Below are 106,203 nucleotides of genomic sequence, written 5' to 3' on the forward strand. Positions count from 1 at the left end.
TACTAAACAAGACACGCTGACATGTACGACAAGATTACAGGGTAGATATGTAGCGCGTAACTTGAAGCTAGTTTAATTTCACAGCAGCAGTATTTCGCAAGAGCCCTAGAGTTGAAAGAGAACGCCACAAAGGCTATTTGCAAAATTGTTGAAATTATTAATTAAAAAAAAAAAAAAAAAGTAGTGCTGCAACGATTAATCGATTAACTCGAGTATTCAATAAGAAAAAAATATTCGAACTAAATTTTGTTGCTTCGAGTATTCGTTTAATTAAAGTGGTATTGTAATGGTTGATTTTAAAAGTGTTTGCATTTAATTTTACTGATGGGGGTGGATACAGTGCCCTCTGGTCTGCCTCTTTTCACATGGCTGAATCCAACTGCTCCCTGTTAAGACCAACATAAGCTAGGCTTTTGTTTGAGCAAATGATTTTTAATGCATTCTTGATTTAGTTTGTAGGTATATTTATCCGTTTTTTGTGGGAATATGTGTCTGAACCACTTGTTAAGAGCATTGTAAAAAAAAAAAAAAAAATTTGCGCATTTTATAGCATTTAAGCTAGCAGACTTTTTCTCTCCAAGTTAGCCAATTGTTCTTTTGTTGTACACAGATTCTCATAAAAAAAAAATAGATATATATATATATATCGTTTGAGGCTCAGCTCAGGTGTTTTAATTTTTCATGTTCCTTATCCGATTACTCGATTATTCGAACTAACTAGTCCATTGATTAATCGACTACTAAAATATTCGATAGCTGCAGTCCTACAATAAAGCAAATGTTACACACAGAACGGCTTGCTTAAAAATTTGCTTAAATATATTGTTCTACGTAAAGGACGTCAGCCAAGGTCGGCCCCCCTACATTTTTGCCACACCAAATTTGGCCCCCTTTGCAAAAAGTTTGGACACCCCTGCTCTAAGGGTACTGGTACGACACAGGGTACTGAGAGAGGCTTGTCATTACCCGATCGTGACGGGCGTGTCATTACCCGATCGTGAATGGCGGCGCAGGGGCGGATATGACGTCAAACGGGAACGGTGTATAAGGATCACGGGAGGTGTAGTTCTTCACAAGAATCATTCAGTGCGTTCAGCACCGCCCTGTGGCGGTATTATTTTTATTTCAAGAAATTAGGCTCGAGCGTATGACGTGGCACTCGCGAGGTTTCCGCCGCTATCGCCATTGTGGAAGATAAACTGAGGCATTTCAACACAGGTCGCTCTTTAAAAATGGTTGGAAATAATTGTGCGGTAAAGAATTGCAACAACCGATCGAATAGAAAGGAGAATGTACAGCTCGACGGAACACCATTGAGTTTCTTCCGGATCCCTACATGGAGAAAAGGCGAGGAAAAGCTCATATCTGAACTTACCAAACGTCGAAGAATGGCATGGGTGGCCTCGATCAGAAGGAAGGGCATAACGTTTGATTCTCCAGTTACACACTGAGTTTGCTCTATGCACTTCCACTCCGGTAAGTTAATTTCGTTTGTTTACGCAAATTTCAGTAACTTTACGCCCTAAGTCGGCCTGTTGTTAGCTATTGCTACAGCTAAACAACTAGCATGCATACATGTGCATTGTCTTCATAAGACATAATTCATGTCGTTGCTAAATGAAAAAGCTGTAATATTTTGACGTGAGAGAGTGGCAAAGAATTTGTACACAGGCTACATTTTATGCAGCAAAATATTTGTACATCCGTGGTCACAGACTAATGTAAACACACATTGCCTACCTTTGCTAGAAAGATGGTGTTGCCGTTTGCTATGGTCATAAAGTGAAGATCCTGCACCCATCCGCAGCAAAACTGTTCGTAGCTTTGTAGCGATTTGTAGTTTCGGAATTGCTGATGAGTGTAGTGACATATACCAAACACTAAATACAGCATGATGTCCATTTCGCGTAGTGGTGGAAGCTTGTCGACATCTTTATTCCATTTGTGTTCGGCTTGCTCGTGAGGGTCAACATTGTTCACATCCTTAAAATTGCTCACATATCTGTCCTTCGCCGTGGTAACAAGTTTGTGTCTGTATCGAACTGGCAAGTATTCCTTACTTTTTTCCATCTTTGGTTGCCGCTAAGTTTAAATGTCCCGTGATGCTTCCGCAATGGTTGCGTTGTCGCAAATCTCGCATGATCCCGTGCTGCTGTGACGTAAACGCTCGAGCCTAATACAATAATATTTAACGGTCTATATCATGTTGAGGTGGTTGCAGCTTGACGTTGCATTCGGAGTAATAATTGACGGAAAAAAAGTTTTCTTTCAGCCAAAAATCGGCGTACGGAGCACCTAAGAATTTAGGTGCTCCGTACGTTGGACAATGAAAAGTAAGCAAAAAAAAAAAAAAAAGCAAGCGGTGTCCTGTACTTGTGCGTCATGCGTCATGACGTAGAGGATGTGAGTGGCTGGAGTAGCCGTCCGATTGCTTTGGAAAAGTGGAGGTTTGAAGACAATTCACTAAGCCCCACGACGCAATGTAATCGACTGAAAGGTGTCAAATATTTTTGGACAAGAATCCGTCCAATCTCGCTACTGCTTCGAGTCGTTTGGGTGCACGTTGAAACTTCGAGGCCTGCTTTGTTAGCCTAGCCTAGTTTAGCAGCTAACAAAGAGAAACAACGCGCTTGGGATAAACACGTCGCCGAGCAAGCCAACATCCAGTCCCAAAATGTCAGGTGAGTCAGTTGACTTATGACTCAATTGTCTCGCAAATACTATACATTACCATTAGAATGTTTCAAGACACAAAATGTCTGATTAGTGCTGTCACGCAGCACCCCATTTGTGGCGTTCTATCTTCACTGTTTTTGTTTGTCTGTTTCTAATTTTAACGTGATGTAGAATACTTGAATTAAAATATTGTCATGTAACAATGCTACATATTTACCGATCGGTAAATGAAGAAATGATTTTTCAGTAACATCATGGACACAAATCTGTAAAAATACATTTACCTCGACTACAAATAGCAATCTGCAATTTATCCAATTTAAAATACTGCATAGATGGCATACAACTTAATTTAATACGTACAAAATGGGTTTTTCCCAATCCAATAAATGTCCAAACTGTCAGGAGAACACTCCAGATACAGATTTGCATGCTATTTGGCAGCGTGAACCTGTACAACAGGTCTGGCTGCGGGTAATGAAGGAACTCTCATCCCTTTCGAAGTGCAGGAATTATCTGTCTCCAAATTCTGGTCTGCTTAGCGATACTAATGCTGTGAAATGAAGACATAAAATTTGGCCCATGTGTGATTATGGTCTTGGTCTTGCAGATGTCAGTCAAGCGCATCGTCCTGAATGCCAGGAGTCTCCTCGCATGGAGGAAGAGTTGCCATACATCAAGAAAGTGGAGGAAGAATTTATCCACATTAAAGAGGAGCAGGAAGAGTATTTCTTTAGAGTGGGGAACCCCCACATTGAGGAGCAGCAGCAACCTCATCCCCTCAAAAAAGAGGAGGAGGACCCTCCATATGTTAAAGTGGAGGTGGTGAACACCCCCAAGTGGACTAGTGAGCACTTAAAGGGTGAAGATGGAGGTCCAAGTGAAGCCAGCAGTTGGACGGAGCCTCCGAATGGCAGCAGCAGCAGTTCAAAAGAAGGGTCCCAAGCAGACAACCTCATCGCTCGACCATCAGAGAGTGACGACTTCACATCACACTCGCTGTCCTGTAAGTATCACGTGACTCACCTTGAGGGAAATGCGGGGCTCTGTCTGAAGAAGCTGGAACTGTCATTTGGTGGCATTCGTTCAATCCGTTTTAGTCTTTATTAGGGGTGTAACAGTATACAAAAATCTCGGTTCGGTACGTACCTCGGTTTTGAGGTCGCTTTTCGGTTCATTTTCGGTACAGTAAGAAAACAAAATGCAAAATATAAATGTGCTAGTTGTTTATTGCACACTTTTGTGCTTTCAACAATAGGAACATTAGCCTATACAAAGCTAGAATTCTGCTCAAATATAGAAAATACAATATTCTGAAATGTAGATATTTTGAAAAACAAAATAAAAATAAATAACTTTGGCTAAGACTTTTTCTTGAAAAAAATATCTGATGTGCAAAATTGAACAGTTGCTACACTGAACAGTTTCACGTTTCTCATATTAACTTTATGACCACAGCCTTGAAAAGTAAGGGTTAATTTAGGGCTGTCAAACGATTAAAATTTTTTAATTGAATTAATCACAGCTTAAAAATTAATTAATCGTAATTAATCGCAATTCAAACCATCTCTAAAATATGCCATATTTTTCTGTAAATTATTTTTGGAGTGGAAAGATAAGACACAAGACGGATATATATACACATTCAACATTCATACTGTACATAAGTACTGTATTTGTTGATTATAACAATAAATCCACAAGATGGCATTCACATTCTTTCTGTTGAAGACATTTCCTTTTTCTCTGCAAAAACAAACACAACAGAGCCTTAGAACAGTAACAAAAACAATATTATTTATAATGTGTGCAAAGTGTGTGTAGTGCACACATAAATGTGGCCCTTGGGGTTGTACTCATCCTTCTTTTTCCTCCAAACACGACGAGCCGAGTTTAGACCAAAAAGTTCAATTTTGGTCTCATCCGACCACATGACCTTCTCCCATTGCTCCTCTGGATTTTCCAGATGGTCAGTGGCAAACGTGAGACGTGTCTGGACATGCACTAACTTCAGCAGCAGGACCTTGCGTGAGCTGTAGGATTTTAATCCATGACGGCGTAATGTGTTTCCGATGGTTTTCTTCGAGACTGTCGTTCCAGCTCTCTTCAGGTCATTGACCAGGTCCTGCCGTGTAGTTCTGGGCTGATCCCTCACCTTCCTCAGGATCAGTGATGCCCCACGAGGTGAGATCTTGCATGGAGCCCCAGAACGAGGCAGATTGACCATCAACTTGAACTTCTTCCATTTTCTAATAATGGCTCCAACAGTTGTTACTTTCTCACTAAGCTGCTTGCTTATTTTCCTGTAGCCCATCCCAGCCTTGTGCAGGTCTACTATTTTATCCCTGATGTCTTTACACAGCTCTTTGGTCTTGGCCATTGTGGAGAGGTTGGAGTTTGTTTGTTTGAGCGTGTGAACAGGTGTCTTTTATACAGGTAGTAACAAGTTCAAACAGGTGCAGTTACTTCCGGTAATGAGTGGAGAACAGGAGGGGTTCTTAAAAAAGAGCTAAGAGCCGAAATATTTACTAGTTGGTAATGTATCAAATACTTATTTCATGCAGTTAAATTCAAATTTATTATTTAAAAATTATACATATATATATATATATTTTCTGATAAAAAAACGGAGAAAATGAGCTTTTTGTAAAGGCATACATTTCAAACATAACTTTGACTTTACCACAGCTATTTTTTGCTATAGTTACATCCCAAACATCTGAATAATGTTTTCCTTTTACCGAATAACATAAACAACCAGACAAATAGAGCTTTTGTTAGCAAAGTCACACATAACTAACTGAGAGATGACTCTTGGTGGCCGCGATAGCGGGTTAAACTTTTCCCCCATTGCCGCCTGTCTCGTAAAGATGGATTTTTTTGGTCTTTGTTTTGTGGTGACCACTGCCTCGTTCGCCTTGGGAACTTGTGTTCCTGGGGGGAGTACTGGTTTGGCCGTGCGTGTTTCCGTGCGGAACACTGGAGGGTGCGGGGGACGCGAGCAGCACTGTCACAACTATGCTGTACGTACTGGTTGAATCGGGTTGGGGTGGGGGGGGTCTTACCAAATGCGCTACTGCCCTCCAGTGGCCAGTTTTATTTCTTTAAAATGGGTTTTGAGCTTTGTGCATTCTATCTAAGATAGATGGGAACCTCTCGATGGCGATTGTGGAGAAAAAAAAAAAAGCAAAAGACGTTTTTGGGACACTGAAGCAAATAAAAATAGAACGTATTATACGTTTTTGGGAGCAAATGAGTTAAATGTGTGTACTCAGTATATACTGTATAAATTATCAGTCTTTGTTAGCTGTTTGCGAAGTTTTGTGTTTGTACGCTCCGTTCACTCACACCCTATGTAACTCTTAGGGGCTAAGCCCCCCCCCTGTTTTAAAAACCTAATGAAGCCCCTGATTGATACCCCTGTAGGGGAAATTTGGGTATGGCTGAAAACACTCGGGTGGCTGAAACCCCGATTTGGCTAGGGTGACCATATTTTGATTTCCAAAAAAGAGGACTCTCGGCCCGGTCTCGAGATACTTAAATTTTACTCCAAGTTTATTCAAAGATGCTTGATCACAAGGGCGTAGGTTTGGTCTCAATATTGGTAGGAACGATGTAACAGCATAACTTGAATAGACACTTTTTGCCTGGGACGACCAAAGAGATTGGGTAAACGGCGGTCAGGGCTAGATTTCTCACCAAGAAGAACCTAATTAATTGATAGGCTATATGATTAATGCAAAAAAAAAATCTGTATTTACTTATACTAACTTTCAGACTGCAAAATTACAGTAGAATGTTTCAATCTAATATTTTTTCTTAAATATAGTGCAATAAATTTCTTCATCTTGTTTTGAGTTTTAAAGGCTAGTTAATAGATTAATGCAGCAGATATTTCCACTTACTTTGAGTAAATATTAACATTTGTTCTTTTTAAGCCCATACATCTAAGAGTCGGTCATTTTCACCTAAATCAAGAAAAAATGCTTTCAAATAATGTTTTAACAATATCTATTCTTGAATTAAGAACATTTCTGACAAACAAGTTTTTAAAGATTAAATGTATAAACATTTTGCTTAAAATAAGTCTGTTCTTTTCAGCTAGCTATTTTTCTTATCTCAAGAAATCTCAGTAAAATTTACTCGAAGCACTGGCAGATAATTTCACTTATTTCTAGTAGATTAACACTGAAAACAAGGGATTTTTTTTTCTTCCAGTTTTAAGGAGGTAGATTTTTGCAGTGCATATGCATTGGCTCAGGTGATACACCGTACAATTCAAACCTTTGTTTTGAAAAAGTACTAAAGAAACATTTTTGAAAACTTCCAGAATAAATGTCTGGATTTTATTGGCAAATTTGAGGTGCATTGTTGAACACATTAGCGTGCACAAGAAATACAAATTTGTGAATCATTTCGTAAGTATCCAGGAATGCAAAAAAAACTGTCATAATACCACTCAAAATTGTCTAAATTAAATACAACAACAACAACAACAAAACTATTTGTCAGGGAATAACAGAAATAAATAAAAATGGAGCCTTCTTTCAGGAAGAACACTACTGCTTTTGTCCACAAGCACAGCCAAACTCAACAAAAAAATAAAAGCTCCTATGCTTTTATGGTAAGACATTCGTCATAATACAGTGGTACCTCTACATACGAAGTTAATCCGTTCCAGGACCTTGTTTGTAAGTCGAAATGGTCGTATGTCGAGCAGGATTTTCCCATAGGAATACATTATAATTCCATTAATTCGTTCCACAGCCCAAAAACCTGCACTAAATCCTTAAAAAATACTGCTGGTACTATTACAAATGGCAATTACATATAGCAAAACAAATAAATAAAAATCAGATTAATAATATAATAATAATAATAATTCCTGTAATAGTGTAACGAAACGGGTTCTAATAAGGCGGGCGTTTTTTTTCTGTACCTGAAGGCACCGCGGGGCTGACGTGACAAAGAGGGAGGGGAGCGGGTGAGAGTTTACTTTCTCTTTCAATGCTTTCTTGAGAACATCGTCAGTTGCGGCAGACAGCAGGCGTTTTGTGTTGAATAAGTTGTGAAAAATGATGAAAACGTGGCGAAGCTGGCGATTTCTCTGGAGATGTTACCACAATAAGAATTGTCAGCTTAACTTATAAAGACTGGCGAACGATGGTCGGAGGAGGACCGTGGAGATGTATTGTTCATATTTTTCTGTCATTTGCATCTTCATTTAGAAGGTAAGCGTCAACTTTTTCCTTGTTTCACCACCTGTACCAACCTTTTCTGAAACCTGTGTTGATTTGTCACACAAGAAAATCCGCCGTGCATTCGTCTGCGGTGCTGCCATTGTCGTCGTATTTCGAGCATGTCGTCGGATGTAGAAACAAATGGCGAGTCAAATTTTACGTCGGATGTCGAAAAGTTCGTGTGTCGAAGCGATCGTATGTAGAGGTACCACTGTATTGTGAAACTATAAGATAAACATACACATATTCAATATACACCTGCCTAAAACTTTTGCACAGTACTGTATATTTTTATTATATTATGTAAATACAGGATATACTGTATGCATATATTTTCCCCAAGTGGAAGCTTCCATGATCATAATAAATTTAATAATTAAAAAAATATACAGTACTGTGCAAAAGTTTTAGGCAGGTGTCTTGCCTAAAACATTTGCACAGTACTGTACAACAAATTACACAACACACTTACACACAACTACTATATGGATAGTACAAATTGCTTGAGCTACTAGCATTAGCATAAGCTGGCTTCTATAACACAACAACTTAAGACGTTTTGTACATACAACTTTTCTGCACAGAAATGTACATATACAGTGATCCCTCGCTACTTCGCGCTTCGAATTTTGCGATTTGTCTATCGCGGATTTTTTTCCAGTCCAAAAAATAAATATATATACTGTACATGCATAAAAATTTTAAATAATGGAGAAAATAGGGAACGGGCAGATTTTACATCCTAACAGAAAGCAAGGAGAGCCCGCCCAACTCATATTCCGCCGCTCTGATTCGCTCGCCAGCATCAGTTGGGAATATCGCAAGCTGATTGGCCGAGATGTTTAACCTTGTTTCTGTCGAAGGAAAATGGCTCCAATGCGTCCACCGTCTGCTCAGTCCTCTAAAGAACCCAGGAAGAAAAGAAAAATGATGACGGAGCGCGAGAAAGTTCAATTATTGGATATGCTTAAAGTTGGCCGCAGCTATGTGTCTGTTGCACACCATTACGGACTGAACGAATCAACCGTTCATTACATAAAAAAAGACTAGGCGACAACCCGAAAGACCGTCTCAATGTCGTTTTCCAAGGACACTAAGCGAGCCATTACTCCTCGCAAAAAGACGATTGTAAAAATGGAAAATGCACTAACAGTGTGGATATCGGACTGTCGGGAAAAGGTGAGTCTCGACACAAACATGATCCGGGCAAAAGCCAAAGAGCTGTATGACAGCCACATTCCTGAAGGAGAGTTGAATGAAGGTGGCGGTTATACTGACAAAGGCGACGAAGATGAACCACAGCCTAGTACAAGTGAAGGAAATTGTGGTTTGTTGCGAGCAAGGGCGAGTTCGAAAAATTCAAAAAGAGGTTTCGACTTCGCGGCGTCACGTTGCATGGGGGAGGTCTCCTCGGCGGACTAATTTCCCAAATAAATTGAAGAGGGTGGCTGTCTCCCGGACCAGGTGTTTAACATGAAGGAGACTGGCCTTTATCCAGAAAAACAACAGTTAAAAATCCCCATCACGATGTTCCTTGTGCGCAGGACACCTCCTGTAGAAGCTTCTCAGTAAATCATCTTTATCTTCATATCCATTGTTCTGGAGTTTTTTCTTCATTTATCAAATTTATCAAGATCATCAGTGTGGTGAGTACACTTTATTCATCTTATGCAAGTTATTGTATACAGTATTAATATTACATTTACGTTTCAAACTAGTGTACTGTATACACAAAAAAATATATAAAGAATGTAATATACATAAAATTCTCCTGTATCCAAGCAGCTGAACAGGACAGGTTAAAAAAAAAAAAAAAAAAAAACGCTACTTCGTGGGTTTTCCACTAATCGCGGTGGGTTCTGGTCCCCATCAACCGCGAAAAACGAGGAATCACTGTACTGTCTATTCATTTTATTATAAACATAAAATACTTAGATATATTTCCGAGGCAGAAACGTAACAGAAAGCACTCACGAGTGTCAATGCTACCACTAGACACCAGACTGTGTAAGTCAGCGGTGCCCGATCCCGGTCCTTGAGAGCCCCTATCCAGCTTGTTTTCCATGTCTCCCTCCTCTAACACACCTGAATCAACTAATCAGGAGATATCAGGCTGCTGCAGAGCTTGCTGATGAGCTGATCATTTGATTCAGGTGTGTTAAAGGAGGGAGACATGGAAAACAAGCTGGATAGGGGCTCTTGAGGACCGGGATTGGGCATCCCTAGCTTAAGTGAATGAGCCAAACTGTGATAAAAAAAAAGATGCAGCAAATTATTCTGACCGGCAGGTGGCACCAACGCACTGCAAATGGTCAACTGATTTCCCATACTGGTGCATAGAGGCAACATACTGTGACTTCGCCTTTCCAACATGATTCTAAACAATTATTTTTTAAAAAATACATAATTAAAATATATAGCACTAATATTATAGTATACTACTACATGTACAGTTGTGTAACTAATTATTGAACCCCCAAAGTAGATGGTGTTTTTGCAAGTTTGACATTCATTTTTCATCTTGTTTATAATCACATCAAATAATGACGCGTCAAATAGAAAAATACAGCTGAAATAACCACAACATTTTTGGGAATATTCCAATTTATGGCCTTTCTGTGATTACTTAATTGACAAAATTATTCAACACCTTAGTACTGTATGTATAACTTTAGTACTTAGTACAACATCCTTTGTAACAATAACATCCTTTAGACGTGAAGCATAGTTTGACACAAGTTTCTTGTAGTGATCCACATATATCTTTGCCCGTTCCTCATGGGCAAAGGCCTCCAGTTCATTAACATTTTTGGGTGTGTGTGCTCCAACTGCCTTCTTCATGTACCACCAGAGGTTTTCAAAGGGATTTCAGTATGATGATTGCGATGGCAACTCCAGAATCTTCCAGCACTTCTTATGCAACCAAGATGTGGTAGATGTTGAGGTTTGCTTAGGATCATTGTCCTTTTGGACGGTCCAACCTCACCCAAGCCTCAGCTTTGTCAATGACTGCATGACATTTGCATCCAAAATCTCCTGGTATTGAATTGAATTCCTAATACCTTGCACACGCTGAAGATTTCGCTGTAGCTGAAGAAGCAAAATAACAAACCTTTTGTTCTTCAGAGGGGTGGACTTGTGGAATAATTTTGTCAATGAGGTAATCACAGAAAGGCCATTATCTCATTTGCTCCCCAAAACGTATAAATACTTTCTATTTTTAATTGCTTCAGTGTCCCCAAAACGTGTTTATACATCTTTTGCGTTTTGTTGTTGTTGTTTTTTTCAACAATAGACATCTATAGGTTCCCATGTATTTAAGATAAAATGCACAAAGCTCAAAACCCATTTTAAAGCAATAAAACTGGCCACTGGAGGGCAGTAGCACATTTGGTAAAACACCCAACCGATTCAACCAGTTGAACCCCTGCTGCTCGCCGAGCAGAGCCCGCGCCACCATGCTCGCTGCTCCCGTCCTCCACACCCTCCAGTGTCCCGCACAGAAACGCGCACGGCCAAACCAGTTCCCCCCGGTAACACAAGTTCCCCAGGCGAGCAAGGTAGTGGTCAACACAAGAAAGACTAAAAAAAAATCCATCTATGTTTTCAGCCATACCCAAATTTCCCCTACAGAGGGATCAATCAGGGGCGTCATTAGGTTTTTAAAACAGGGGGGGCTTAGCCCCTTGGAGTTACACAGGGTGTAAGTGAACAGAGCGTACAAACACAAAACTTCACATACAGCTAAGACTGATAAGTTATACAGTATATCCTGTATACATATATACGTATATACATAATTCAGTGGTACCTCTACATACGAATTTAATTCGTTCCAGGACCTTGTTTGTAAGTCGAAATGGTCGTATGTCGAGCAGGATTTTCCCATAGGAATACATTATAATTCCATTAATTCGTTCCAAAGCCTAAAAACATACACTAAATTCTTAATAAATACTGCTGGCACTGTTACAAATGGCAATTAAACATAGAAAAACAAATAAGTTATAAATAAATAATTCAGAATAATATAAGAAGAAGAAGAAGAATTAATAATTATTCCTGAAAATAATGTAACGAATCGGATTCTAATATGGCGGACACTTTTTACTGTCCCTGAACGCACCGCGAAGGTGACGTCTCCAGTGAGATAGGTCGGTGCGGTAGAGATAATACTTTCGTTTTCCTGAGAGCAGTCAACTGCTTAAGACAATGAGCGTTTTGTGTTGGATAAGTTCTTAAATAAATGATAAAAACGTGACAAAGCTGGCGATTTCCTTGGCAATGTTACCACAATAATAATTGTCACCTTAACTTATAAATAGTGGCGAACGGTGGTCATAAGAGGATCATGGAGCTGTATTGTTGAGCCAGTTCAGGGACGCGCACCCCAAGCTCATATTTTTCTATAACTTGCATCTTCATTTCAAAGGTAAGCATCACTTTTTTCCTTGTTTCTCCAACTGTATCAACTTTTCTTGAAAACTGTGTTGATTTCTCACATAAGAAAATCCACCGTGGGTTCGTTTGCAGTGCTGTCATGTCGTCGTATTTCGAGCAACTCGTCGGATGTAGAAACAAATGGCGGCTCAAATTTTACGTCGGATGTCGAAAAGATCGTGTGTCGAAGTGATCGTATGTAGAGGTACCACTGTACCTGTATACAGGACTGTCTCAGATAATTATTTTTTTTATTATTATTATTATTATTATTATTAGTTTTTCATAAATGCACGCACAATAAAAATAGCTGGGGCCATTTCTCGGTCATTATAAGTTTCGCCGTTGGATTGTACTTTATGCAGAATTCTTTACCATCACAAAAGCTATCAGAGGAATCACACACACACAGACAGATACAAAATAACGCCACATAGTAATTGCTAGATGCAGTCCGTGCCCAATCCACTCATTAAGTTCAGCCGTTTCGACAAGGTTAGAGCCTCTATCCGACTCCATAACGTTCATTTGTAGCGTTAGCCGCTAGCTAGCGTTAGCCTGGCTACCAGTAGAAAGCACTGAAAGCACCATCTCCGGAAATCGTGAGAACAAAGGAGGACAGCGGGTGAAAGCCCGTCTGGATGCCACCAAGAGTCTACTAAATGTCGGTTGAAAGTTTGGTGAACCTGCCTTAAGCCACACTCCATCACGTTTTGCTTGTAGCGTTAGCTGCTAGCGTTAGCTTACCGGGCTTTTGTTTGATTGGCTTCCTGGTGATCACGTGACTCACTACGTAAGCACATTCACTGCTTTCTTAAAGGGGAATGAACATAGACGAACAACACAGAATCAAAGCGGGATGAAAAGACTATTTTCTTGTTTAATTAATTTACCGAATTTACCGACATGGTCAAAATTACGTCGGTCATCGTTAAGAATTTCGGTGACGGTAAATTTTCGGTTTACCGCCCTGCTCTAGCATGTAGGCAAATGAAAACTTTTCCCCTCATAGCATCTGCTATGGTGTTCCATAGGAATGCAACAATACAGTTAAGTCACGGTTCGGTACGATTTTCGATACGGGGGACACGGTTTTCGATTCGAATCAATACATTTAATACTCTGAAAAATAAATAACAATTGTGTTTTTTGTTTAGGGTTTTTTTTTTTTTTTTTTTTTTTTTTTTTTTTTGCTAACGAGCAAAAATTAAATTGCCATCATATAAACATGCATTTTAGTGCATAATATTTATGTGCTTCTTACTGATCTGAAGAAATTTTGTATAAAAGTGCTGAGAACAATCTTTACTGTTTGTAAAGTGAGGCGGGGCACACCGTTGATTGCTACAGCTCTCTTAGCAGTAGGGATGGGAATCGAAATCCGATTCCAATTCGGAACCGGTTCCGAGTGTTTTGAGGCCTCGACATCACAATGAAAAAGCCTTAACGATCCCTTTAACGATTCCTAAAGACGCGTATTGCGTCGTGACGTGTGTTGTAGTCCAGACGCATCAAACTAGCATGGCGCCAAGAACCACTCGCGCCAAAGTTTGACTACACTTCACCAGGAAAGAGTGTGAAAATGAAAGGTTACGACGGGTAAGCACAAGCATTGCAGCCAAAAACATAAAAATGACAGTTCGTAGGTTCAAACGCTCGAAAGTGTGTCTTCACTTCATGAGGAAAAATTACAACAAAGCGACTTGCAGTCATTGCAAGGTGGAGATAACTGCATCGGGAGGGGATACGACTGCGCTGTCCTCACAGAGAGGCTCAGGCTCAGTCCTGGCTATACAGCTAGCTAAACTCCCAAATGACGATGCAGAAGACGTTGGTATAATTTGCTGACTTTATTCAACCATCACTTGAAGAGTGAACCTAAGAATAGAAATGAAACAATCAATTTCGTCCCCAATAACAAACAGGTTTGCATCAACGTAAATCAGCGATGATTAGCTGCTAATAACAGTAATAACAAATGGTTAGCATTCGTTCGCTAGCATTAGCACATCGTTCAAACCACTACACAACTGGATTTAAGTGTCCGATCGCGAGTGGAAACACAACAACAACAACACAAAAGATGATACATACAGGCGTTGCCTCTGTAGATATTAACATTAACAAAGAACGTAGGCTCGTAGAAGTGTTTCCCTCTCTCACTAACTCGCTCACTCACTTGGATGCGGCATTTCTTCTTTGGGTGTAAGCGCGCTCTTCTTCACGTGAGCGCGTTCTTCTTCGCGTGAGGAAGCGCAAGGGCGCCCCCACTTGAGCGTGTAAGCGCCACAAAAACTAAAAGGCATGCAATTCAATGTAATGGTAACATAATACACGTTAGACAAACTGCGGCCCGCGGCCCAAATACGGCCCGCCTCCACATTTGGTCCGGCCATTTTGATTTTTTTTTTTTTCTCAATCGTCTTATTTATTTCCTGGCCTTTTCCTTGAAGAATTCACAGAGGGTTATTTGGTTATTATCTATTTAATTAATAGTGTTTTTATTATTAATTATTATTATTATTATTATTATAAAGAATCCAGAAAGGGTTATTTGATTGTGGCTTTCTGAAAAACAATAATTTTTTACATTTATGCACTTCTGCAATCGTCACACTTTTTCTGTTACAAACTAACCCCGGCCCCTCATCAGAGAGGGGAAAAGTTATGTGGCCATCACAGGAAAAAGTTTGGGGACCCCTGCTTTAACACATATTGCCAAAGGCAGAACAAAAACCTATCTGCCAATATATACCAATATTTTTTATTTCTATTAGATAAATGTTTTAGTAAAATGTTACACATTCTTGTGTATTTGCCACTTATTGCCACAGTTAACATTGAGGCTTTGAGCCTCTTTTGATCTCGTTGTGAGTTTGTAAGGTTGTGACTTCTGATTAAACAAACTCGATGCCAATCAAAATGTTTGTTCTTCTTTTTCCCCAAATTAGAATCGATAAAGAATCGATAAAGAATCGAATCGTTAAGCAATATCGATAATGGAATCGGAATCGTAAAAATCCTATCAATTCCCATCCCTACTTAGCAGCTAGGTTTACTACATGAGCAAAACATCCTATTTGTGGTCTGAATCTATCTGTGTCACGTACTGAATTAACAATATTTGCAGCATTATCTATAGTCACTGGTATGGATTGATTTGGCCTGCTTAACCTCCATTCAGTCATGGTGGTTTATAATTCATCGATGTAGTATATGGACTACGTGTCCCATAATCACTCTGGGCCAGTGTTGTCAGTAACACGTTACTGTAATCTGATTACTTTCTTCAGTAACGAGTAATCTAACGCGTTCGTTTTTCCAAGCCAGTAATCCGATTAAAATTAGTTTCCCTAGTGCCCGTGCGTTACTATTTTGTTTTTGTCCTCATAATGTATGTAGAATGAAGAATACTGTAGTCATGTACGAAGAGCATTTCTCATCGGGGGAAAAAAAAAACGGGTCACGTGTTTTACGGTGCTGTTTGAGGCTGAGCGCTGTCTGCCACGGCGGCCAACAACATAGCATTCTGACGAGGCAGCGAGGCTAACAGTGAAAGGTAGGATATGTACCGCAAATAGATGCCTTTGCTCACTGGAAATACAGCCATTACTTCACATTTCTGTCCAGTAAAGATGACAAAAGTATCTCCGTTGGATGTCACGTTTTCTCATCGGGTGGAAAAAAAACGGCTCATGTGTTTTACCATGCTATGAGCGCTGTTGGCAGCTAACAAACAACTGGCTACCTCTCAGGATGCTAACAGTGGAAGATGTAGGAGAAGAACCACAAACGGCTGCATTTGCTTATTGGACATAGAGCCATGACTTCACATTTCTCTCCAATAAAGATGACAAAAAATATCTCCGTGCGTCGCAAATTTTGCACTGGCTCAAAAGGGTAGTCGACCGCTAATAACTCTACATCTAATTCATGGAACCACTTGGAATTACAGCACAACGCGACAAAAATCGAAACAAAGCCAACAGGTAACGAGACAGCCAGCACTTTTACAGTTTGTAACCAGCCTTTACGTACATTTTATAGTTATAGTTTGTAACCATAGGCGGAGTGTGACGTTGTGTGTGTGTGTGTGTGTGGGGGGGGGGCGATGACAAAAGAGCGAGTCAAAAGTTTGGACATGCATCATCATTTGTGCTTTTTATATATTTTCACTACTATTGTAAATTCTCAGTGAAAATATTAAAACTATGAATGAACAAGAGGAATTATGTTCTTGAAAACAGGTTTTATATTGTACATTCTTCAAAGTGTCAACCCTTGAGGTGTGTCCAAACTTTTGCCCTATACTGAATGCATTATGAAATACTTCGTAGGATTCTTTTTCATTTCATTTGTTTTTGTTGTTTGTCTTATTGCTTTACAACTTTTATAGACAGCATTTTAACGGCTAGGTCTTTATTTTAAAGGGGGAGTTCAGAATTTTTGACATTAGGCTTAATCTTCGAGTTAGTGGGCGTTTAATTAGTCGTTGGAGTTGTTTTGAACAAATTCTGTGCAGTTTGTCAGTTATTTGTTAGTTTCAGGGCTCCGGAGTGGCTGAGTTAGCGCAAGTCAGCGGTGGTTGAAATAAACTCCATTAAACCCCTGCTAACTCGAAGATAAAGCCTTATCTGAAAAATTCAATTACATGCCATTAAATTTCTCTGTTGAGGCAGCAAAGGGAGAAAAATTGGGAAAAGTAACTGACAAATTACTTTTAAAGTAACTTACTTTGATAATAAAGTAATCAGTAAAGTAACTAGATTACTTTTTTGAGGAGTAATCAGTAATTAAATTACTTTTTCAAGTAATCTGTGACATCACTGCTCTGGGCTCACGTAGCCAATGGCATGAGACGTCGCACATCTAGTTTGCTATTTCATGATATCGAGTGTGTGCGCGCATTAAAAAAGTTAGCAAACGCCACAGAAGTCACGTCTGCTCATTACTGCACAATACCAGCATATGACAATCAGTGGCGCCTCCAGAAATTTTTCATAGGGGTGGCCAGATGGGGCCACTTAAAATCTTGGGGTGGCACACCAAAACTAAAAGCCATCATTTCAGGTTTTCATTATATTGTTGCTGTAAAAAGGTGAGGGGAAAACTATCAAAAAGACTTAAGGACACGGCTACTGATATACTTTGGTGTATTGTGTAATATTTGATATTACTAATGATTTAATGTGTGTAGTCCATAACTGTCCAGTCAGCATTTTGAGTTCCACAACAATTCTGTTTTATTGTGTCATGTATATATTAGGCATAAGGTGTACATTTAACAAAACAAAATAATTACTGGGGAAAAGCAGGTGCTGGCAGATTTGCATTTTGGATGAAAGGCATAATTGATGCTACAACAATCTAACGATATGCTGGCAAGCGAGGTGGCCAGTGGGGTGGCCAACAAATTACATAGGGGGGCCATGGCCCCCCCTGGCCACCCCCTGGGGGCGCCACTGATGACAATCGACTTTCATAAACAGGACGTGTTTGAAGCACAGCGCTCTTAATTTGCCATTCATAGTTCATCATGTCCATTCGGATGTCCGTTGTCAAAGCGAGGTTGTTCGTGGCAGCCAAGTCGGGAACAATGTTTTGGCGGACTTCGTTGTAAATATCCTGAAGCCCACGCAACAGTGATGTTGTTTTGTTCATGTGATGCGGGAGTGAGAAAGACGGTTTACCGAGAGCCACAGGTTGAGGAAGTATTGTTAGCGCCGTGCGTTAATAAAAACAAAAGCACGTCCTGTGTTTGATATAATTGCCAGAAAAACACACTTTAATAGGACACCTTGCAGCTTCCTCTTTAATGCTGTCCTTATAATAATGATCTGCTGCATCATATATCACTTTGTGACTTTCCACCTCCATGATGAAACGGTCTTCGTCCATGTTCGCTGGTGTTTAAACCATTAGTAAGACACTGGGCTGTTGACTCCAGGCCTGGATCCGCCCATTTTGACGGATGCGTCTCCAGCAAAAATAGAAAATAGCCTAAACCATTCGGTGGGCTCCGGCACGCCGGAGATGGTCCGCAGTCAATCCGGAGCACTGGCACGCCCGGTATACGTTGAACAATAAGATATAATGGGAACGGATTGGCTCCGGTGCTATTTTTTGCCGGACCTGGAACAAAGATGCATTTTGCGTATTTGGTAACAAGGAATCCGAACTTTTAACAGCCCGTCTGCCGCACGCGAGGCGATAAATCGTAGAGGAAAAATTACTGCCTTCATTTTTATTTATCGTTCGATAAATGGAATTATTGCATATTGCGACAGGCTTAGTGTCACGTATTCACGCAATATTGGAAAAATATGGGCATGATAACTGCTACCGGCAAGCCTTTCACCCATATTGATTGATCTGTTGAAAGCAGTTCAGCTGCCATCCCAGATAGCGATCTGTAAGTGCACGGCCCACACCACAAGCACGGATTTCGTCACTTTAGGCAACGCTTTTGCTGACAGAATGGCCAAGGAGGCAGCAGCTCAACCGTTGTGGGTGTTTCCGATTGCGTGCATGACGGGTTGCCCCATGACACCTTGCAACATGATGTCCTTATTGATATCCCCTGTGCAAGAACACAACTTCTGTGTCAGGCACGGGGCGATTTTGCGCAATGGACTCTATGTGAGCACTGACGGAAAGCCCATTTTGCCTTGAAATCTTTTTAATTGGGCTGCTATTTTGAGTCATGGAGTCTCATGTCTCAACGAAAGGGATGGTTGGGTTGGTACAACAGCATTATACTACTTATGGGTTTAATGTGTTTTCATGACATTTTTGCAGGTCCGGCATGATCTGTGCTAGACACAATCCATTTTTTTCAAGTTTTGCGAGCTCTGGGACACTCGAAAAATGGCTCTTACCTCTCCTTGCTAAGCTAAATGGTACTTCAAAGTTCGTTTATGTGGAAATGTAGTTTACAAACAACAACAAACAATTTACCTTCTCACCAAAACTAGTAACTCTTTACATGGGTATTAGAATTTCCCCCTACTCCTTGAAATGGGCCCGTTAACAGAAGGACTATTATTGTTGTGGTAATGTAGTACTATTAAATTCTATTTCCATTTATTCACTCACGCATTCATATTCACAAATTGTACATCATCTCATAATGCTGAGCTTGGATCGTGTGTGAGTCCGGTCTCCTTAAGAAGCTACTCAAAGCATATAGCCAGGAGCCTGCGTACATTAAGACAACCATAAGAAAAATAATAAGAGCAATAAAGGTGAATTATCGCATATTATTCTCATACAATAACATACAAACAATTACATTAAACAAGAAATACACACACACAAAGAAATACTTTCCTAGAAGAGAATTTATAACCTCGATAAGTTGGAATTTTTACATTTATTGATTAGAATGCTTTTCAGCATCGTTTTAACGTTGGAGATGGATTTCAACACTTTTAGCTTGTTGTCGAGCTCACTCCAAATTAGGGCCAAATAAAAGAAGAAGAAAAGGACTACGACGTGTCAGTCATACTATTGCTATGAGAAATAGCTCTATTATTACGAAGGGTAACAAAGCTGTAATTGGTTATGCATTTTACGTACATCTACTGTAGCTGAGAGCTACGACATTAGCCTGGCTAATGAAATATTTCAAATAGATCTTTGTTATGGTTCTTCTTGGGAAAAAAATGTGAGGGAAAAAAAAATCTCATCGGTTGTGATATGACGCAATTTCTCCATGGCACGACATGGTGAGGCTGTCCGACTCCGATGCAGCCCACCGCCACAGCTTCAAAAAATCCTGGTTGAAACCTGGATTTATTTATTTTATTTATTTATAGTTCATTTGGGGACATTTTTTAGTCACTTTCTTTTCAACATGGGAGTGTAGAGTAGACTAAATTTGACTCAAGTAAGAGTAGCGTTACTTCAAATTAATATTACTCAAGTAAAAGTAATCATCCCCAAAAAAATGTACTCAAATACAAGTGAAAAAGTATTTGGTGAAAAAATTACTCAACTCATGATTAAAATTGTAACTGTTTACATTTTTTTTTTTTTTTTTAATCAATAAATGACAATAATAAAACTAAATGACTAAAATTGCCACTGCTTGCGCCTGAAGGATGAAGCCGTGTCAATGCACATTGACTAACAGCCAATTGGTGCATAGTTGTCATGGGAATGACAGCCCAGAATGCATTAGGGCTGGGCGATATGGCCTTAACTCTTTCACTCCCAGCCATTTTCACCAGAGCAAGGCCGTTCGCTCCCGGCCGTTTTTTCTGGATTTTGACTGATTTTGCAAGGCCCACAGAAAATTCTGTTCTATTGCTATATAAACTTTGAACCCATCAAAAGAAAGATTGGACTCTCTTCTTTCAGCAGAAAAAAAAAAGTAAGTTCGTATCTTTTTCCATTCTTTAGAAATCAGCATTAGAAAATAGCTTAGTTTGAGCAATTTTCCAATTTATGATGAAAAAACGGAGAAAATGAGCTTTTTGTAAACGCATACATTTCAAACATAACTTTGACTTTAACAAAGCTATTTTTTGCCTTAGTTACATCCCAAACATCTGAATAATGTTTTCCTTTTACAAAATACTATGAACAACCAGACAAATAGAGCTTTAGATAGAATAGTAACAATTTATTCACACACAACGACTGAGAGATGACGGTTTGTCGCCGAGATGACGCCGTTGTCGCCACGTCAGCTGTGTAAACTTTTCCCTCATCGTTGTCTGTCTCACAAAAATGGATTATTTTTGCATTTCTGCGGGGTCTGCTAGGCGAGCCGCTCCACGGGGGGTTTCACTCGTTTTGCACGATCGTCCAGCGCCTGGTGTCCCAGGCGTCCTCTCGTTGTTTTGTCCGGACGGAGCGCCGCCTGGGCTCAATCCGCCAGCGCTTTGACAATGCTGGTCAGCCGTTCACTGCTGTTGAATCGGCTTGTCTAGTCTTCCAAAATGCGTTACTGCCCTCCAGTGGCCAGTTTTATTGCTTTAAAATTGGTTTGGAGCGTTTTTCTTTGTTTCTCAGATACAGCGGAAGCTATATATGCTTCTTATAAAAAAAAAAAAACGCAAAAGACGTATAAATACGGTTGCGGGACAGTTGAGCATTTAAAAATAAAACGTATTTATACGGTTCCGGGAGCAAATGAGTTAAGTACGTATCACGATAAATTGAGCGGATTTACCTCAATAACAATAAATGACGATAAATTTGCCCAAGCAAACTGTTATATAATTTGAAAATTTGAATCAATGCATGGAATACAAATTAACCGTTTCTCGTTAAATTTATTTATCAGCTTTCAATTTAACAATTGCACATGCAGTCTAAACATTAAGTATTAAAAAAAAATCTTGTAAACAATAAGAATTCTTGTGTGAACATTTATAACAGCTTGTATGACTTGAAAAATATCATCACTTGAATTTCATTAAATTCATTTCGCATTGTTATACACTAGATAGTGGCATACGTTTAGATATTTAGAATAGATACAAATACGACACATCCACCCGCCCCCCAGAAATGATACTTAGTTAAAAAATAAAATGTTTCGCAAACCTTTCCTTTCTTTTATTCAGCTCAATTATTTACATCTTATGATTTTGGAAATCCTTACAGTATGCAATAAATAATATTCCTGTTCCCAAGCACTGTGCTTATTGTACTGTAATTTTTACAAAAAATAAACAATACATAGTTAGTCCCCGTCATCTAGGACGGGCCACTTACAAGACTAGCACTGTCGTGTATTACTAATACTGCTTTGAACACATCTTCACAGACAAAAGCAATGACACAGGCTTAAAGAGGTCAACTTTGTGTAAATCACACTTAATGACGACACGATCTCCTGGTTGAAAAAGACGACATCCACTTAATTCTATTGAAGATATGTAATGCTGAGGCAATTTGTCAACTTTACTTTTAAAAAGAAACGTGCACTGTTTATCCAGTAGATGGGGCTCTTCCAGTGTGTCAAACAGTGATTCAATTTAGGGCAATTGTCTTAAAAGTGGTTCATTGTTTCAGAAAGCCTCGGTTTTTCCATCCCTATCTGGAACCTGTCAAGAGTTTACTTAATGTCGGGTGAAAGTTTGGCGAAGCTAACTTAAGCCCGACTTCATGCCATTTACTTGTGGCGTTAGCCGCTAGCGTTAGCATCTAGCGTTAGCCTACCGGGCTTCTGTTTGATTGGCTTCCTGAAAACCATGTGACTCCAAATGCAAGCACACTGTCTGCTTTCTTAAAGGGGAATGAACATAGCCGAACAACGCAGAGTCAAAGCGGGATGAAAAGACTATATTTTCTTCTTTTATTAAATTACCGAATTTACCGACGTGGTCAAAATTACGTCAGTCATCGTGAAGAATTTCGGTAACGGTAAATTTTCCGTTTACCGCCCTGCTCTAGAATGCATCTTGTACAGTATGCGCACATACATACACTCTGGCTCTCTAGGCGAGTCTAACCTCGCGGCCTAGTAGCTGGATAGACAGGCGGTCCATAAAATATATAATTTGTCTTCTTGTGTCTTGCAGGTTTCAGCAAATATCTTGGTTCCGACGCTCAACAGCTAAAGAGAGATGTACAACTTCCAATCAAAAAGGAGGAGGGAGAGCTGACATACATTAAAGATGAGGACGATATCACCATGTCGACTGGTGAGCCCTTGAATAGCGAGGATGGTCCGAGTGAGGCCAGCAGAGCGACAGAGCCTCCATGCAGCAGTTCAACAGAAGAATCGCAAGCACAAATTTTCATCGCACCATCAGATAGAAATGGCGCCACGTCACACTCACCTTACAAAGATGATGGTCAGAAAAAATCTCACCGTGGGAAAACCTTTGCTAATATCTATTCCCGTCGTATGCATATGAGGAGCCACACTGGTGAAAAACCTTTTTCCTGCTCAGTTTGTGGTCAAGAATTCACTCAAATTCACCTCTTAAAAGAACACACAAGAACACACACTGGTGAAAAACCCTTTTCCTGCTCAGTTTGTGGAAAAAGATTCGCTCAAGAGAACAACTTAAACACACACACAAGAATCCACACTGGTGAAAAACCTTTTTCCTGCTCAGTTTGTGGTCAAGGATTCACTCAAATTCACCTCTTAAAAGTACACAAAAGAACGCACACTGGTGAAAAACCCTTTTCCTGCTCAGTTTGTGGAAAAAGATTCGCTCAAAAGAGCAACTTAAACACACACACAAGAACCCACACTGGTGAAAAACCCTTTTCATGCTCAGTTTGTGGAAAAAGATTCGCTCAAAAGAGCAACTTAAACACACACGCACAAATCCACACTGGTGAGAAACCTTTTTCCTGCTCAGTTTGTGGTCAAGAATTCCGTAATCAGAGTGCCTTAAAAGTACACACAAGAACCCACACCGGCGAAAAACCTTTTTCCTGCTCAGTTTGTGGTCAAGGATTCACTGTAATTCACAACTTAAAACTACACACAAGTACCCACACTGGTGAAAAACCCTTTTCCTGCTCAGTTTGTGGTCACAGTTTCACTGAACAGACAAACTTACAAAGACACGCAAGAACCCACACTGGTGAAAAACCTTTTTCCTGTTCAGTTTGTGGTCACCGTTTCACTGAAAAGACAAACTTACAAAGACACACAAGAACCCACACTGGTGAAAAACCCTTTTCCTGCTCAGTTTGTGGGAGAGGATTCACCCAGAAGAGCACCTTAAACACACACACAAGAACCCACACTGGTGAAAAGCCCTTTTCCTGCTCAGTTTGTAGTCACAGTTTCGCTGTAAAGACAAACTTAAAAAGACACACAAGAACTCACACTGGTGAGAAACCCTTTTCCTGCTCAGTTTGTGGAAAAAGATTCACTTATAAGAGCATCTTAAACACACACACAAGAACCCACACTGGTGAAAAGCCCTTTTCCTGCACAGTTTGTGGTCACTGTTTCGCTGAAAAGACAAACTTAAAAAGACACACAAGAACTCACACTGGTGAGAAACCCTTTTCCTGCTCAGTTTGTGGTCACAGTTTCACTCAAAAGACAACCTTACAAAAACACAAAAGAATCCACACTGGTTAAAAAACATTTTTCCTGCACTGTTTGTGGTCAAAATTTCGCTCACAAGGATCGGATTAAGGGACACGTGTGTAATTGGGTGAGAAGTAGTGGCCAATGACTGTTTTGCCTGTCATCCATGCTGCTTTCATCAGATTGTGCACACAGGTCAATTGCAGTCTGTAGAGTTTCCTCAAATCCTGTGGAGGATTGGCTGTATTTGTGCCTTACTTGTGCTTTGTCCAATCCTTGTATGATGTGGATCCAAAATATTGCCAAAAGTATTGGCTCACCTGATTTAACTCTCAAGTATTATATAGACCCTACCCACCGACGTCACAAAACCACGTGCTCGCTGTATGGTTCCGCCTCCTTGTCCGTCATTTTGTCTCTGTATTAGCATTGGTTTCAATTGATCGAGGAATTTAAAATGCATTTCATGGAAGACCCGGTTCTTTCGGATGCCGTAAACTCACTGGGTGTGTTGCATAAAAGGCGTTATGTGGAAAAGCTTCGTTCTATACAGTCGCCAGATCCATATTTGATGCCCAAATCGATGTTTTTCGACCCACTGTCTTCGCCCTGTCTGCCTGACATCTGCTACGCTGATATTTACAACTATCTTGTCCACACAAAATCAGCCTATTCTCACGAAAATTTGAAAAACTTCAAGAGCTTGGAGGCTTATAAATACTTCGTTGCTGGTTGGGTGAAACGGGTCCTTCCTCGTCCACGAAAATTCGGCAGGAATCTATCTTGTGCTTGGAAAGGTGAGTTACGAAATTTTCAATTCAAAATCTTTTATTCTCGCTAACATCCACTGTCAAGTCTAATTTATTTCATGTCATTTGTCAATGCAGTTAGGGCTTTTTATGTTTATATGGTTTAGCGATAGCACTCTCACTACATACATACGTGTATGTTGTCGGCGATTAGCCTAGCAATGATCTTAATTGTGGTTATTTGTCAGCCCAAAACCCTCTAAGTATATCTTAAATGCATCTTACCGGATATAAAATGACTACTACATAGTCTGTGGTGATTTTTTTGGTGCCCAGTTTTCACGTCGAATTGCAGCCGTCCATTTCGCTCTCCTCTTTGGATCCCTCGGAATACGGTAAAACTTCAAGTCTCTCCTTCCATCTTCTCTGTTAGTGCAACCAACAGCCACACATGCCTTCACCATTTTGATTATTAATGTTAAGGAGCAGAAAAACACGCCGTAAATAGGAGGAATGTACGTAGCCGTAACAGGTTAACACTATGTTTAGACGGACAATTGGGCGGTACCATTCAGGAGAGCGGAGTTGTGACGTCACGTGGGTAGGGTCTATATACAGTATACAGTATTCTCACTCTTTCAAACTACACTTTTCACAGCTAATATTTGAAACAGTAGACCCCAAATTACAAAAATTCTAAATCATTATTCAATAATATAATTACATATATATGGAAAGTTATGATTGGCTCACATATTTTAGTTTTTTTGGGGTGTGATGATTACATATAATTTAAAAAGTTACTATTACTACTCTTGATTGACAGTGACATATTACGACAGAGTGTTGGGGCCAAATAAAGGGAGGGGAAAAAATGACTACGAGATTTAAGTTGTACCTTTTCTACAAGAAAAAAAGTTGTTTTATTACGTAGGGGTAATGTAGCTGAATAAGGGGCTACGCACTCTATGTACACGTCAGAGGTTGCGCTAGACATTTTCGTTGTCTGTCATTTTGACTGACAGGGTCATAAAAATCCGGTCATAATCTATTTTTACCCGTCACTTAAATTTTTAAAATGATAATGATGACATATTCAATAGTATTTAGTTTTCATTCATTTTTAATTAATATTGTAACGCTTGCTTGGCGGCGAAAAATTAGACACGGAAGTCGTATTTTTCACCCTCTTTTTACTCTGCCTACCGCCAACACCACCAACAAAACAACAACTCCGCCCCCAAAGAAAAAGAGGCAACTATATAGACCCCAATCACCAACGTCACACAATGATCTTAATTGTGGTTGTCAGCCCAAAATCTTCTAAATATATATTAAATGCATCTTACCAGATATAAAATGACTACTACATAGTCTGTGGTGATCGTTTGGTGCCCAGATTTCTTGTTGAATTACACCAGTCCATATCGCTCTCCTCTTCTCTCAGAATACGGTAGAACTTCAAATCTCTCTGTCTATCTTCTCTGTTACTGCAACCAACCGCCACACACGCCTTCACCATTTTGATTATTAATGTTAACGAGCAGAAAAACACGCCGTAATAGGAGGCATGTACGTAGCGGTAATGTACAAACACGACGAGCTGACGGAAAATATGGCGGCTCCAGTCAGGGGGGCGGAGTTGTGACGTCATGTGATTGGGGTCTATACACAGGCGGCAATCTAGTCCACCAATTGGATGACGCGCTGGCACACCAGGTGCACCAATAAGAACCTCGCGTTGACGTGTCAATCACGGTGCCGCCGCCAGACCCCAGTGACGCTACAATATTCTGACAGAATAGCCAACGCCGTCATGCATTAAGAGAGACAATAGCTAATTAATATGCTCATTTGCCACCCTGTGGTCTGGGGTGTGAATTGCAACCTGTCAAAATGACGGACGGACTTCAGTTTTTTCCGTCACCGTTTTAAAAAACCGGTCAACGACGGAAAATATTCGGTTAACGCGACCCCTGGTACACGTACCCTAGCTGGAAGCTCCGACAAAGCATGAGTAAAATCCTTCCATTGATTATAATTTTTTGTAGATAAGTTAAAAGATAACGGATTTCCTTATTTTGGAAACTGATTCCAAAACACAGCCTCACGAGATGCTTTCATTATTGTTGACCTTAGTGGAGGTGGCAAAGCGCTACAGAAAGTACGTGGCTGCTTATTCAGCTACAATACCCCTACATAACAGAATGACTTATTTTCCTCATAGTAACAGTACGACTGTAATCTCGTATTCCTCTTTTCTTTATTTTGGCCGAATACTTTATCGTACAAATCGGACAATGATAATTAAAATTGTTTAAGCTTTTAATTGTTCCGACCCCCGTCGATGACAATCTCTCGACTCTGCCTCGAATTTTAAAGTGCTTGTACTTCACGGTGCTTGATAATTTTATTCATTATAAACAACTTTTTTTCATTCAGTCCTAGCCTCCTCTTCCCTTTGTTCAGAACAAGCCTATTTACTATTTATAATATTAGAGCTCAAAACTAGGGTTGTAACTAAAACCGATACTTCGTTACCCAGTTGATTCTAAGATTCAGAAAATGTGACGGGACTGCCTTTTCTGCAATACCCGAGAACTGAATTGAATTGAATTAATATTCATGATGTTAGTAACTGTTGCTGGGGGTGGGGGCAGGGGTCGCGTTAACCGAATATTTTCCGTCGTTGACCGTTTTTTAAAAACGGTGACGGAAAAAACTGAAGTTCGTCTGTCATTTTGACAGGTTGCAATTCACACCCCAGACCACAGGGTGGCAAGTGAGTATATTAATTAGCTATTGTCTCTCTTAATGCATGATGTCGTTGGCTATTCTGTCAGAATATTGTAGCGTCACCGGGGTCTGGCGGCGGCACCGTGATTGACACGTCAACGTGAGGTTCTTATTGGTGCACCCGGTGTGCCAGCGTGTCATCCAATTGGTGGACTAGATTGCCGCCTGTGTATAGACCCCAATCACATGACGTCACAACTCCGCCCCCTGACTGGAGCCGCCATATTGTGTGTCAGCTTGTCGTGTTTACACATTACCGCTACGTACATGCCTCCTATTACGGCGTGTTTTTCTGCTCGTTAACATTAATAATCAAAATGGTGAAGGCGTGTGTGGCGGTTGGTTGCAGTAACAGAGAAGATAGACTGAGAGACTTGAAGTTCTACCATATTCTGAGAGACCCGAAGAGGAGAGCGATATGGACTGCTGTAATTCGACAAGAAATCTGGGCACCAAACGATCACCACAGACTATGTAGTAGTCATTTTATATCTGGTAAGATGCATTTAATATATATTTAGAAGATTTTGGGCTGACAACCACAATCAAGATCATTGTGTGACGTTGGTGATTGGGGTCTATATAGTTGCCTCTTTTTCTTTGGGGGCGGACTTGTTGTTTTGTTGGTGGTGTTCGCGATAAGCAGAGTAAAAAGGGAGAAAAATACCACGACTTCCGTGTCTAATTTTTCGCCGCCAAGCAAGCCTTACAATATTAATTAAAAATGAATGAAAACTAAATACTATTGAATATGTCATCATTATCATTTTAAAAATTTAAGTGACGGGTAAAAATAGATTATGACCGGATTTTTATGACCCTGTCAGTCAAAATGACAACGAAAATGTCTAGCGCAACCTCTGGGTGGGGGTCAAACATGCATTTGTCCCTCATGCTAAATGTTGCATGTTGTTTTTGTTGTTATACAATATTTTACGAAAGTATTGTTTCCTACATACCCTTAGGATATTGGTCAGTTTATTTTTATATTTTTTTCTGCCTCAGTAGTTTTGTTATATGAGTTTTTTTGACAGTTTTGATCATATAATGGTGTGAATATATTAAAAAATGTTTCATATACACAGTTGATGTCAATTCCATTACATACATTTTCCCAATTTTGTGCCAGTAAATCCTTTTTAAATGAATTCCTCACTCGCCTGTACTTGACATTCTGCTCTGGCAAATTTCCTAGTTGGGTGCTGTTATAAACTGCAAAAACTGGTAGATGATCACTAATACTGTTCATTTCAGTCCGCTTACTGTTTTACTTCCAATGTCATTGGTGAATATATTATCTATTAAAGTAGTACTGTAGGTTGTGATTCGACTCGGTCTGGTGATTTTTGGATACAAACTCACACTGTACATGGTATTGGTAAATTCATCAACCGAATGGTGCTTGTTCGGATTGAGCAAATCAATATTGAAATCCCCACAAAATGCGCCCCCATTTTGTCCAATGCAGATTCTTGACACTACTCTCGACTACTTACAGTAGTGGTGTCATTTCACCCACATGTCTTTGCGCCTGCTTTATTTGCTGACACGTACACTCAAACTGGGTGTGGCTGATTAACTCTGCTAGTACATTTAACTCTGACAAGGGTGTCTGTGTTCAACTCACTTAAATGGAACAGCACCAAAAGTGATCTTAACACTGCTGAAACAACACCCATATCAACTCAAAAATAATGTTCACCAAAAAATCAACTCCACAGATTTTGCTGTGTACGGCAACCTCAGAGGGACATAAGTCAGAAATTTTTGCAATCACTTTACATACATATTAAGCAATCTTTTTCATAAGTGTTTTAATTGACTCTTACATAATACAACAATAGATTCAGTAATGTGTAAAAACACAAAGCTAATGTGAATATGGTGTTATACTTGTGTAGCGCTTTCCACCTTTCAAGGCCCTCAAAGCATTTTAAACTACATCGCCGTCCACCTACTAGTGACGCAGCACCAGGAGCAAAGTGGGGTTCAGTATCTTGCTCAATGATACTTAGGCAAGTTCTTCAGGGCAGAGAATCGAACCCACAACCTCTGGGTTGGGGGACAACTCCCAACTGAGCCACGCCACCCCATATATACAATGAAAAACACCTAGTATTTCAAAGTTATAATCACATTACGTATATATTAAGCAATGCTTATTCATAAGTGTTTTAATTGACTCTCTTACATGATAAATATAACAATGGATTCCGTAATGTATAAAAACACAAAACTAATGTATATATCCAATGAAAAACACCTATTTAAAAGTTGAAATAGTGCATGTGCATTTTTTTGAGGGTAGTCAAATCGCACGGCAAAATCTAAAGCACTCCCTGAAGCAATCACATGGTACTGCTGGCCAGCACATTAGGTTTTGCTAATTCGTAAAGTGATCTCATTTGTTTTTGTAAAGAAACCACACACATAAACACATTCATATAACAGCTCAAAGTCACAAACTTCTATTCAAACCAGGGGTCCCCAAACTTTTTCCTGTGAGGGCCACATAACCCTTCTCTTCTCTGATGAGGGGCCGGGGTCAGTTTGTAACAGAAAAAGTGTGACGATTGCAGGAGTGCCTAAATGTAAAAATGTATTGTTTTTCAGAAAGCCACAATCAAATAACCTTTTCTGGATTCTTCACAGAACCAAAGTAAATAAAATAAAAATGATATGATATAATATAATTAGGGCTGTCAAACGATTAAAATTTTTAAGCGAGTTAATCACAGCTTAAAAATTAATCGTAATTAATCGCAATTCAAACATCTCTAAAATATGCCTTATTTTTCTGTAAATTATTGTTGGAATGGAAAGATAAGACACAAGACGGATATATACATTCAACATACTGTACATAAGTACTGTATTTGTTTATTATAACAATAAATCAACAAGATGGCATTAACATTAATATTCTGTCAAAGCAATCCCTGGATAGAACGACTTGTAGGTCTTAAAAGATAGATTTTAGTACAAATTATAGAAATTTTATGTTAAAACCCCTCTTAATGTTTTCGTTTTAATAAAATTGGTAAAATTTTCAATCAAAAAAATTAACTAGTAGCTCACCATTGTTGATGTCAAGAATTACACAATGCTCATGGTGCATAAAATCAGTCGCACCCAAGCGCCAGCAGAGGGAGACAAAAAACACAAGTAACAAGTGGACATGACACTGCTGTCATTTTAATCTGTTTGAGCGGGGCATATGCGTTAATTGCGTCAAATATTTTAACGTGATTAATGAAAAAAATTAATTACTAGAGGTGTGCATCGGCACTGACCTCACGATTCGATTCGATTACGATTCGGAGGGCCACGATTCGATTCGATTCGATTCGATTAAGAGGGCCACGATTCGATTCGGTTCGATTCGGCAATGCATCACGATGCATTAAAGCCTGGGATGCATTAAAATGCTAAAGCAAAGCATATTTTTCGTGAATCATGAGGCAACACAAGCGGTCAGACATTAAACACCTTTTTATAGGCTCTTGTGTCATTCCTGGTTGTAGTTAAATGAAAATAGTAATATATGTAAAAATAATAAAAAAAACATCACAGCATTTAATTAGTGCTTTGAATGAGACCAGGGCTTTCTTTTTTTTTTTTCTACACACACTAGCAGTCTTTCATTTTTTACACACCGCATAAGTTTGGTCAAGTTTCCCACCAACCTCATAGAAGCCAAAATGTCTCCATATGCCTGCTTTCAATGTCTTTGGTGCGTCAGTAATCTTTCGCGCTTCCTCTTTCACCGCTTCAGCCATTGTTAGTATGTCTTATCTCTGCTTTCTTGAGTGCCACTGCGCAATTGCGCATGTCTGTGACGTTACTCCCGTGAGGAAACAGATTTGAGTTCCTCGTCCCCCCTGCATTGCTTGTACAATAGCTCCCTCTACAGGTAAACATGAGAATAATAATACAAATGTGGAAACCAAATCCATTGCATCACTGGAAGATTTTTGAACGGACTTATATATTTTAATATGTGCTGAATCGATTCGGCTTGTTGCCCGCATCGAATCGCATCGTCCATGGCCCGCATCGGGATGCATCGCCGCATCGATTATTGTTGACACCAGTATTAATTACCGCCCGTTAACGCGATAACTTTGACAGCCCTTAATATAATATAATATAATACAATATAATATAATCAGGGGTGCACATAATTTTTTTGCCCAGGTTCTCAGAGGAGGACCTGGAGATGTGACTTGGTCCTCATTGAGCTTGAGAGCCGAACCACCTGATGCGATAAATTTATGACAAGCTTTACTTAGAGCCAATTAACTTTGATTAATTATATTAACAGTTAATGCTTGATTAACATCAACTGGCACAACAAAATTGCCATTACTTTGAAGTGAAATGTAAAGAAATAAACATAAAAGCACCAATTCAAAATAAAGGGCATTATGCGGCTCCCACATTAACTCCAAGCCTTTTTAAAAGTGGGATGTCCTCCTCATAAGACCTCATTGAAGGTGTATGTTTAGCTTTGTAAAATGCGAGCAAAAACACGTTTGTCAGTGCATGTCGCTGTTCATTACCTTTATTCCGCCCTATTCCGCCACATGTCCATAGGGCGAGTGGGGTCCTGTTTGACATCGATAGTTTGCTTAATTGCCACATGCTCTGTTTTTTTCGTGCTTTTCAAAGTTTGGATGGCTGAAATTCTTTGACCCTACATAAAATGCGTTGCTCTAATCGGCGACATTGGGATTCTCACGGCACATTTTGTACCGCATTTCCGTGCGAGCATCATTCACTTCTAGCCATGGTACCTCCTGTAGCCACTTTTCAGCAAAAGTCCTTTTTTTCGGTAGCTCCGGTGACGTCTCTGCAAAAGCGTATGGAAGCCGTTGAGGGCCAGCGCGTTTGTCTACGTCCAGTACGCATGTGCGGACCACTTATGTGCACCCCTGAATATAACATAATATAATATAATATCATGTAATGTAATATAATATAATAATACTGTATTAATTAAATAGATAATAACCAAATAACCATTGCTCAGTTCTTCACAGAAAAAAAGCCAGGACATAAATAACTCTATTGGGGAAAAAAAAAAAAAAAAAGTTTTTTTTTTTTTTTTTTTTTTTTTTTTTTTTTTTTGTTCAGGGGGCCGGACCAAATGTGGCTGCGGGCCGTAGTTTGGGGACCCCTGATTCAAACTGTAAATCGTGCTTTGAAATTGGATTTGAATTGTATTAATGAACAACTGGAAAATAAGTGAGTCACGCAATTTATATCAGTGCTTTGCCCACAAGGAAAAAAAAAAAGGAAAATTAGCAATTTTTAAAAATTTGAATGAACATGACTTTTGTCTGGAATTGTCTACTAAGAAATTATTTTTATGTTTTATAGCCATGACCTTTATTAAAAACCTTTGGCAAGTTTTTTTGTTCTTAAAACAGTACAGATGTACACTACAGTTAAGCCAGGAAGCTGTAATTAAATATTGTTTGTGAAGGAATTACGTAGTCATCCGTTGTATTCATTGTTAATGACATGCCTAAGACAACTTCAAGTGAAATTGGTAATTGAAAAACGTGACATTTATAATTGTTAGTTGCAGCCTTATCACTATACCATACCATCATCTACCGCTTGCTCCGAGGTAGGGTCGCGGGGGCAGCAACTTTAGCAGGGAAGCCCAGACTTCCCTCTCCCCAGCCACTTCAACTAGCTCCTCCGGCGGGATCCCAAGGCGTTCCCAGGCCAACCGAGAGACAGTCTCTCCAGCGTGTCCTGGGTCGTCCCCGGGGCCTCCCGCCTGAGGGACATGCCTGGAACACCTCTCCGGGGAGGCGTCCAGGAAGCATCCGAACCAGATGCCTGAGCCACCTCAGCTGGCTCCTCTCAACGGGGAGGAGTAGCGGCTCGACGCCGAGTCCCTCCTGGATGACCTAGCTTCTCACCCTATCTCTGAGGGAGAACCCAGATACCCTGCGGAGAAAACTCATTTCTGCTGCTTGTATCCGGGATCTTGTTCTTTCAGTCACGGCCCACAGCTCGTGACCTTAAGTGAGGGTAGGGACTAGGCCTGAACGATATTGGAAAAAACTATTGCTGCGATTTTTTGGGGGTTTGCGATATATTGCGATATTATATTGCGATATTAAAAAAAATGCATATATTTTTTTCAAGAAATTTTCACAAGATAACTTAAATAGCTGTTTGGAAAGACTTTAGATGACTCACCATCACCACAGTGTAGAGTCATCCCTTGTTTTTCACAGTTAATGGGGACCAGAACCCGCCGCGATAAGTGAAAAACCAAGAAGTAGCGCACCCCCCCCTCCCATTTTTTTTTTTTTTTTTTGGTGTGTTTTTGTGCCCAATGTATTTATTCAGATTTAGCATTGGAAAGAGATACATATAAGACATGTTTTTTTTCTCACTTTTCCCCCCAAAGATATTTTTAAAATGTATATAAATAAATGGTTTTTAAGCACTTAAAATGTCATAATTATGATGTTTTAAACATAACTGTCCTACCAAATCATTTTTGAACAAGAATAAAGTACCGTAGCAGATAAATGCTTGGCTTTATTAAATGCTTCTGTTTATCTTCTTTAGCTGTGACCGTTGAAGTGTCATGTAGAAATTTCAAACTCCTCATGATCACTTCTGGCATTTAAATGTCTCCAACGTCCCCACAGTACACACATTCACTCCAGCACGGCTTCCTTACAACTGTTTAACAAGTTAAACGATGATTGACAGATGCCAGTGCGAAGTCTGCTTCTTTGGCCAGATCAAAGCCATCGTTGTGCCGCAGTAACTGAGAGGATCAAAAGGCTGGGAGAGGGAGGGTAGGAGGCTGTGCGCAGACCACAAAGTGAGGCGTATGTGGATCAAAAAGAAAAACTATCGCACGTGCTTGCGATGGGACTATTGCGCACACGCACATCGCGATGGCGATGTTTAAACGATATATCGTTCAGGCTTAGTAGGGACATAGATCGACTGGTAAACCGAGACCTTCGCCTTTCGGCTCAGCTCCTTCTTCACCACTACGGACCACTGCAGAGTCTGCATTACTGCAGACGCTGCACCGATCCGCCTGTCGATCTCCCGCTCCCTCCAACCCTCGCTCTTGAACAAGACCCCAAGATACTTGAACTCCTCCACTTGGGGCAGTATCTCATCCCCGACCCGGAGAGGGCACTCCACCCTTTTCCGACTGAGGACCATGGTCTCTGATTTGGAGGTGCTGATCTTCATCCCAACCGCTTCACACTCGGCAGCGAACCGCTACAGTGAGAGTTGGAGGTCATGGCCTGATGAAGCCAACAGCACCACATCATCTGCAAAAAGCAGAGATGCAATGTTGAGGTCACCAAACCGGACCCCTATCAACGCTTCGGCTGCACCTAGAAATTCTATCCATAAAAATTATGAACAGAATCGGTGACAAAGGGCAGCCTTGACTCACTGGAAACGAATTTGACTTACTGCCGGCGATGTGGACCAAACTCTGACACCGGTCGTACAGGGACCGAAAAGCCTTTACCAAGGGGCTCGGTACCCCGTACTCCCGGAGCACCCGCCACAGGACTCCCCGAGGCACACGGTCGAAAGCCTTCTCCAGATCAACAAAACACATGTTGACTGGTTGGGCGAACTCCCATGCACCCTCGAAGACCCTGCCGAGGGTATAGAGCTGGTCCACTGTTCCACGGCCGGGATGAAAACCACACTGCTCCTCCTGAATCAGAGATTCGACTTTCCGACTGACCCTCCTTTCCAGCACCCCTGAATAGACTTTACCGGGGAGGGTGAGGAGTGTGATCCGTCTATAATTGGAACACACCCTCCGGTCCCCCTTCTTAAAAAGGGGGACCACCACCCTGGTCTGCCAGTCCAGAGGCACTGTCCCTGATGTCCACGCGATGTTGTAGAGGCGTGTCAGCCATGACAGCCCCACAACATCCAGAGCCTTTAGGATCTCATCAACCCCCGGGGCCTTGCCACCGAGGAGCTTTCCAACCACCTCAGTGACAACCCCAGAGATTGGAGAGCACACGTCGGAGTCACCAGACTCTGCTCCCTCCAAGAAAGCCGTGTCGGTGGAATTGAGGAGGTCTTTGAAGTATTCTCCCCACCGACTCACAACGTCCCGAGTCAATCTCAGCAGTACCCCATCTTCACTATACACAGTGTTAATGGTGCACTGCTTTCCTCTCCTCAGACGCCCGATGGTGGACCAGAATTTCCTCGAAGCCGTCCGGAAGTCGTTTTCCATGGACTCGCCAAACTCCTCCCATGTCCGAGTTTTTGCCTCGGCGACCGCCGAAGCTGCAGTCCACTTGGCCAGCCGGTACCTGTCAGCTGCCTCCGGAGTCCCACAGGCCAGAAAGGCCCAGTAGCCCTCCTTCTTCAGCTTGACGGCATCCCTTAACGCTGGTGTCCACCAGCGGGTTCGGGGATTGCCGCCACAACAGACACCAACTACCTTACGGCCACAGCTCCGATCGGCCGCCTCAACAATGGAGGTGCGGAACATGGCCCACTCGGACTCAATGTCCCCCACCTCCCCCGGGACAAGGGAGAAGTTCTGCCGGAGGTGGGTGTTAAAGCTCTTTCTGACAGGGGATTCTGCCAGATGTTCCCAGCAGACCCTCACAATACGTTTGGGCCTGTCAGGTCTGGCCAGCATCTTCCCCCGCCATCGGAGCCAACACACCACCAGGTGGTGATCAGTTGACAGCTCCGCCCCTCTCTTCACCCAAGTGTCCAAAACATGCGGCCGCAAGTCCGATGACACGATTGCAAAGTCGATCATCGAAATGCGGCCTAGGGTGTCCTGGTGCCAAGTGCACATATTGACACCCTTATGTTTGAACATAGTATGTTATCACTAACATACTAAAAAAAGCAGCAAAATTGCCGCCCGAAAAAAGTGTGTGTGTCTCTGCTGGGTTGGTAGCCGGTTGGGATTGTCGGGTAGTGGGGCGCCATTTTTCATTTCGCATACCCTAACAAGAATAGGTATTGTTAGTATATTTTATATAAAATATAGTATAATTTTCCTGGTCGGAGGTTGGAAAACTCCGCCTTCCCACCTTCCTCGAATGCAGCAAAAAGAGTGGCTAGTTTTTCCTCTTTGTTGTTTTTGATCTCCTCTATCTCAGTCACTTAACCGAAGTCACTTTATTGTAGCCTAGCTGGCCGACTGAAAACATCGACACGACATGAAGCATTCAGAAATCAAGCGAGTAAAATGTCAGCGAGAACGACACCGGCTGCAGTAAAAGAGGAGCCCCCGTGTAGCCAACACTTGACTGTGTGCAAAATAATGTATGCAAAGGTTGTTTTTTACAGACTACAAGGTTGGTCGGTTCACTTTCAATGATACGAAATATACTGTACATGACAGACAGAAAGAAGACAAATCCCAGTGATGAGAATTCATTTTTAATGTAGTGGTGTCAAGATATTACAATTTTTAGTCACTTTTAATCGCATTTTTCATAGTTAATGCCGGGTCCGGCTCTACACAGGCGCAGGAGGGGGCAGTGCTCCCTTAAATAAATGTCTTGCCCCCTCAAATCAAAATTTTAGACATTGAGAAAGCACATTTTTAATACTCTCTCAAAATTAATATATTACTAATTGACAGATTAATCTGCACTTAATACACAATCACTCCATATACAAAATCTGCAAATGGCGCTTAATATGGTAATTTATGCACGTAACTTTGGCTGTGATAGGCATGAGTTGACACTTCTGCGAAGAACCTTCAGGAGATATGATGTGTTAACGTTTTTCGGGAGGTCTAAGTTTCGAAGTTGGAAAATCGTTCTGATGTGCTGCAAAGCCGTAATGTGGGATAAAAACATGGTTGCTACACAGGGCCTTGCAGAGACCGGTGGAGGGGCAGGTGCTCATAGATCAAAAGGGGCACATGAACAAGTATTTAATACACCTTACAACAAAACTTTGATTTTAACCAGCTTTACAGTATAATTGGCTGTGACTGTGACATACTTTAATTGGCAGGGGGGAATAGTGCATAGAAATCAACACTGTCATCAACACTTTCTGGCTGTGATTCAGTCAGTCTTTGCCTCTTTTCTTCCTTCAACCTCTACATCAGGGGTGTCCAAACTTTTTGCATAGGGGGCCAGATTTGGTGTCGAAAAAATTTGGGGGGCCGACCTTGGCTGACGCTTTTTACGTAGAACAATTAGGGCTGTCAAAATCATCGCGTTAACAAGCGTTAATTAATTTTTAAAAAATTAATCACGTTAAAATATTTGACGCATTTAACGCACATGCCCCGCTCAAACAGATTAAAATGACAGCAAAGTGTCATTTCCACTCCTTACTTGTGTTTTTTGGTGTTTTTCCGCCCTCTGCTGACGCTTGGGTGCGACTGATTTTATGAGTTTCAGGCTTCAGCACCATAATTATTATTGACATCAACAATGGCGAGCTACTAGTTTATTTTTTTGATTGAAAATTTTACAAACTTTATTAAAACGAAAACATTAAGAGGGGTTTTAATATAAAATTTCTATGACTTGTTCTAACATTTATTTTTTAAGAACTACAAATCTTTCTATCCATGGGTCGCTTTAACAGAATGTTAATAATGTTAATCTCATGTTGTTGATTTATTGTTATAATAAACAAATACAGTACTTATGTACATTATGTTGAATGTATATATCCGTCATGTGTCTTATCTTTCCATTCCAACAATAATTTACAGAAAAATATGGCATATTTTAAAGATGGTTTAAATTGCGATTAATTACGATTAATTTTTAAGCTGTGATTAACTCGATTAAAAATTTTAATCATTTGACAGCCCTAAGAACAATATATTTAAGCAAATTTTAGCAAGCCATTCTGTGCATCACATTTGCTTTAGTAACATTTTTAATTATTTAATTAATAATTTCAACAATCTCAGAACTAGCCTTTGTGGTGTTGTCTTTCGACTCTCAGGCTCTTGCGAAATACTGCTGTGAAATAATCTAGCTTCAAGTTGCTTCAATTTCTCACAACGTATCTTCCCTGTAATCTTGTCGTACATGTCAACGTGTCTTGTTTGGTAATATCGCCTCACATTGAACTCTTTAAAGACATTGACTGTCTCTTTTCAAATGAGGCGGACACAGTTGTTGCGTATTTTAGTGAAGAAATAGTCCAGTTTCCACCTGTCCTTGAAGCGTCGGCCGTCACAGTCAACTTTCTTTTTTTTTTGTTGTCGTCATTTTAGAAAATTGGGAGTAAAGGGTCACATGGGGTAATGTTGCTTAGAGTGCTGCTGCCTTTTAGTGGGTAAATGATGAGTAGCTTTTAGTGTGTAAGCTACTTCATATGCTGGTAGCAGTGCTGCTGACCAATTTATTAAGTCTGTGTGTGGGCCAGATGTTACTGATTTTAGGACAGTGGCTAGGGGCCGGATGAAATTTGACCACGGGTCGCATTTGGCCCCCGGGCCGGACTTTGGACATGCCTGGTCTAAGCTCTTTTTTTTTTTTTTTTTTTTATTTTTTTAAATAAGATTGAAATGAAAACTTTTTTTTTTTTTTTTTTTAATAAGATTGAAATGAAAACTGTTTGTGGTCTTGGGCCTGTCCTTCACCAAAAAAACCGCCGTTACTTTGGGAGGGCATAGGTTTGGTCTCAACATTCGTAGGGACGATATAACAGCATAACCTGCATGTAGGTAACAGGTATAGACCCTACCCACGTGATGTCACAACTCCTTCCTCCTGACTGGTGCCGCCCAATTGTCCGTCAACACATCATGTTTCCCTGTTACTGCTACGTACATTCCTCCTATTTACGACGTGTTTTTCTGCTCGTTAACATTAATAATCAAAATGGTGACGGCGTGTGTGGCGGTCGGTTGCAATAACAGAGAAGATAGACGGAGAAGACGGAGAGACTTGAAGTTCTACCGGATTCCGAGAGACCCGGAGAGAAGAGAGCGAGATGGGCTGCTGCAATTCGACGAGAAAACTGGGCTCCAAACGATTACCACAGATTATGTAGTAGTCATTTTATATCTGGTAAGATGCATTTAATATATATTTAGAGGGTTTTGGGCTGACAACCACAATTAAGATCATTGCTAGGCTAATCGCCGACAACATACACGTATGTATGTAGTGAGAGTGCTATCGCTAAACCATATAAACATTAAAAGCCCTAACTCCATTGACAAACGACATGAAATACATTAGACTTGACAGTGGATGTTAGATGATGAATCTATCTTGTGCTTGGAAAGGTGAGTTACGAAATTTTCAATTCAAAATCTTTTGTTATTGCTAACATCCACTGACCACATCCACTGCAACCAACCGCCACACACGCCTTCACCATTTTGATTATTAATGTTAATGAGCAGAAAAACACGCCGTAAATAGGAGGAATGTAGGTAGCCGTAACAGGTTAACACTATGTTTTGACGGACAATTGGGCGGTACCATTCAGGAGAGCGGAGTTGTGACGACGTAGTACGACATAGTTTCAAATTCAAGATGCTTGTGACTTCCCTTTCTTCCACCATCGTTATTTTTTGAATAATATTTAGCTGGTACCAAGTGAAAGAAACTGGCCTCGTCTACGAGGCTGACAAATAACCACAATTAAGATCATTGCGAGGCTAATCGCCGACAACATACGACGTAGTACGACATAGTTTCAAATTCAAGATGTTTGTGACTTCCCTTTCTTCCACCATCGTTATTTTTTGAATAATATTTAGCTGGTACCAAGTGAAAGAAACTGGCCTCGTCTACGGAGCTGACAAATAACCACAATTAAGATCATTGCGAGGCTAATCGCCGACAACATACGACATAGTACGACATAGTTTCAAATTCAAGATGTTTGTGACTTCCCTTTCTTCCACCATCGTTATTTTTTGAATAATATTTAGCTGGTACCAAGTGAAAGAAACTGGCCTCGTCTGCGGGGCTGACAAATAACCACAATTAAGATCATTGCTAGGCTAATCGCCGACAACATACACGTATGTATGTAGTGAGAGTGCTATCGCTAAACCATATAAACATTAAAAGCCTTAACTCCATTGACAAACGACATGAAATACATTAGACTTGACAGTGGATGTTAGCAATAACAAAAGATTTTGAATTGAAAATTTCGTAACTCACCTTTCCAAGCACAAGATAGATTCCTGCCGAACGAGGACCTGTTTCACCCAACCAGCAACGAAGTATTTATAAGCCTCCAAGCTCTTGAAGTTTTTCAAATTTTCGTGGGAATAGGCTGATTTTGTGTGGACAACATAATTGTAAATATCAGCGTAGCAGATGTCAGGCAGACAGGGCGAAGACAGTGGGTCGAAAAACATCGATTTGGGCATCAAATATGGATCTGGCGACTGTATAGAACGAAGCTTTTCCACATAACGCCTTTTATGCAACACATCCAGTGAGTTTACGGCATCAGAAAGCACCGGGTCTTCCATGAAATGCATTTTAAATTCCTCGATCAATTGAAAACAATGCTAATACAGAGACAAAATGACGGACAAGTGGGCGGAACCACACAGCGAGCACGTGGTTTTGTGACGTCGGTGGGTAGGGTATATTGGTTGATCGACATTCGATTTCTGAAATCTACTAGCCATGCCTTCCACAGATGACAGAACGTGGGTCTGAAAGTCAGGGAGACAGCCGACCTAGTTTAGTAGTCCTACTTGGTGAGAAGTGAGAGAATATGCATTATCCACCGTCGAATGTCAAAGCATGGTATAAGGTGAGTTTGTATGACAGTGGCATATTTTAAAATGAAAACTTGGTTATTCATATGGCATGCTGCACTCTCTATATATATCTGACTGCTACTGGTATCAAAGCTACTTGTAACTGCTCCAGTGTAGCTTAGCAGAAGTTACAACTAAGTTCTCATGAAAGCAAACGATATTCCTGCTCACCATAACATTGTTTTTAGAGTCTCTGACTTGAATAATTCCACTGACATCGCAACGTTGGCTGCTGGGTGATTACAGGGATCCCAGGATCTCATCCAAATTCTGGGTTCAGAATGATGCAAGGACGTCTCAGGTTCCGACGTACAAAGGTTCAGAGTAAGTGGATGTCATTAATAATTTGAGTTGGACTATAGTTTCATTCATTCAAATGAAGTGTCAAGAGGAAATATTTGTGTTAAAAAAAAAAAAAAAAAAAAAGCCGAATCATGACTTTGCCATCAGGGTTAAACCATTTTGTTATTTCAAGTCCTGTTTAAACACTAGAAATTACTTCTTCAGCTTTTATGCAATGCAACTTTTTAAATTGCAACTTGTTTTCCTGTTTTTTTTCATGGAGGACTTCGTGTGCAAGAATCCATGCCACGTCTGGATCCACCGGGAATTGTCCGCACACTACAACTACAAACTGTTCGCTGTAGATGATATTCTGTGCCAGCCCCCAACAGTCAAAGGCATAGCTATGGCAACCATTAAGTCATAAATTAAAGCTCTATATTGGGGGACTCAGAAGGAAGTACAAAAATAAATTAAGACCATATTTTTTTCACCCATTTTGGAAAGATAAACCCATATAAAGTATAATATAGACCATTTTAAATTAAGTTTAAATATTTCATGCTTTTATTATTTATTACGCGCTAGGAATCTAATTCATCTAGATTTGGAGTGCTTTCGCTGCCAGCCTCTCCCAGTCAAAAATTGATTGGATGTCAAGCGCTGTCAATGGCAGCCAATGAGTTAAATGTTGATGTTTATGGCTTGCAAAAATAAGAAACCCTAAAATTTTATGTCTCAGAATTATGAAAAAAAAAATTCTGGGCCCTGCAACACATTGTCTGTTATTGCAGAAATGTTGGTATAGTTTTAGTTGCCACTTCTGGGAGATGATTGGATGAAATTTTACCCATCAAAATCAAATTATGAGGTGTGGCACGCCCTCTTTGCTTGTTGGCTCTTTGAAAATGGCTTAACAAGTTCAACTTCAAAAGGGATAATGTAAAGTGCACATTTCTAATCAAAAACATAACATTAAAAAAAAAAAACAATAAAAGCATGAAATATCCCTGACCAAAAAAGTTAAATAAAATTATATAAATGCGAACACTTTCACAGTCTAGGGCTAGGCACATACAGATGAGGCTAATCAATAACTAAATTTGCCATATACGATGTGTGCATGTTTAGTTATATTTTAGGACTAGTTGGTTCAACTTTAAATTACATATTTGCAGTTTTATGTGATGGTCCACATGGTTATCATCCCCATGTCGATGTCAGTCCCAGAAGTGCAGCTGCGACAGGCCTCGACTCCTGAAGAAATTCAGCAAATGTCAGAATTTTCTAATGAATTGAATGTCTACAACGAGACTATCCATCCTGCGTCAAATATTTGGACTTGTTTTAAATGACAGCATAGAATGTTGGTTGTCGTTGATGTGACAGTACCTCAATAATGTGAAGAAATAATAAAGGCAATGATTGTTTTTCTGCAAAGTAATATTTTATTGATGACCAGTGTAATACAATACAAATGATAAACAGGCAATTGATGTACAAAAAAGGAATTCCAGCAAAACTAACTCGTTCATCAAAAAAATTGTCCACTGGACACCAACATGAGCCACTTAAGGTCAGTAACTTTTTCCCCTAATACTGGCCAACTGCTCACCATCAGCATTCCCTGAAATGTAAATTTATTGCGTCTTCGGGGAGCTTTTAAAAAAAGCACGTAGATAAGTGAGGACGAGAGATGTCTTATTGTTGAGGAACGACACCCCAACCTTCCTCAGAAGTATCTAGAAGAAAATAGATGACAACGGCAAAATGGTATAATAGATAAGCTACGAAAGCATTAAACGAGACACCAGCCGGTGAAAACAGTCTCCCGGAGCACCACACGAACTTGAATGTGTGAATTTTGCTTCACTAAATTGCGCTAACGCTAAACTATTCCTTGTGAGTTTAATGTTGTTAGCAGCTTTATCCATGTCCCGCCTTGCCTCCCCTTCCTGAGACCCAATGCAAGGTATTAGCTTATGGAAGATTCAACATACCTCAACTGGACTTAAGTAAAAAGTTTTTTAAAAAACACACACCAAATTACCAATTTAATACGTACCTTGTCCTCATCCAACCGATTGCCAGCATCCCGTAGCCGCTTGGATTCCGACCTTCTCGTCTCGTCCCATTATTTTACGAAGCAAGCAAGCAGCAGGAAGTCAGACATTACTTCGTCGATCGAGAGGATCACTGAACTGGCATGTCGATCGACCAATGGGTGAATAGTTCAACACATGTAGTACCGCCCCCTCATTTGAATAACATTTCCACTTGAACGTTGGCACTGACAATGAAATAAGTAAATATATGGCAAAGCGTTTTTATTTATTGATTGACATTTATTTCAATCAATATATTTATTTTTGTATTTATTTCCACATTTATTTTTGTATTTATTCTTACATTTTTAATGTAATTTCATATTTTTGTATATATATTCATTTTTATTTCTACTTTTATTTAATTAGCTACTTATTTCCAAATTTATATTTGTATTTATATTTAATTTTTGTATCATATTTCTTATTTTTGTATTTATTTTCGTTTTTATTTTGCTTTTTATTGATTGATTTATTTTTATTTTTATTTTGAATTTTGGCAGCTTTGATAATTTTTGTGTCATATTTCTTATTTTTGTATTTATTTTTGTTTTTATTTTGCTTTTTATTGATTGATTTATTTTTATTTTTATTTTTATTTTGAATTTTGGCAGCTTTGGTCCTCCATAGCTCCGTACGTTGGACAATGAAAAGTAAGCAAAAAAAAAAAAAAAAAGCAAGCGGTGTCGTTTACTTGCGCGTCATGCGTCATGACGTAGAGGATGTGAGTGGCTGGAGTAGCCGTCCGATTGCTTTGGAAAAGTGGAGGTTTGAAGACAATCCACTAAGCCCCACGACGCAATGTAATCGACTGAAAGGTGTCAAATATTTTGGGACAAGAATCCGTCCCATCTCGCTACTGCTTCGAGTCGTTTGGGTGCACGTTGAAACTTCGAGGCCTGGTTTGTTAGCCTAGCCTAGTTTAGCAGCTAACAAAGAGAAACAACGCGCCTGGGATAAACACGTCGCCGAGCAAGCCAACATCAAGTCCCAAAATGTCAGGTGAGTCAATTGACTTATGACTCAATTGTCTCGCAAATACTATACATTGCCATTAGAATGTTTCAATACACAAAATGTCTGATTAGTGCTGTCACGCAGCACCCCATTTGTGGCGTTCTATCTTCACTGTTTTTGTTTGTCTGTTTCTAATTTTAACGTGATGTAGAATACTTGAATTAAAATATTGTCATGTAACAATGCTACATATTTACCAATCGGTAAATGAAGAAATGATTTTTCAGTAACATCATGGACACAAATCTGTAAAAATACATTTACCTCGACTACAAATTGCAATCTGCAATTTATCCAATTTAAAATACTGCATGGATTGCATACAACTCAATTTAATACGTACAAAATGGGTTTTTCCCAATCCAATAAATGTCAAAACTGTCAGGAGAACACTCTAGATACAGATTTGTATGCTATTTGGCAGTGTGAACCTGTACAACAGGTCTGGCTGCGGGTAATGAAGGAACTCTCATCCCTTTCGAACTGCATGATTTATTTGTCTCCAAATTTTGGTCTGCTCGGCGATACTAATGCTGGGAATATCACATGCAGTGTTGTCACAGATTACTTGAAAAAGTCATTTATCGGTTCTTGTCTCGTGACGTTTCTGGCGCAATGCATTGCGGGTTTTCGTTTATTGCACAACAACAACAAGCCCGCGACGTGATCCTTTGCTAGGCATCCATTCTGCGTGGCAATCGTTGAAAATGGTACACTCGTGTTGTGTGAAAGACTGCCATTCTAGGTCCCATGATAGAAACGAATGCAAAAAGCATGGGATACTTTTTTTTTTTTTTTTTAGCATTCCCGCCTGGAAGAGAAAATATGGAACTCCGCTGAGTTGACCAAGAGGCTTCGAATGGTTGCAGCGGTGAGAAGAAAGGCCATCGCTTTTCATTCATCAACTGAAAACATGTCGGTCTGTTCCCTACATTTCCATAAAGGTAAGTAACTGGAAGTGTTGATGTTCTTCGGACGCTGATACTGACTGCATTTAAACGCTTATGGCGTGTGGTTGTGTTGTTTACTTTGGCTAACCACGCTAATGTCTAAGAGAGGCTAACTGTAGCCCTACTGGCTAACTGTGCATAAGCCACAGGCGTTCACCGTATGATACTAGTACACAAAAAACAGTTAAAAGGGAACAAAGTAAGGGTAGTAATGAAGATTTAACAGCACACCATGAGTGATTATAAGTATGGGAGATGTGTTAGAAAAAAATGCTATATTTACCTCCTGCTTAGGCTACTGACATGCTTGACCAAGCACTCTGTGGAGGAGACTACAGATCTACTAAATCACCAGAAGAATCTTCTGCTTGTTTGTTATGCCTAATGATCAGTTAAACTTAAAAAAAAAAAAAAAAAAAATCTGTTGCATACACATCAGTGCCATATGAAGTCAGTTCCCACCAATTTAGACACACTACAAAGCTTTAAAATCCATTTTACGTAACTAATATTAACCTGTTGTATGACTGATACGACTTTTGTAATTGCAGGAAAACCAGCATATGAAATAAATGAGGCAGACCCTGACTGGGCACCATCCTTACGCCTGGGACACACATGTGTTCAACCCAACAGCGTGGACCGCTCTTCTAGACGAAGTAGGCGTGAGAAATTGAGGATGGAGGAAGACGTTGGTGAGCTACAGGAGGAGTCTTTAGCGCCCTTCAGATGCTCCTTCTGAACTTCATGCGCTTGCGTTAGGATCTGCCTGCACTACACATTGCACACATATTCCATGTTTGCCGTAAGACTGTGTACTGAGTGTTTAATGACATAGTGCTCTTTTTACATGCTAACTTGAGACGAGCAATTGTTTGGCCCAACAGAGAAACACTCAATAAAACAATGCCTCACGAGTTTGTTGAGTCCTTCATACGCAGAGTTGCAGTGATTATTGACTTTTTTGAAATTTTTACAGAGAAACCATTAAATCTTAAGGCCCGTGCGCAAATGTTTTCTAGATACAAGCATAACTACACCATGAAATACCTAATTGGAATCACACCGAAGGGGGGGGAATTTGTTTCATGTCAAAAGGTTGGGGTGGTCGCACAAGTGACAAACATATCACCTTGAACAGTGCTTTTCTTAATAACCTTTTGCCTGGGGACATTGTCTTGGCTGACAGAGGTTTTGATATTCAAGAACATGTGGGTATGTTATGTGCAGAGGTCAAACTCCCTGTGTTCACAAAAGGTCGCTGTCAGTTAGCTGGTAGAGATGTGGAGGAGACTAGGAAGATAGCACATTTGAGGATCCATGTTGAAAAGGTAATTGGTAATCTTTGCCAGAAGTATAAGATCCTAACAGGAACTATACCTAGTAACTTATAAACCTTTGCCCAACTGTTGTGTAATTTGTACTGTTATACGTAAAAGGTACCATTTAGTATGCTAACAGTTTCAGCCTTTCAAATATAGCTGTTATTGGTTTTTATGTATTTTGTTGTGACTTGATTGTACTTAATAAAACGTATTAAGTCATCTTGAATCCTATTCTTTGTAAGTACAGCATTTGTGTCAATACTGTATTTTATGTATATATATATACATATATACACTAGGGCTGCAGCTATCGAATATTGTAGTAATCGAGTAATCGACTGAAAATTCTATCGATTAATCGAGTAAGCGGATAAAACATATATTTAGGTGAAGAGCAATTATAAATATAAATGAGAAAACAAGGCATTTCATCTAATCTTGAACCATTTTCAGTCAATCAATGTCTTTATTTTCGATTTTTGAAAACAGCCAACAATTGCATCTCAAACTGTAACTAGAAAAAAAAAAGACTTAATTCACTGCTTTCATTCAAAAAACTTTTAGATCTTATGTGTATATATATATATGTATATGTAAATATATCTTTAAAATGCCGTTACGCTTGATAAAACACATCACTTAAAAGATTTTTTCCCACGTGTTTCAATTGAATTTCTATTGGTGTCAAGCCATTTTTAAGTTCTAGTTAAGTTTTAAGTTAGTCTAAACTGTAAGTCCTGATAGGATTTTGAGTTTTGGCAGTGTTCAAAATAAATGTATGATACAGGCTGTATTTGAGCACATTAGGGACCAGTGCTACTTGGTGTTTTATCCAGCAATTACTACTGAGCTAAAATTGATAGTTAGCATTATTAACTTTTTATTTTACACCCTCATCACTCCACAACGCTACGTTATGTTAAAGCCTGTATGTAAGACACGTTAGCCACGCATCGACAGTGGTCATAATTAATAGAAACCTAGCCCTCCGCAGGGCTAACGTTACGTGAGCTAGTAAAGACAGTAACGTTAATCTTATTTATTAGCGCTTAGAGCTCTTTATTAGCGCTTAGCGCTCTACTGCTTTAGAATGAATTTGTCATAACTGACGAATACCGATCTCTCGCTTCCTTTTCAAGCTTCTCCACATAAGGAGTCTTGCCGTTCTACTGGCTTTTTTGCATTTTGATGTGACATTCGCGTGGCTGCTTCCCCGCAAAACTGTCAACAAAACAAACGTGACTGCGGCGGATGTAGTCCAGGTCACTGAGATACACGAAAGATGGCGGCTCAGGTGGCCGTGATGACGTAGGTGACAACAACCGATATACTGATTGCGCCACAAAAAAGTAATCTAGTTACTTTACTGATTACCTTATCATCAAAGTAACTAAGTTACTTTAAAAGTAATCTACAGTTACTTTTTACCAAATTTTCTCCCTTTGCCCCCTCAACACAAGAATGACAACAGAAAAATTATTCCGTAGCTGAATAAGCAGCTACGTGCTTTACGTAGTGCCATGCCGCCGCAGTTAAAATCAAATATATTGAAGGCATCTTGTGTTTTAGAATTTGTTTTACAAAAAAGGAAATCCTGAATATTTTGACTCATCGCCATCAAATGATGATCAATTGAAAGATGTCTAATCTAATGCTTCGTCATAGCTCCCAGCTAAGGTAACGTGTGTAGCAGTTTACAGCTGCATTACCCCTACGTAATAATGACTTTTTTTCTTGTAGCAATAGTACAGCTTTATTCTTGTAGTTCTTTTTTACTTAGGGCTGTATTACCCATTCCTAACATGGACTTAAGAGAGACTACACATGACAGTGACGCCCTCCTTTTATCCGTTGAATTAAGTCCATGCTTTGGCCACTGTGGTCTGCTTTTCTGGCTTTGTGCCACTTTCCTTGCTTGCAACCCGAGCGTCTGACATTCTCAACTTTCCACGCCTGGATTATATTCATTTTTTCCTCGCTTTCAACCGTCGACGAGATATCGTGCTCGCCGACGCATTTACTTCATCGACTATGTCAACAACTTCAACAAGTAGGAACGGCCCTATTACATTGGGTCGTAGTGGATGACAACAAGATACGAATAAATACAAAATGTTCTCAGAGGATTACTTCTGAAGCAGTACATTTTTGAGAGGGACCTATTATGGCAAATGAAGACATAAAATTTGGCCCATGTGTGATTATGGTCTTGGTCTTACAGATGTCAGTCGAGCGCATCGTCCTGAACGCCTGCAGTCTCCTCGCATGGAGGAAGAGTTGCCATACATCAAGAAAGTGGAGGAAGAATTCGTCCACATTAAAGAGGAGCAGGAGGAGTATTTCTTTAGAGTGGAGAACCCCCACATTGAGGAGCAGCAGCAACCTCATCCCCTCAAAAAGGAGGAGGAGGACCCTCCATATGTTAAAGTGGAGGTGGTGAACACCCCCAAGTGGACTAGTGAGCACTTAAAGGGTGAAGATGGAGGTCCAAGTGAAGCCAGCAGTTGGACGGAGCCTCCGAATGGCAGCAGCAGCAGTTCAAAAGAAGGGTCCCAAGCAGACAACCTCATCGCTCGACCATCAGAGAGTGACGACTTCACATCACACTCGCTGTTCTGTGAGTATCACGTGACTCACCTTGAGGGAAATGCGGGGCTCTGTCTGAAGAAGAAGCTGGAACTGTCATTTGGTGGCATTCGTTCAATCCATTTTAGTCTTTATTAGGGGTGTAACGGTACACAAAAATCTCAGTTCGGTACGTACCTCGGTTTTGAGGTCGCGGTTCGGTTCATTTTCGGTACAGTAAGAAAACAAAATGCAAAATATAAATGTGCTAGTTGTTTATTGCACTCTTTTGTGCTTTCAACAATAGGAACATTAGCCTATACAAAGCTAGAATTCTGCTCAAAAATAGAAAATACAATATTCTGAAATGTAGATATTTTGAAAAACAAAATAAAAATAAATAACTTTGGCTAAGACTTTTTCTTTAAAAAAATATCTGATGTGCAAAATTGAACAGTTGCTACACTGAACAGTTTCACGTTTCTCATATTAACTTTATGACCACAGCCTTGAAAAGTAAGGGTTAATTTAGGGCTGTCAAACGATTAAAATTTTTAATTGAATCAATCACAGCTTAAAAATTAATTAATCGTAATTAATCGCAATTCAAACCATCTCTAAAATATGCCGTATTTTTTGTAAATTATTTTTGGAGTGTAAACATAAGACACAAGACGGATATATATACATTCTACATACTGTACATAAGTACTGTATTTGTTGATTATAACAATAAATCCACAAGATGGCATTAACATTAACATTCTTTCTGTTGAAGACATTTCCTTTTTTTCTGCAAAAACAAACACACAACAGAGCCTTAGAACAGTAACAAAAACAGTATTATTTATAATGTGTGCAAAGTGTGTGTAGTGCACACATAAATGTGGCCCTTGGGGTTGTACTCATCCTTCTTTTTCCTCCAAACAAGACGAGCTGAGTTTAGACCAAAAAGTTCAATTTTGGTCTCATCTGACCACATGACCTTCCCCAATTGCTCCTCTGGATTATCCAGATGGTCAGTGGCAAACGTCAGACGTGTCTGGACAAGCACTGGCTTCAGCAGCGGGACCTTGCGTGCGCTGTAGGATTTTAATCCATGACGGCGTAATGTGTTTCCGATGGTTTTCTTCGAGACTGTCGTTCCAGCTCTCTTCAGGTCATTGACCAGGTCCTGCCGTGTAGTTCTGGGCTGATCCCTCACCTTCCTCATGATCAGTGATGCCCCACGAGGTGAGATCTTGCATGGAGCCCCAGAACGAGGCAGATTGACCGTCAACTTGAACTTCTTCCATTTTCTAATAATGGCTCCAACAGTTGTTACCTTCTCACTAAGATGCTTGCTTATTTTCCTGTAGCCCATCCCAGCCTTGTGCAGGTCTATTATTTTATCCCTGATGTCCTTACACAGCTCTTTGGTCTTGGCCATTGTGGAGAGGTTGGAGTTTGTTTGTTTGAGCGTGTGAACAGGTGTCTTTTATACAGGTAGTAACAAGTTCAAACAGGTGCAGTTACTTCTGGTAATGAGTGGAGAACAGGAGGGGTTCTTAAAAAAGAGCTAAGAACTGACATATTTACTAGTTGGTAATGTATCAAATACTTATTTCATGCAGTTAAATACAAATTTATTATTTAAAAATTATACATATATATATATTTTTTTCTGATAAAAAAATGGAGAAAATGAGCTTTTTGTAAAGGCATGCATTTCAAACATAACTTTGACTTTACCACAGCTATTTTTTGCTTTAGTTACATCCCAAACATCTGAATAATGTTTTCCTTTCACCGAATAACATAAACAACCAGACAAATAGAGCTTTTGTTTGCAAAGTAACAATTTATTCACACATAACTAACTGAGAGATGACTCTTGGTGGCCGCGATAGCGGGTTAAACTTTTCCCTCATTGCCGCCTGTCTCGTAAAGATGGATTTTTTTTGTCTTTGTTTTGTGGTGACCACTGCCTCGTTCACCTTGGGAACTTGTGTTCCTGGGGGGAGTACTGGTTTGGCCGTGCGCATTTCCGTGCGGAACACTGGAGGGTGCGGGGGACGCGAGCAGCACTGTCACAACTATGCTGTACGTACTGGTTGAATCGGGTTGGGTGGGGGGGTCTTACCAAATGCGCTACTGCCCTCCAGTGGCCAGTTTTATTTCTTTAAAATGGGTTTTGAGCTTTGTGCATTCTATCTAAGGTAGATGGGAACCTCCCAATGCCGATTGTGGGAAAAAAAAAAACGCAAAAGACGTTTTTGGGACACTGAAGCAAATAAAAATAGAACGTATTATACGTTTTTGGGAGCAAATGAGTTAAATGTGTGTACACAGTATATACTGTATAAATTATCAGTCTTTGTTAGCTGTTTGCGAAGTTTTGTGTTTGTACGCTCCGTTCACTCACACCCTGTGTAACTCTTAGGGGCTAAGCCCCCCCTGTTTTAAAAACCTAATGACGCCCCTGATTGATATCCCTGTAGGGGAAATTTGGGTATGGCTGAAAACACTCGGGTGGCTGAAACCCCGATTTGGCTAGGGTGACCATATTTTGATTTCCAAAAAAGAGGACTCTCGGCCCGGTCTCGAGATACTTAAATTTTACTCCAAGTTTATTCAAAGATGCTTTATCACAAGGGCGTAGGTTTGGTCTCAATATTGGTAAGAACGATGTAACAGCATAACTTGAATAGACACTTTTTGCTGGGGACGATCAAAGAGATTGGGTAAACGGCGGTCAGGACTAGATTTCTCACCAAGAAGAACCTAATTAATTGATAGGCTATATGATTAATGCAAAAAAAAAATCTGTATTCATTTATACTAACTTTCACACTGCAAAATTTCAGTAGAATGTTTCAATCTGATATTTTTCTGAAATATAATGCAATAAATTTCTTCATCTTGTTTTGAGTTTTAAAGGCTAGTTAATAGATTAATGCAGCAGATACTTCCACTTATTTTGAGTAAATATTAACATTTGTTCTTAAGCCCATACATCTAAAAGTCGGTTATTTTCACCTAAATCAACAAAAAATGCTTTCAAATAATGTTTTGAACAATATCTATTCTTGAATTAAGAACATTTCTGACAAACAAGTTTTTAAAGATTAAATGTATAACATTTTGCTTAAAATAAATCTGATCTTTTCAGCTAGCTATTTGTATCTCAAGAAATCTGAGTAAAATTTACTCGAAGGACTGGCAGATAATTTCACTTATTTCTAGTAGATTAACACTGAAAACAAGGGATTTTTTTCCCTTTCAGTTTTAAGGAGGTGGGTTTTTGCAGTGCATATGCATTGGTTCAGGTGATACACCGTACAATTCAAACCTTTGTTTCGAAAAACTACTAAAGAAACATTTTGAAAACTTCCAGAATAAATGTCTGAATTTAATTGGCAAATTTGAGTTGCATTGTTGAACACATTAACATGCACAAGAAATACAAATTTGTGAATCATTTCGTAAGTATCCAGGAATGCAAAAAAAAAACTGTCATAATACCACTCAAAATTCTCTAAATTAAATACAACAACAACAAAAGAAAACCTATTTGTCAGGGAATAACATAAATAAATAAAAATGGAGCCTTCTTTCAGGAAAAACACTACTGATTTTGTCCACAAGCACAGCCAAACTCAACCAAAAAAAATAAAAGCTCCTTTGGGCTGTTTTAAGACCACACAAGCAAAAATAAAAATGAAAACTCGGGAGAAGGGGTAAACTTGGTTCACTAAATTTCTTACAGCTTACCAGAGTTCACTATATTTCTCACAGTTTAATTAACGTTAACAAAGTACAAAACACACGCAGGAGGACACTTCTCCTAAACAGCTTCCTACTCAGGGTAGCAAGTTCACACAGTTGAATGTAATGGTAATGCTAAGCTGTGATGCAGGTCGGACTTTCAGTAGCAAAGAGCGGGCTGAGGAGGCGGCATGTCAACATGTAACCCAATTCTGTACTCCGAGAGTGTGTGTGGGTGTGTTCAAGTCATCAGCCAATCAAACGTGGGTTTGAGTAATAAAACATGGACTGGCTCATTCAGCAAGTGCAAAAGGGGTAAATTAGTCTGAAAATATTGAAAAGAATTCACTCAATAATGGTAGGGTCAATTCTATCGTTACAACATATGGGAAGACCAATCTAAATTACCTATATATCTGAACACATTATATAATGCAAATAAGGTTGCTTAAAAGTTGGGACAATTTGAGCATCCTGAAAAGTTTGTAGTGTTTTGTCCCTACCCTCCCTATGCAAACCTACGCCCTTGCCTTATCACCTTATTATACTGTATTTACTTTATTATACTGTATTTATTTTAAATACAGTTGTCTGCTTAGTGAGCACAATTTTTTAAAGATTAGTCAACTGTTGTAAAATATATATAAACCTTTAATTTGGTAATTACATTTTTGTTGCCTCTTATTAACTCACAAAAACATTTTGGAAGACTTAAATTCTTTATTAAAGTACAAATAAACACATAAATAATAATAATAAATCACAAATAAACAATGAGGTAAAATGCTGATAGCATTACCTGGTGCAAAAGAATGGAATGTAAAAAGATTCAGAACACTGTGTGTACGGCCCAAAACTGTGTGTTTCCTTTGTGCACTGCCCGACAGCCAGCTAACAATGAGTGCATTCCATAAACCACAAGGCTTGCTCTTTTATTGCTTTTTATGGTAAGACATTCGTCATAATATTGTGAAACTATAAAATAAACATACACATATTCAATATACAACAAATTACACAACACACTTACACACAACTACTATATGGATAGTACAAATTGCTTGAGCTACTAGCATTAGCATAAGCTGGCATCTATAACACAACAACTTAAGACGTTTTGTACATACAACTTTTCTGCACAGAGATGTACATATACAGTGATTCCTCGCTACTTCGTGCTTCGAATTTTGCGATTTGTCTATCGCGGATTTTTTTTCAGTCAAAAAAATAAATATATATACTGTACATGCATTAAAAATTTTAAATAATGGAGAAAATAGGGAACGGGCAGATTTTACATCCTAAGAGAAGACAAGGAGAGCCCGCCCAACTCATATTCCGCCGCTCTGATTCGCTCGCCAGCATCACTCGGGACTATCGCAAGCTGATTGGCCGAGATGTTTAACCTTGTTTCTGTCGAAGGAAAATGGCTCCAATGCGTCCTCCGTCTGCTCAATCCTCTTAATGAACCCAGGAAGAAAAGAAAAATGATGATGTGCGCGAGAAAGTTCAATTATTCGATATGCTTAAAGTTGGCCGCTGCTATGTGTCTGATGCACACCATTACGGACTGAACGAATCAACCGTTCATTACATAAAAAAAGACTAGGCGACAACCCGAAAGACCGTCTCAATGTCGTTTTCCAGGGACACTAAGCGAGCCATTACTCCTCGCAACAAGACAATTGTAAAAATGGAAAATGCACTAACAGTGTGGATATCGGACTGTCGGGAAAAGGTGAGTCTCGACACAAACATGATCCGTGCAAAAGCCAAAGAGCTGTATGACAGCCACATTCCTGAAGGAGAGTTGAATGAAGGTGGCGGTTATACCGACAAAGGCGACGAAGATGAACCACAGCCTAGTACAAGTGAAGAAAATTGTGGTTTTGTTGCCAGCAAGGGCTAGTTCGAAAAATTCAAAAAGAGGTTTGGACTGCAGCGTCACGTTGCATGGGGAGGCCTCCTCGGCGGACCATGACGCAGCTGTTCGTTATGGCGAGGACTAATTTCCCAAATAAATTGAAGAGGGTGGCTGTCTCCCGGAGCAGGTGTTTAACATGAAGGAGACTGGCCATTTTTGGAAGACGATGCCATCCAGAAAAACAATGGTTACAAATCCCCATCACGATGTTCCTTGTGCGCAGGACAGCTCCTGTAGAAGCTTCTCAGTAAATCATCTTTATCTTCATATCCATTGTTCTGGAGTTTTTTCTTCATTTATCAAATTTATCAAAATCATCAGTGTGGTGAGTACACTTTATTCATCTTATGCAAGTTATTGCATACAGTATTAATATTGCATTTACGTTTCAAACTAGTGTACTGTATACACAAAAAAATATATAAAGAATGTTGAACAGCTGAACAGGACAGGTTTAAACAAAAAAAAAACGCTGCTTCGCGGTTTTTCCACTAATCGCGGTGGGTTCTGGTCCCCATCAACCGCAAAAAACGAGGAATCACTGTACTGTCTATTCATTTTATTATAAACATAAAATACTTAGACATATTTCCGAGGCAGAAACGTAACAGAAAGCATTCACGAGTGTCAATGCTACCGCTAGACACCAGACTGTGTAAGTCAGGGGTGTCCAATCCCGGTCCTTGAGAGCCCCTATCCAGCTTGTTTTCCATGTCTCCCTCGTCTAACACACCTGAATCAACTAATCAGGAGATATCAGGCTGCTGCAGAGCTTGCTGATGAGCTGATCATTTGATTCAGGTGTGTTAAAGGAGGGAGACATGGAAAACAAGCTGGATAAGGGCTCTTGAGGACCGGGATTGGGTATCCCTGGTGTAAGTGAATGAGCCAAACTGTGACAAAAAAAAGATGCAGCGAATCATTCTGACCGACAGGTGGCACCAACGCACTGCAAATGGTCAACTGATTTCCCATACTGGTGCATAGAGGCAACATACTGTGAATTCGCCTTTCCAACGTGATTCTAAACAATTCTTTAAAAAAAAATACATAATTGAAATATATAGCACTAATATTATAGTATACTACTACATGTACAGTTGTGTAACTAATTATTGAACCCCCAAAGTAGATGGTGTTTTTGCAAGTTTGACAGTCATTTTTCATCTTGTTTATAATCACATCAAATAATGTCGCGTCAAATACAAAAATACAGCTGAAATAACCAGAATATTTTTGGAAATATTCCAATTTATGGCCTTTCTGTGATTACTTAATTGACAAAATTATTCAACACCTTAGGTACTGTATGTATAACTTTAGTACTTAGTACAACATCCTTTGCAACAATAACATCCTTTAGATGTGAAGCATAGCTTGACACAAGTTTCTTGCAGTGATCCACATATATCCTTGCCCATTCCTCACGGGCAAAGGCCTCCAGTTCATTAACATTTTTGGGCGTGTGTGCTCCAACTGCCTTCAAGTACCACCAGAGGTTTTCAATGGGATTTCAGTAAGATGATTGCGATGGCCACTTCAGAATCTTCCAGCACTTCTTATGCAACCAAGATGTGGTAGATTTGCTTCGGATCATTGTCCTTTTGGACGGTCCAACCTCACCCAAGCCTCAGCTTTGTCAATGACTGCATGACATTTGTATCCAAAATCTCCTGGTATTGAATTGAATTCCTAATACATTGCACATGCTGAAGATTTCGCTGTAGCTGAAGAAGCAAAATAACAAACCTTTTGTTCTTCAGAGTGGTGGACTTGTGGAATAATTTTGTCAATGAGATAATCACAGAAAGGCCATTAACTCATTTGCTCCCAAAAACGTATAAATACGTTCTATTTTTAATTGCTTCAGTGTCCCAAAAACGTATTTATGCGTCTTTTGCGTTTTTTTTTTTTTTTTTTTTCAACAATAGACATATATGGGTTCCCATGTATCTAAGATAAAATGCACAAAGCTCAAAACCCATTTTAAAGCAATAAAACCGGCCACATTTGGTAAGACACCCAACCCGATTCAACCAGTGCAGCGTTGAACCCGTGCTGCTCGCCGAGCAGAGCCCGCCCCACCATGCTCGCTGCTCCCGTCCCCCGCACCCTCCAGAAACGCGCATGGCCAAACCAGTTGCCCCCCGGTAACACAAGTTCCCCAGGCGAACAAGTACACACAAAAGAAAGACTAAAAAAAAAATTCGTCTATGTTTTCAGCCATACCCAAATTTTCCCTACAGGGGGATCAATCAGGGGCGTCATTAGGTTTTTAAAACAGGGGGGGCTTAGCCCCTAGGAGTTAAGGGTGTAAGTGAACGGAGCATACAAACACAAAACTTCACAAACAGCTAACAAAGACTGATAATTTATACAGTGTGTCCTGGATACATATATATATATATACTGTATATACTCATTATATATAGTTATATATATTATATATATTCATTATATATAGTAATCTCTCGGTTAGTTATGTGTAAATAAATCGTTTCTTTGCTATTAAAAGTTCTATTTGTCTGTTTTTTTGTTATTTTGTAAAAGGAAAACATTATTCAAATGTTTGGGATGTAACTAAAGCAAAAAATAGCTGTGGTAAAGTCAAAGTTATGTTTGAAATGTATGCGTTTACAATATGCTCAATTTCTCCGTTTTTTTCATCAGAGATGGGAAAATTGCTCAAACTAAGCTATTTTCTAATGCTGATTTTTAAAGAATGGAAAAAGATATGAACTAACTGTTTTTTTCCTGCTAAGAGAAGAGTCTAATCTTTCTTTTGGTGGGTTTCATATTTATATAGCAATAGAACAGAATTTTCTGTGGCCTTTGCAAAATCAGTCAAAATCAAGTAAAACGGCCGGGAGCGAAGGGCCTTGCTCCGGTGAAAATGGTTGGGAGTGAATGAGTTAATTGGAATATTCCCCAAAATATTTTTTATTTCAGCTCTATTTGACATTTAATTATTTGATGTGATTATAAACAAGATGAAAAATGAATGTAAAACTTGCAAAAACACTTATCCACTGAGGGGGGAGGCGTGAATAATTTTGAACACTCTCTGGGAACACATCACAGGCAGTACAGTACTGTAGTATTCTTTGCAAAGCGTGAGTAAATTGTAACGCGCACTAATTGGTCATGTGAAAAACAATGAAAATCAGACAATTTCATGACTTTATAAAACTCCGCCGGGCGCCCTGGTCAGAATGTAAAAAGTGCACATGTCCAGGCAAAAGAGGATGTTTGGTTTATGAGAAAAATTGTTCTCGCAATAAAAAAAAAAATTCATCAGTCAACTGAGAATTGTCACGTTATTTTTTTTCTTTCAAATATGAAGTCTAATTTCAGGGTTTACCCTACATATAACAGATTGTGCCGCAGCGCCACACAAGAATAAAAAACGCCACTCCATGCAAATGAGATGTTTTTTTTTTTTTTTTTTTTAAGTCCGTTTCAAACTAGCGGCAGCTTCGTGTGAAGGGTTCAGCTGCAACCTATTCATTGTGTATTGTGATGTCCGTAACAACACGCGGCCCCCTTAAGACTGGGGAGCTGTGACGTCGGGGCAAGCGAGTTTGGAGAATGGGCCAGATAGCGGTCACGTGTCATGGCAGCCCGCTGTTATTAGGCCCCGAGCACAAAGCATGCGAAGGACCTATTGTAATGCAAATGTTTATAATTTTTTTTTTCATGGCAAATGAAAATGGCCAATTTGATGGCCTAAACATGCTCGAAAACTAACCAAATTTTGCACATACATGCGGCTTCGCGTAAATTTCGCTAATTTAGCAACGGTATGAAAAAATTTAACAAAATGGCTCAGCGGCGCCCCCTTGAATTTTTAAAAAAGGCCTCTCCTTTGATGTTTTTCCAACGTAGAGCGATTAAATTTGGGGAGTTGATACGTTGTCCAAAACTACTTCAAAAAGTCTCTTTCACCCTTATTCCAAACCCAACAGGAAATCGGGTATTTTGGATTGAATGTTGAAAAACATGCCATTTTAGTCCAAAACCAGCATGCACGTTTGACCCCATTGTGCAGTAAGTTGGATCCTCCTCAAAATTGGTGAGACTGTTCATGAGACATATGAGATGTTAGGGTATCAAAATGTTTGACTTTTCATTCACGAGCCTGACCTGGGCGGGGTACCAAAGTTGGGCTTTTTTTTTTTTTTGGCACCACTCCAATTCAGTAAATGACTAATAACCTTAATACAAGGTGCAATCTTTTTCATATCTGGCATGCATATGAGGTGTCCTAACCTGAACACGACTGCATTGAAATATTACACATCAGGCCTGGCACTCCCTAGTGGGAACAGGAAACGCCCTTTTTTACAAGCAAGGCTCCTCTTCCTCGGGGGAAAAAAATCAATTGACCTCAACCCTGCATCGCATATGTATTCAGGTATCTGATAAAAAATAGAGTTTTCGTTGAAGCGGCGGGGTTAAAATCTTCTTCCTTCTTCATGCCAAATGAAAATGATGTATGTGAAGGCCTGAACATGCTCAAAAACTCACCAAAACTTCCACATACATGCAGCATTGCGTATATTTCCGTAATTTTGCAATGTTGTGAACAAATTTAACAAAATGGCTCAGTGGCGCCCCCTTGAAATTTTGAAAAAGACCTCTCCATTTAGGTTTTTTCAACATGGAGTGATGAAATTTGGGGAGTCGATATGTTGTGCAAAACTGCTCCAAAAAGTCTCTTGCACCCATATTCCAAACCCAACAGGAAATCGGGTATTTTGGATTGAATGGTAAAAAAACATGCAATTTTAGTTGATAAACAGCGTGCACGTTTGACACCATTGCACCTATTTAGTTGGACCCTCCTCAAAATTGCTGAGACTGTTCATGAGAAATATGAGATGTTAAGTTATCAAAATGGTGTTTTCATTCACGGGCCTGACTTGGGCAGGGTACCAAATTCGGGCGTTTTTTTGGGGGGGGAACACGCCAATTTAGTCAATGACGAGTAACTTCCTGACACAAGGTGCGATCTTACTCAAATCTGACATGCATGTGAGGTATCCCAGCCTGAATACGGCATGATTAAAATATTAGGCCTGGCACCCCCTGCTGGGAACAGGAAATGCCCTTTTTCACTAGACAGGCTCCTCCGACGAGGGGGAAAAAATCTATTGTCCTCAAACCTGCATCAGGGGAGACTTAAGACATGTGTTTAGGTGCCTGATGAAAAATATTGAGGTTTCGTTGAATTTGTATTTTTTCTAAATTTAATTAAAAGTTAAAATTGTGGGTGGAGAAAGTACAATTCTTGGGGCATGATTTGAGCAAGGGTGGCAGAACGAGCCTACAGGATAGGAAAAACTGCCGTGTTGCAAACTCCAAAACCGCTCACTAAGCGACATTTGATGTCCTTTTTGGGCCTCACAAATTATTGTAGCGTAGATCATGGATTCCTGACCATGCTGAGATCACAAACCCCCTTGCTAAAATCCTGTATGAACCAACATTGACTTATGAGAGCAACCCTTATCAGAGGGGGAAGTTGTGTTCGTTGACAGGTCGTCTAGAAAGAATGACGTGGGTGAAACGCTATCTGGCTATGCAATTGTAACTTCTGGAACTGTGTTAAGGGTGGAACGTCTCCCCTCTCACTTTCCTGCTCAAGCTGCTGAACTCTTTGCCCTGACACAGGCTTGCTTAATCATGCGCAACAGGGATGTTACTATCTCTACCGATAGTCAGTATGCTTTTTCTACGTGTCACGTAGGCCTGTCGCGATAGGAAATTTTAGTGCGCGATAATTTATCTCATAAATTATTGCGATATGTGATATTATTGCGCCCCCCCCCCCAATTTTTTTTTTAAACCAATTTACAATAACACAGGGAGAATACAGTATATATTAATAGATCAAGTACATCCATTTAAACGCGATAAATGTTTACTCTTAAATTCAAAAATACTTTCTAAGAAATCACAACTAAAAACAATGGACCATGCCTCTTATGTAAAAGACAATAATATTAGTACTGCACAGAAACACACAATAAATGTGTTTTTCAAGCAAAAAAATTAAATTGCACTTAATAACTTAAGCATGTAGGCAAATGAAAACTTTTCCCCTCATAGCATCTGCTATGGTGTTCCATAGGGATGCAACAATACAGTTAAGTCACGGATCGGTACGATTTTCGATTCGAATCAATACATTTAACACTCTGAAAAATAAATAACAATTGTGTTTTTTGTTTAGGGTTTTTTTTGTTTGTTTTTTTTTTTTTTGCTAACGAGCAAAAATTAAATTGCCATCATATAAACATGCATTTGAGTGCATAATATTTATGTGCTTCTTACTGATCTGAAGAAATTTTGTATAAAAGTGCTGAGAACAATCTTTACTGTTTGTAAAGTGAGGCGGGGCACACCGTTGATAGCTACAGCTCTCTTAGCAGCTAGGTTTACTACATGAGCAAAACATCCTATTTGTGGTCTGAATCTATCTGTGTCACGTACTGAATTAACAATATTTGCAGCATTATCTATAGTCACTGGTATGGATTGATTTGGCCTGCTTAACCTCCATTCAGTCATGGTGGTTTATAATTCATCGATGTAGTATATGGATTACCTGTCCCATAATCACTCTGGACCAGTGTTGTCAGTAACGCGTTACTGTAATCTGATTACTTTCTTCAGTAACAAGTTATCTAACGCGTTCATTTTTCCAAGCCAATAATCCGATTAAAGTTAGTTTCCCTGGTGCCCGTGCGTTACTATTTTGTTTTTGTCCTCATAATGTATGTAGAATGAAGAATACTGTAGTCATGTACGAAGACCATTTCTCATCGGGGGAAAAAAAAAACGGGTCACGTGTTTTACGGTGCTGTTTGAGGCTGAGCGCTGTCTGCTACGGCGGCCAACAACATAGCATTCTGACGAGGCAGCGAGGCTAACAGTGAAAGGCAGGATATGTACCGCAAATAGATGCCTTTGCTGACTGGAAATACAGCCATTACTTCACATTTCTGTCCAGTAAAGATGACAAAAGTATCTCCGTTGGATGTCACGTTTTCTCATCAGGTGGAAAAAAATCGGCTCACGTGTTTTACCATGCTATGAGCGCTGTTGGCGGCTAACAAACAACTGGCTACCTCTCAGGATGCTAACAGTGGAAGATGTAGGAGAAGAACCACAAACGGCTGCATTTGCTTATTGGACATAGAGCCATGACTTCACATTTCTCTCCAATAAAGATGACAAAAAATATCTCCGTGCGTCGCAAATTTTGCACTGGCTCAAAAGGGTAGTCGACCGCTAATAACTCTACATCTAATTAAAAGAACCACTTGGAATTACAGCACAACGCGACAAAAATCGAAACAAAGCCAACAGGTAACGAGACAGCCAGCACTTTTACAGTTTGTAACCAGCCTTTACGTACATTTTATAGTTATAGTTTGTAACCATAGGCGGAGTGTGACGTTGTGTGTGTGTGTGTGTGTGGGGGGGGGGGTGACAAAAGAGCGAGTCAAAAGTTTGGACACGCCTCATCATTTGTGCTTTTTATATATTTTCACTACTATTGTAAATTCTCAGTGAAAATATTAAGACTATGAATGAACGAGAGGAATTATGTTCTTGAAAACAGGTTTTATATTGTACATTCTTCAAAGTGTCAACCCTTGAGGTGTACCCAAACTTTTGGCCTATACTGAATGCATTATGAAATACTTTGTAGGATTCTTGTTCATTTCATTTGTTTTTGTTGTTTGTCTTATTGCTTTACAACTTTTATAGACAGCATTTTAACGGCTAGGTCTTTATTTTAAAGGGGGAGTTCAGAATTTTTGACATTAGGCTTAATCTTCGAGTTAGTGGGCGTTTAATTAGTCGTTGGAGTTGTTTTAAACAAATTCTGTGCAGTTTGTCAGTTATTTGTTAGTTTCAGGGCTCCGGAGTGGCTGAGTTAGCGCAAGTCAGTGGTAGTTGAAATAAACTCCATTAAACCCCTGCTAACTCGAAGATAAAGCCTTATCTGAAAAATTCAATTACATGCCATTAAATTTTTCTGTTGAGGCAGCAAAGGGAGAAAAATTGGGAAAAGTAACTGACAAATTACTTTTAAAGTAACTTAGTTACTTTGATAATAAAGTAATCAGTAAAGTAACAAGATTACTTTTTTGAGGAGTCATCAGTAATTAAATTACTTTTTCAAGTAATCTGTGACATTACTGCTCTGGGCTCACGTAGCCAATGGCATGAGACGTCGCACATCTAGTTTGCTATTTCATGATATCGAGTGTGTGCGCGCATTAAAAAAGTTAGCAAACGCCACAGAAGTCACGTCTGCTCATGACTGCACAATAACAGCATATGACAATCAGTGGCGCCTCCAGAAATTTTTCATAGGTGTGGCCAGATGGGGCCACTTAAAATCTTAGGGTGGCACACCAAAACTAAAAGCCATCATTTCAGGTTTTCATTATATTGTTGCTGTAAAAAGGTGAGGGGAAAACTATCAGAAAGACTTAAGGACACGGCTACTGATATACTTTGGTGTATTGTGTAATATTTGATGTTACTAATGATTTAATGTGCATAGTCCATAACTGTCCAGTCAACATTTTGAGTTCCACAACAATTCTGTTTTATTGTGTTATGTATATATTAGGCATAAGGTGTACATTTAACAAAACAAAATAATTACTGGGAAAAGCAGGTGCTGGCAGATTTGCATTTGGGATGAAATGCATAACTGATGCTACAACAATCTATCGATATACTGGCAAGCGGGGTGGCCAGTGGGGTGGCCAACAAATCTATAGGGGGGGCCGTGGCCACCCCCCGGGGGCGCCACTGATGACAATCGACTTTCATAAACAGGACGTGTTTGAAGCACAGCGCTCTTAATTTGCCACTCATTATTCATCATGTCCATTCAGATGTCCGTTGTCAAAGCGAGGTTGTTCGTGGCAGCCAAGTCGGTAACAATGTTTTGGCGGTCTTCGTTGTAAATATCCTGAAGCGCACTGAAAAGTGATGTTGTTTTGTTCATGTGATGCAGGAGTGAGAAAGACTGTTTACCGAGAACCACAGGTTGAGGAAGTATTGTTAGCGCCTGCGTTAATAAAAACAAACGTTGTCAGCACGTCTTGTGTTTGATATACAGTAATTGCCAGAAAAACACACTTAATAGGACACCTTGCAGCTTCCTTTTTAATGTTGTCCTTATAATAATGATCTGCTGCATCATAAATCACTTTGTGACTTTCCACCTCCATGATGAAACGGTCTTCGTCCATGTTCGCTGGTGTTTAAACCGTTAAACACTGGGCTGTTGACTCCAGGCCTGGATCCGCCCATTTTGACGGATGCGTCTCTCGCAAAAATAGAAAATAGCCTAAACCATTCGGCGGGCTCCGGTACGCCAGAGATGGTCCGCAGTCAATCCAGAGCACTGAAGCGGCCGGTATACGTTGAACAATAGGATATAATGGGAACGGATTGGCCCTGGTACTATTTTTTGCCGGACCTGGAACGAAGATGCATTTCGCGTAGTTGGTAACAAAGAATCCGAACTTTTAACAGCACATCTGCCGCACGCGAGGCGATAAATCGTAGAGGAATAATTACTGCCTTCATTTTTATTTATCGTGCGATAAATGGAATTATTGCATATTGCGACAGGCTTCGTGTCACGTATTCACGCAATATTGGAAAAATAGGGGCATGATAACTGGTGTTATACTTATATAGCGCTTTTTCCACCTTTCAAGGCGCTCAAAGCTCTTTACACTATCTCGCCATCCACCTACTGGTGACGCAGCACCAGGAGCAACGTGGGGTTCAGTATCTTGCTCAAGGACACTTAGGTGAGTTCATCAGGGCGGAGAATTGAACCCACAACCTCTGGGTTGGGGGACAACTACTCTACCACTGAGCCACACCACCCCATAACTGCTACCGGCAAGCCTTTCACACATGCGAAACTATTGATTAATCTGTTGAAAGCAGTTCAGCTGCCATCCCAGATCGCGATCTGTGTGTGCATGGCCCACACCACAAGCACGGATTTCGTCACTTTAGGCAACGCTTATGCTGACAAAATGGCTAAGGAGGCAGCGGCTCAACCGTTGTTGGGTGTTGCCGATTGCGTGCATGACGGGTTGCCTCATGACAAATTGCAACATTCATTCATTCATTCTCCACGCCGCTTTTCCTCACGAAGGTCGCGGAGGTGCTGGAGCCTATCCCAGCTAACTATGGGCAGTAGGCAGGGGACACCCTGAACTGGTTACCAGCCAATCGCAGGGCACAAGGAGACATACACGCCATTCACGCACACACTCATACCTATGGACAATTTAGAGTGTTCAATCAGCCTACCATGCATGTTTTTGGGATGTGGGAGGAAACCGGAGTTCCCGGAGGAAACCCACGCAGGCACGGGGAGAACATGCAAACTCCAATGCACATTGACTAACAGCCAATCAGTGCATAGTTGTCATGGGAATGACAGCCCAGAATGCATCTTGTACAGAATGCGCACGTACATAAACTCTGGCTCTCTAGGCGAGTCTAACCTCATGGCCTAGTAGCTGGATAGACGGTCCATAAAATATATAATTTGTGTTCTTGTGTCTAGCAGGTTTCAGCAAATATCTTGGTCCCGACGCTCAACAGCTAAAGAGAGAAGTACAACTTCCAATCAAAAAGGAGGAAGGAGAGCTGACATACATTAAAGAGGAGGACGATATCACCATGTCGACTGGTGAGCGCTTGAATCGCGAGCATGGATCGAGTGAGGCCAGCAGAGCAACAGAGCCTCCAAGCAGCAGCTCAACGGAAGGATCGCAAGCACAAATTTTCATCGCATCATCAGATAGAAATGGCGCCACGTCACACTCACCTTACAAAGATGATGGTCAGAAGAAATCTCACCATGGGAAAACCTTTGCAAATAACTATACTTGTCGCATGCATATGAGGAGCCACATTGGTGAAAAACCCTTTTCCTGCTCAGTTTGTGGAAAAAGATTCGCTCAAAAGAGCGACTTAAACACACACACAAGAATCCACACTGGTGAAAAACCTTTTTCCTGCTCAGTGTGTGGTCAAGGATTCACTCAAATTCACCTCTTAAAAGTACACACAAGAACCCACACTGGTGAAAAACCCTTTTCCTGCTCAGTTTGTGGAAAAAGATTCGCTCAAAAGAGCAACTTAAACACACACACAAGAACCCACACTGGCGAAAAACCCTTTTCATGCTCAGTTTGTGGAAAAAGATTCGCTCAAAAGAGCAACTTAAACGCACACACAAGAATCCACACTGGTCAAAAACCTTTTTCCTGCTCAGTTTGTGGTCAAGAATTCCGTGATCAGAGTGCCTTAAAAGTACACACAAGAACCCACACTGGCGAAAAACCTTTTTCCTGCTCAGTTTGTGGTCAAGGATTCACTGTAATTCACCACTTGAAAGTACACACAAGTACCCACACTGGTGAAAAACCCTTTTCCTGCTCAGTTTGTGGTCACAGTTTCACTGACAAGACAAACTTACAAAGACACGCAAGAACCCACACTGGTGAAAAACCGTTTTCCTGCTCAGTTTGTGGTCACAGTTTCACTGAAAAGACAAACTTACAAAGACACACAAGAACCCACACGGGTGAAAAACCTTTTTCCTGCTCAGTTTGTGGGAAAGGATTCACCCAGAAGAGCACCTTAAACACACACACAAGAACCCACACTGGTGAAAAGCCCTTTTCCTGCTCAGTTTGTGGTCACAGTTTCACTGAAAAGACAAACTTACAAAGACACACAAGAACTCACACTGGTGAAAAACCCTTTTCCTGCTCAGTTTGTGGAAAAAGATTCACTTATAAGAGCATCTTAAACACACACACAAGAACCCACACTGGTGAAAACCCCTTTTGCTGCTCAGTTTGTGGTCACAGTTTCACTGAAAAGACAACCTTACAAAAACACAAAAGAACCCACACAGGTCAAAAACCTTTTTCCTGCTCTGTTTGTGGTCAAAATTTTGCTCTCAAGGATCGGATTAAGAGACACGTGTGTAGTGGCCAATGACTGTTTTGCCTGTCATCCATGCTGCTTTCATCAGATTGTGCACACAGGTCAATTGCAGTCTAGAGTTTCCTCAAATCCTGTGGAGGATTGGCTGTATTTGTGCCTTACTTGTGCTTTGTCCAATCCTTGAATGATGTGGATCCACAATATTGCCAAAAGTATTGGCTGACCGGATTTAACTCTCAAGTTGAGTGGCATTATTTATACAATACTCTCCCTCTTTCAAAGTACACTTTCCACAGCTAATATTTGAAACAGTAGACCCCAAATTACAAAAATTCTAAATCATTCATCGATAATATAATTACATAAATATGGAAAATTATGATTGGCTCACAGATATTAGTTTTTTTTGGGTGGGGTGATTATATATAATTTAAAAAGTTACTATTACTACTCTTGATTGACAACGACATATTACGACAGAGTATTGGGCCCAAATAAAGGGAGGGAAAAAAATGACTACGAGATTTAAGTTGTACCTTTTCTACAAGAAAAAAGTTGTATTATTATGTAGGGATAATGTAGCTGAATAAGGGGCTACGCACTTTATGTACACGTAACTTAGTTGGGAGCTCCGACAAAGCATCAGTAAAATCCTTCCATTGATAATTATTTTATGTAGATAAGCTAAAAGATAACGGATTTCCTTATTTTGGAAACTGATTCTAAAACACAGCCTCACGAGATGCTTTCATTATTGTTGACTTTAGTGGAGGCGGCAAAGCGCTACAGAAAGTATGTGGCTGCTTATTCAGCTACATTTCCCCTACATAACAGGATTACTTTTTTTTCTCGTAGTAACAGTACGACTATAATCTCGTATTCCTCTTTTCTTTATTTTGGCCTAATACTTTATGGTACAAATCAGACAATTATAATTAAAATTGTTTAAGCTTTTGATCGTTCAGACCCCCGTCGATGACAATCTCTCGACTCTGCCTCGAATTTTAAAGTGCTTGTACTTCACGGTGCTTGATAATTTTATTCATTATAAACAACTTCTTTTCCATTCAGTCCTAGCCTCCTCTTCCCTTTGTTCAGAACAAGCCTATTTATAATATTACAACTCAAAACTATGGTTGTAACTAAAACCGATACTTCGTTACCAAGTTGATTCTAAGATTCAGAAAATGTGACGGGACTGCCTTTTCTGCAATACCCGAAGTATCACCGGTACCAACGCGACAGATCTGGCCGCTTTTTTTGTGTGGCATACGAGGCTGCAGAAGTTGCCCGACAAGCGGTCAATTACACCGCTAAAATCGGGGTTATAAATGATTTGCAAAAATAAAAGATAACAGAACAAGCAGTAACCCCAACCTCCATCTCCAATTTTTTCCCCACACATTTTCTAAATGCAAAATCTAAATTTTAACTTGTTAGAACATTGGATAGCCACGTTTACATGCTGACTTTTTTTCATACCGATTCAAATCATTCCGAATGGAAATTTCACATCAGCTGTTTACATGTCACTTCATCTATTCCGATCCAGCGTTTACATGTGTCTGCCTTTATTCCGAAAGGACGTTTGACAACTGCTGTCTGACATGCGCAGATTAATCAAAACAAAGCGTCACGTTGCAAAACATGGAGATCGATCGTCAGATCAGCTGCTGTTCTAACTTTTCGAGTGAAAACAAAACTTCAGAATGACACGCCGTTCATTTAAAAAGTTGTGTGGGTGCACTGTGCGTGTGCTTGGAAGCCATGTTGCATGTGACGTTACTTACGTCACCAAGTGACGTCACCATGTCAGTACGGAGCATGTGCAGAAAGAACGCAGCCAGACACCATTCCGCTTCCCTGTTTACATGATATAATTTTACTTCTAATCGGTTTGGGAAAAGGAATATTCCACCCCTGTGAATCGGAATGAAATTCCATTCGGTTTGGGCCTGTTCATTCCGAATGAGGTGTTTATATGGAACACATTTATTCGGTTTGAAAAAAAAATTCCGATTGAAATTGGAATATTTGGCTCCATGTTAACGTGGCAGATGTTCATTAAAATAGCGTACCGTACGTAACGCGTCACCTTTGCTCATTAATATACTAATTATTAATAATGCATAATGCTGTTTCTGTCTGTGTATCATATTGCCTCTGCAAAGCCCTTTGAGACAACCTTTTTGTGATTTAGGGCTATACAAATAAAATTGAATTGAATTGAATTGATATTCATGATGTTAGCAACTGTTGCAGGGAGGGGGTCAAACATGCATTTGCCCCTCAAGCTAAATGTTGCATTTTGTTTTTGTTGTTATACAATATGTTACGATGGTATTGTTTCCTACATACCCATATGATATTGGTCAGTTTATTTTTTTTTTCTGCCTCAGTAGTTTTGTTTTATGAGTTTTTTTGGACAGTTTTTATCATATAATGGTGTGAATATATTTAAAAAATGTTTCATATACACAGTTGATGTCAATTCCATTACATACATTTTCCCAATGTTGTGCCTTTTTAACTGAATTCCTCACTCGCCTGCACTTGTCATTCTGATCCGGCAAATTTCCTAGGTGGGTGCTGTTGTAAACTGTAAAAACTGGTAGATGATCACTAATACTGTTAATTTCTGTCCGCTTACTGTATTACTTCCAATGTCATTGGTGAATATATTATCTATTAAAGTAGCACTGTGGGTTGTGATTCGACTCGGTCTGGTGATTTTTTGATACAAACTCACACTGTACATGGTATTAGTAAATTCATCAACCGAATGGTGCTTGTTCGGATTGAGCAAATCTATATTGAAATTCCCACAAAATGCGCCCTCGCTTTGTCCAATGCAGATTCTTGACACTACTCTTGACTACTTACAGTAGTGGTGTCATTTCACCCACGTCTTTGCGCCTGCTTTATTTGCTGACACGTGCACTCAAACTGGGTGTTGCTGATTAACTCTGCTCGTATATTTAACTCTGACAAGGGTGTCTGTGTTCAACTCACTTTATTGGAACAGCATCAAAAGCGATCTTAAGACTGCTAGTGTTGAAACAACACCCATATCAACTCAAAAATAATTTTCACCAAAAAATCAACTCCACAGATTTTACTGTGTACGGCAACCTCAGAGGGACATAGTAAGTCATAAATTTGTGCAATCACTTTACATATATATTAAGCAATCTTTTTCATAAGTGTTTTAATTGACTCTTACATAACTAATACAACAATAGATTCAGAAATGTGTAAAAACACAAAGCTAATGTGTATATGGTGTTATACTTGTGTAGCACTTTTCCACATTTCAAGGCCCTCAAAGCGTTTTAAACTACATTGCCATCCACCTACTAGTGACGCAGCACCAGAAGCAAAGTGGGGTTCAGTATCTTGCTCAAGGATACTTAGGCGAGTTCTTCAGGGCAGAGAATCGAACCCACAACCTCTGGGTTGGGGGACAACTACAACTGAGCCACGCCACCCCATATATACAAAGAAAAACACCAATTTAAGTTATAATCACGTTACGTATATATTAAGCAATGCTTATTAATAAGTGTTTTAATTGACTCTCTTACATGATAAATATCACAGTGGATTCCGTAATGTATAAAAACACAAAACTAATGTGTACTGTATATCCAATGAAAAACACCTATTTAAAAGTTGAAATAGTGCATGTGCATTTTTTGAGGGTAGTCAAATCACATGCCAAAATCTAAAGCAGACATGTCCAAAGTCCGGCCCGGGGGCCAAATGCGGCCCGTGGTCAAATTTCATCCGGCCCCCAGCCTCTGTCATAAAATCAATAACATCTGGCCCGCACACAGACTTTATAAATTGGTCAGTAGTACTGCAACCAGCATATGAAGTAGCTTACACACGAAATGCTGCTCCTCATTTACCCACTAAAAGGCAGCAGCATTTTAACCCTTTATTGCCAAATGTATCGCATTTGATACACCTAAAATTTCATGATTTTCAGACTAATTTATAATTTTGACATTTCTTTTTGAAAAAAAAAAAAGATGGATGCAAGTCCACACATGCATCGGCAGGTTCCATGAGAAAAAAACATGATTTAGCATGGGTTATAGATATTAGAGCGCTTATTACACATATTCATTTTGACTTTTCTTTTCACAAATTTGAAAAAAAGGTTTCATTAGGACCTTAATTTTCAAATTTTGGGATTCTCTGATAATTGCTTCATGTTGCAGGTATTTAAGGGCTAAGCAACATTACTCCGTGTGACCCTCTACTTCCAATTTTCTAAAATGGCGACAATCAACTAAAAAAAGTTGACTGTGACGGCCGACGCTTCAAGAATAGGTGGAAATTGGACTATTTCTTCACTAAAACATGCAACAACTGTGTATTGCCTTATTTGCAAAGAGACAGTCGCTGTTTTTAAAGATTTCAATGTGAGGCGATGTTACCAAACAAGACACACTGACATGTACGACAAGATTACAGGGAAGATACGCAGCGAAAAATTGAAGCAACTTGAAGCTAGTTTAATTTCACAGCAGTAGTATTTCGCAAGAGCCCGAGAGTCGAAAGAGAACGCTGCAAAGGGTAGTTGCGAGATTGTTGAAATTATTCATTAAAAAAAAATAATAAAGCAAATGTGACACACTGAACGGCTTGCTAAATTTTGCTTAAATATATTGTTCTACGTAAAGGACATCAGCCAGAGCCGGCCCAGCCTATACGCAGACTATGCAGCTGCTTAGGGCCCCTGACCGCTAGGGGGCCCCCAATTTGGCAATTCTTTAATTTATATTGTATTTTGTTGACTACAGTTCGCTTTTTTTGACTTTTGTGAGTTTTGATACTTGATTACAAGCTTAAAAAAATAAAAGTCCTTCCTTAACTTCTTTATTTCCTCTTTAAGAAAAAGGTTTGGCGCTATCTACTGTAAGTGCTGACAATCATTTGGGGTGAGAGTTTAAAGTATGCAGTGCAAGAAAATCTGATTAATATACAAAATATGGACGTATGAGTTGGATTGCATGCATGGGTTTCACAGTACACTGTGACGAAATGGTGGGCAGAAAATATGGGCCCTTTTGCATTATCTTGCTTAGGGCCCCCAAATGGCCTGGGCGGGCCCTGACGTCAGCCAAGGTCGGCCCCCCACATTTTTACCACGCCAAATCTGGCCCCCTTTGCAAAAAGTTTGGACACCCCTGATCTAAAGCATTACCTGAAGCAATCACGTGCTCTCTGCTGGCCAGCACGTTAGGTTTTGCTCGATAGTAAAGTGGTCTCATTTGTTTGTAAAGAAACCACACACATAAACCGATTCATATAACAGCTCAAAGTCACAAACTTCTATTTAAACTGTAAATCGTGCTTTGAAATTGGATTTGAAATGCATTAATGAATAACTGGAAAATAAGTGAATCACACAATTTATATCAGTGCTTTGCCCCCCCCTCCCCCCAAAAAAAGGAAAATTAGCAATTTTTAAAAATTTGAATGAACATGACTTTTGTCTGGAATTGTCTACTAAGAAATTCTTTTATGTTTTATACCCAGGACCTTTATTAAAAACCTTTGGCAAGTTTTTTTGTTCTCAATACAGTACAGATGTACACTACAGTTAAGCCAGGAAGCTGTAATTAAATATTGTTTGTGAAGTAATTACGTAGTCATCCGTTGTATTCATAGTTAATGACATGCCTAAGACAACTTCAAGTGAAATTGGCAAAGTAATTGAAAAACGTGACATTTATCCGAGTAATCGTTTAATTAATTGTTCGATTAATCAATTTTAAATATAATCGTTAGTTGCAGCCTTATCACTATACCATACCATACCATCATCTGCCGCTTGCTCCGAGGTCTGGTCTCGGGGGCAGAAACTTTAGCAGGATAGCCCAGACTTCCCTTTCCCAAGCCACTTCAACCAGCTCCTCCGGCGGGATCCCAAGGCGTTTCCAGGCCAACCGAGAGACATAGTCTCTCCAGCGTGTCCTGGGTGGTCCCCGGGGCCTCCCGCCGGTGGAATATGCCTGGAACACCTCTCCGGGGAGGCGTCCAGGAAGCATCCGAACCAGATGCCTGAGCCACCTCAGCTGGCTCCTCTCAACGGGGAGGAGTAGCGGCTCGACGCCGAGTCCCTCCTGGATGACCTAGCTTCTCACCCTATCTCTAAGGGAGAACCCAGATACCCTGCGGAGAAAACTCATTTCTGCCGCTTGTATCCGGGATCTTGTTCTTTCAGTCACGACCCACAGCTCGTGACCTAGGTGAGGGTAGGGACATAGATCGACTGGTAAACCGAGACCTTCGCCTTTCGGCTCAGCTCCTTCTTCACCACTACGGACCACTGCAGAGTCTGCATTACTGCAGATGCTGCACCGATCCGCCTGTCGATCTCCCGCTCCCTCCTACCCTCGCTCTTGAACAAGATACTTGAACTCCTCCACTTGGGGCAGTATCTCATCCCCGACCCGGAGAGGGCACTCCACCCTTTTCCGACTGAAGACCATGGTCTCTGATTTGGAGGTGCTGATCTTCATCCTGAAGGGGAAACGATATCGTCACCGCACACACCATATAACTGTTTGCATTAGTCTAACACATATATAGTCTAACACATACATATGGTACAGGTTTTCGTAGGCACCGTCTAACTGTTTGCATTAGGCTAACACACGTAATATAATTAATCAGGAAATGTGTATCATTTTCATATTTACGGTAGGACTACACTACTAATATAAAATAAATAGCACACCATAGTTTAATGAGAAGAAATAGGGATACACAATGCCGTCTTATCACAAGAGTGACGCACATACTCGGGGAATCTGCTCTCAGCAAACTCCAAGGACAAAGCGCTTTGTCCTAAAACAAGCACCACCAGCCCGGACAGCAAAGTTGATAGCGGGCGTCCCAATCCGCGCACGAACCTAAACCGCCCAAAACCGGCCACAGCGGGGGCGGCCCCAAAGCAACGCCCAGAAACGCCTTCGACGAGACCCGCGTCAGCAAAGACTTCAAAAAGACTGGACACTGAGATAAGACAGATTTTCTTCTGCTCGGAAACATGTAGCCTTGTTTTGGATCCAGAATTGTCCCTCCGTCGTCTGTTTTTGCCTTGTCTTTGACCATTGTCGACGAATAAATTGTCAACCTGTTTTCGGCGAGTGTTCTTCAAGCTTTTGAAACATGGAGTCAGTGTGCAAAGGGTTAACACAGGAACGCGCGGAGTTTAGCTTCCTCCGTAGCCTGGCTCCTCGGGGGAGTCAGCGACGGAGCACATTTCCGTTCTGTTGCCGGCCTCCCCGTGCAGTTTGGGCTGGGAGGACTAAATTCCTTCAGTTGGTGACCCCGACGTGATGGTTTGACGACGTGATAGGCCCAGACGACGGAGGGGATGGACGAACGGCTGCGGAAGAGTCAACTGGAGCCCTTTTAGGTGCACCGCTAAAAGCCGAAAAGGTAAAAAGACGTTTTGTCATAATTTAAGGCGGGTGAAAGTTGGCTTGAAGCGACCTTCGACCATTTTGTGTTTTGTCTAACTGTGATTTGTGCATTCGGTTGAAGGAATAAGGGGAAACAAGTGTAGTGTAACATCAGTCTTCATTAGTCTTAGCACTAGAGGGGTAGATTCAGAAAGAGTGCAACATATACGCCATGCGTCGCGTAGTTTAGGCTGGGCGAAGAAAAAAAAAAAAAAAAAAAAAATGTGCATACATGCGCATGTATATATTACGTATGTCCCACCACATCAAATCGGGAAACAACAACCTGTTGTCTAGGAGCCAACCAGCCTGAGCGGGAGGGAAACGCTGTGTCCCAACCTGTGGTTGGGAAGCGCGAGTGGGGAGGGTGAAGTTGATAAAGGGGTGGGGGTCTGGTGTTCACGGAAGATTGGTGTTTAAGTATTTTCTAAATTATTGTTCTTTTATTTAATATTTAGGAATGAGTAGCCAGTAACTGGCTAATGGTTTTTTAGTTTTTAGTCTTAGAGTGTTTTTTTTTTTTTTTTTTTTTTTTTTTTTTTTTTAGTATTTTCTAAATTATTGTTCTTTTATTTTTTATTTTAGCAGGATCCTCTTACATATTTATTTTAGCATTTTATTTAGTATTTGTGATATAATTATAGTATTTTAGTATGTAGGAAAGGAATGGAGATGGTCGCGCGGTTGCGAGCGCACATAGACGTGCGCGCGCAAGTGCGCGCGACAGGCGCAGGCAGCGGCTCACAACCTCTTTTGTGTTGTTAAGTTTCTCGCAATTTAATGAGGCTCCGGGGACACCGCTTCCTAATAACCTAAGCTTGTCCTGTTTTTTCTTTTTTTTTTTTTTTTTTCTTTTTTTTTTTTTTTTCTTCGCCCAGCCTAAACTACGCGACGCATGGCGTATATGTTGCACTCTTTCTGAATCTACCCCTCTAGTGCTAAGACTAATGAAGACTGATGTTACACTACACTTGTTTCCCCTTATTCCTTCAACCGAATGCACAAATCACAGTTAGACAAAACACAAAATGGTCGAAGGTCGCTTCAAGCCAACTTTCACCCGCCTTAAATTATGACAAAACGTCTTTTTACCTTTTCGGCTTTTAACGGTGCATCTAAAAGGGCTCCAGTTGACTCTTCCGCAGCCGTTCGTCCATCCCCTCCGTCGTCTGGGCCTATCACGTCGTCAAACCATCACGTCGGGTCACCAACTGAAGGAATTTAGTCCTCCCAGCCCAAACTGCACGGGGAGGCCATCAACAGAACGGAAATGTGCTCCGTCGCTGACTCCCCCGAGGAGCCAGGCTACGGAGGAAGCTAAACTCTGCGCGTTCCTGTGTTAACCCTTTGCACACTGACTCCATGTTTCAAAAGCTTGAAGAACACTCGCCGAAAACAGGTTGACAATTTATTCGTCGACAATGGTCAAAGACAAGGCAAAAACAGACGACGGAGGGACAATTCTGGATCCAAAACAAGGCTACATGTTTCCGAGCAGAAGAAAATCTGTCTTATCTCAGTGTCCAGTCTTTTTGAAGTCTTTGCTGACGCGGGTCTCGTCGAAGGCGTTTCTGGGCGTTGCTTTGGGGCCGCCCCCGCTGTGGCCGGTTTTGGGCGGTTTAGGTTCGTGCGCGGATTGGGACGCCCGCTATCAACTTTGCTGTCCGGGCTGGTGGTGCTTGTTTTAGGACAAAGCGCTTTGTCCTTGGAGTTTGCTGAGAGCAGATTCCCCGAGTATGTGCGTCACTCTTGTGATAAGACGGCATTGTGTATCCCTATTTCTTCTCATTAAACTATGGTGTGCTATTTATTTTATATTAGTAGTGTAGTCCTACCGTAAATATGAAAATGATACACATTTCCTGATTAATTATATTACGTGTGTTAGCCTAATGCAAACAGTTAGACGGTGCCTACGAAAACCTGTACCATATGTATGTGTTAGACTATATATGTGTTAGACTAATGCAAACAGTTATATGGTGTGTGCGGTGACGATATCGTTTCCCCTTCAATCCCAACCGCTTCACACTCGGCTGCGAACCGCTCCAGTGAGAGTTGGAGGTCATGGCCTGATGAAGCCAACAGCACCACATCATCTGCAAAAAGCAGAGATGCAATGTTGAGGTCACCAAACCGGACCCCTATCAACGCTTCGGCTGCACCGAGAAATTCTGTCCATAAAAGTTATGAACAGAATCGGTGACAAAGGGCAGCCTTGACTCACTGGAAACGAATTCGACTTACTGCCGGCATTGTGGACCAAACTCTGACACGGTCGTACAGGGACCGAAAAGCCTTTACCAAGGGGCTCGGTACCCCGTACTCCCGGAGCACCCGCCACAGGACTCCCCGAGGCACACGGTCGAAAGCCTTCTCCAGATCAACAAAACACATGTAGACTGGTTGGGCGAACTCCCATGCACCCTCGAAGACCCTGACGAGGGTATAGAGCTGGTCCACTGTTCCACGGCCGGGACGAAAACCACACTGCTTCTCCTGAATCAGAGATTCGACTTCCCGACGGACCCTCCTTTCCAGCACCCCTGAATAGACTTTAGCATCTTCCCCTGCCATCGGAGCCAACACACCACCAGGTGGTGATCAGTTGACAGCTCCGCCCCTCTCTTCACCCAAGTGTCCAAAACATGCGGCCGCAAGTCCGATGACACGATTGCAAAGTCGATCATCGAAATGCGGCCTAGGGTATCCTGGTGCCAAGTGCACATATTGACACCCGTATGTTTGAACATAGTATGTTATCACTAACATACTAAAAAAGCAGCAAAATTGCCGCCCGAAAAAAGTGTGTGTGTCTCTGCTGGGTTGGTAGCCGGTCGGGATTGTCGGGTAGTGGGGCGCCATTTTTCATTTCGCATACCCTAACAAGAATGGGTATTAAATCAAAAATTAAAATATTTTTAAAGCTCTCTTAATTTCTTTTTCTCTCAGTAACTATGGAGGTAGATTTGTGTCTTTATGATTCAATCAAAATATATATATTTTCAATCAAAAAAGTCACTTCAATTAAAAAAAAATGTGTTTGAATGCAAAAATTGAAGCGTGTACAGGCTGGTGTTTGCCTCTCAAATTCCACTGTCTTTGTTGCTATCCTAGCGTTGTACAAATTGAATATATGTTTGTTTTTATTCAGTTCAACGGTGTTTGGTGTTCAAGTGCTTTGGCGTTCTGAAGAGCAATAAACATCAGTGAATGGAACTGAAGCCTCTGTTGAAATCAATAAGTGGTACTGTAGAACACTTTTGCGTCATGAAGAAAGACTTGGAGGTGAAGAAGGATTGGCTGCAGACCAACGGAAGGGGAAGCATCACGTGTGAGCGGTTCGTGTGAATCCAAGCAGCAAGTGGACAGGGCTACACAAGCGAGCATTGTTAATTGCCATTGTCTGTCACTCGAACTTTCATATGTGTTCTTCTATAGGCGTATTTTCTGCACATCTAGGAAAATAAGTAATTCCCCATTCTAGTTGACGTTCAAATGTTCCAAGTGCAAATCTAAGTATTTTTATTTGAGTTCTTATAACAATTGTTATTGAGAATTGTTTACACATTATTAACCATTTGCGCACTCATAATAGAACTGTCAGTGTGATGTACTTTTTGATGTACACACAAAGGTCAAGTTAAAGTACACAATAACATTTACATTTAAATTTCACTCAGAGAAACCAATTAACATTGCAACTACTTAAGCATAATTCATTTAATATCCCACACACAAAGGAAAATGTTATCCCGCCAGCTGATGAGACCACTTCAAGGTAATTGTTCAAGGCAGACTGTCCTCTCACATCAAGTGGATGTCGAAGTTGAAGAAAGAAGTTCAATCCCAGGTTGGTACAGATGAACAAATGCCTCCGAAAATTACCAAAACTGGACGCACACGTAAGCTCACTGAAAAGGGAATATGTCTGTTAAATGACAAGTTGAGCAATTTAAATGGAAGAATTGTGAAAATATACAGAACATGGAAATATCATATGAATGGTTTAAAGCGGTCAATTAAGGATAACGATGGTGAAGATCTGATGGATGAGGTTATAAATGAAATCAACGCCATACAGGTTGACATTGATGAAACTTACCTCCAAATAAGAGACATTTCAATTCCCGAGCTCGACATTCGAAAAATAAATGACACGTGCCAGGCTTTGACGAGAACTGCAAACCTAAATGCTCAACAATATCGAAGTGGTGATGATAAAGACATATTGTGGCCTGATTCTAAGTCAGTGTTTGACAGCACAGTATCCAGCATTTACTCAGCCAAAACCAGTAAGTTAAAGATTTCTTCCAAATCATCTTCCCAACTCGTCAGTCCTGTCCCTTAATGCAAAACAAGCAGAAGCCGAAGTTGTGGCAACCCAAGAGGTACTAAAAATAATTAATGCTCAATATCAACAAGGAGAAGAAATTGAAAGACTTGAGCAAGAGGACCAAATTGTGACGGCTGAAATTGAAGCAGAAAATGCTAAGGAAAAAGCCAAATTCATAGCAGAGAGCCCAAGTAGAAAATTTAAGCTGGAACAGAAAAGAAGAGAAATAGAAGAACTTAAAGGACATGTTGCACCACAAACAAGGTTCCAAGTTTATTCAACAGCTCTCAATCAACCAACTTCACTTAATCCTTTAAGTGAACCATTTTTCCCATCTCATCAAGCACAAGTCTCCATAGCTTCTGAGGAACAAGACAAGTCTGTTCAAGTACAGCGTCAACATGATGTAAAACCCATCAAAACTGCTGTTACAAATGTATTCATCCAGACCTCTCCTTCTGTTCCACTAGTAAGCAACCAAGTTCCTACTACCGTAAATTCCGGATTACAAGCCGCTACTTTTTTCCCTCATTTTGAATCCTGCGGCGTATGCAATGATGCGGCCAATTTATCAATTTTTCTAACGACCGCCAGGAGCGCTCGAGCATAAAATGCAAGCATAAGACACGTGGAATATGTGTGTCGAGGAAGACGCTAGTTGGCACTCTTACCCGTATTTTAAGTTTGTGCTTTGTGCACGAATAAAAGTAGCAGACCCTCATCTTTGTGCATTAGTAGAATTAGCATAGCCTGGTAATCCAGACTCACCGCTGTTCCAGCTATTGAGTCTGGCCACCATTAAGCGGATAAAATTTTCAGAGCGGAGCAAGCCACAGCAAACAGACAGCGGAGTGGACCAATCAGCGACGGGCGGGACGAGGGACTTGCGCGCGGAAGTAAACATACGAGGAGAGCGGAGTTTATTCAACATGGCTAGCGCGAGACAGACTGTTGTCACTGACTTGTGTCGATGTGTTTTTGGTCATTTAAAACTGATTTTACCGTGGATTGGCATACCTGCATCATGCTAGAAGAAATGGATATGATGTGCCGAGTTGAATTGAAGGCTTGGATGGCCAGCGGCTTCAGATCGTTTACAAAAGTGGTCGTATGCGAAGAGCAACTTTTGCAAAAGTCTGACAGCGTGGAGCAGCGTGAAAAAAATCCACCATCACCAACGGGTTTCGAAAAGCCGGTCTGCTGCGTGATGAAGAGGACGACACGCTAAGGAGTGAGCTTGAGGAGTCAGCTAAGTGCCGTGTTGCTGGCGCTGTTTGGAAAGAAAAGTTAAGCTATTGTAACGATGACAAATAGTAACCCGTTAAGTTAGGTTGCAATTCTTTATTTTGGAAACTCGTCGAACAACACACGACTGCTGCCTCTAGCAGCCGATGCACACACACAGACACACCCGCAACAACAACGACAGCACGTCTCTTGCTCTTCCGCACCTCCCTTACCTGTAAGTCACGCGCTGTATCATAACCCGATTTGTTAAAATATGGTATTTAAACTTAAATATTTCAGTTTAATATGTGGGCACACGCGGCTTATAGGCAGGAGAGGCTTATGTATGTACAAAATGCTTTTTCCTTTAAAAATGTACTGGGTGAGGCTTGTAATCCGGGGCGCTCAATGGTCCGGAATTTACGGTACTCAAGCACCAGTCCCTCTCAATGCTTCTAATGATCTCGTAAGAACTATTGCTGAAGCAATTACAGCTAATCGAGTTCCGATTCCAGAACCTGAGATCTTTACAGGTGATCCTCTTAAGTATAATGACTGGAAGCTGTCCTTCTGCACTTTGATTGATCGCAAGAATCTTCCATCTCAAGAAAAGCCGTTCTTTTTATGGAAATATGTTGGAGGCACAGCCAAAAGAGCAATAGAAGGCCATTTCATAGTTGGAACAGAAAGTGCTTATTGTGCTGCTTGGAATGTACTTGAAGTAAGATTTGGTAACCCATTTGTAGTTGCCAAATCATATCGTGACAAGATATATGCATGGCATAAAATTGGCCATAAAGACTTTAACAGCCTGCGTGACTATGTTGATTTCCTGAGCATTGTGGAGTCTGCAATGCCATACATTCAAGGTCTACAAATACTGACCGACTGTGTGGAAAATCAAAAGATTACTGTCAAACTCCCAGATTGGTTGAGCTCACGTTGGAACAGAGAAGTAACAATCTATCAAGATCAAAACATGTTCCCAGATTTCAAATTCTTCGTAAGATTCCTTAGCACAGAAACTCGAATAGCATGTAACCCTATCACATCGTTACATGCACTGAAACCAGCTGAACAAGAAAGATCGAGGCCAACAGAATGGAACAGTCCAAGTTTCAACAAAGTCAGAAGGTCAGCGTTAAGACGTTTACCACAAACACAAGTGAAAAGACAAGCCCTGCATGTCTATTTTGCAAGAAAAAGGGTCACAGTCTTCATAGGTGTTTTCATATGGAAAACCCTGTTGAAGAAAGAGTAAAGTTTGTTCAACTGGAAAAATTATGTTTCAGGTGCCTAAAATCTGGGCATAACTCCAAGGCTTGCAAATCCAGGAGTGTGTGCGCGAATTATGTGTAAAAGGACATCCCACATGTTTCCATCAAGATCGTGCAAAGAAAGACCAAGAGCAAAGTTTAAATAACAAACAAGAAAAAACAAAACTGAAAGCCAAGTAGACAATAACCTACAGTGGAATGGACTGCTTTGGACCATTTTTGGTCAAGGATGGAAGAAAAGAAGTCAAGAAATATGGGCTTTTATTCACTTGCATGTGCTCAAGAGCGGTTCACATTGAGGTATTGCTATTAGCGTCTTTGTTGCTATGCTAGCGTTGTACAAATTGAATATATGTTCATGTTTTTATTTAGTTCTACGGTGTTTGGTGTGCTTTGGCGATCTGGAGAGCAATAAACATCAGTGAATGGAACTGAAGCCTCCTTTGAAATCAATGAGCGGCACATCCGCCGCCTCCGTCTTCTTCTTGTAGCTCAACGCGTTGTTCCGAATTAAAAGTAGTCCGGGCGTAACGTCATGCTTAGAGCTGGCAAAATTAAACAATTCCTAGAGGTGGAGAAAATTCCTCGATTAATTCTAAAAATCGAGTTAGTCGAATTATTCGAGTAATCGTTTCAGTTCTACTTTAAAGACGCCACAAGATTGAATCGCGGTTAAAAAAAAATAGATAAAGAAAACATTGAAACAATAATGTATTTTTTTCTTTGGGAATTGAATATATATATGTTGAAAAAGCTTAATTTTTTTTTATTGCTACAGGGTCTTGTTGAATAAAGGACTATTTGTGAAAAGGGGGCGTTACAAACCAAGTCTTATTGGATGTTTTATTTAGTTTTCAAATATGTTTGTGTGTCATTGTGCCATCTAGCTGCAGGGAATTGCATTATTGGGGTTAATGGGGACCAGTGCCCGCCACAATAAGTAAAAAAAACGCAAAGTACCCCCCCCCCCCTTTTTGTGTGTGTGTGTGTGTGTTCAATGTATTTATTCCGATTTAGCACTGGAAATAGATACATAAAAGCTATGGTTTTTCACTTTTTTTCCCCACAAAGTACAATTTAAAAAAAACAACCAAAAAAAACGTTTATGTGTATATATGGCGGAAAACACTCAGGCAACTTGAAGTTCCGCTCTGAGACCCCCAATTTGGCTAAATTTCAAAATTGTCCTATATGCATGTGTAATATATCATTGAAAAGCTTAAAATCTCAATTGTCTGGGGGAGGAAAACTTTTGAACAGGAGAGCATTCACTTTTTTTTTTTTTTTTTTTTTTTTTTAAATACAGCGAAACCCTAACTGGAGATGAGAGCATAATTAAAGACGCCATTATTTTAATGAGATATTATTGCGTAATTACCTCTTTTCAATCCAAAAACTGTGTAGCATGTATCACCGAGTGTCAAGACACAGCCGTGGATGGCCACAGCCATATTTTTAGGGGATTTTATGGGTGAAACATGGTCATATAACAAGTGTTGCGATGCATAAATTGCAGACATCAAGGTGTGGTTGAGATTTTCTTTTTTATATATTTTCACTTTTAAACGTTTTTTTTTTAATTTTCTCCAATTTTTCTTTGATTGGATCGATTATTTATCATCTAAAATATCGGGGGAAATGCGACAGTACCCAAAAAAATACAATTAAGCGATAGTTATGAGGTAGATATCCGTGACCTATTTACAGACACTATCTTTTTCATTGTGGCATGATTTGCTTAAAAGTTTAAAAAATGCGAGCAAATAATTAAAAAAAAATTTTTTAATTTTTTTTTAAACTAAATAATAGACATCAAATAATGATTCCAAGTTAAAAATGACCGACATTTCAAATAAAAAATATAATTCTTACCTTCTTTTTATGGCTGGGTTGAAACATAAGTGGTTGCGCGGTGACTGCAAACGGGGGTCTTCAGTGTAAAACGGACAAATTAAAAATAGTTCAGGGGCTTAATGTGCCATGAATCTGCTATGACAGCATATAGACATACTGTTCTATCAAACACAAAAGTTCTTTTGGCTTAAAATACAGCAGTTTTTTTAAAGAGGGATGCAAGAGCAGAAACTGCTGTTTCAGTCGTCTGTGTTTTATTAACAAAGGTTTTTAAGCACTTCAAGTGTAATAATTTTGATGTTTTAACCATGTAACTGTCCCACTGAATTATTTTTAAACAATAATAAAGTAGAAAATTGCTTGTCTTTATCAAATACTCCATTGAGTGAGTCCACTCAAATCCGCTCAAGCTGCTCACTTACACACAATGAGTTGTTCCAGCAACTGTTGAACAAGTTAAAACAATGACTGACCTATGCAGCGCTTTGAAGTTTCAGCTTCCCAGCGTCTCTGGCAAGATCAAATCTTAACGCTGTCAATCATCGTTAACTTTAATAAGCAACGCCAGTGCACTGCCTGACCAAGAAAAGCAGCAGGAGCGAGAGTGAGATTACGGGATCGGATCGGGACAGTTCGATAAAATATTGCATTTATTTTTTATTAATTGAAAAAAAATCCGCAATAGACTAAGGGCGCTAAGTTTGAAGCGTAAAGTAGCTAGGGATCACTGTACAAGGGCGCCTATACAAAAACTCCCAACAGCCACTGGAGGTTAAATACAACGCTGTGTTTGTAGTAGTATAGAATAGAATAGAATAGAATAGAATAGAATAGAATAGAATAGAATAGAATAGAATAGAATAGAATAGAATAGAATAGAATAGCCCTTTATTGTCATTATACAGTTGTACAATAAAATTGTGGAGCATCTCCCTTTACAGTGCAGGTAAAAAGTAAAAGTCTCAAAAGTGACGTGCAGTATAAAAGTATAAAATCCAAAGCCTCGTAGTTGTACGTTAATTAACCAGCATGCATGTGTACTGCCCTTGTGGACGTCTTGTATGGAGAAAATGCGCGATCATGACAAATTTGGACCGAAACGGCTGTTTTTGGATGGAAAAAACTAAAAAAAGATCTTCCAAATGATTTCCAGCACTCCTGACTACTGTATCATATCATAACCCTGCCATATCGAGGCAAATAATATCGTGAGTTGTATTGTCCCATCCCTAGTAAATTCCAAGACCAAACCGATGTAATTGCAATTATAATGTCATCCGAACCATCAACGTGCCTCCTAGACCCAATCCCAACACAACTTTTTAAAGAGACCCTGCCTCTAACTATTGATATTATCCTAAATATAATAAATACCTCATTAGTTACTGGCCACGTGCCACAGTCCTTTAAATAGACCCCGATCACGTGACGTCACAACTCCGCCCACCTGACTGGTGCCGCCATATTGTCCGTCAGCTCATCGTGTTTACATATTAGCGCTACGTACATTCCTCCTATTACTGCGTTTTTTTCTGCTTGTCTAAGGAATCACCGCCTAGTAAACGAACCCAAAAACCTTCCTGACAATCGTTAACATTGATTAATCAAAATGGTGAAGGCATGTGTGGCGGTTGGTTGCAGTAACAGAGAAGATAAAGAGCCATTTTAGTAGTTGCTGTGTGCCCATTGTTAAAAGGGCAAATCTAAAGCAGCACGGTTTGTTTCTCTCGGTCCATGATGCATTTGTGTCGTCAGCCGTCAGACAGCGGCGAAAACATCAATATGATGCCAACACGATCGCAGACATCATCAGACGGAGACTACGAAGCTCGTCGCCACGGTCGCGCAGCAAGAAGGTGAGCGCAACAACAGGTGTTGTGCCGAAAAATAGCCGCCCTGCGTGAAATGTCCCCGCTGATGGGAGCGCCCACACGGAAACGACTGTTGTACCGTGAATATGTATTATTTTACTCTGCTTGAACTAATAAATGTCATACCTGTTTGATTGTCATTGGGATATGGTCGTTCAAAGATGGTTATGTGGCACAGTCCACGATTTGTTACTAAAATACAGTACTAATATTTTGAGTCATTTAATTATTTAAAACTGATCTTACAGTCGTAAATCCATCACTGTAATGCGTCCATGAAAACATTTGATGTTTTCACGTCAATAAAGCGTTATAAATAAGCGCTCCCATCAGGGAGGGCATTTCACGCCGGGGCAGCTATTTTTTGGCACACACCGGCCCGTTGTCGATCAAGTTTCATTTTACAATCGTGACAACGGTGACGCTCAGCTGACCAAATGTCGGTTTATATTCGGGCCGGTGCCGATTTTGGGTACCCGACTCCTCATCGTGACATAAACTGGAGTATGATTGGAAATTTTGTGGTCTCAGGACAAGCTCTGACGCACGGGACGGGACCGGACGGGAGGAAACATTGGTTTGGGCATCGAATATGGATCTAGCGACTGGATCGACCGAAGCTTTTCCAAATAACGGCTTTTATGCAACTCATCCAATGAGTTTACAGTGTCTGTAAGCACCAGGGCTTCCATAATTTGCAAGTGAATCCACCTTTAGAAACTACGATCACTGACAATACGGACACACAATCACGGACAATATGGCCGCCCAATACAGCGATCACGTGATTGTGTGACGTTGGTGATTGGGGTCTATTACCTTGATGCGGTTGTTTCTTTTCTTCACCGATTTTCTTCTTTCGTTTTCTGCTCCAGAAGGATAAATTCTCTTCGACATATTCATGCATCTATTTTCCAAGCAAGTTTGAGCACCAATCATTGCAAAGCAGGTTCAACGTCACTCCCAAAGTTGCCAGATTGTAATGACAAGAAAATGGATGTTTGGATAGATAAGTGGGGATGCGTGACACATTATTCACGATGCTCTATTAACAACGTATATAATGAGGTTGTCAGATTTGGGCCCCCTAGTGGTCAGAGGCTCTAAGCAGCTGCATAGTCTGCGTATATGCTGGGCCGGCCTTGGAGGCGATGAAGGAGGATGTGATGATCAACAATATCAAATGTAGCAAAAAGGTCGAGAAGGATAAGGAGAGAAGTAGAACCGGAGTCAGAGGTCATCAGAAGGTCATTGGTGACTCTGATGAGCGCTGTCTCGGTGCTATGGGATGGACAAAGACCGGATTGGAAATTTTCATATAAACGGTTTAAGGTGGTTGTGAAGTTGGATGGATACAAAGTTTGAGATGAAGGGGAGATTTAAGATGGGTCTATAATTTGACAGCGGATCAGGATCAAGAGTGGGTTTTTTGAGGAGAGGCTTGATGATAGCCGTTTTGAGGGCGGCCGGAACATGCCCGGTTTGAAGAGATTGATCATTTTTGTTATTCAGTGACTGATGGAGTGACAGTATGCTTTAAGCAGAGGGGAAGGGAAGGGCTCTAGGGAGCAAGTGGATGGTTTCAGTATACTGATGACCTTCTCAACCTCCTGCTGCACTGTGGGGGAAAAGTGAGACAGGTCGTGGGTGACGGGTGCAATGTCACATAATGGGACAGAACTGTAAGTGTGGGGGAAAGACACATGAATATTTTGTATTTTGGAAGTGAAGAAGTCCATTAATTTGTTACACTGTGAGGCTGTCTGGTTGTGGTGTGCTGTGGTTTGAGGTGGTGTTTGACGGTGGTGAAGAGTTGTTTGGAGTTCCCCGAGTTATTGTTAATAATGTTGAAGTAGTGTGCTAACCTGGTCTTGGAGAGTTCTTTGGCATATTTCCGTTGATGTTTCCGGTAGGCCAACTTATGCACCAACAGCCCTCATGTAACAAAGGCCCGCTCCAGGACTCGGCCAGTCCTTTTTAGTTATCTCAGCTCCTCTGTGAACCAGGGAGCTGAACGGGTGAACTATCATAAAACTATCATCATAATCATCTTCATTTTCGAGCTTCAATTGAATTTTAGAGAAATTGACTGTTTTTGTATAGTATAAAATCGTTTTTGCGCCATGGTAACGCCTCCTCTGTCAACAGTGAACTTTTCCGTTCCAACAGCGCCTTATTCAAAGTGACCCTTGTAGCAGGCAAGGTGTCAGATGGTGACCATGTTATTAACAAACAAAAACATTTTCAACATAAATTTAGTATCTAAAGTTAAATACAGTCATTTTTGTGTGTTTTATGTATTAGAGTAGATTTTTTTTTTTAAATGATGTACCAAAACATTTTTTCTCACCAACACCATTTTTCTTTATTAGGCCCTCATACTCTGTTGTAACATTCATTCATTCATTTTCCATGCTGCTTTTCCTCACGAGGTGCTGGAGCCCATCCCAGCTAACTACGGGCAGTAGGCAGGGGACACTCTGAACTGGTTGCCAGCCAATCGCACACACACGCACATGGAGACACACAACCATTCACGCACACACTCATACCTACGGACAATTTAGAGTGTTCAATCAGCCTACCATGCATGTTTTTGGGATGTGGGAGGAAACCGGAGTTCCCAGAGGAAACCCACGCAGGCACGAGGAGAACATGCAAACTCCACACAGGAAGGCCGAAGCCTGGGATTGAACCCTTGATCTCAGAACTGTGAGGCAGACGTGCTAACCACTCAGCCACCGTGCCGCCCCTGATATAAAATGCCATACTATATTTATAACAGTTCATGTAGATGAAACAAAAAACTGTTTACCATATACCATAAATAAATCTATATATACCATTATTTAAAAAAAAAAATAAAAAAAATTTGACATTGTAAAGTTACTAACAATGTTTCTTATTACTTGAGAATTTTCAACGACTACTTTTTTTTTTTTTTTTACATATACTTGAGTACATTTTTGGATGACTACTTTTACTTAAAGTAATATTTAGAAGAAACACTTTTACTTGATTAAAACATTTTTGGCTACTCTACCCACCTCTGAATATTAGTAAAAAATTTGAAAAGTACATTTAAATGTAGCGGACTGAATTAAAACAAGGTATTAATTATGAATAAAAATAAACAAGTGCTGTGGTGCAAGCACTTTGAAACAGAGTCGATAGATTTTCATCGGCAGGGGCTGGTACAGGGGCGCCGGAAGTCACTCACGGCAGGGGGTGCTTAGGATCTGTTTTAGTTTTTCCCATCCAAAAACAGCCGTTTCGGTCAAAATTTGTCATGCAGGTGCATTTTCTCCATACATGGCAGGAACACGCATGCCGGATAGTTTTCGTGATACTACTAGGCTAATATAAAGACAGCGTTCTAATTAACCTAGTGTTCTGGTATTGGAAATAAAAGTGCCCGTATATCATTATGCAAATCCCTGCAGCTAGATGCCGCAATGACACACGAACACATTTGAAAACTAAAAGGTCCAATAAAGCTGGGTTTAACACCCCATTTTCACAACACTGTGATAAATTGCACACGAATAAACAACAACAAATAATATGGCTACAAAACATATCCTACCTATTTGAAGACACCAAAGATAGATTTCCTTTCTGGACTCCACAGTCTAGATCCTCAGTAACTTTTCCCCACTGGGCATTATTGAACTGTCATCATAATCATGTTCATTTTTGTTCATATCTAGTTGTCTAGTCTCTTCATTGCTAGTCACCCGGTGTCCCCTTTCCCCCCTCCCCTATTTTTCAGCTGCAGCCTCCTGACTGTCCGGACCCCTGGCTGGATGGACGTCCTCGTTGCTACCCCCGTCTCATCTGGCTAGATGGACCTCTTCTTGGTCCTTTACTCCACTGCATTTACGGACTGTAACTTCGCCTGCTAATTTTCATTAGCAGTCCTGGGGCTTCCTGTCTATCCGTCCTGGGAGTGGATCTCTCCTGACTGTGGTTCTCCCCAAGGTTTCTCATTTTCTCCCAAAGACTCTGGAGTTTTTCCTTGCCGACATGGAGGGTCTAAGGATGGGGGATGCCCAGGACTTGAATCTATTTATTCATCTTTGTTGCTTCATTTGCTGTTTCTGATTGTGTATCATATTGCCTCTGCAAACCCCTTTGAGACAATGTTGCTGTGATCCAGGGCTATACAAATAAAATTGAATTGAATTTTCGACCTCCAATTGAATATTATGACAAATATATGACAAAAAAAGAATATGACAAAAAAAACATGGCAACAGTGAACTTTTCCATTCCAATAGCGCCTTATTTAATGCGACCCCTGTAGGTGTCAGGTGGCGACCATGTTATTAAAATAAAACAAAATTTTCAACACAAAACTTAACCCAAGTTAAATACAGAAATGATTCTGTGTGTTTTATTTATTTAGATATTTATTTAAAAAAAAAATGAGATCCCAAAACTTGACTTGCTGCAAGAAACTGAGAACCCGACTTTACTGTCATAGTCCTTTTTTCTTCTTTATTTTTGTTTATTTGGCTCTCATACTCTGTCAATCACGAGTAGTAATAGTAAAATTGGAAAAAAACAAAAAAAAAATTCATTAACCCCCACACAAAAAACTCATTTGGGAGCCAGTTTTTTTTTTTTTTTGTTATTATTATTTTTGCAATATTGAACAATGTATTTTAAATTTCCATATTTATTCAATGACAATATATATGAATGATTTTGAATTTTCGTAATTTAGGGTCTGCGGTTTTAACCCTTTAACACCTAAGCCTATTTTGGCCGAATTTGCATGCATTTGATGTTGCCTTTATATTTCAAAGAAACAATTGTTCACAATGGCCAAGTTGGGTCCCTTTTTTCGGGACACCTTGAACTTCATGTCCAAAGTGTTGTTTTCTTCACTGACCAATTATAATCCACATTCTGGACCCAAAAAGATAAAAAAATCCCAAAATATTTTTTCAAAATTTGTAATGTTGGTGTCCCATTGACAACCAAACATGCTTGACCAACCGTTTTGAAGCTTGATAATATTTATTCAACTTGTTAATATAAACATTCAATAGAAAAAAATAAGATTGAATAGTTTTTTGTTTGACTATTCCACACAAACAGCGGGTATGGTCATAGGCGTTTTTGGCCTTTACACATACTATGATCAAAACAGGTTATATACAGTGCAAAATAGTGAGGAAAAAAAAATACAGTATATCATCTAATCTAACACAAAAAGGGTTTGGAGGATATCTCTTTGTGAAGTTAGGTATTATACCCATCACCTTATCTAAAGTATACCTACATGCAATCAAGCTTCTCGAACACACATCTATATAAAAATTGAAAAGATTCATAGTGAAGAAAAAAATATATATAACATTGAAAAAAAGTATTTTCAAAAATATTGACAAGTAGTTCAGTTCAATTCAATTTTTTCAGGCATGCGACCCGATAAAGTTTTTTTTTTTTTTTTTTTTTTTTTGCGCACGCAATAAAGTTTGTTTTTGAAAAGGTCACTGAGCTGCGTCACGTAGAACGTCACACAGCCTACTCTTCTGCCGTTTGAGCGCTGCTGTCACTTCTACTCGCCGAGATGCCGACTAATCCGAGGAAAACGACAAATACAGCTCATCATATTCCTTGAGTTGATGAAAAAATGCATTAGCTTGCGCTAAATTTAGTTTTCGATTCATTCTGCACGTTTCAAAGTCGCTCGCGCAATCCAACGTGAGGCGTGTTCATGCCTCCTTTTCCTTAGTTGGCGCCTAGCTTGGCAATTTATTAAAAATGTTCACATTCGGTTCGTCCTTCTTGACATCACAACGGATCTTGGGATATGTAGTCTTTTGTGCTGTTTTCGGTTTTGAAAAAGGACAAGAAATGATGGAAATATGGAGATAGATACATGGTTCATGCAGCGTTTTAATGCATATTTATGAGTGCAATAAAACTATAAAACTTAAATGACATTATCTCCCGTTTTTCTTGGTCGATTGACTTCAAATAAAAACTGGCGTGGACATCAACTTCCGCACTTTCAAATGAGACCAACCACGTAATTACAGTGTGACGAAGCTTCAAAGACGACATGCGTAACAGCGTCGCTGCCGACACGTTCGGTGTTAAAGGGTTAAATATGAAATGTGAACAGTGTAGTTTGAACAGGAGATTATGATATAAATGATGCCGGTCGGCGAGAGAACCAAAGGAAAGACGTTGATGGCCAGAAAAGGTAAAACACGAAATGGCAAAGTCCAAACAGAAATGCAATCACAAAAATAAATTGTACCACGAATACGAACGTAACCCCCCCAACCCTAACCTAACCTAAAGGTTTTTCGCCAGTGTGGGTTCTCGTGTGTTTGTTTAAGTGTTCCTTTTGAGCGAAACCTCGACCACAAACTGAGCAGGAAAAAGGTTTTTCGCCAGTGTGGGTTCTTGTGTGTCGTTTGAGGTGTTCCCCCCGAGCAAATCTTTGACCACAAACTGAGCAGGAAAAAGGTTTTTCGCCAGTGTGGGTTCTTCTGTGTTGTTTTAGGATGCTCTTATGACTGAATCTATGACAACAAACTGAATATGGAAAAGGTTTTTCGCCAGTGTGGGTTCTTGTGTGTTCTTTTAAGGTGGTCTTGTAACTGAATCTTTTATCACAAACTGGGCAGGAAAAAGGTTTTTCGCCAGTGTGGGTTCTTTCGTGAATTTGTAAGTGTTGCTTTTGAGAGAATACTTGACCACAAACTGAGCAGGAAAAAGGTTTTTCGCCAGTGTGGGTTCTTTGATGACTTAGTTGGCGTTGCTTTTGAGAGAATCTTTGACCACAAACTGAGCAGGAAAAAGGTTTTTCGCCAGTGTTGGGTTCTTGTGTGTCGTTTGAGATGTTCCCCCCGAGCAAATCTTTGACCACAAACTGAGCAGGAAAAAGGTTTTTCGCCAGTGTGGGTTCTTCTATGTTGTTTTAGGATGCTCTTATGACTGACTCTATGACCACAAACTGAGTATGGAAAAGGTTTTTCGCCAGTGTGGGTTCTAGTGTGTTCTTTTAAGGTGGTCTTGTAACTGAATCTTTTATCACAAACTGGGCAGGAAAAAAGTTTTTCGCCAGTGTGGGTTCTTTCGTGAATTTGTAAGCTTTGCTTTTGAGAGAATCCTTGACCACAAACTGAGCAGGAAAAAGGTTTTTCGCCAGTGTGGGTTCTTATGTGTTGTTTTAGGATGCTGTTATGACTGAATCTTTGACCACAAACTGAGCAGGAAAAAGGTTTTTCGCCAGTGTGGGTTTTTGTGTGATTTTTTAAGGTGGTCTTGTCACTGAATCTTTTATCACAAACTAGGCAGGAAAAAGGTTTTTCGCCAGTGTGGGTTCTCGAAGGTTCGTTTAACACTAGAAAACCCAAGGACGGATCAGTTGATGAATACACCTTTTGTGCCCAGAGAGGGATCATCTGATCCTAATTTGCACATCTATTGTGGTCGTTGATGGTGGTCGTTGGTACTGACGCCTACGGACAATTTGGAATGATCAATCAGCCTAGCATGCATGTCTTAGGAATGTGGGAGGAAACCGGAGTGCTTTTCTATCTCTACATAAAGAAAGAAAGAAAGAAAAAAGGAAATGTGTATGTATGTGGGAATGAAGCATTTGGCTACAGTAAATATGCCACAGACCTAATGTGGATGTGTAGCTGAACAGGTTGACTTTCATAGTATATTGAATTATATTTTAGCAATCCTTTTTTTCTTTTTTTTCATCTTGAATCCATTTCCAGCAGGCTTATAATGTAGACTCTAAGCCTAAACCAATGTAGGATAACAAAGACAAAATAACCGAATTTCAATCTCTGAAAGATTTATTTAGAGCAAAACAAAAAACTGTACAGTGTACTGTATACAATCCTGACACATCACTGGGTAAGGCGTACAGCATGAGCCACAAGTCAATCGGCCACATTTCTGACAGACATGAGACATTTTTTTCCCCCCGTACACTTCTTTATTTGGCAGCGCCTTGTTTTTGCTGGTGGACTGTGTGTCATGGGAACAAATAAATCTTTCAGAAATTAAATTTGGGTTGTTTTGTCATTGTTATCCTATGTTGCTTTAGGCCTTAGAGTCTACATTATTTACCAACTGAAAATGGATTCAAGATAGTGTTGAAATATACTGGTCAGAATATTCCTCTTGTCAGTGTCAGGGCACAAGAAAGAAAAGCATGAATGCAAACTGCCACAACAGGATCCCCAATTCCTAAAACGCGATTGCAAATTGGCAAAAGCACGAACCCCAATTGCCACAACACGACAGCAAATGGCTCGCAGAACGACAGCAAAAGGCTCGCAGCCCTAATGCAAAAGGCTCGCAGCTCAACAGCAAAATCCCACAACACGACGGCAAAAGGATGACCGGAAGTTAAAAAAAAAAAAAAAAAAAAGGACGACATTTTTTATATTGCTATGTGTGCTTTGTGACTATCTGTACGGACCTCTGTGAAGTTGCCCCCCCCCCATCAGACGCAAATTTACCGTATATAGATATGATGTCAATCGTTTGTGCTGTAAAAGTTTTGTTTGAGCTGCTTTCGTTGTAGAGATACTTACAATTCTTATATAGGTAAATCTGAGGTCAGCTAGCCCCCCATTTCAATTAACAATTGTGTCAATCGTTTGTGCTGCAATGGTTTTGTAGATCAGTATTATGCTTTTATTCAGATATTAATTTCGAGTGGTTACGTCACTCGTAGCTTTTCCTTAGCTTAGCTCCCGCGGCTAATGCAGCACACCAACTCTCAATAACAGAGGGGTGTCCTAGCTAGCTACCCAACAAGCACGATCATAACACAAACAAATTCGGGTCCGTTACGCAGTAAATTGGGGGGCTTTAGATATTAATTTTGGGTGATGACGTCACTCTAAGCCCCTCATTTACTGCAAAATGGTCCTGAAGTGCTGCCATTCGTTTGTGCTACGTTCGTGTTAGTTGTTAGGACACACCTCTGTTATTGAGAGAGTTGGTATGCTCTATTAGCCACGGGAGCTAAGCTAAGGAAAAGCTACGAGTGACGTCACCACTTAAAATTAATATCTCAATAAAAGCATAATACTGATCTACAAAACCGTTGCAGCACAAACTAGCACAAATGACAGACACAATTCTGAATTGAAATGGGGGGCTAGCTGACCTCAGATTTACCCAAAAAGAATTGTAAATATCTCTAGAACGAAAGCAGCACTAACAAAGCTTTTACGGTACAAACGATTGACATCATTTTTCTATAAATATGTCTGATGGGGGGGGGGGGGGGGACAACTTCACAGAGGTCCGTAGAGATGGTCAGAAAGCACATACAGCAGTATACAATATGTCGTCCTTTTTTTTTTTTTTTTCTTGTCCGTAGATGGTCTCAAAGCACTTATAGCAATATACAATATGTCGTCCTTTTTTTTTTTAAATCTTAATTTTTTTGTACTTCCGGGTCATCCTCTTGCCGTCGTGTTGTGGGATTTTGCTGTTCTGTTGCGGGATTTTTGCTGCTGTGTCTTTGCATTCACCTTCTGAGCCATTCGTGCTGCCAACCATTTGCTGTTGTGTTGTGGCAATTAGGGTTCGTGCTTTTGCCAATTTGCAATCGCGCTTTAGGAACTGGGGATCGTGTTGTGGTGGTTTGCATTCATGCTTTTTTTCTTTTGCAAAGCGTTTGCAATTGGGGTTCATGCTTTTTTTTATTTGCAAAGTGTTGAGACTTTGCATTTCGCCTGACACCTCTCAGCCACCAGAATTTCCTGCTCCTGTTCAAATCCACCCCGCCAGTCGACTGTCGCTCGCTCACACGAGCTCGGTCATCAAGATAAGCACATCCCCCGCCCCTTGACGTAGTTAGCACTTTGCATTCAGAAAGCCACATGGCAGAGCTGATCACACTTGGGTTGGGTTGTGAGACCAAAACATTTGAGATTTTTTTGTCGTCACAAATGTATTGATTATTTCATTCATTATAACTTTATACACGTTGCAATGGTCTGTGCGTTTGTTTATTTCATTGCAGTAATTTATATATAAAGTTGCCTGTGTGTACTATAGGAGAGGAAGAAAAAAATGGACAGAGCAATGAATGAATAAAATAAAACCATATTCAAAAATAAAACTCTCAAATAAAAACTGAAACTATCGTGGCAAGAGTCAGTGTAAACTGACCAACCCTTGTGGGTTAGAGTAAGGTTGTTTGCTTGCGTGCTTGAGTGGCCTATTTGAGAGACAGTTGCCACGTTTACATGGAGCCAAATATTCCAATTTCAATCGGAATATTTGTTCAAACCGAATAAATGTGTTCCATATAAACACCTCATTCGGAATGAACAGGCCCAAACCGAATGGAATTTCATTCCGATTCACAGGGGTGGAATATTCTAGTGTTGTATCGGTCGCGAACGAGTCGTTCTTTTTGAACGAATTGTTTGGGTGAACGAGACCGAACTAATCACCATCTGCACTGATTCGTTCTATGAAGTTGGTGGCGCTTGTTCGCTGCGTGGGAGGGCGTTGAGCAAGCGGCAGCGTCTTCTGACATCGCACACGACCAATCAGACGCCAGCCTCATCGCGGGCAGGGGAGGGAGCGGAAACAGAATCATGGCGTATGTCACTCATTTCCACGTGTGGCCAATAAGCAGCCAGCGTGCAGGCAGGGGGGAAAGACTGAGTTTTGTCACTTCCCGTTCAGTGATTCGGTCCTCCGGTTCCTGACCTAGCTTGCTGCTAACTTGACTTTCCAGTAATGACTATGCGGTGAACGAGTCATAAAATGAAAGGAAACGACTTTGTCACATATTTGTTGACGTGGAGCCTATCAAATGCTGCTCAAAAAGACAAAAACACCACACAAATCTAGCGAGCATGGTTTAGTGTTCTACTTTTCTCAACAGACTCGGGACTGTGCCTATGACGATATACTATCAAATTTACAGTAATTTAAAACACGCGTAGCTACGAGGCAAGCAAAACCTGAGCTGCGGTCGCGTGACGGCAGTGAAGCGGGCAGAGAACTGTCACTATATGGAGGCTTCATGGCAGCGATATGTACCTCATATGTGCACAGAAAAAAAATAATATTTAGTATGATCACCATAATACTGATTTGCAATGAAACTGTATATACATGTCAATTTTTTCCGAGTGTTTTTTTTTTTTTTTTTTCGTGTCAGAGGGTGTCGGTTGGTTTGACAAATTATGTCAATCCGTCCATCATGTGCTACTCAAGCGCCCCAAAAACAAAGCGCGCGGACACGGGAGATGTCGCAATATGTCTACATTTTTCTTAACAGACTAATGAGAGTAGAAAGGCGAAATCATAAAGCAAACAATTATTTCTCGTCAGCATTTGACGATCTGAGATGCGGGGACGACAGGGGAGCTGACCGGATTATTTTATTTATTAATACCAGTGCAAAAATTCAAAACGATCATCTTAATAATAAAAAACAAAAATACAACAGAGCGAGAGGTTAATATGATGTGTTGGCCGTTCCATAATTAGAAATTAAACTTTCGATTTATTTTTATTTTCGTGACAGCAGGCATGCCGCGTTGGCTGTTAGCAGCAGCATTGTATATGTGAGCAAGATCATGCTAAAGAAAGTCCGTGCGCCCCCGACCCCAAACCCCGACTTCCCCCTCAAAAGGAAAATGTTTAACCGTGTCCTAATTCGAAATGCAAGCACGAGCCATGACTTTGAGCCCATAGAACTAGGACAGACGACGCGGAAGTTCTCCCTCGCTTTTGCAGCAGCGGGAGGGAGACGAGGCTGTCTCTGAGAGCAGAATGATATCGCCTGTCACTCATTTCTGAAACTACGACGAGTGGTCAATGTGCAAGAGAGGGAGGGACCAAGCAATGTCACTTCCCGTTCAGTTATACTGCGAAGCGGTCTTTGGTGATTCGTTCGGCAACGTCACTTCCCGTTCACTAACCGAACGATTCATTTGGGTGGGGAGGGAGATGAGGGGGGCGAACGATTCGTTGAACGATTCGTTTGAACGAATCGTTTTACTGAACGAACCGGAATGGATTCGTTTACTCAAGTGAACGACAGATCCCGTCACTAGAATATTCCTTTTCCCAAACCGATTAGAAGTAAAATTATATCATGTAAACAGGGAAGCGGAATGGTGTCTGGCTGCGTTCTTTCTGCGCATGCTCCGTAATGACGTGGTGACGTCACTTGGTGACGTAAGTAACGTCACATGCAACATGGCTTCCAAGCACACGCACGGCGCACCCACACAACTTTTTAAATGAACGGCGTGTCATTCTGAAGTTTTTTTTCCACTCGAAAAGTTAGAACAGCAGCTGATCTGACGATCAATCTCCATGTTCTGCAACGTGACGCTTTGTTTTGATTAATCTGCCAATGTCAGACGGCAGTTGTTAAACGTCCTTTCGGAATAAAGGCAGACACATGTAAACCCTGGATCGGAATGGATGAAGTGACATGTAAACAGCTGATGTGAAATTTCCATTCGGAATGATTTGAATCGGTATGAAAAAAAGTCAGCATGTAAACGTGGCTAATGACACACTCATTTGCACATATACAGATGCTAATTGTGGATACCCAGAGTTGTGGGGATCATCTGATCCCCTTCTGGGCTTTCCAGTAGGCTAAAAAAATGTTGGGTTTTCTTGTGTAAACTGGTGACATTAGTGATTCATCTGTGCATGAAGTCAGTGAAGGTGCTGGATTGTGTCATAGCTGCAACATTAATTCACATGATTAATTGTTGCTTTGTCGTGTCATCCGTTCTTGTTTCGACCATTGACTGTGGCTCAGTTGCTAGTGCGATTTGTCCTGGATGTTTCAATCCTTGCTCCAACAGTCCACTATCAAAGTGTCCTTGGGCAAAACACTGAACCCTAAATTACCCCCAGTGTACCTGGCAGTCCTTTGAATGGCAATAGCATCCCATTGGTGTATGAAAGCGTGTGGGAATGTGAGCCATTGTAAAACATTTTGGCCACAGTGATGGTGTAGAGGGGAAAATAAAATTTCTTAATACCCTACAATTTTTGCAGGGGTCCTCTTGACAAGCAGACCCCCATCCCCCAGCCATAAGAAATCAAAACCTAAAATCAGGCCCTCCACATGGAGTCCACGCATAAATATAATTATCTAACGATAGCACCACTATGTTCATACGTAGCATAGGCTTGTAATAATGGAATTCCTGTTGTTGTTTGTCCTTCTCCTCTTCTGTCTGCTTCCTTCCTTTCTTTCTGTCCCCTCCACAACCCCTTCCTGTTTGCTGCTTCCTCCTAATAAATAAAACATAATGAACAACCACAATGGGATTATATTAAACTCCCATGTGATACATTGAAGGACTGTGTCTAAGCAGCTGAACAGGAAAGGGTAATAAATGAATAAATAAATAAATAAAAAGAAGAAGAAAGGCAGAAAACCATTGAACAATTCTTTTATTGGACCTTCTAGACCAGTAGTGGGCAACATTTAACTCTCAACACACTGGGAACCATGCCTGTAAATGACTCAAACACTGAGGTACACTTGGGTACACCTTCCAACTTCAACCATGACTTTACATAGTTGGTGAATTCATTACCTGTTAACACAGGCGTAGCAAGGGTCCCCGGGGGCCCCAGGCAACAAGCAACATGGGGCCCTTCGAGCGTGTGGAAGTAAGGAGGACAGTTGGACTTGGAGCAATAGCATATTTAATAAAAGTATAATAACGCCTCGGCCTCATAGAGTGCTTTTTAGGACACTCAAAGTGCCTGGATTTTACTACATTAGGACATAAAACTACAGTAACATAGTACAGTCATCGCTGCCTTGCTTCCTTTTCTCCTCTTCTGTTTTTTTTTTTTCTTTCTTTTGTCGCTTCCAGAAGGATAACTTCTCTTCATTTTGGATATACGCCAATTTAAAAAAAGCCAAATTGCCGCTCACTCTCACTCACGTGGGGGGGGGGGGGGCAGAGCAAGTGAAGGGGCCCCTTCAGGGAACTCAGACGCAAGGCTTTTGCTGCTGCGTGTGGTAAATCTCTTGGCCCGTCTGGGGGCCCCTGCTGGTTGGGGGCCCGAGGCATTTGCCTGGTTTGCCTAATGGGACGCGACGCCTCTGCCTGTTAACTAACATTAAGTGTTCCTTTTGAGCAAAACCTTGACCACAAACTGGGCAGGAAGGTTTTTCGCCAGTGTGGGTTCTTTCGTCAATTTGTAAGTGTTGGTTTCGACTGAATCTTTGATCACAAACTGAGCATGGAAAAGGTTTTTCGCCAGTTAGGCTGTATTGGCACCATGGAAAAAGTGCTTAGAAAATAGATTTCGTTCCACTGAAGTGGATCTACATGAACTCTGCTTTATAATATACATACGTTGCCAATTAGCCCCCCTCCCCCCCCCAAAAAGTTTTACTCACAGTTTCCAGTCATTTTTTAGTAATTAGCGTTTTCGTGTCGGTCATTTTTTCCCCCGTGGCGCAGTGATATTGATGCGGCGGAGTCGTATCGTCAGTGTGTGAAGCCATTTTAGGTCACGTGCACCAATAGGAGACGAGGATCGTTGCTATGGGTTTCTAAAATAAACAACATGGCGGCGACCGTGTCAAGCGACGACACGCGCAAAGATGAGCAAAAGATAAGAAAACCGCATTCGAAATTTTGTCAAAAGGCATCGAAAAGATGCTATATGCATCTCTCATCTGTCCAAGGGTGAAAAAGGGCAGGAATTTGGCCGAAACGGTGGGCAACTTGCTAAGCCTTCGTGGCTACGTCAGACAATGGCTTTCTCTCCAGGCTTCGTCGAAGGATCTTGCTGAAAAAGCCTCGACATAGATTTTTAACGACATTGACTACAGTTAAGCCACACACACACCTTTTGTTGTGAATAATTATGGGAGTTGGGGGGCTTCTGGTCAGATCACATATGAAGTTAAGACTTGCAATGTGAATTTTGGGCTGTAGCGGTCATTACATTGATGTTAGATTGTTAACTTTGAGCAAAAAGTTTAGGTTGACCAACAACATAGTATTTAGTTTGTTTAACTGTAGTTCCAAAAACCTATTTGATAATTTTATTCAGGAAAAAATGGCAGAATAGACAAGCCTAGATAATTTGGATTGGAAGATTATGTAAATATAATATGGATGAAACAGTTCACACATGGTTTGTGTGTGCGCGTGTTTTTCAGAACTGAAACACCCTTCACTGACAGCTACAACTTCTTCTGTGAGACCGTCGTCCGTTAAAAGATTAGAGTTGACCAGGAAGTGCTGCGAATGGACAAGCTTGTGGAAATACGGCTTTATTGGGACCATGGAAAAAGTGCTTAGAAAATGGATTTCATTCCACTACGCCGGATCTATGCGTTCAATGCATTTTTTCAAAGGCAATACCCTCCTAACTTAGTCACCAGCCAGAAATGTATCTTGATGTGAAAACACAAAAATACAGATATAGTGTTGCCTTTTTTTGCTTGTTTTAAGTGTTATATTAATTCTGGCAACACAAAATCTTTATCAAATGTCATAAACACATATACCAAACATTTGAAACAAGTATTGGTGCCTTAGTATACACATAGGTGAATTCAGAATGAGAAACTAGCTAATTTCTTGAAGGAAACACTTCAACATTAATGATTTGCACCCAGCACAATGAAATATATATTGAATTAAGCTAAAGGCTTATGTGTCATATATTAGAAATATCACAACCTACTATGCAATGAAATATATAAAATAAAAAATGCACACCACGATCATAAATGGCTGAAAATCAACCGAATTGCTACCACACCCTCCTATATCTGAATCATGGCAAAAATGGAATAAGAGAAAAAAATACAGGGTGATCAAAAAATAATGTGCCAAAATCATCAGGCGATACTTAAAAAATGAAAGACATCACAAAAGAAGTGATGGACACATGTGTTGAAGATAACTTCCAAGTTTTATTTCATGTTTCACAAGTGCTCAAATGTGAGCACACCCAGCAGTACGGACAAAATTAAGCCACGAAGAGAATTCCTCTCAAACGTGTGCTTGCCGCAGTCATTGTCTTGATTGCAACTGTTGTTCGATATTTCACATCATCAGTACTTGCTGGACGTGTTGGTATGTTAAAGACAAAGTTCATTATCCATCTTTATGGCACATAACGTATGTTATACACTAAGTGTATGTTCCACCACTTCCAGCAAATATTGATGACATGAAAGATCGAATAACAGACGCAATCAACGGGGGAGGGAGGAATTCTCATGTCAACTTGATGTTGTCCATTGTGCTGGTGATGGCCATATTTGAATACTTTGAAAACATGAAATTGAACTTAATTACTTACATCTGTCCAAAGTAGTTTTTTTTAATTTTTTTTTTTATGTTTTTCGTTTTTGACATGGCATTATGATTTTGGCACAGCCTTTTTTAATCACACTGTATAGTTGGAATCATTCACAAGTATTGTACTGTTGGTACACAACCTTTATTTAAACATGGTAGTGTCTCATACTATGAAAATACACATTATTACACATACAAATATTGAAAAACAAATTAAAAAATATATATGTAGAAATAAAAAAATTGTAAAACTGTACATGACAACATTACTCCTCAAAATCGCTTTCATCAAAGTCATCATCCCATCCAAGTGTCTTCTGTTTCTTTGGAAACATTCTCGCATGCTTGGCACTGATATAAATGAGTACAAGAAAGTTTTGCAGACATACAGGAACATTTTCCCGTGTCACAATTGGTTGCCTTTCAACTACAGTTGACTACTTGCAAATCAGTGTCAGGGGCAGGATTTTTAGTCATCCATGTCACTGCCAACTGCCCATCCTCAATGTCCCACCCATTCCCAATGTGTGAAAGGGGCACACATTTTACCTGTCAGACAGTGTTTCATAATTGCTGCTTGATAGTTTGCTGTCCTGCAATGTTGGTACAGAACATCAGTTGTTGGGGGAACAGAATGTTCTGGCAAGACTGACGAGGCCATACAGAAAGATCTGCATTTGGCATCATTTTTGGCAGATGACTGGCCAAACAGGTGGCACGCGTATTTACACAACGTGTTAAATGTTTGTAGGTCACGTTTAAAACTGCTGCCCAGCTTTGCAAACCCAGTTAGGTATTCTTTTTTATGACGTGCAACAGAAAATGTTTTTTTTGCCTATGCCATGAAAGGCACAAGCAGAGTCACAACCTGTAAATGTATGGATGCCAATGAGTGCTGAACACACACTAGAGCTGTGGAGACCTTCGAGACGTCAGTCCTCGTTCTGTTGCCTCCTCCTGTGAAAAAATGCAATCTACACTGTAAATCTTTCTGCAGACTTACAGCAATCACTGCCACGTCAGTATCAGGGCTTTTATTGACTACAGCTTGATGTTCTTGAGCCAGAAGGTATATTTAACAATTGTCACCCATTAAAGGTATGCAATAAAAAGTTCTACTGGATTCACTTTCTTTACACTGTATATACATTTTAAAACAAAGTGGTATTGATATCTGGGCTAAAAAATGGTATCGTTACAACACTAGTTTAAGTGAAGAATTTTGTGAGCATAAGTTAATAACAATTAACATTGTAGTGAAGGCATGCGTGTGGCTTAACTGTAGTGAATGTCCTTAAAAATCCCAGTCGACGCATTTTCAGCAAGATCCTTCGACGGAGCCAGGGGAGAAAGCCATTGTCTGACGCAACCAGGCTCTGCTTGTTTGAAAAAACTTGCAGGCTCTGCAAGTTTTTTTCCAAATTCCTGCCCTTTTTCGCCCTTGGACAGATGAGAGATGCATATAGACCCTACCCACGTGACGTCACAACTCCTTCCTCCTGACTGGTGCCGCCCAATTGTCCGTAAACACATCATGTTTACCTGTTACGGCTACATACATTCCTCCTATTTACGACGTGTTTTTCTGCTCGTTAACATTAATAATCAAAATGGTGAAGGCGTGTGTGGCGGTCGGTTGCAATAACAGAGAAGATAGACGGAGAAGACGGAGAGACTTGAAGTTCTACCGGATTCCGAGAGACCCGGAGAGAAGAGAGCGAGATGGGCTGCTGCAATTCGACTGGAAAACTGGGCTCCAAACGATTACCACAGATTATGTAGTGTGATGAGAATGGTTTAGTGTTCCATCTTGTTTGCCGTAGCAAAGCATATTGTGATGTGACGTATGAGGAAATAGGAGTGTTGAATGTGCGCAGTTGCTGAGTGGATGCTAATAAAAGAGCTCGTGGCTATATCTCATCCTCGCCGTAAGTCCATTTCATGACATGGTGTCAGAAGTGGGATGGCTTCACAATTAAGAAATATACACTGCGACTGTAACGGCAAGATGGCAAAGTTTGGTCCCCCGGAGTCTTTTGATTTCGCCGAGCCGGCGGAGTGGCCACTATGGAGGCAGCGATTTTCCCGCTTCCGTGTTGCGTCGAAGCTCGACCGGGAGAGCGGTGAAGTGCAAGTCAATTCACTTCTTTACGCTATGGGAAGAGACGCAGAGCCTATATATGCATCGTTCGTGTTTCCTGCCGCCACAGAAGAAATGCCGAACCCCGAATTTGACTACAAGACCGTTGTGGAGAAGTTCGACGAACACTTCATCCCAAAGCGGAACGTCATTCACGACCGCGCGCGTTTTCATAGAAGAACACAGACGGCGGGTGAGACGGTGGAGGCTTTTGTGCGGAGCCTGTACGAGCTTGCACAGCACTGTGAGTTTGGAAATACGCGGGACGAGCAGATTCGGGACAGGATCGTCATCGGAATAAGGGACAAGGAAGTGTCGCAAAAACTCCAACTTGAACCGGATTTAACGTTGGAACGGGCCGTACACGTTGCACGTCAAAATGAGCAAATAAAGCAGCAGGGTGCCGAGCGCGATGGAAGTGGACTTAATGAGGTGAGACGTAAACAATATAGCGGAGCAAAGAGAAACCATAATGATGCACGCAGTCACAGCAAGCCTCAGCAGTCATATAGTCACAACCAGGAAAAACGTAACTGCCCAAGATGCAACCGCAGCCATGGAAAAAGTGAGTCATGTCCAGCCAGCAACAAGAAATGCAATAAATGTAATAAAATCGGACATTTTGCAGTTGTGTGTCGAAGCAAAGTTATAAAAGAAGTCAGAATGGAGAATGAACAAGATATTGATGATGATTCATTTTTCATTGGTGGACTATTTAAGGGGGAAGTAGTGGAAGAAAACCCTACAGTGATAGAAGAGCTAATCTCAGATACTGACTGGGATGTGGAGCTACTTGTTAATGGCAGCCCAGTTGATTTTAAAATTGATACTGGGGCTGACACCACTGTCATAGCTGAAAGAACATACAGCAAGTTACAAAACAAACCAAAGCTGATCCGTTCTGGGCCGACAGTGTATAGCCCAGGGGGCAAAGTCACATGTGTGGGGAAATTTATGGCCACGACTGTGTACAAAAGGCAGAAATACAAGTATTGGATTACTGTCATCAAGGGGCCATTCGCAAGCAATTTATTAGGCAAAACAGTGGCAAAACGAATGGGGCTGGTTACAAGACTCAATGAAATAAACAAGGGACTGAAAGATGACTTATTTGGAGAAATAGGTCTATTGGACTGTGAGCCTGTCAAAATTGAGCTCACCAGTGATGCGGTGCCCTATAGTGTCAACACGCCACGTCGGGTTCCCTTCCCTCTGCTACCAAGGGTGGAGAAGGAGATAAAGCGAATGTTGAACCTTGGCATAATCGCTGAGGTCACGGAACCGACAGACTGGTGCGCGCCAATGGTTCCGGCGCCCAAACGGAACAAAGATGAAGTCAGGGTGTGTGTGGATTTAAAACGCCTGAACAAGTGTGTAAAACGGGAGCGATACATGCTACCCACATTGGACGACATAACGCCAAAGCTTTCAGGAGCCAAATTCTTTTCAACTCTCGACGCGTCTAGTGGCTTCTGGCAAATTCCACTGGACCCAAGCTGTTGGAAATTGACAACATTTATTACCCCAATGGGAAGGTTCTGTTTCAAGCGATTGCCATTTGGAATAACGTCAGCACCTGAAATTTTTCAGAGACTAATGAGTACTTTGCTGATGGGTCACGACGGAGTGGTCGTCGTCATGGACGACATCCTCGTCTTCGGGAAGAGCGAGGAGGAACACGACCGACGCTTGGACGCGGTACTACAAGCCATAAGAGCTTCAGGCCTCAAGCTCAACCGAGCAAAGTGCCACTTTGGAAAGACTGAGCTACAGTTCTTCGGGCACATCATAAGCGCTGATGGCGTAAAACCAGACAACGAGAAGGTCGAGGCCATTATCAAAATGCCTAGTCCAACAAACGTGGAACAACTCCGACAAGTACTGGGCCTAATCAATTATGTTGGCAAGTTTCTGCCTGGATTGTCAACAACATTGCACCCAATCACCAGCCTGCTCAAAAAGGAGAGCGCGTGGGTTTGGGCAGAACCTCAACAACGTGCGTTTGACAAGGCAAAGGTAATGCTAGCAACAGCACCGGCAT

The 106,203-nt window shown here is 40.5% G+C and overlaps 2 protein-coding genes and 1 long non-coding RNA gene across 8 annotated transcripts; all 3 read left to right on the plus strand.

The window, feature by feature from the left end:
- Positions 1–1,186: 1,186 nt before the first annotated feature.
- On the plus strand, positions 1,187–29,224 carry LOC130928042 (gastrula zinc finger protein XlCGF26.1-like). 4 transcript variants are annotated; one of them, XR_009066569.1, is made up of 4 exons: positions 1,187–1,476; positions 3,287–3,682; positions 22,892–26,091; positions 28,770–29,224. XR_009066569.1 is itself a non-coding variant. In XM_057854239.1 (3 exons), exons 1-3 carry the CDS (start codon positions 1,461–1,463, stop codon positions 24,421–24,423), a joined length of 1,944 nt encoding a protein of 647 aa, XP_057710222.1. In that variant the 5' UTR covers positions 1,187–1,460; the 3' UTR covers positions 24,424–26,477. The 4 variants fall into 4 exon arrangements, 3 of the variants coding, with proteins under 3 accessions (XP_057710222.1, XP_057710224.1, XP_057710223.1); XM_057854239.1 differs by lacking the exon at positions 28,770–29,224 and having other exon boundaries at positions 22,892–26,477; XM_057854241.1 differs by lacking the exons at positions 22,892–26,091; positions 28,770–29,224 and adding an exon at positions 4,643–4,700.
- Positions 29,225–41,577: 12,353 nt separating this feature from the next.
- LOC130928103 (uncharacterized) lies at positions 41,578–44,381 on the plus strand. The gene is made up of 3 exons (XR_009066628.1): positions 41,578–41,690; positions 41,944–42,021; positions 42,263–44,381. It is a non-coding gene; the product is annotated as an uncharacterized LOC130928103 (long non-coding RNA).
- Positions 44,382–44,778: 397 nt separating this feature from the next.
- Positions 44,779–70,326, plus strand: LOC130928048 (gastrula zinc finger protein XlCGF26.1-like). 3 transcript variants are annotated; one of them, XR_009066570.1, is made up of 3 exons: positions 44,779–45,086; positions 45,904–46,045; positions 46,603–48,948. XR_009066570.1 is itself a non-coding variant. In XM_057854249.1 (3 exons), the coding sequence occupies exons 1-3, from the start codon at positions 45,080–45,082 to the stop codon at positions 67,685–67,687; spliced, it is 1,851 nt and encodes a 616-aa protein (XP_057710232.1). In that variant the 5' UTR covers positions 44,779–45,079; the 3' UTR covers positions 67,688–70,326. The 3 variants fall into 3 exon arrangements, 2 of the variants coding, with proteins under 2 accessions (XP_057710232.1, XP_057710233.1); XM_057854249.1 differs by lacking the exons at positions 45,904–46,045; positions 46,603–48,948 and adding exons at positions 49,598–49,993; positions 66,240–70,326; XM_057854250.1 differs by lacking the exons at positions 45,904–46,045; positions 46,603–48,948 and adding exons at positions 49,598–49,993; positions 66,243–70,326.
- The last annotated feature ends 35,877 nt before the right edge of the window (positions 70,327–106,203 follow it).

This window comes from Corythoichthys intestinalis, chromosome 13 (genome assembly GCF_030265065.1).
Source record: "Corythoichthys intestinalis isolate RoL2023-P3 chromosome 13, ASM3026506v1, whole genome shotgun sequence".
Taxonomy (NCBI): Eukaryota; Metazoa; Chordata; class Actinopteri; order Syngnathiformes; family Syngnathidae; genus Corythoichthys; species Corythoichthys intestinalis.

What these genes read in the sequence shown, in the direction of transcription:
- LOC130928042 (XM_057854239.1), top strand. An exon ending in CACATCACACTCGCTGTCCT is followed by an intron (nt 3,683 to 22,891) that starts GTAAGTATCACG and finishes TGTGTCTTGCAG; the next exon opens with GTTTCAGCAAATATCTTGGT.
- LOC130928048 (XM_057854249.1), top strand. An exon ending in CACATCACACTCGCTGTTCT is followed by an intron (nt 49,994 to 66,239) that starts GTGAGTATCACG and finishes TCTTGTGTCTAG; the next exon opens with CAGGTTTCAGCAAATATCTT.